Raw genomic sequence first — 144,179 nt, forward strand, 5'->3', positions numbered from 1 at the left:
GAGAAAGAGAAAGGAAAGGGGAAGAGAAGAAGGTGGTGGAGGTGATGATGACAATGGTGGTGGGGAGAGACACGGAGAGAGGAAGAAAGGGTGATTTGTGATAGAGATAGTGCGGGAAGAGAGAAAGCTAAGGAGGAAAAAAAAAATAAAAATAAAAATTTAAAATTATGGAGAAGGGGCAAATTTGATCCTAATTTGCCTTTGAACAATGCGAAAGGATCAAATTTGTTCCTAACTAAGCGAACGGTTTAAATTTTCTCTCCATTTAAAATTATTAATTCTTAATTACGTGACACATGACATCATCGGGTACTAAGGTTTCACCATAAGGACAAATTTGACCTCAATTAGTAACAGCGGGCGCATATTTGGCTCCAATTATTAACGGAGGGAAAATGTATTCTATTTCACATAGTTAAGGGCTAAATTTTGAGGCGTTTGACATAAATATGATGCATTTTTTCACTTGCGTCGCTCTCTAATATTACCACTAATGGAAAAGCAGCATGTGTGCTGATCACTCCAACTAATCCACTTTTCTTCTGAACCTTCTTCTCTTTTTTACCTCTCTTTATATATATCTTTAATGTCACACGAAATTTAGTCATTCTACTCTTTCTTAACTAGGAACTTACTTTGTTCATAATAGTAAGAAGAGCTTTGCAAGATTTCAGTAATAAGTAATAACTTTGATTATAAGTTTCTCTTCTCAAACTCTGCTTGTAACATATTTGATTGTAACCCAAGTAAAGTATCTTCAGTACTTTTTGTGATTCTACGTCTTCTTTTATATTCTTCTTTGCTGCTTCAAGTCTACACAACCTGAATCCAAATTTTATATTGCTAAAGCAGATTGTCTACAGGATTGAAACTATGGTCAATAATGCAAACTTATCAACAGTTCGCCATTTCTTCCAGAAAAGGTGCTCTCCTTATTACTCCTTTCGTCCTAATTTTTTTGACACTGTTTAGTTTTCAAGAGTCAAATGAGTTTTTCTTTGACGCTATTTTTTCATATGTGCTTTAAATATTTTGATAACTTATTTTATGTCATTTTTAAATATATAAATTTTAATTCAAAAAGTTTAAAGATTCTAGGGCAAAGGTGTAAATATACACCCGTTAAAAAAGCGATGTATATATACTTTTACCGTTATAAAATAACCTATGCTCTTACACAAATAGTGCAAATATATCCTTTCGCTAGGATTTTAAAAAAAATCATTTAACTTATCTTTTAATTAAGAAAATGTCATGTGACTTTAAAAATAAGTCTATTCATTTTTTGTGAGTAGTCATATTTTTCTAACTCCACATGATAAATTTTTTCTGGTGGATCGATTCGTTTAAAAAAAAATATCTCCGTGGCTTTAAAAAAAATAAGTCTATTCATTTTTTTAAACGAATCAGACCCGATCCACTAGGAAAAAAAATTATCAGTTGCTTTAGAAAAATATGTCTATTAAAAAAAATGAGTAGACTTTTTTTAAAGCATCGTAGTTTTTTAATTAAAAATAAACTAAATGATTTAAAAAAAATCGTCAGTGAAAAGGATATATTAGTATCATTTTAAAACGGCAGGGATTATATTTATATCACTTTTATAATGAAGATATATCTGCTCTAAATTGCAAAATTGAGGGTTATATTTGCACCTTTTCCCTAGATTTTATATTCTTATTCACGTCCAAAATGAAAAAACTTGACTCTCAAAATATAAAGGATACAACATAAATTGGGAAAGAGGAAGTAGTTTACTTTCTGAATTCCCAACAGTGCATGTGCACGTTTGACTCCTCTATACCAATTTATATGGCACGGATTTTGAGAGTATTTTTTTATCGCGATTTTTTCATAAGGCTTTAAATATTTTGATTTGTCAATTATTGTGACTTGCAGTAAATATTTTTTACGTCATTTTTAATATGTAAATTTTATTTCAAAAAATTTGAAGATTTCATATTTGAATTAATAGTCACAATTTAAAAGTCTGACTCTCGAAACTTAAAAGTGCATAAATTGGGGCAGAGGGAGTATGAGTTTTCCGTACGTCTTGGCATTTTTTGTTTTCTGAGTGTTCAGTTTGATCAATTTTCAGAGTGAAAGCGTAGTAGATAACTAATTTATCTTTCTAAATATTAAAAGTTAATATTCAAAAGCAAATGATAAATACTAAAGTAAAGGTTTAAAGTTGTCCATATTAAAATAGTTAAAAAGGAAGATATACTTCTAAGATATTAGTCAGAGTTGAGTTAATATTAGTTAACTCTGTCAACAAAAAGCGTTTGGGAGGAGGGAATTAACTAAACTCTGCTTTTGCTAGTGTTTGCTTTGCCCTTCAATTTGTAAATTTGGAAGATGTTGCTCCAAGGGGCAAGGAGGGAATATACTTGATATTGTTATCAATTTTTTTTTTCTTCTTATAATGGTGGTGTCTGAGTCAGCTTGAATGCACAATGGAAGAAATCACATAATATTCTTTTTGTCTCAGCTACAAATGTAACATTTTACTCTATTCTTGCATATCTGGTGTGAGGACTCGTCTACTACCTATGCATCGACACCGGGTTCATCTGAATCAGTACTTTCGACGCGGAGCATAAATTTATGTGTAAAAGTTCACGAAAAGTACAACGAACAGTAGATATGGACATATAACATTAAAAATACAATGCGTTCAGTACTAAAAACCTTTTAAAGGTTGAAGCCATAAAGCTTAAATCCTAGATCCGCTTCTGTACCTATTTGGAGTTTCTTCCGCACTATCTTTGTTGGCGTTTATGTAGTTTGTACAAATTAAGTTGTTATTCTTTCATGCGCATCATGGCAATCTACATGTGGATATGTAAACCATATGGCCCTTCTTTGCAGACATGAAGCACCTATTACAGATTCTGAAGCTGATAACTTCTTGAAGGATTACTACATTCCTGATTACATACTTCTACCAGAAACAGAAATACAGAACGGCCACGACGTAGCTTCTTGTCCTGTACTAGTATTTATCAACTCGAAAAGTGGTGGTCAACTAGGAGGACAACTTCTTTTAACATACCGTACTCTTCTTAATAAAAATCAGGTAAGCTTCTGTTAGACTCGTACATGACGGTATTTAATTGAATACTGATTTAAGATGTTAATTCGACTTATATATATTATACTAACAGTTATTGAAAAGTTGTGTAGAAACGGAACTGTGCCAAATATTTTGAAGCGTTTCAATATAAAAAGAGCGTTCTGACGAAGTATATTCTTTCACTTTCTTTTCTTGTTATGTATATACAGTCAGACCTGTCCATAACAAGAGTCCTTTATAACAACATATCACTATAAAAACCATGTTTTCTGTGGAACTGATGCTTCATGTTTTGTTATATCATATTATTCTCCGAAACATTTCGCTATAGCAGCCAAAAAATATCAGAACAAATAAATGTGGAATGACTGTTTTTTCAGGTATTTGATTTGGGGGGAAAGGCTCCCGACAAGGTTCTTCACCAATTCTACTCAAATTTAGAAAAGCATAAGCAAAATGGAGATAGCTTGTCTTATGAGATCGAAAGGAGATTGAGAGTCATTGTGAGTTTAATAATTAGTTGAAGTATTGCTTATCTTTTATTAATTGTTGATATATATTTATTCACTTGACTCACCTCTAGGTGGCAGGTGGGGATGGAACAGCAGGGTGGATTCTTGGTGTTGTTTCGGATCTTAAATTAGCTCATCCACCTCCAATTGCGACTGTGCCATTAGGAACAGGAAATAATCTGCCTTTTGCATTTGGTTGGGTAAGATACTAAGATCACATTTATCCTTTTGTTTGAGGAACAACTTATTCTATATATAACACTGAACACATTGCCATAGTTCACCCTTGATTTAAAGTTTTTTTAAACCTTTCTATAACAGAGTCGTTTGTTTAGATTTTTTGCTATAGAAATATTTTGTTATATAGAACATACAATATAACATAACATGAAAATTGGTTCCGAAGAAAACTTGGTCATTATATAGTGAAATGTTGTTATGGAAGATGACAATTATAGAGAGGTCCGACTGTACTGTCTTTGGGGTGATTCTAGACTCTTTGAGAGTACAAAGTCACAAAGCTTTTGGTCTAAATACAGAATTATGGCACATGTGTTTAGAGGATGATCTAGCATATAACTAAATAAGTGCACGTGTACCCGCTGCCTCAAACTATATACATGTGCATAAAAATTTGGAAGTATGTATACATATATTAGCTGGTGCAACACTTCCTTTGAATACTTAATTTGTTATTGTCTATGTTAGTCAAATTCTTTTTCTATATAGAGCACTCTTGTAGGTAGTGTATCAATTATTTTTATGTCTGCTTGAGAATCTGTATAATAAATGCAGGGGAAAAAGAATCCTGGTATTAACTGCCAGTCCGTGAAGTCGTTCCTGAATCAAGTGAAACATGGAAAAGAAATGAAAGTTGACAGGTAATGTTGGTTTTTCTTGAATGGTGAATTTGAAAGTTCTCTGCATATCTGCTTGTCAATAAATGAAGTGTTGCAAATAAAGTCATGACTCCACTATAGTCATATGTGATCAGAGATTTTTTTATCTCTTAGTATTTTATAGTTGGTATACAGTTTCAAGAATTTACCTTTTCTACATTGAGTGACACCGATGTGGAAGCTGTTTGAAGGAAATATGTGATTAATGTAAATGCAAATAGATATCAAAAGCTTGTTTCCGAACTCTGTGTGCTATATAGAGTATGTTCTAGATGTTCAATAAAGCAGCGTGTGTATCTTTCATTGTGTGTTTATTCTTCGAAGCTCTATCATTTCCTGTTGTCTTACACTTGAAAGTTGTTCTTTGAAGTGTAATGAGAAGGAAATATTGAGCCATTTCTATGCTAGACTCGAGAGGAATCCATAAAAAGAGTAGTCTCTTCGCAAAGTTCTGACATAAAAATGCATTCAACTTTCAACTATTGTGAACTACCCGGACAGTGATTAATCATTCACATAAGAATTTTCAAGTACTGTTGACTAGATTATGCATTTATCTTGTATGAAAAAGAGACCTAGTTTTAAGCATTTAGTGGAAAATTTTCTATGCTTCTTATATCACAGACTCTTATTTTTCCAGCAGTAAGCAAGTTTTGAAAATATTTGACAAAATCTTGAAAAATAATGAGTCATAACCTTTTAAGTTTGTGACACGTTATATGTAACATGAATCTGACTCTTTTGTTACCTCTTGGAAGGCTGAGATTTCATGTTTCTCTACAATGCACGCACAAGTTTTTCAGCATAATGATGATTCGTTAGACCACCTTGATAAATCAGAAATGACATGATGATTCTTGTGTTGCAGCTGGCATATTCTTATGAGAATGAGGGCTCCTAAAGAAGGTTCTCGTGATCCTATTGCACCTCTTGAGCTACCACACTCATTGCATGCTTTTCACCATCTGTCTCAAGCTGATACTTTTAACAAGGTATCGAACTGTTCAGTCCATTTTTTTCTTCATCATGGATTTTCATGTCATTTTTTATGAAGTGTACTAGGCAGCTAGATATATATTCCAGCAGAGAGTATCTGGATATGCTGCGTATTTAATTGTCGCTTAAGTAAATGCATGCATACTACTAGACTATTGTTCCAGGTTCAACAGTATTTTAGAATACATCTGATATTTGATTGATTGGGTTCAAAAATAACTTCTGATCGCATACCTTGCTAAATTTTGCTTGGATGTCTGATGCTCTCGTGAAGAAATGAATAAGTTAAAAATTATATGGGCTCGCTTTTCATCTGCTTATATTTATTTCCCTGTTATTGTGCATTGTTTTACCTAAAGGTGCATTCTACTTAATTTTTAGGACCACGATCATATATTTCGAGGAGGATTTTGGAACTACTTCAGCATAGGTAAGTTTTGTAATCCGTCGTTTGAAATATATCTTTTACTGGTTTTAAGATATTCTAGTACTCCACTTTGGCACTTAAAGCCCAGAAGAGCTTTTTTGGGTGATATACATTTAGCCTGTTTTAGCGAACAATCCAAAACTAGATTGGTATATGAGTTATGAGTTATGACAAGCTATACACTGTCAGATCTCACTATAACAGTCGTCCTAAATAACAACGTTTCACTATAATGACCGAGTTTTCTTTGGAACTGACTTTAATATTATGTTAATATATTCTATATAACTGCATCCTGCTATAACATCCAAAATATTCGGACAAACAATACTGTTATAGAGAGGTTTGACTGTATAAGAGGTCTACATTCCATAGAAGCACTTTATAGTTGAATCTGTTCAGTAGTGAAATGTTTTCTAGCGTTTCATGATTTTATCAAGGGCTTAATTATTGTGTAATGTGGTCTAATGTTATTTTCATTCATGAGTTGAAGTTTTTCACTTTTTCTGTTAACTTGCAGGAATGGACGCTCAAGTTTCATATGCATTTCACAGCGAGAGGAAGCTCCATCCAGAAAAGTTCAAACACCAGTTAGTTAATCAGGTCCTTACTGTCAAATGGAACATGGTTTAATAATGTTAATTTCCCTACTTCTGGTTTATATTTATGTACTTCAAGTGGTTTACAAAGTCTGTTGACATGTCAAATATGGCTACATAATGGCTCCTATTGTCGATGTTTGTTCAATTAATTGTTATCTATGCTTCTACGTACTGTTTGGTCCTTTTGTCTTTCCATTGTTCATTTACTTTTATATGAAATATCTGATGGTCCTTTCTACGATTTGCTTAGGGGACTTATGTGAAGCATGTATGTAAACAAGGATGGTTTTGTACTTCTTTCAAGCATCCATATTCAAGGTTAGTCTTATAGTCAATGGTTAACCTCTATATAATATCGCTGGTCGTATCATATCTTTCCTGCCTCTATGATACTATGGCTTAGGAAATATTTTTGGTGATAGTTTACTTCCACGAGAATATCCTTCAGATGGAGGCGGATCTAATATTTAAGCTTTTTGGGTTCAAGCTTTAAGGTTTTTAGCATTAAACCTGTAGCCCTTTTAAAATTTTGGGTTCATTCTAATATTTGTTGTAATTTTAGTGAATTTTTACACATAAAATATATGCTCCGTGTCGAATGTACTGGGTTTCTATGGAGCTACAACTCTACATCCGCCTCTGCTTTTCGATGAAATGTCTTATGACCTCAGCGAAACATCTCAGATATGTAATGAACTATATCGCTATAATGCCAGGAAATAGACTTTTTGAAACCTCATAGTGTATGTTTGGGCATATTTACACAAATTGTTTGTCGATATCTGTTCTGTGTTTCATTAGTATGTGAGGATGGTGATGATGATGTAACAGTGCCGCTATTATAACTACAGTTCGTTTCAAACTAAACATAGACTAAATTTATTTTTTCTGCAGAAACATTGCACAGCTAGCAAATGTCAAAATAATGAAAAGGACAGGTGAATGGATAGACCTCCACATACCTAGCAGGTAGCAATATGATGCTCTATTACCTGCTGCATTTCCTGTTTTTTCTTTCTTCTTTTTTTACTTCCGGATCTCCATAGGTGATTAAATGGCACTAATTGGAAACAACTTAACAAATAGATGTACGTAAGTTGGTCAAGATGTGATATGCCCGGTATTAAAACTTTGAATTGTGATGACATTAGTGATTTAACCACGGGTTATTATAACAGGGGATTTTTTTCATTTTTAGCCCGTCGGCTGAAATTAATTACTGGAACTAGCCAAACTAACTGATTATGTATATAATATGTATATTTTTTATACGGCATGTATACTACTATATGTATATTAAATACAAAACATATACATTTGCCGGCTATAATTTTTTTAGAGCGGCCCAAAAAGGTAATCAATAAGAAAGAAGGGGGGAAGTTTCAGGTCTACTGCAGTTCTAGTCACTTAGATGTGTTCATGTAAACTATATATCGACTACTATTAATGGTTGTGGTTGGATGTGCAGCATCAGGTCTATTGTCTGCCTTAATTTGCCTAGTTTTTCTGGTGGACTTAATCCTTGGGGACGACCTAACAAGAAGAAGCTGCATGAGGTCAGTTTCTATATTCCTTAATAATCTTCTGCCCAAATTTTATTTAAGAATGTCATGTGTAACAAGATTAGTTGGTCGGGTCCTTCTATAGAAATTTTTTCTGTATTGCTTTACCAGAGGGACCTTACTCCTCCATATGTTGATGATGGTCTGCTTGAGGTTGTTGGTTTCCGAGATGCTTGGCATGGACTTATTTTGTTTACTCCTGGAGGGCACGGAACACGCCTTGCACAGGTTGTTTGACTAAAAAAATTTCTTATGATGGAAGTATGTTTGATCTGTTAATATACTGCTTTGGTGCAAATCTGTTATGTTCCTTTGGTTAAAAATAATTTGCGAAACATTGAAGCTTAACCTATAATGTTGGATGTATAATGGTCTTCTCCAATTTTATATACATAGGCCAACAGAATACGATTTGAGTTTCACAAGGGCGCTGGTGAGCATACGTTTATGAGGATGGATGGGGAACCATGGAAGCAACCACTTCCCATGGATGACGACGCAGTTGTTATAGAAATATCCCACTTTGGTCAAGTGAACATGCTTGCTAGTCCACATAGCCGATCCAGAAACATTAACGCTCCTTCATCGCATCACCTTCAGGATGAAGAGAAAGTCAACAATCATGAAAAATATTTTGAAGATGACTCATAAGAGAGGAGGAAGTTAGGTGCAGCTGACACTTTCCGGATTCCAGATGGTTTTGACGTGACACAGCTTTAGTTAGGGAAGGTAACAGATAGTCATGAAGTTTTCCAGGTACGCGTGCTCTGTCAGGTCGTTATAGAAAGAAAAGGTTAGGCATTCAGAAGCAGCTGCATCATTTGATGATACCAATTGTAAAGAGTGTATGGTAGAAAATACTACAATAGTTTGCATTACGGGCACATAGGTAGTTTGTTAGAGCACACCTATAAGGAATGGCAGAGCCAGGATGTTTACTAAAATTCATGTGATTATTAATTTACAGTCGGCAATTGTATGTTCCTGGATTAAACATGAGAATCCAAAAAAGTGTCTTTCTTTGAATTGATTCATTCGTTAGTATCCACTTATTATTTGACCTACCGCCTGTTTGAGGGTATTCACGATTCAATATGTAAAAGTACATAAAGAAGTTAAGTAAATTTTGACCTTGTATATATAGTGTTGACACCCAATTTTGTCCCTCATTTATTTCAATTTATTTACTGGAGCTTCTAAATTATTTGACAAGCTAAACACTTTATTTTCACTATTATTTTTATTTCTATTGCTATTAATATCTTTACTTTCGTTATTACTATCAACATTACAAGCATTACTTTATCACAATGGCTCGTCATCATTTTATCTTCGGATTGTTGTGTTCGTTAAATTGATTATATTTTTTTATTTTTTATATTTATCATAGTAAATAAGTGTACTAGTTATTAAATTAGAAGCCCAAGAATAATTAAATAGAAGGATCAATAATTTTCAGCCAAATTATTAGCCCATACTCTAATTAATTCACCCCAATATTTCAGACCAGCCGATATGTTTAATTCCACCAGCCCACTACCATTTTAATACCCAGCCCAACATTTTAAACAGACCGGCCCACATCCTAAACACCACGACCCGACCCGGTCCAACCCATCCTTTATTTTCTTCTACCCTAATCCCTTTCTCTTTCTCTTTCTCTTTCTTTTTCCCTTTCTCAGCCGCCCCTCCTTTCTCCCTCCTCCTCTCTCTCACCTCTCTCTCTCTCTCTCTCTCCTCACGCTTCTCTCCACTTCCCCTTGTCCCCCACGCCTATCTCTTCCACTTCCCTCTGTTCCCCGCTCCTCTCGCTCCCACGCTCCACTTTCTCTTCTCTTAAACTCTAATCACAATCCTATAAATAATCCGAATTGGGAGGAGATCAGGGGAATTATTGAGTATTGGGAGGGACACATACCATCTTCCGCACTTGATTTTTTTTCTTTTCCGGTGAACTTTAGCCACGACCAACAATTACTCAATTTTTCATTTTTTGTTTTGAAACTTTAGTTACTTTAATCGGGTTTGGGTTCGTTCGGGTTCGAGCATAAATCCGAGACCTCGACGCCCTTGTTCACTGCGCCAACAAGAGGTAAACTTCCTATCTCTTTTATTTTTTTATTGGATTTTTAGTTATGCTTTGCTAAGTTTAGTATCAGTTTAAGCTTAATGTAGTTAATTATGTTTACCAAGTTAATTTTATCTAGTTTGAACAGAGTAATTAGTTAAGTGGTAATTTTGTTTAGTCGATGATGTTTGTTAAGTTATTTGCTGGCTATGTTAGTCAAATAATGTTTATGTGTTGATGTTCTGATTTATGGTAATCAAGGATTGTGTTCATTGGGTCTGAATTATTGCTGTTATACTGCCAGCTTTAAACCGCTTGTGTATGACTTGATCTCGGTTAGTGCTTATCTTATACGGCTTTGTGCTTTGACATCATGAGTAGTATAGTACATAAATTGATGTGTATCCTTGAAGCATTGCCCGTATTTGTCTAATGTATAAGTTTGGCAACCTGTCTAGGTATCTTGATCCCTTTGGGTCTAATTCTGTGTTTCTCAAAATAGGTGTGTGGTCTGATACATACTCATACCTAGAGCAGTTGGTGATTACTTTCTCTATGTTTGTCCATGTCTATTTAGTTGTTAGTTAAATCTGTTGTTTGGCTGCCCATGGATGTGTTGAGAATGTTCTGTCAACATATTAATCACAATTACTATACAAGCATGTTTTGGATCAGTGTCAAGCCTGCTTAACCAGTGTGATTCTAGGTAAGGGTTCTTTATTATCCTAAAGGGAAGGGGTTAGACATCCTCTAGGATCCGTTAACTTACGGTTGTCCGGCCAAACTTAGGTTAATTAATTTATGTTAAATATAATGTTTTAATTTTAAGAAAATAGCTTGTACATATTACTAAGGTTTCAAAGGAAAATATAATAATGTCGTTTGAATTAACTTGTAGAAAAAATATAGTAATTTCATAAAGGAAACGCTGAGATTTATGAATGCTGTTAAAACTTTGAATGAGAAGAGTAATGCTATTTAAAAATAAGACTTGTAGAAAAATATAATAATCTGTGTAAAAGGAGATTTTAAATACTATTTATAATAAGACTTATAAAAGACTTCAAATAATAATGCTATCTAAAATGAGACTAATAATTCGCATAAAAGGAGATTTTAAAACGCTATTTGAAACAAAGCTTATGAATATTGCTAAGGCTTTAAATAAAAAATGCTAATAAAACTTATAGAAAAATATAATAATTTGTATATAATTTTTTTTAAATACTATTTAAAATAAGATTTATAAATGTTGCCGAAGCTTTAAACAAAAATATAATAATGCTATCCGAAATAGGATTTGAAAATATATATAATAACTTGCCTATAATAATAGCTTTCTAGAAAGTGTGAACTTTAGATAGAATTTACATCATATCAATGGGGTGATGTAGAAATGCCTAGGCTTATTTTCTTTAAAATGTGGTGGAAATGGCATGAATTTTCTTTATCTCTTTCTTTAACTTTATTTAACTATATTCAGCTCAAAATATGTATAATCGAATTAATCTAAAATGTTTATAAAATATACTTAGATTAATATTTGTATGTTAGTGACGTTTTAATTTTCTAAGATAGTAATAAATAAAACATAATTTCTTTGATTCACAATATACTATTTTAAAAATCAATTGTTCTGAAAGTAAATATTAAGATACTATAAATAACTTTAATGTAAAAAGAAGAAAATGAAACCTATGATATTAATTGAGTTTCTCTCTTAAATTTCCTACTCATTATACTAAAGTTAACCCACTAAATTCGCTAAGGTTCACCTAAATTAAGAAAATAAAAACAAAATAAAAAAGGTAATCACATAATACAAGTTAAATGCAACAACATAAAATAGAGGTGTAGAAAAAATGTAATGAGATGGGCCTAGCCCATTTTGGGCTGCCACTGTTATGGGCCTCGGCCCAGAATTCCCTTTTTAATTTTTTGCTGCGGGTGGGCTGACTCGAGAGGAGGATTTTGTTGGGCTTTTAGCCCAACATCGAATGCGGAGGATGACGAGTCCCTCGGACTCGTATGCGATGGTCATGCATAAAACAAAAGAAAGGAATTAGTAGATAGTCAATAAATAAGACTAAACGTATATAATGTAACTTCAAAACAGACCATATAGCTTATGCACTGCCACAATCAGTAAATCAATAGCACCGACCATATAGTTTAGGCAGAAAAGCACATTTGCACACTGAAGCATAAAGACTCTTGCACATAAACTTACGATATTTAGGCATGCTCAAGATCCCATAAGAGAGGCTAGAGATATACAATCTTTTATACTAAGTATACTATGGCGTCATTTTCTTAAACCAAAACGTGAGCAGCCCGCGTTTGTAACAGATTTTAATATTTAGAAATATATCCAATCACGCTCTTCAAACACCAACTAAGGTTAAGTAATACCGATTGCAACCCGCGAATTAAAACAGAGCGTGCTTGCTAAAATAAAGAACTTGAACAGAGAATGATACTTTTATGTTTGAAATACAAATGATTTAACACTTTACAAATATAGAAAGATACCTTCAAGTAGCCACATATTCAAAGCAGAGAACGTACATTTCTATTCGAACAACTCGGCGATCAAGTTTTCAACAAATTACCAAGAGAGATTAACCTTAAAATACTATTAAACATCACTTCTTGAACAGTAGATTAGTAAGGAATCAATAACTTCAATTGTTCTAAGCCAAACATCTACAAATTCCTTCTAGCCAAGCTAAAAAAAATCTGTCAAACTTAATCCTACTGCAGCTAATAAAATTCTTGCCCCAGATTCATTCTAAGACTGCGAAAATCTACTAAAACAAACGCCAAAATTAATGTCTTCAACAACCTTAAACCTTAGTTACAATAAAATACTTTTCAAGGATTGAGCTTAATATTCGCATGGAAATTATCCTAGGATAGGGACTGATCTCTAATGTCTGCCTGGTAAACATTTTAACCCAATGGTGCTTGATAAAGCCAAAAGAGCATGCTAAACATACCATACATAGTATACTTGATTAAGACTGGAAAGGAAATTAGACTGTATATTAGCATCATTTCAAACAGAAGCCAACACCACTGTTAATCAAGCCAAACAATGACCTTAACATAGCATAGCTAAACTGACCAGAGTAACAAAAACTAATGATCGATATCAAGTATACAGCCTTGACCATAACATTTCAAATACATCACAACTGAACTAGGATCAAGCCATGTTAATACACTCTTCAATCAACAATTTAGGACAATGCTTAACAAGGACAAATTACACAATGTTTTCGTGCATATTTAAACTAACAGGTTGGTTATAAGTATAAAGTAAACTAAGCATTAATCAAGGGCATTCACACATGTCTTAAACTGAACTAACATATAATGCAAGCAAACTAACAACAAACAACTACGTGAGACAGTGAAACTACATTTTATGCACATTTAAATACACCCTAGCGACATGCTGAGCTAAACAACAAATTAAGCATAGAAACATACCACATACCAGAACTGGAAGATGAAAAAATATGAAGTTTACTGACCTTGAACTAAAGCAAACATCATTCTAAAAACCAGCAAGCTAACCATATATAACTTGTATTAACATAAAATCATTTAACTATGCCAACAGATGAATGTACTTGTATTAATATTCAGCTAAACTGGCTCATGATTAACTGAACTAAAGGGAAATCATACTAATATGGAGGATAGCTAACAACAAAAGAGCTGCATGTAGATGCAAATGACTCAAACTACTACTAATCAACTATTTTGCAGGTATAAGTGACCATTAAACATGATTTAAATTTATTGAATGAGGATACATAATCTAGACAGGACTAAACACTCCATTTATGCACACCTAATAGGAGTAACACCACCATCAATCAACTCACATAATCAAATTTATATCAATAAAAGCATTACAGACCTAATATAACCTCATCATACCCAAAACAGGACATATACCGACCATATAGAAACTAAACAGCGCGATTCCGAGATAAACACATAGACACTGTCAACTACTAAGCACGATTAAGACATAGGCATTTATTTAATCTATCAGCATATAACATACTTCACCAACCACTAACTGAATCAACATAATAATTGCTAAATCATGAAGACAATATCTAATGCTAACACACAACAACTATGAAGCTAAAAAATGCAAAAGATAAAAAAAAATAAACACAGGAATTGACGCACCTTCTCCGGGTGCGAAGCCTTCGATCTATACTCGAAACACCACAAACTATTGATTTGGTATTACTCGGAATCGCATCAGTAATAAAAAAAAATGTTTTTTATACTTTAATCGACATTAATCGATACTGTGACTGCTAAAAAAAAACTAATTCAGCGACTGAAGAACTCAATATTTTGGGGATTTTTGCGACTAAAAAAAAAAAAGAAGACCTAGTTCTTAGGGAATTTCATGACTCAAAACAGACCCCTTTATTTTTTAGGGATTTCGGGTTCAAGATCTCTCTTCTAAGGGATTTCTTGCGATTCTCAGCCTTGATTCTTAGGGGATTTCATCAATCCAAAAAAAACCTCCCTCTAAATGGATGCAAGGACTGGTATTTATAGTTGCGAGCTAGGGTTTCTTGTGACGAAGAGAGAGAGGAGCGGGGGGGGGGGGGGGGGGGGACAAGACGAAGTGGGGAACAGAGGGAAGTGGGAGCGGGGTGCAGGCGACGGTGGTGGGGACGAGAGATGATGAAGGAAAGGAGCGGATGGGGAAAAGGGGAGAAGAGAGAGGAAGGAGAGAAAGAGGAAGGGAGAGAAGACGATGGGGGGGGGGGGGGGCGGCCTAAAGGAAAAAAAATGAAAGGGTTTCCTTTATTTTGAACGGATCCGGATCGGGGCCAAATGATTTAATGGACTGGGTTGGCTAAAATATGGGCCGGTTGGGTAATTATTTGGGCTGAATTTTATGAATTGATCCGAAAAATAGTACGGGTTCTAAAGAGACCCGTTTAAAATTAATCATATACTGAGTGTGCTAAAATATCCCCTAATATAGAGTATGTGTTTATTAATATTTAGATGAAAATAATATATTTGAGATTCAACAGTGAGTAAACGCTATTATTAAATTACGCGAAGATAAATGTGATGCGTGTGCATAAGCTGGTAAAATGCCAAAAATAGATAAAAATTGTGAATTAAATAATAATAATAATAATAATAATAATAATAATAATAATAATAATAATAGCTAGTAACTGTAATAGAATAACGAAACGCTGGTATTGATAAGAGGCTAATAATTATAGTAAAATATAAATATATTTTAATTTTCCAAAAAATATTAGAAGCGTAAATAGGTATTTCGGAGGAGAGGCAGAACAAAATTGGGTGTCAACAACTTGTCCCTCTTTGCCCGGTAATGATGAAAAGAATTGTCGGGCAAAGACGTTGACTCAATAGCCTATTTTGTCCCGGCTAAAGGAAATTTGAGAGCATTATGGCCAAACTCCGGTCTTCGAGTTGCCTACATATCTTGGGCTGCATGAGAATCAGGCCGAGTGTAGTTCTGGGATAACTACGACACCTAACGAATCCCGATTGGTGCGAATCTTTGCAAAATTGTCCCGGTGTCGAATTATGATGACACTGGGTATTATGATAGAACTTAGGAATTCTGAAAATTGAATTGGCTGGAATGCAAGCGGAATATTTGAGGTTGGAGACGAGTGTTCGAGGTAGATCCTTGACCCTTGTCGAGAAGTCTGATTAACCTTCCCAACAAATTGCCCCAGTTCGCTGCCGAAGAAATAGTTCCACGAGTTGATGTGTGATGCCAACTTTAATATTGTCAAAAGCCACAAGCTAAAAACAATTGTTAGCAATAAAGAAATATATATGTAAATAAGACAGGGTTGAGGAAATTTATACTTATAACCCATGTTTCGGAAATTGCATCCACATCGTACTTTGGAGATGTATTGAATTTATGGCTTCCACTTGAAAAAGAAATTAAGTCGACATCCACATTTATATTAACGAAAGCTAAATCCACATCCACGTCTGTTTTTAAGGAAAGCTAAAACATGATGACGTCCACTTTTGAGAAAGTCTAATTTATTACCATATTCAAACCCATATGTACAAAATTCACTGTGCGTGTATATTAATCCACGTCCTTATCCACGAAATCCATGCCACATCATAAAACTCATGATATAGAAAATGAATTCGCGTCCACATCCACAAAAATCCACTATCCACAAATATAAATTCACGTCCACGTCCACGTCCACGGTGCAAAAATATAAATCCACATCCACTTCCACAGACTTTAAGAGAGAAAAAAAATAAATCCACTTCCACGTCCGTATTTCACGGTACAAAATATAAATCCACATCCACTTCCACAGGCTTTAAAATAAATTCACTTCCACGTCCTCATTCCGCGGTACAGAGAAAAAAAAATATATATAAATCCACATCCACTTCCACAGACTTTAAGAGCGAGAAAAAAATAAATCCACTTCCACGTCCGCATTCCGCGGTACAGAAAAAATATAAATCCACATCCACTTCCACGGTACAAAAAATATAAATCCACATCCACTTCCACAGACTTTAAGAGCGAGAAAAAAAAAATCCACTTCCACGTCCGCATTCCTGGGTACAGAAAAAATATAAATCCACATCCACTTCCACGGTACAAAAAATATAAATTCACATCCACTTCCACGATACAAAATGTAAATCCACATCCACTTCCACTGTACAAAAATATAAATCCACATCCACTTCCACTGTACAAAAATATAAATCCACATCCACTTCCACTGTACAAAAATATAAATCCACATCCACTTCCACGGTACAAAAAATATAAATCCACGTCCACTTCCACGGTACAAAAATATAAATCCACATCCACTTCCACTGTACAAATATATATCCACATCCACTTCCACGGTGTAAAAAAATATAAATCCACATCCACTTCCACGGTACAAAAATATAAATCCACGTCCACTTCCACGGTACAAAAATGTAAATCCACATCCGCTTCCACGGTGCAAAAATATAAATCAACATCCACTTCCACGGTACAGAAATATAAATCCACATCCACTTCCACGGTGTAAAAAAAAATATAAATCCACGTCCACTTCCATGGTGTAAAAAAACAATATAAATCCACATCCACTTCCACGGTGTAAAAAATAAAAATAAATTCACATCCACTTCCACGGTGTAAAAAAAAAAAATCCACGTCCACTTCCACGTCCACAATGTTCATAATGTAAAAAGATAAATCCACTTCCACGTCCACAATATCCACATTGCAGAAAAATAAATCCACGTCCACTTTCACAAATTATATAATGTAAAAATATAAATCCACATCCACGTTCACATCCACGAAGTCATTCGTGTGAAAAATGATATATCCACGTCTACTTTTATAATGCAAGAAAGATAAATCCACGTCCACGTCCACGTCCACAATGTTCATAATGTAAAAGATAAATCCACTTCCACGTCCACAATATCCACAATGCAGAAAATAAATCCACGTCCACTTCCACAAAATTTTATAATGTAAGAAATATAAATCCACATCCACTTCTACAAATTTTATAATGTAGAACTTCATGTCCATGTCCACAAGATTCATAGCACGGAAATTTAAATCCACGTCCACTTTCACAAATTGTATAATGCGAGAAAGATAAATCCATGTCACGTCCACAATCTCATAATGCAGAAAGATATATGATTTGTAATGTAGAAATGTATATCCACGTTTATACCCACGTCCACAAAACCATTCGTGAAAAGATATAATTCCACATCCATGTCCCGTTGTGACGGAAGTTAAATCTACAATTGTCCCCACGATTTGACATATGATGCAAGATTTCGATCCTGTCATCTCATTAAATACCACATTCTAAAAAGAACTTGTTAGCGGCTTGAAATAAATAAATATGTATGAAGTGATGATAAAGTCGGGGAATTTAAACCGATAACAGGTGACCATGTCCGTATCCACTTTGAAAAAAGGTTAACTCCACGATCATGTGCCCTTGATCCATCGAGAAATGCCACGAGCTAAAACAACTGTTAGTGGTAAGAATATGTAAATAGCTGGGTTTGAAAGAATTAGCTTACATCCCTTGGTTGAGAAGATAAATTCATGTCCACTGTTGAGATCAAAATTTCGTGAAGACTGGAACAACGTCCACCGTTTAGCTCAAGCTAACTTTATATCCACATTGAAGAATATTTGCCTTTTGAAAAATGCTAACTCTTTGATTACTTCCATAATTAAAATTTGAAGAAGAGGCAAATATGCGCCACATTCATGTTGATTGAACCTGTCTCATCAAAGAAAAATTGTGAGTTTTAAAAGAAAATTTGTTTACTTGTGCATATCGGGGAACTTGGTCGTTGAATTGATTCTTGTCCAGGTCGTGTCCACGTTTTTCGAGGCCCCACCGGATATTTTTTCTTTGCCACGGAGTTTCAGTTATAAGTAATAAAAAGTGTATTTTGAAAATAAGAGTAACGAGACATGGATGACTTCGAAGAGAAATACTTAGTGGCTCTAATAGATAAAATGATTGTGAAGACTCGAATGCGAACTTATCAACATTTTAGAGAGATATGAACGGACTTTATTTAAAATCGTTGAACATTTAAGACAACTTTTGTGCTACTTCTAAAAAAAATTGTCCCAGTTTCCAGTCCTGGAGGTGCTCGGTTCTAAACAATTGAAAAATGAGAACTTATAATGAAAGTTTTTGGAAGCGATTCAACCGATTTCAAAAATTTGTCCCAGTTTCAAGATACTAGGACACATGAATTTAAACAGTGGGAAGACCAAAATCTTATATAAAAAATCCTTATGTATCTCATAGGGACCAAAATGGTTAGACAAACCGAAGATATTGAAAATTTTAAAATAGAAGGGCCGAACCCGCCTTGGGTTGCCTACGTATCCCAAAGGAATCAGGCCAGACGTAGTTCGTGAGTAAAAATAAGAACTTTTGAGGTTTCTTTTTTATTATTTAAAAGGAGGGCCGAACCCGATGTGGGTTGCCTACGTATCCAAAAGGAAATCAGGCCACACGTAGTTCCAACCCACAAAACAAAGACATAGAAATATTTTGAAAAGAGCGGCCGAACCCAATATGAGCTGCCTACGTATCCAAAAGGAATTCAGGCCAAACGTAGTTCATTACCCACAAAACAAAGACACCGAAATATTTTGAAAAGAGTGACCGAACCCGATGTGGGCTGCCTACGTATCCAAAAGGAAGTCAGGCCAAACGTAGTTCATTACAACAACTGACAAAGTCTTAATTTAGAAAGGTCGTAACAAAACATAAAGGTGACATGACAAAAAAAACAAAGGTTCTAGCTTATGCCTCCGGCCTATTACAAAAGGAAATTTAAACTTAAATTACTGAAACTCCCGGCGAACCGGGGCTGAGATGCAAATCCAATTCTTCAACTCAGGTCCCGGATCGGCAGCCCATAAGGTCGGTGTTTCAATAATGTCTTCGATTACCACAGCATGATCATATTCATCTTCCACGAACAAGTTCTTGATCCCTTCCACAATATCATCATAGGCAACTTCAACAGTCGATCTGAAGTTTTGGAGATGGCAGGTTTTGAGAAAGTTTGATCAATGGTAGGAATAGGTTTTGGCAAGAAAATATCCTTTCCTTTATTCTTTCGTGCTTTCTTTGCTTCTTCCTCAGTTGGTTCATATCCCAAACCAAATGTGAACTGTTGTGCAGGGAGAACTACAAGCTCAACCCGCCCATTTAATGTCTTCCCTAACCCAAGTCCAAGTTGGTACCCAGTTTTTAGCATTTCCTTTGCAACCATGATTGCGGCGCATGACCTTTTTGATTATTGAGTTTGACACACTTCGCCCACTCTAGTAACATTCACAACCTCCCAAGCATGGTAAGTTGTTCCATCAAACCCTCTTGTTGCCTCAATGAATGGGATAGAATTATCTCGATAGATAGACGTGTCACATTCCCCGTGTATGCATATTTGTTGTTGATCCCACTCAAATTTGACAATCTGGTGCAAAGTAGATGGCACAGCTCCAGCCATATGGATCCACGGTCTTCCTAACAACATGTTGTATGTCGTGGAGATATCAAGTACTTGAAAATCCATAATGAACTCAACAGGTCCAATCAGCACATTCAACTCTATTTCTCCAATAGGACGCCTTTGAGCCCCATCAAATGCTCGAATATTCATATCACTTGTCTTGAGCTCGCTAATATTATATCCGATTTTCTTCAGACTTGTTAGTGGACAAATGTTAAGTCCAGAGCCCCCATCAATCAACACTTTAGACACAAACATGTTACGACACTTGACAGTTATATGGAGTGCTTTGTTGTGACTACATCCCTTTGGTGGCGGTTCTTCATTATCGAAGCTGATTCGATGACTGTCAAGCACGCGCCCAACTATTCCAGCTAACGTCTCACTAGTTGTTTCGCTTGGAACATACGCTTCACTCAAAATTTTCAAGAGTGCATTTCTGTGTACATCCGAACTCAAAAGCAAAGAGAGGATAGGAATCTGGGCATTGGTCTTTTTCAACTGATCCACAACTGAGTACTCACTGGCCTTAATCTTCCTAAAAAATTCTTCTGCCTCGGCTTCTGTCACGACCCTTTTGGGAGGCACATTGCTTTCTTTAGTTTGCCTCAATCTAGCTAGCTCTTCAGGGGTATAGCACCTTCCGGACCTTGTCATTCCTGACGTCTTAGTCTTGTCAGTGATCGTGTCCTTTCCTTGACATTCCATCACAGCTTGTTGATAATTCCATGGTACGGCCTTGTTATCGAGCACTGGTAACTGATTTGGTGCTTGAACTACTTCCACAGGTGTTGATGAAGCTCCTAATATCTCGACAGGCACAAAACCTCTTATCACTATAGCCGGAGAAGCAACGGCTATAAGACCATGATCTTCCACGCTATTCACAGGCACTATGAATTTGGCTGGATCGTCATCATTTTCATCTATTCCAATCATATTTATCGTGGCCCCATCATGGGTCGGGAGTGGATTGTTAACCACGTTTGGTGCCGGTTGTTTAACCATGATCTGTTTTGCTTCAATAAGATCTTCAACCTTGTGTTTCAATGCGTAACAACGATCAGTGGAATGACCTTTTACCCCCGAATGATATGCACATGTTTTAGTGGGATCAAAACTTCTAGGTAATGGATATGGAATTCTTCCTTCCACAGGATATATTAAGCCTGAAGCTTGCAGTCTTTCAAAAACAACGCTCAATGGCTCTCCCAATGGTGTAAAATTGCGGAAAGGTCTATTTGGGCGAGGTGCGGATGCATTGTTTGGATGATGAGATTGTTATGGTGGAGCTGGGTATGTTGGTGGTCGTGGAGCTCGGTATGTTGGCTGTGTGTTGTAGACGGGGTAGGAAATTTGTGGTGATTGAGGCGGGTAAGATGACAAAGCTTGGTTGTATGGATGTGACGAATATTGGAAATATTGTGAGTGGAGAGCATTAGACTTATATCGCGGAGGTTGTTGATGGTGGTATGAGGTGCTTCCTAGAGCCATTACCGCTGCCGCGTCCTTTTCTTTTTTCTTTCCATTTCCAAGAGCACCAGTTTGTATGGCCTTAGTAGTAGACTGCAATGCTGCTAGACTTGTTATTCTCCCTGTCTTAATGCCATCTTCGATCATGTCCCCGGCTTTGATCACTTCTGCAAAAGTTTTTCCACCCATTGTCACCAAACGTTCATAGTACTCTGGTTCTAGTGCCTGAATGAAGAAAGTAACCATTTCTGTTTCGTCCATGGGCGGGTGTACCCTAGATGCTTCCTCCCTCCACCGTATAGCATATTCTCGGAATGATTCGGTTAACTTCTTCTTTAACTTTGTAATTGAGATTCTGTCAGGAGCGATCTCAATATAAAACTTGTAATGATCCACAAAAGCATTTGCCAAGTCATCCCAAGTACGCCATTTGGTTGTATCTTGCTTGGAATACCATTCCAAAGCTTTTCCACTCAAACTCTGATTAAATAGTTTGACTCTTATCCCTTCATTCTTCCCCACACCAATCAACTTTTCACAATAGACCTTCAAATGGAAGAAAGTATTTCCCGACCCATCAAACTTCTCAAATTTTCGAATCTTGTAACCTGGTGGCAATTCTACCTCACGAAATGCACATAATTCTTCATATCACACGCTTTTGTTACTTCCGAGTCCGCGCAAACTTCTCATGGCATCTTCCAAACTTTTGAGCTTTCTATTCATCATTTCATCATTAACTGCCCTTGCCTCCTTCTCGACTTCGACATAATGATCAACATCTGTGCGACATTATCCTTGGGTTTGTGTCATGGGTGGAGCTGTGGTATAAGTATATACCGGCGGAACTTGATGCGCATTGGTAACATCATGTGTCGGCGGTATGAACTGAGCCTTTGAAGAGGCGGCTGTAAATAAAAGAGGAGCATTTTGAGTAACTAGGTGGGCGAGGGGTTCGGAATGAACTGGTTGAGAAGTGGTAAAATAGTTTGCTTGGTTAAGTTCATCCAAGTTTGGGAATGGAGGTGGCATAGGAAAAGTCTGACGAACTCCCTGAGATGGAGTCATATGTGGCAGAGTTTGAGAAAATGACCGATTTTGAAGTAACATGTGACTTAATTCAGCAACTCGTCGCTCCAGACGAGCAATGATCTCCAAATGTGTTTCTGGTTCATTAGAGGATGTGGGATCACTCGCGATCGGTAAACTAAGAGATGGCTCAGATGAAGTGGTTGCATTGATCAAACTTTGCTCCATTTTAGAACGAGTCTTTTTAGTTAACCAGGTGATTAGTGATGAGTCAGAGTCTGATTTCTTGGCTCTAGACCGTGTGAAATATGGATGCTCCGCCAATTCCCCTTTAGCATAAGTCAACCTTTTTTTTGAAAATGAGTTTAAAAGAAAAAAAGATAAAACAAGAAAAGAAAAAGAAAAACGAGTCAGTATATGGTAAGGACATGTTATTGCACATAAACACATTATAATACATCGCGTTCTATAATGCAAGGGACCTCTTTATGCCAGAGGTAGGCCTAACGAACATTTGAAGGACAAACATGTCTTTTATGTATCATTCCATAACTCTTCCTAAAACTAATTTACAAGAATAATAAAAATTTATTACATGCCAGTTTAATAATACAATTCAAAGTTAATCTAAGATATCTAACACTTCATCTATACTAATTTCTTTTAGTTATCTTCAACCCTCCGGCATTAATTGGATGCTCCACGACAACCTGCAAAAACAAATGTCAGTTTTTCCTGAAATATTTATCTATAGAGTACTAGGTCCACATATTCCACACATTTGTCCTTCAAATAATGCACATAGTTAGTGAATAGCGTCACTTAGAGTGATAGACTCATTTGGACATTTGGTAAGGTTGACTAATGAACTTAATACACTAAGGGTATTAAGCCTCCTAGGTTTAAAATGATGCATGTCCTTACAAGGTTTTGGTTTTCGCTCTACCTAGGTAGACTAAGAGTGGGTTTACTAGACACAAGGTTCCCGAGCGGACTGCTCGAGTGAGAAGGCTACGCGGTCCCCGTTATTCGGGCACCCCGCGCATACGCCGACTCTCCTAAAATTTTGGATTTTTGAAGAAATTTGCGGGTGCGCAAAACACACCTCGCGTGTACGTGTGATAGTGTGAGTTTTCCAGAAATGGAGGAAATATGAACGGAATGTCAGTTTAAGGAAAGCAGTAATATACATATTACATAAAAAAAATGCACATAAGGAATGAAACAATAATAAAAATACTTAAAAGCATATAAAGCAACAATACAGGCAAAATAAAGCAAAACAAACAAAACATCCAACAAATTATTTATTAACCTAAGTTGTTATGGTTAAGAGCCTAAGTCCCCAGCAGAGTCGCCAAGCTGTCATACCCCATTTTAACCGGGTTAAATCAGAGTACAACATATTGGTGATTCCTATTTTTTTTCTGTTTCAAGGAGTCGCCACCTAATTAATTTTAAGGTGAATTAGGACACCTAAAGGCTAACTAAGGTAAAGTTAAAACTAAACCTCCGTTAATTGCCTGCTTAACCAGTGTGATTCTAGGTAAGGGTTCTTTATTATCCTAAAGGGAAGGGGTTAGGCATCCTCTAGGATCCGTTAACTTACGGTTGTCCGGCCAAACTTAGGTTAATTAATTTATGTTAAATATAATGTTTAAATTTTAAGAAAATAGCTTGTACATATTACTAAGGTTTCAAAGGAAAATATAATAATGTCGTTTGAATTAACTTGTAGAAAAAAATATAGTAATTTCATAAAGGAAACGCTGAGATTTATGAATGCTGTTAAAACTTTGAATGAGAAGAGTAATGCTATTTAAAAATAAGACTTGTAGAAAAATATAATAATCTGTGTAAAAGGAGATTTTAAATACTATTTATAATAAGACTTATAAAATACTTCAAATAATAATGCTATCTAAAATGAGACTAATAATTCGCATAAAAGGAGATTTTAAAACGCTATTTGAAACAAAGCTTATGAATATTGCTAAGGCTTTAAATAAAAAATGCTAATAAAACTTATAGAAAAATATAATAATTTGTATATAATTTTTTTTTAAATACTATTTAAAATAAGATTTATAAATGTTGTTGAAGCTTTAAACGAAAATATAATAATGCTATCCGAAATATGATTTGAAAAAATATATAATAACTTGCCTATAATAATAGCTTTCTAGCAAGTGTGAACTTTAGATAGAATTTACATCATATCAATGGGGTGATGTAGAAATGCCTAGGCTTATTTTCTTTAAAATGTGGTGGAAATGGCATGAATTTTCTTTATCTCTTTCTTTAACTTTATTTAACTATATTCAGCTCAAAATATGTATAATCGAATTAATCTAAAATGTTTATAAAATATACTTAGATTAATATTTGTATGTTAGTGACGTTTTAATTTTCTAAGATAGTAATAAATAAAACATAATTTCTTTGATTCGCAATATACTATTATAAAAATCAATTGTTCTGAAAGTAAATATTAAGATACTATAAATAACTTTAATGTAAAAAGAAGAAAATGAAACCTATGATATTAATTGAGTTTCTCTCTTAAATTTCCTACTCATTATACTAAAGTTAACCCACTAAATTAGCTAAGGTTCACCTAAATTAAGAAAATAAAAACAAAATAAAAAAGGTAATCACATAATACAAGTTAAATGCAACAACATAAAATAGAGGTGTAGAAAAAATGTAATGAGATGGGCCTAGTCCATTTTGGGCTGCCACTGTTTGCTGCCACTATTATGGGCCTCGGCCCAGAATTCCCTTTTTAATTTTTTGCTGCGGGTGGGCTGACTCGAGAGGAGGATTTTGTTGGGCTTTTAGCCCAACATCGAATGCGGAGGATGATGAGTCTCTCGGACTCGTATGCGATGGTCATGCATAAAACAAAAGAAAGGAATTAGTAGATAGTCAATAAATAAGACTAAACGTATATAATGTAACTTCAAAACAGACCATATAGCTTATGCACTGCCACAATCAGTAAATCAATAGCACCGACCATATAGTTTAGGCAGAAAAGCACATTTGCACACTGAAGCATAAAGACTCTTGCACATAAACTTACGATATTTAGGCATGCTCAAGATCCCATAAGAGAGGCTAGAGATATACAATCTTTTATACTAAGTATACTATGGCGTCATTTTCTTAAACCAAAACGTGAGCAGCCCGCGTTTGTAACATATTTTAATATTTAGAAATATATCCAATCACGCTCTTCAAACACCAACTAAGGTTAAGTAATACCGATTGCAACCCGCGAATTAAAACAGAGCGTGCTTGCTAAAATAAAGAACTTGAACAGAGAATGATACTTTTATGTTTGAAATACAAATGATTTAACACTTTGCAAATATAGAAAGATACCTTCAAGTAGCCACTTATTCAAAGCAGAGAACGTACATTTCTATTCGAACAACTCGGCGATCAAGTTTTCAACAAATTACCAAGAGAGATTAACCTTAAAATACTATTAAACATCACTTCTTGAACAGTAGATTAGTAAGGAATCAATAACTTCACTTGTTCTAAGCCAAACATCTACAAATTCCTTCTAGCCAAGCTAAAAAAAATCTGTCAAACTTAATCCTACTGCAGCTAATAAAATTCTTGCCCCAGATTTATTCTAAGACTGCGAAAATCTACTAAAACAAACGCCAAAATTAATGTCTTCAACAACCTTAAACCTTAGTTACAATAAAATACTTTTCAAGGATTGAGCTTAATATTCGCATGGAAATTATCCTAGGATAGGGACTGATCTCTAATGTCTGCCTGGTAAACATTTTAACCCAATGGTGCTTGATAAAGCCAAAAGAGCATGCTAAACATACCATACATAGTATACTTGATTAAGACTGGAAAGGAAATTAGACTGTATATTAGCATCATTTCAAACAGAAGCCAACACCACTGTTAATCAAGCCAAACAATGACCTTAACATAGCATAGCTAAACTGACCAGAGTGACAAAAACTAATGATCGATATCAAGTATACAGCCTTGACCATAACATTTCAAATACATCACAACTGAACTAGGATCAAGCCATGTTAATACACTCTTCAATTAACAATTTAGGACAATGCTTAACAAGGACAAATTACACAATAATTTCGTGCATATTTAAACTAACAGATTGGCTATAAGTATAAAGTAAACTAAGCATTAATCAAGGGCATTCACACATGTCTTAAACTGAACTAACATATAATGCAAGCAAACTAACAACAAATAACTACGTGAGACAGTGAAACTACATTTTATGCACATTTAAATACACCCTAGCGACATGTTGAGCTAAACAACAAATTAAGCATAGAAACATACTACATACCAGAACTGGAAGATGAAAAAATATGAAGTTTACTGACCTTGAACTAAAGCAAACATCATTCTAAAAACCAGCAAGCTAACCATATATAACTTGTATTAACATAAAATCATTTAACTATGCCAACAGATGAATGTACTTGTATTAATATTCAGCTAAACTGGCTCATGATTAACTGAACTAAAGGGAAATCATACTAATATGGAGGATAGCTAACAGCAAAAGAGCTGCATGTAGATGCAAATGACTCAAACTACTACTAATCAACTATTTTGCAGGTATAAGTGACCATTAAACATGATTTAAATTTATTGAATGAGGATACATAATCTAGACAGGACTAAACACTCCATTTATGCACACCTAATAGGAGTAACACCACCATCAATCAACTCACATAATCAAATTTATATCAATAAAAGCATTACAGACCTAATATAACCTCATCATACCCAAAACAGGACATATACCGACCATATAGAAACTAAACAGCGCGATTCCGAGATAAACACATAGACACTGTCAACTACTAAGCACGATTAAGACATAGGCATTTATTTAATCTATCAGCAAAGGTCACGGATCTACTCTCGAACTCAATTTCGTCTATGTCCACAAACACGTGATACGTAGGTTGATTTTTCTTTCATATACACCGCTCAGACTCTACTCAATCAACTCCTCTCATAATCTTGTAAGCCTGTCTATATCCCAGTGTCTCCATAACTCAACACTGGGGCATTTTTGGAGAATTTACACCGTGTCTAGTAGAGTCCTACTTATAGGTGGGTTGCGCGCCACATTTGTAATTAAGAGGCTATAAGCATATGTTCCATTCTCGTCACCTGTCCACAACCCTTGCAAAGTTATAAATCCATAAATAACATTCTCTCAACAGGTTCGACCATAATTCCTTCTGCCTTCATAATATTTTCCACCAATTCTCCTAACTCATATTTTCTCTAGTTCGTATTTGTTGGTCGGAACAAAATTGGCTACTACGTCAACTTCTTCGCCCGAAGACTCTTACATCATCTCCGGTCGAAGAGGGGCATCTGTTGACACCCAATTTTGTCCCTCCTTTATTTCAATTTATTTACTGGAGCTTCTAAATTATTTGATAAGCTAAACACTTTATTTTCACTATTATTTTTATTTCTATTGCTATTAATATCTTTACTTTCGTTATTACTATCAACATTACAAGCATTACTTTATCATAATGGCTCGTCATCATTTTATCTTCGGATTGTTGTGTTCGTTAAATTGATTATATTTTTTTATTTTATTATTTTTATATTTATCATAGTAAATAAGTGTACTAGTTATTAAATTAGAAGCCCAAGAATAATTAAATAGAAGGATCAATAATTTTCAGCCAAATTATTAGCCCATACTCTAATTAATTCACCCCAATATTTCAGACCAGCCCATATGTTTAATTCCACCAGGCCACTATCGTTTTCATACCCAGCCCAACATTTTAAACAGACTGGCCCACATCCTAAACACCACGACCCGACCCGGTCCAACCCATCCTTTATTTTCTTCTACCCTAATCCCTTTCTCTTTCTCTTTCTTTTTCCCTTTCTCAGCCGCCCCTCCTTTCTCCCTCCTCCTCTCTCTCACCTCTCTCTCTCTCTCTCTCCTCACGCTTCTCTCCACTTCCCTTTGTCCCCCACGCCTATCTCTTCCACTTCCCTCTGTCCCCCGCTCCTCTCGCTCCCACGCTCCACTTTCTCTTCTCTTAAACTCTAATCACAATCCTATAAATAATCCGAATTGGGAGGAGATCAGGGGAATTATTGAGTATTGGGAGGGACACATACCATCTTCCGCACTTGATTTTTTTCTTTTCCGGTGAACTTTAGCCGCGACCAACAATTACTCAATTTTTCATTTTTTGTTTTGAAACTTTAGTTACTTTAATCGGGTTTGGGTTCGTTCGGGTTCGAGCATAAATCCGAGACCTCGACGCCCTTGTTCACTGCGCCAACAAGAGGTAAACTTCCTATCTCTTTTATTTTTTTATTGGATTTTTAGTTATGCTTTGCTAAGTTTAGTATCAGTTTAAGCTTAATGTAGTTAATTATGTTTACCAAGTTAATTTTATCTAGTTTGAACAGAGTAATTAGTTAAGTGGTAATTTTGTTTAGTCGATGATGTTTGTTAAGTTATTTGCTGGCTATGTTAGTCAAATAATGTTTATGTGTTGATGTTCTGATTTATGGTAATCAAGGATTGTGTTAATTGGGTCTGAATTATTGCTGTTATACTGCCAGCTTTAAACCTCTTGTGTATGACTTGATCTCGGTTAGTGCTTATCTTATACGACTTTGTGCTTTGACATCATGAGTAGTATAGTACATAAATTGATGTGTATCCTTGAAGCATTGCCCGTATTTGTCTAATGTATAAGTTTGGCAACCTGTCTAGGTATCTTGATCCCTTTGGGTCTAATTCTGTGTTTCTCAAAATAGGTGTGTGGTCTGATACATACTCATACCTAGAGCAGTTGGTGATTACTTTCTCTATGTTTGTCCATGTCTATTTAGTTGTTAGTTAAATCTGCTGTTTGGCTGCCCATGGATGTGCTGAGAATGTTCTGTCAACATATTAATCACAATTTACTATACAAGCATGTTTTAGATCAGTGTCAAGATCACATATGTCCTAAAGGGTTGTGAGATGAAAGTAGCTTAGACCAATATGATATCCTATAAGATACCTATTGTATGGCTATTAGATTAATGAAGTTCAACTGATTACATGAATGTGTTAAGCTAAATTTCAGAACTGTGTACATGAAACTTGGTGTGTCTGCCTCAAACTATGCCAAATTCACAATGATTAGTAACTTATTTATGTTTAGGTGTGATTAATCCTCCTTTGCTGCATATGGTGCTATGTGATTTTGAGTGCTTTCGTTTCTTGTTTTATATCCCATGCCTACTTTGACTACACTTAACCTTGTCGCTAATCTCACTAATGAAATTATTGCATAGCAAAAAACATGGACCTCATATTATTACTTTTCTTCAAAATATTTAATTGCTGTATTTGCTATTCTGCCATGTCATTTATTAGTGTAGTCAAAGTATTGCACAACAAAAAACACTAATCCTCCTTTGCTGCATATGCCTATTTCATTAGTGCAATAATTTCATTAGTGAGAGCAAATGAAATTATTGCACAGCAAAAAACATGGACCTCATATTATTACTTTTCTTCAAAATATTTAATTGCTGTATTTGCTATTCTGCCCTGTCATTTATTTGTTATGTTTACTAAAATAAATATACTTAAAATATATATATTTAAAAAATAAGATACAATTTAATTACTTTTTTATTTTTATTCTTATTCTAATAAATGTGAAAAGAGATTAATATCAAATGAAGATCAAATAATGAATAAGGTAAATTAGTCAAATTATAATTCTAATTCACGTTTCCTTAAAAAATCATGCAAAAGACAACATGACAAGTAAAATGAGGTAAACCGAGAATATTTACCAAAAATTAAAAAATAGCATTTCTTCGTTTAAATAGAAAATTAATTTCTACTTTGTTTCGTTTCAAACATGTAAAATTAATTTAATAATTTGAATTAGAATTATCCAAATCAAAATTTGATAAAAAATAATAAGTATTTTACACTTTTAAACTAATCGAATTAAAATTGAAAGTGTCAACTGATGCTTAAATATTGTTATTATTTTATCTCAAAGAGAGGAAAATAGTTTTCTTTTAAACAAGTCTTCTCTTTTAAAAATATTAATAAATTTTCGTAGCAAACACGAATAAAATAAAGTTTTAGATACGGAGCACAAACTACAATGTTATATTAATCGTATTTTGAACATAGTATATATATTATCACTATCTAAACACAACTACATATACATAGATACACTGTAATTCGAAATGTTGGGCCCGTGCGCAGCACGGGCATAAGCCATCTAGTAACTAATTACAGTACTACTTCCGTCAACAAAATTCTTCTGTGAAATTTGATGTGATCTTGAGATCACTAGTGACTAACGCCCACTTCACAAGTTCCTTTGTGTTTGCACCGGGCCCTCATTTCTGTATTCCAAATAGAATGGGTGAATTAGGGAATATGAGTGTTTTTTTTTTTGTCGTTGGGGGGGGGGGGGGGGGGGGGTGTTAGGCTGAAATTGGCAAGTTAAAATGGGCTGAATTGATAAATGGGTTGGGCTAAGATTGACCCACATGCATTTTTTTTGCGCGGATTGTCCTTCTTTTGGGGTGGTCTTTAAATTTTGCCCCTGATATTTGTGGTCTTTAAATTATGTCCCTCATATTGCTGGTCATTAATTTTTGCCCCTCGCATTACAACCTTGAGAGTTCATGCAGAAATCATGAGGTTCTGGGTTCGAACCCCCGCTCAAGCATAAATTAAAAAAAATTGCAAGGCAAGGTTTGGGTAGCGTGTATGCCGGACCCGGCATACACTTGTTAAGGAATTACCAAAGTTATGCAGGATCCGACATACTCATGCCTTATGGCAGACTTGACATAAGTATGCCGGGTTCGACATAACTTTGATAATTCCTTAACAAGTTTATGCCGGTGGGGGCATACTTATGGGCAAACGTTTAGTTAAGCCTTAACTAAAAGTCTTTTCCTAGTTATGCTTTATGGGGCAAACTTTTAGTTAAGGCACAACTAAAAGTATGCCCCATAAGGCATAACTAAAATTATGCCCCATAAGGCATAACTAAAATTATGCCCCATAAGGCGGAACTTTTCCTTAAGGCATAATTAAAAATTTGTCTTATAAGACAAAGTCTATGTCTTAAGGAAAAGTTATGCGTTATGGGACATACTTTTAGTTGTGCCTTAACTAAAAGTCTGCCCCATAAGGCATAACTAGGAAAAGACTTTTAGTTAAGGCTTAACTAAAAGTTTGCCCATAAGTATGCCGGACCCGGCATAAACTTGTGAAGGAATTACCAAAGTTATGTCGGACCCGGCATGCTTATGCCAAGTCTGCCCATAAGGCATAAGTATGCCGGGTCCGGCATAACTTTGGTAATTCCTTAACAAGTGTATGCCGGTGGGGGCATAGCGAAATTTAAACTCTGCCTTGCGATTTTTTTTTAAAATTTTGACTGAGTGGGGGTTCGAACCTGGAACCCATGGGTTTTAGCCGAAGGGCAAAATTTAAAGATTTCAAATATGAGAGGCAAAATTTAAAGATCACCCCAAGAGAAGGGGCAAAAAATGGGCTGGGTCATGACCCGATCCACTTGACCTAGTTTTTTTTAAAGGTCTATTTTATAGGAAAACGTGGGAAATATTTTCGAGGAAACATTTTCTGTGGTAAATATTTTTGACAAAAATATTTTTCGTAGAAAATATTTGCTTCATATCAAACACACCCAAACTTATAAGATTCATGATACAAGAAAAGTGAATACATAAAAAAAAATAAAGTAAATCTCAAGCAATAAATTCCAATTAGAGTAAATCTTAAAAATGGGCTAGAATTGAGCAGTATTAGAGATCACTTTAAATGGGTTATGTAAGGTTGAACTAAAACTAGGCCAATACAAAATTATCTTGAGCCAACTCATAAAAATATGAGCGAGTTGGGCAGGCCATCAACTTTTGGGCTAGATTTGACACCCCTAACTCTACTTATGAATTTTTACAAACTTAACGCATTACTGGTCTTAATTACCCATGGCCATGGGCAATTTGCAGGATCACCCTTCGCTGGGGGTGGTCTTTAATTTTTGCCCCTCAAATTGGTGATCTTTAATTTTTGCCCTTCGTATAAAATTTCTTGTCTTCCGGTTCGAACTCTCGCTCAGTAAAAAATTTTTAAAAAAATTCGCAAGGTAGAGTTTTGCCTTTAATTATGGCAGAATTTTGCATGGATAGAATTTTATCGGTTAAATGAAAAAAGGGCCAGTAGATCATCATATTATTGAAAATCCATGAAACTAAGTCCTTTTTTTTGAGACGGACAATGATAAGAGTGGAGCACCTGTGATTCTGTGGATAAGGTCATACAACATCAGCAAGTATCAGACAAAGGAATATCGCCCATGAGACCCTCCCAAAACCAAACACGTTCATAACGACAATTCAAAGGATTGAGGTGAAGTAATTATTCCCTTATCCCAGACACTCTAATGGAGAGGGACATCCTTGATTTTGATCACAACAGAACAACCTTTTTGCTAACAAAAAAAGACTAATAGACACCAAGATCCCAAATAGCAAACCAAATCCCAACTTACCTACCAATATTAAAAAAAAGAACCATATCCCAACTTAGAAATGGTCCCTCCATATGTTATGAATCCCTTTACAACGAAGTTAATGCATCAGACACTCAATTTTCCAAAATTCTGTTTTGTGAATCCAAACACCTGCTTTGCGAAAATTCTTTCTTTTTTACTGAGCTGGGGTTCGAAACCAAAACTTTGGGGGTATTAGGCGAAAGACAAAAATTAAAGACGAACAATTTGAAGGGTAAAAATTAAAGACCACCCCAAATGAAGGGCAATCCGTGCAAAAAAAAAGATTACCCATGTGTTATATAAATTTGTGTTGTTACTCCATTTATGAGAGTGATGTAATTCTTGCTATGAGTGTGTTAGTATAAGGTGGTGTATTTTTGGCCTTCAAAGTGAGCTGTTTTCCTTGCTATCTAGGTCTAGGTTAGGGTCTATTCCAGAGGAACATAAGTTTCTTTTGTTTTTTTTGTTGTTGTTGTTGTTGTGGTTTGAGGAGCCTTAAAACAACATATGTGAAAGTTTGCTCCGGCAGTCAAACACATATACTAAACTCTTATATTATCTTGGTTCCAGTTTGCTTTTTTATTTTGGAAACCAATCAAATGGTAAAGGGAAAAAAAAAAACTATGACTCATTTTGTTGGAAAATGTAGACACTAGCTACTTAAAATGTCCTACTCTTTTCAAGCTGTTAACTTCATTTGCATAGCTGACTAACAATGTTTAGTTGAAATTGTGGGTTGAAAATTCAAATGAACTATGAATAATTAGTAGATGAGAATGCTCATACACCTAAGTATCAGATGAACATTTACTTATATATTGCTTTACACCTATATAACAAACTTGTGTGTTCTCTGTATAGAACATCAAAAGCATTTTCTTGGAATGGCTAGTGAAGATTTAAAACTTCCAAAAAAAAAAAAAAAAGATGCTGAAATTTCCTTCCTTTTTTTTTTTTTTTGGGAATGGTTTGAGTTGCATATGATTTCCTGGAAACTGCAAGGAGATTCACCAATGAGAGTATGATGGAAGGCTGAGTCAATCTTGACAGTGTGAAAGAGACTGATCAAAGCCAAAACCAAAACCAATACTGCAGTAATAATTGATCTTTGGAATACACATGTTGACACTTGAAATGTCAATTTAGAAGACTCAGTCAACTTAGCTCAAATTGTTACAAGAAATATTTCACACTATGTTGCACAATTCTCACATATCACACTCAAATTTACTACACATGGCTCTTATGTTGTTCCTAAGTAGGCGTTTGGCCATGAAAACCAAATATTTTTCACTTTATTTGGTATTTTGGAGTTGGAGTTGTGTTTGGTTATAGTTTTTGCAAAGAATATTTGGTTGTTTGAATGTCTTGAAAGTGAAAAAAAGTGAAAACTAGTTTTTTGATGTTTTTCAAATTCCAAATACAACTTCAAGTTGTATTTGGAATTTTCATGGCCAAACGTTGACTTCCAAATGAGGTGAAAACGTTTTTTTTTTGGAAAAAAGTGAAAAAATTTCATGGCCAAACGGGCCCACAAGGAACCTTGAGATGACAAGTGCTACAGAATTGTCCACAATATCACTCCCCACATGCTTACTTTATTGATGATTTTATGCACTTGCTTTCCTAAATTGTCTATATATTCAATGCATGTGGCCTGTGGGCCATGTGGCTGTGCTGAATTTTCATTTGTGTTCCTTTCTGATTTTGAGATGTCTTTCATGTATTAACAGATTTTGAGATTCATAGCTTCTCAAGTTACAATTTTCTAATAGCAAGAACAATGCCTTTGTTCTTCAAGATTTCCCTTATCATTTTTTTTTTCTTTGTTAGTACATCATCTTCATCATCATCATCATCTTACAACCACCCATTGGATTGTCTCACTCTATCTGAACTCACTCAAGTAAAAACCATAGTAAACAAGTCCTATTTTTCCCTCAATGTAACCTTTCATTATGTTGGCCTAAATGAACCAGACAAACCATCAGTCCTTTCATGGCTATCAGCCAATCATCCCACAAAGAATCCACCTCGCCAAGCTATTGTTATCGCTCGAATTGATCAAAAAACACATGAAATTATCGTAGACTTATCGAGTGATTTGATTAAATCAGATAGAATCTATGATGGACATGGCTACCCCATTCTTACCTTTCAAGAACAGAATGCTGCCAATGAGCTACCATTTGCATATCCACCATTTATATCGTCCATTAAAAAGAGGGGGCTAAAGCTACAAGAAGTGGTGTGCCAAAGCTCCGCTGTTGGATGGTTTGGAGAGAAAATGAAGAATAACAGAATGGTTAAAGTCATGTGCTATTACTTAGATGGCACAGTTAATCTTTATATGAGACCTATTGAGGGAATTACAATGACTGTTGTTCTTGATCAAATGACAATCGTGAGGTACCTTGATCGCTTGATAGTTCCCATCCCCAAAGCTAATGGGACAGATTACCTGGAACCAAAGCACGGGTCTCACTCCAATTTCCAACAAGATGGAATAAAAATAGTGCAGCCTAATGGACCAAGTTTTACTCTAGATGGAAACACAGTGAGGTAACGATTAGATTTATTTTAAGAGATACCTTAATATCCTCTTTTTTCAAAGTAAATGATGCTGAATAACTGTTGTTTATAAAACCAAAACATAGCTCTTTGCTGAAGAATGACATTTTTTAAATAATTTTAGGTGGGAAGACTGGAAGTTTCATGTAGATTATGATATGAGAGCAGGAATTATCATATCACTAGCATCAATCTTTGATGTTGACAAGGGAGAATTTAGGAGTGTTTTGTATAGAGGATTTGTGTCAGAAGTTTTTGTGCCATACATGGATTTGACTGAAGATTGGTACTTCAGGACCTATTTTGATGCAGGTGAATATGGATTTGGTCTTTGTGCTGTAGAGCTTCAACCATCCAAGGATTGCCCGGAAAATGCAAAGTATATTGATGGCTACTTCATCTATCAAGATGGTACTCCAGGAAAAATGCCTAATGTAATTTGTATATTCGAACGTTATGCTGGAGATGTCATGTGGCGCCATACAGAGCTTGCGATTCCTGGAAAAGTGGTAAGTTAGTAAATTATATGTAATGTTCTTGCTTATATTTCTTTTGGGATTACATTTTTTTTTTTCATTTCAAAATTTTGAGCTGCAGATAAGAAAGGTTAGACCAGAGGTGAGCTTGGTAGTGAGAATGGTTTCAACTGCAGGGAACTATGATTACATTACTGATTATGAATTCAAGCAAAGTGGAAGCATCAAAGTCACTGTAAGTGAACCAAGATCATTAAAACAAATTTTTAGTAGCTTACAGTAAGTATCAACTTTGTATAGAAATAATGTTAAAGTAAATCGAATTCATTGTCACAGGTTGGCTTAACTGGTCTACTTGAAGTAAGGGGATCGATATATACTCACAACGACCAGATAAAGGAAGAAGCTTATGGTACACTAATAGCAGAAAACACGTTAGGAGCATATCATGATCATTTCCTTACCTTTCACCTTGATTTAGACGTGGACGGTCATGAAAATTCCTTTGTCAAAAATAACTTAAAAACTAGCCGTGTGGGCAACAAAAGTTCACCAAGAAAGAGTTACTGGACAGTTGTTAGTGAAACAGCTAAAATGGAGTCGGATGCAAATATTCAGCTAGGTTCAGAAGCCCTTGAAATGGTAGTAGTGAACCCCAACAAGAAGACTCAGGTTGGGAATAATATAGGCTACTGTCTGATCCCGGGATCTGCAACAGGTCCCTTGTTAAGTGACGATGATTACCCACAAATCCGGGGAGGTTTTACAAAGTACAATGTGTGGGTGACACCTTATAACAAGTCTGAGAAATGGGCAGGAGGATTATATACTGATCAAAGCCAAGGTGATGATACATTGGCCATGTGGAGCCTCAGGTAATGCAATAGATTACTTTTCTGAAGAGCAGAATTTTTAATTTTTTAAGGTAAATGGATCAGATTGATTAAAGAAGTTGCAAATTTCTTTTATGATGCAGGGATAGGGAAATTGAGAACAAAGATATTGTATTATGGTACACATTGGGTGTTCATCATGTACCTAAGCAGGAAGATTTTCCAGTTATGCCAACACTAAGCACTGGTTTTGAGCTCAGGCCTGCTAATTTCTTTCAGCATAATCCTGTTCTTTAATAAGTCTCCTAAAGTCAACTGGACAAATTTGTACCATGTGGTTAATATTGTTTACCCTGAATTCGGATAATCAATTAAATTTGTAAGTAGGTATAGGATATGTGCTTTGGGTCTTGATGTATGGTAGATAGAGAAAATATGTATATGAGAGTTCTTTAATAAAACGGCTACTGATGACAATTTGCTATGAGTGTAAACATTTATGAACAATGTGAAACACTTGATGGAAGAAACACAATAATAATGGAAACAAACGGCCTTGGCCGAATCAAATATTGAGAGAGAGATTGTATATATGAATTCTTCTATTATAAGTGTTCTTGGAAAACAAAAGGAACCAACCCCTACAAAGGAGGGGGATGTGCTCTATTTATAGTGTGACCCCCATGGGTCTCATACAATGTGAACTAATAAAATAATAATAACAAGGACAGCTCTGTACGGATTTGGTGGGATTAGACTGACGGCGCCGTCTGACACACGCATGGTGGGTAGTTGACCATGACTGGACGTCACTGGCGCGTGGCCCTCCTATAACGGCCACACGGACCAACGGCTACTTGGACAAATGGTTACACGGACCAACGGCCATGAATGCTCGAGTCACCGGGCTTGGCCGTTTCAACGATGCAGAAGGCAGATCAGTCGGTGCCCTCACTCAGCTCCGGCCCAGGCACTACTCCGGTCAAGGGCGAATAGTATCCGGCACATTCTCATTCCTTCCTCCGGTTCCTCGTTCCACCGGTTTGACTTATATCCGGTTTTTACCGTATACAGATAACCCCCACACTTCCCGGATCTCCGGTCTACCGGAGTAACGGGAAGTGGATAATTTCTGAAACCGGTGATTTTGTCAGCTCGTCGTTATCTTCTTATTTTGGCGGGAACGGCTGCGTAATGCCTCCCCTTTTATCGGCCACGTGTCCCGCCCCGGATGGCCCGCCTCTGCCAACCGCCTTTTGCTCGTCGTTTCGAGTCACTTCGAATTAATGACGGGACACGTGGTGCCCCTTGATTGGCCATCCTCGGTAACCGTTCCTCTTCTTCGCCTATATAAGGCTCTTTTACCTCCTCATTTTTTCACTTTCACGCTTTTGTTCTTCTTCAATTTCACTCCCTTTTCTGCGCTCTTCCATCTACACTACATACAATCAACTTCCCATTTGATCTGCAGTTGGTTCATTGCTTCACACAATCGTGCAAAAGAACCAATTCTGTCTCTCTTTCTCTCAGTCATCACCAGTTCCTTCATTTTTCTTAAGTCCCTCTCTTGAACCTCCCTTCTTTCCTATTCCCAAGATGTCTGAATCCACTTCCCATGATGCTCCACTGGTATCGTCCCCGGGGGCCGAGCCTACGTCTCCGGCTAAATTCGAGCCCACGGCTTCGGATATCATACCGGCTAAATTCAATTTCAACAAAGACCTTGAGGTCGAAAAGCCTTCCTCCGTTTCAGACAAGGGATTCAACGTGAGGCGGTATCCCTCATCTATCACCGAGGAGAAGCTCGACACAGTCCGGGCCGATTGCAGGTGGGACACCCGTCCGGTTCGGGTGTTCGCCCCCGGACCAGACGAATTCGTTACCGACCATCGTGAAGGGTTTCTGTATGTTTACACATACCCCTTCACTCTCAAACTCGACCCTCCGGTGGATCCGGTCATTCTCGACATGTGTCGGATTTACGGCGTTACGCTGGCTCAGATCGGCCCAAATGTTTGGAGGGTCGTAGCTTGTCTCCGGTTGTTGGCCAACAACGAGAAGGAGTTCACACTGGCTCACCTGATACGCCTATACTCCCCAAGGCTGTTCCGAGGTGGCGTAATGAAACTGGCCAAGCGCAGCCAGAATCCATTCTTCTCGAAAATGGATGAAGACAGAGACCGGGGATGGTTGGAGCGATACGTCCGGGTGAAGACCGAGGACATTATTCCAGCCAACCACATGCCTTTCCCGGAGAAGTGGAACAACAAGCGTAAGTCCGAAGTCTCGAATAATTGCTTTAGCATTGCTTCGTCAAATTTTGATTCTGCTTTCTCACTGTTTCTTCCTTACTTTTGTCAGCCAATGGGTACGTTCCTCCGGTCATCCGGAATCTGAGTGACTGGGTCACCGTACTCCTCGCCCAGCATCCCCATGACGACCGGACATGGGCCCACCTGTCTCGTGGCCGATGGATAGCCCAAAATCACGGTAGCCTTCTACTTCTATTCTGCTGCATTCTCCTTTATTCGTTCTGTCCTTTGACCTTTGCTAACATCTTGTCTTTTCAGGTTTGCCTAAGGGCTTGGTAGCCCCCAGATCGGAGTCGGGGACCGCTCCCCCATCACTGGCATCCGAGTTTGACACAGCGGGTTCTTCTCGCGTTCTTACCGATGCCGCAAAAAGAAAACGGCCCTCCGAAAAGGGGCAGACGCCAAAAAGGAAGAAAGCAAGAAGCGTTGCTCGGTCTTCAAGAGAAGAGACGGAGCCCGACATCATTGTCCGGAGAGTCGGCTCCGTTCCCTCCGTGGCTCCAATACCGGAGGAGGCGGTCTCCGTTCCACCCCTTCCTTCTATCGGCGAAGGTCTGTTGGTTCCCGCTCCACATTCAGGTGTGGAAGGAATACTTTCACCGTCTCCTCTTCGGTCGATTGACTTTGTCGACATTTCAGGTGAAACTTCTTCGGAAGACACTCCCCTGCAAAGGAAAAGGTCCGGGGAAGCGGTTGCTGCTGAAACCGACAAAAGGACCGCCCCAGTACCGGAGAGCGAGGCCCTCACAGGCTCTCGTCCGTCTCCCGAGCATGAGCCTGTTGCGACTGTGGAGCCGCCGGCCTTTGCCGAAAATATTGAGGCTGCTCCAAGTTCATCTACCCCGGCTCTGCGGGTGGATGATTTTGACGATATGTTCTCGAGCCCCCCGCTACCGACGAAGCAGCGGGCTTTGGTCACCTCCCTATTCCTCGAGCCATGAGGCCGGCCAACCGGATCTTCGAATCAGGCGCCAGGGACAGCTTGGTAAATATCTTCCCGGCCCCGAGCATGGAGCCAAGGAGAACCAGATCGGTCATAGTCACCGTCCCCGAGGACTACAGCTTTCTATCGCGTTCGGTGGGCGTAGCGAGCAATTTGCGACCTCTTATTTCTGACTCGGACAGGCGCAAAATGACCGGGCTCACTTGGCAGTGCCTCATTAACGAGGGTATGCATGCAAGTAACCGGGTAAGCTCTTCTGTCATCCTTGTATAGTTTATCTGTGGATTTTATCCTTACTTCGCCTAAGCCTTCTGACTTGTTTCACCTGCAGAGTGTGGTGCTGGTTAATGAAGCTTTCATCCGTGCCCAACATGAGATAGATGATCTTCGAGGCCAACTGGATGCCCAGGGCCGAGAAACGGAGAAATACCGCATCTTCTTCAGGAGAAGGAGGAAGAGTTGGATCGGGCGGCCGTGCTGGCCAACCTTCGTCCTGAGCTCGATGCGGCTAAGGACGAAAACCGTCGTCTGAAGAGTGAACTGGCTGCTATGACCGACTATAACCGGAGCCTTGAGGCTGAAAAAATCGGCCTTAGCCGGGATAAAGCCCAGTTTTTCTCTAGGCTAGATGAGCTCGAGACCACGATTTCCCGACTCCGGGGGGAGCTGGACTCAGTGAAGGCTGATGCAACGGGCCTGACCGAGAGGAACCGGCAGCTCGAGTACGAGGCAGCTTTGTCCAACGAGCGTAGGAGGGTGTTCGAGGAGAAAGCCGAGGAGCGGTCTCGGATATGTGAAGGCCTAAGGGTCGAGCTCGAAGAGGCGGTTATCGCCAACGACGGCCTTAAGGCCGAGCTGGAGGCAGCCACTGGTAGGATAAGTGTCCTTGAGGAGGATCGGGCTGATCTGGAAGCAAAACTGGCCAAGGCTGAGGCCGACTTGGAAGAAACCGGAGAAGTGTTAAGGCGGCCGAGGCTCATACTGCTATTGTTGCCGAGTATGAGAAGTGGAAGTCTCGGCGGATCTCCCTCGAGCAAGCTGAGCATGGTCTCTCGGATCTTCCGGCCCTGATACTCGAGGCCAAGAGGATGGAGGAGGAAGCCAATCGTGCCCTCGGGTCCGCCTCGGGTCCGAGTCAGACGACTCCAAGCGGACCGAGTCCGAGCACTTATCCACCTCTAGTCATGCCGGATAGCATAGGGCTTGTGCCTTGCTTTCTGTTTTTATTTTTTGCCTTTGTAGGATTTTGTTTTTCTTTTGATGTAAGAAACATCCGTTGTATAAATGAAAAGTGCATCTTTATTGCTTCTTCGTTTGAATGTTTGTTTACTGCTTTTGCCATAGTTGTTGGTCCGTTCTAGGACAAGTCCACTCGTAGTCGTTAATTCATCGTGCCCGTAGGTCTTATCCGATATTTTGGGGCCGGTAGCTTATCAAATTTTGGCTTGGATCATTGTGATCTCGTTGCCTTTGTCGAATTTTGACCATGGTACCCGGTGTAGGGTATGTGAATGAGGCAGTATCGAAATACGGTGGTTATCAACTGGGCCAAGTATATTTAACAGGAAGCTGTTATCCCAACTTTTGATAACTTTGTGTTTGCAAAATGTTTATACATATGAGAATTTTAACTCTTTCTTCCTTAGCCGTAGCAAATGTAAAATGGGGCACGATTCGTTATGATCGTTTGGTCCTTACACCGGAGGCTATGGCCGGTGGCCGGGCCTTAGTTTTGCCGTAGCAAAATGCTAAATGGGACACGATTCATTATGATCGTTTGGTCCTTACATCGGAGGCTATGGCCGGTGGCCGAGCCTTAGTTTTGCCGTAGCAAATGTTGAGCTTCTCCGTTTGCTTTAATCGGGGTCATCTTCGGTATGGCATAGTACTCCCCTAGCACTTATTCGATCTCCGAAGTCGGGTGAGTGCTATTATGTCCCCAATCGGAGGATGCGACACCGGGTATCCGGGTACTTGCCCTTCATATTTGTTAAGTAACACGTTGTACTCGTTGCCTCATTAAAAACATTGTCGGAAAACCCATTTTGGGACAAAACCGTACTAAGGAAAAGAGTGCAACACGTGTTTTCAGATCTAGATTCTAATTTTGTCCCGCTCGACTTCCTGCAAAAGAGAAAAGTTAATAAGAGAATACGGGGAGACCATACCTTAGCAGTAGTATCTCTTTAGATGGGCCACGTTCCAGTTATTACGCAGATGCTGCCCGCCCATGGACTCCAATTGATACGATCCTTTGCCCGTTATACCGGTTACCTTGTACGGGCCTTCCCAGTTCGGACCCAGCTTTCCCTCGTTGGGGTTCTTGGTGTGCAAGGTAACTTTTCGAAGCACTAAATCCCCAACTTGGAAATGCCGAAAATTGTCTCTTCGGTTGTAGTATCTTTCCATCCTCTGTTTTTGGGCCGCTATGTGGACCGACGCGCTTTCGCGTAGTTCATCTGCGAGGTCGAGCTTCACGGCCATGGCTTCCCCGTTTGACTCTTCGGTGGTATACCTGAAACGGAGGGTCGGTTCACCGACTTCCACGGGGATAAGGGCTTCGGCTCCGTAAACCAAAGAGAACGGGGTTTCCCCGTGCTCGATCTGGATGTGGTTCTGTAAGCCCACAACACCTCCGGTAATATCTCCCTCCAATGGTGCTTCGATGCTTCAAGCCTTTTCCTCAGATTTTGGATTATCGTTTTGTTCGTGGATTTTGCCTGTCCGTTCGCGCATGGGTGATACGGGGTTGACACGATTTTCTTGATCTTCAATCCCTCGAGGAAATTGTTGACCTTGCCACCCACGAACTGAGGACCATTATCACAAGTTATCTCGGAGGGGATGCCGAAACGGCAGATGATGTGATCCCATATGAAGTCGATGACTTCCTTCTCTCTTATCTTTTCGAAGGCCTGTGCTTCAACCCATTTAGAAAAATAGTCAGTCATAAACAAAATGAAACGGGTCTTACCTGGTGCCTGAGGTAACGGACCCACAATGTCCATTCCCCACTTCATGAAAGGCCAATGTGAGATCACCGAATGCAGCAACTCCCCGGGCTGGTGAATTATCGGAGCATGCTTCTGACATCCGTCGCATTTTCGGACAAAACTTTTAGCGTCTTCGTCCATTCGATTCCAGTAATAACCGGCCCTGATGATTTTTCGAACCAGAGCTTCTCCACCAGAGTGGTTTCCACAGGTTCCTTCGTGTACCTCTCTCATCACGTATTCTGTTTCTCCGGGGCCCAAACACTTAGCCAGGGAACCGAGGAAAGAGCGTCGATACAATTGGCCATCCACTAAGCAAAAATGGGCGGCCTTGGTCCGTAGTGACCGTGATTCCTTCGGGTCATTCAGGAGCTTTCCGTCACGCAGGTATTCGATGTACTTATTGCGCCAATCCCAAGTTAAGCCCATTGTGTATATTTCGGCTTGCCCGGTTTCTATGGCCGTGTTTGATAAGTGCACCGTTGCCCCGTGGTTGATTTCCTCCCCCTCGACCGACGATCCCAAATTTACTAATGCATCGGCTTCGCTGTTCTGCTCCCTCGGTATGTGTTGCATGGTCCATTCTTTAAATTGATGAAGTACCACTTGGATTTTCTCGAGGTACCTCTGCATCCGTTCGTCCTTTACCTCGAACACGTCGTTCACCTGGTTTGCGACCAAAAGCGAGTCACATTTTTCCTCGATTATTTCGGCTCCCATGCTTCGAGCCAATTCCAAACCTGCAATCATAGCCTCATATTCGGCTTCATTGTTAGTCAATTTAGCAGTTCTAATGGATTGCCGAATGACATCCTCGGCCGGGGTCCTAAGGACAATCCCTAGTCCGGAACCTCTAAGGTTCGAGGCCCCGTCCGTGTGTTGAGACCAAATGCCCGTGGTCTTTCCCGAGGTCAGCAAAAGTTCCTTTTCGACCTCGGGGACCATAGCCGGGGTAAAGTCTGCCACAAAATCGGCCAAGATTTGGGACTTGATGGCCGTTCGAGGTTTATACTCGATATCGTAACCGCTAATTTCTACAACCCATTTTGTTAATCTACCTGACAACTCCGGTTTATGCATGATGTTTTTTAAAGGGTAAGCATGGGCGGAGCCACCTTAGGCGAAGGGTGGTCAGGTGCACACCCTTCGTCAGAAAATTATACGGTATACATAGGTTAAATGTTCGCTATTATGAATATATATTTAATTTTGCACACCCTTAACTCAAGCGAGAAGAAAATTTGCACACCCTTCGACTAATTCCTGGCTCCGCCACTGAGGGTAAGTGGTTACTACACATATGGGGTGGCATTGGAAATAAGGTTTGAGCTTTCTGGAAGCGCTTACCAGTGCTAATGCCAACTTTTCCAAATGGGGGTAATGGGTCTCTGCATCCCCCAAAGTTCTACTTACATAATAGATAGGGAATTGCGTACTTGATTCTTCTCGGACCAAAACGCCACTTACCGCCATTTCGGAGACAGCTAGGTAGAGGAAAAGTGGTTCATCGGCCTTTGGTGTGTGCAGCAACGGGGGGGCTAGACAAGTACCTCTTCAACTCTCGTAGGGCTTCTTGGCACTCCGGTGTCCAAACGAAGTCGTTCTTCTTCCTGAGCAAAGAGAAGAAACGATGACTCTTGTCCGAGGACCTCGATATGAAGCGACTCAGCACCGCTATCCTCCCGGTGAGCTTCTGTACCCCCTTTATGTTGTTCACGACCTCGATATCCTCGATGGCCTTGATCTTGTCCGGGTTGATTTCAATTCCCCGGTTTGACACCATGAACCCCAGAAATTTACCAGACCTTACGCCGAAGGCACATTTCTCTGGGTTGAGTTTCATGTTGTATCTGCGGAGTACATTGAAGGTTTCCTGCAAATGCTTTAAATGGTCCTCTGTTTCCAGGGACTTAACAACCATAACGTCAACATAAACTTCCATTGTTTTCCCTATTTGTTCTTCGAACATTCCATTAACTAGGCGTTGGTAAGTTGCAATGGCATTTTTTAATCCGAAAGGCATGACGTTATAACAGTAAGTCCCATAACGGGTGATGAATGATGTTTTCTCTTGATCCTCCGGGTGCATCCGGATTTGGTTGTACCCGGAGTAAGCATCGAGAAAACTTAACATTTCATGTCCGGCCGTCGCATCGATCATTCTATCGATGTGAGGCAATGGAAATGAATCCTTCAGGCATGCCTTGTTTAAATCCTTATAATCTACACACATTCGAAATTTGTTACCTTTTTTGGGCACCACCACCATGTTAGCAAGCCAATCCGGGCATTTCACCTTCCGGATGGAACCTATTTTTAAAAGCTTTGTTACTTCGTCTTTCACGAAGGCGTGTTTTGGTTCCGCCATGGGCCTTCTTTTTTGCTTCACTGGGGGAAACTTCCCGTCTAAGCTGAGTTTGTGTGATGCTATTTCTGGTGATATACCTGTCATATCTATATGCGACCATGCAAAGCAATCGGCGTTAGCCCGAAGAAACTCAATTAGTTTGCGCCTGAGCTCCGGGGTAAGACCCGTGCCCAGGTATACCTTTTTGTCCGGTAAGAACTCGAACAGGATGATCTGCTCCAGCTCCTCTACGGTTGATTTGGTCGCGTCCGAGTCATCCGGCATGACAAAGGATCTGGGTATCCCGAAGTCATCTTCTTCATGCACTGGATCTGGCCTGGTATATTTTGGTTGCTATTGGGGGACCTCCCCTCCGGTTACACCCTTCTTTTCCTGAGCCGGCTCCTTGGGCCGGGGCGCTGCCTCCTCTACTGCGAACATTTCCTTTGCTGCGGGCTGCTCACCTCGGATGGTCTTCACCCCCTCCGGGGTGGGGAATTTCAGCAACTGATGCAGTGTTGAGGGAACTGCCCTCATGCTATGTATCCAAGGTCTGCCCAATAACGCATTATACTTCATGTCGCCTTCGATCACATAGAACACCGCTTGCTGAATGGTTCCATCCGCGTTCACGGGCAACGAGATATCTCCCTTCGTAGTTTCGCTAGCCATATTGAACCCACTGAGTACCCGAGCCACCGATACGATCCGATATAGCAGCCCTAGCTATTTGACCACTCTCCATCGGATGATGTTGGCCGAGCTACATGGGTCAACCAAAATACGTTTAATCTTAGTTTTAAAGATGAGTATAGAAATTACCAATGCATCATTGTGCGGTTGGATGATGCCTTCCGCGTCTTCGTCATCGAAGGAAATAGAGCCCCCGGTTGAATGGTCTCGGATGCGTTTTTCACGAACAATAGAGACCTTGGTCCGTTTCATTATCGGCCCCCGAGGGACGTCAATACCCCAACTATCATGTTGATTGTATGCTGGTGTTCAAACGGTTCGACCCTCCGATGAGCTTCCCTTTCCTTGTAGTGATTTTTGGCTCGCTCGCTCAATAAATCTCGGAGGTGGCCGTTTTTCAATAACCGGGCTACCTCCTCTCTCAACTGGCGGCAATCCTCAGTTTTGTGACCATGGGTTCCGTGATATTCACACACCATGTTCGGATCCCATTGTCCCGGATCTGACCTTAATGGTTTCGGCCATCGCACATCCGGGACGCGGCCGATGGCCGAGACAAGATCCGAAGTACTGACGTTGAAGTTGTACTCCGAAATCTTCGGTGGACCCTTATTGCTGGTAGAACTTCCGACATCACTCCTGAACGAGAGCCCCCGGCTGTTTGACGGGCGCTCGACCCGCTTGCTACCTCGACCTGAGAAGTGGCTCGGGCTTTCCCTTGACTTTTCCGACCTGAATTTTGGTCTATCCGAGTGGGAGTATGGCCGAAACCTTTCTTTTGATGATTCGGACTTCGTTTCATAACCCTTCCTCGATTTCTCGAAACTTCTATTCACTTTTAACTTTACCGAAGAAAGCTCGAACTGATCATCCTCCACCCGAATCTTTGACTCATACCGATTGTGGACATCGGCCCATGTCACGGCCTCGTATTCCAGCAAATTTTCTTTCAATTTGGTCGAAGCAGCCGAACTTAGCATGTTGAGCCCCTTTGTGAAAGCTTGTGCGGCCTATTCTTCTGGCACCGGGGGGAGTTCCATCCGTTCCCTCTGGAACCGGTTGACGAACTCCCGCAGTAGCTCATCGTCCCTTTAAGTTATTCGGAAGATATCGGCCTTACGGGCCTGCACCTTTATGGCACCGGCATGTGCCTTCACGAAGGCATCGGCGAGCATTTCGAAAGAAGTGATCAAATGCTCGGGTAGGTGGTCATACCACGTCAACGCTCCCTTCGACAGAGTTTCCCCAAATTTTTTCAGCAACACCGACTCGATCTCATCTTCCTGCATATCATTACCCTTTATGGCACAGGTATATAAGGTCATGTGCTCGTGCGGGTCCGTTGTACCGTCATACTTCTGTATATCGGGCATTTTGAACCTCTTCGGGATCAGTTTCGGGGCCGCACTCGGTGGAAAAGGCCTTTGAATGTACCTTTTCGAATTCGGCCCCTTCAGCAAAGGTTGAGCCCCCGGTATCTGGTCCACCCGAGAATTGTATGTCTCGACCCTCTTTTCGGTTGAATCTACCCGTTTTGCCAAAGTTTCGAGCATCTTTAGAACCTCGGTAGAGGAGCTGGCCCCGGAGCCGTCGCTCTCGACCATTCGTGCCTCGTTTCTTCCGGTTTCAGCAGTACCCTTTGCCTTTTCCGGCCCTGCTTCATCCTTTCCGTTCTGCAGCTGGGCAATTGCCATTCCTTGCTCGGTGATTGCCGCTCTTTGTTCCTGCAACATTTCGAAAATTAAACGTAAGTTAACACCATCGTTTGGTGCGTCCGGTTCTCTCCGGCCCCGATCCCGGGACAATGTAATAGAATTGTGAGTATTTAGAGGATCAGTGGCCGGTAGGGCGGCATTCTCTTGATCCACGGTATTTTACCGGTTGAGTCCCTCCCTTGAATCGACGGGGTTCGGGTCAGCGGGGTTCGGCAATGCCCGTAGTCCGCTTCCTTCATTTTCCGCCACAATCTCGATGTTATTGACATGACCGGATTGTTCGATGTCAGCCATTTAGTCCGTTTTCGTAGAGACGGGCAGGGTCGTTTTTGATTTTGATGAATATAATAGAAATCAAGGCCAAAGACCACTATTATCCTAGCCCCATGGTGGGCGCCAAACTGTTTACCCCGAATTCGGATAATCAATTAACTTTGTAAGTAGGTATAGGATATGTGCTTTGGGTCTTGATGTATGGTAGATAGAGAAAATATGTATATGAGAGTTCTTTAATAAAACGGCTACTGATGACAATTTGCTATGAGTGTAAACGTTTATGAACAATGTGAAACACTTGATGGGAGAAACACAATAATAATGGAAACAAACGGCCTTGGCCGAATCAAATATTGAGAGAGAGATTGTATATATGAATTCTTCTATTATAAGTGTTCTTGGAAAGCAAAAGGAACCAACCCCTACAAAGGAGGGGGATGTGCTCTATTTATAGTGTGACCCCCATGGGTCTCATACAATGTGAACTAATAAAATAATAATAACAAGGACAACTCTGCACGGATTTGGTGGGATTAGACTGACGGCGCCGTCTGACACACGCATGGTGGGTAGTTGACCATGACTGGACGTTACTGGCGCGTGGCCAGCCTACAACGGCCACACGGACCAACGGCTACTCGGACAAATGGCTACACGGACCAACGACCATGAATGCTCTAGTCACCGGGCTTGGCCGTTTCAACGATGCAGAAGGCAGATCAGTCGGTGCCCTCACTCAGCTCCGGCCCAGGCACTACTCCGGTCAAGGGCGAATAGTATCCGACACATTCTCATTCCTTCCTCTGGTTCCTCGTTCCACCAGTTTGACTTATATCCGGTTTTTACCGTATACAAATATCACTATTTATGAAAAAAAAATAATCTACTATTATTTTTATTAAAGAAAGTCAGCTCTTGGTTAATGCTTGTAGCAATAGTATTTGCGTATATTCTAATTTTAGAAGGCTTAGTAAGGTTTATTAAAAAGCTTTAAGCCATATGTTATGGTGGATCATACAGATTAATGAATTGCTATTTCTCAGGGAAATCGAGAACAAGGAATTTGTACTACGGAGTATAATTTAACTTCAATACACCGACACAATAAAAAAAGAATTACACTTTCAGGTCATTTAAAAGACAAGTTCCAGGTAATTATTTACACTCAAAATCGGATAAGTTAAACCTTCTATAGTAGATTAAAGACTTAAATTGCACTGATAGTGTAAAAATTTTATTTCGTTGTCAGTGGATATAAGTTAAATCCAGTGAATCATGATACACATTGGGTGATCATCGTGTACCTAAGCGGAAATATTTTCCAGTCATGCCAACATATGGATGTGGATAATGTCTTGCATTTAAGAAATTTCTAATGATATTATTGGTGGTTGCGGAGAATCCTTTTCTCAAGCCTGTTAAGTTAAAGAAAGTCAGCCCTTGTCATTGTTGAATTTTGCAGCAATAGTATCTTTTAATATGTGGAAATTAAAGCAAGTGACTTCAAAGAATTTACAACTCAATCAAGGGTCTTTATGAATGGTAGACGAAACATATGATCTTGATATACAAGGGTGTTCTTCTTATGTGACCAATCAATCAAGCAATTACTAGTTGGGGTTAATTATATTAATCTTAGTTTTAGTATGCCAAGTGAGTTTTAAATAGCCAATGTCAAGTCAGGATTAAGGAAAACGGTTTGTCGTAGATCGACAGAAGCTATCTTTACGTGACCATATGAAAGAAGCAGAGCAATAAATCATTTTCAGCTCTGATCCACCACTTGTATTAAATGTGTAATAGGTTATTTTTGTTGGCTTCTGATAAGATAATATTGCCACGAGGGAGCAAATATTATTTGTTAAAAGCATTTCTTCTGATCGTGCAAACCTTATATAACCACAACAATTTGAAAAAAGAGAAGAAAGAGAAAAAGATAAATAGATACCAAATACTATATATGTGGAGACAGTAATTGGATTGAGAGCACCATGGAACTGATAAAAGTATTACAGATGTCCGTTTCTCTCCCTATTCTACTTGCATTCTTGTTCTTTTCTATTAACTGCCAACATCATCCTTTAGACCCTCTTAATCCTGATGAAATCAACCAAATTAGAGTCATTATCCAAAAGTCCCACCTTGGTCCCCTCTCTAATGTAACATTTCATTTTGTAGACCTTGAAGAACCAGAAAAGAATGATGTCCTTCCTTGGTTGTCCTTGCATAAATCAAACAATGCCTCTTTTCCTTATCCCCGAGCCAGGATTGGAGTTTGCGCTAGTGGCGAGTCACATGAATTCACACTAGACTTGGACACTAGGTCTATCATATCACAAAAATAATACACTGGCCATGGCTTTCCTCTTTTTACTCTCAATGAACTTATACAGTTCATCAGGGTGACATTGAGTAGTCCTAAATTTCAAGATTCAATATCAAAAGGGGCTTGAATATATCTGAAGTCATCTGCATACCACTATCAGTTGGATGGTTTGGTCAGAAAAACACCAGAAGAGTTCTTAGCGTTCCATGTTTTTATCGCGAAGGGACTACTAACTTTTGGGCAAGGCCTATAGAAGGAATAACTACACTAGTAGATGTTGAATCAATGAAGATCGTTAAGTTTGTGGATAGATTCAGAGCTCCCTTGCCTGAAGCAAAAGAAGCTAATTTTAATTCATCGAGCCAGGGATCAGTCACTTGCAATGACACAGAAGACCCTCCAGGATAAACATCCAAGGCCATGAAGTCAAATGGGCTAATTGGAAATTTCATGTTGGATTCAACACTAGAGCATGGATGATCATATCTACAGCTTCTGTATATGATGCTGCCAGAAATGAATATCGATGTGTGCTCCATAAGAGGTCATCTCTGAGATATCCGTGCCTTACATGGATCCTACATTTCAATGGTACTATAGGACATTCATGGATGTGGGTGAATTTGGTTTTGGGAGATCGGCTAGCAACATTGTTCCATCACTGGACCGTCCAAACAATGCAGTGTATATGGACGGTTACATGGCTGATTCATAAGGCCAAGTAGTGCAAGTCCCTCGAGATATTTGCATTTTTGAATGCTGGCGATGTTGCGTGGAGGCATACAGAAAAATCGAAGTACCTGGCTTTTCAGTAAGCCTCTAAATAAAGATTTCTCTGCTAAATTGTGATCACTCTATTGACATAATTAACTCTAAATGGCTTTTGTAGAACAGCAAGGGACAACAAGAAGTTAATTTGGTGATCAGAATGGTAACAACAGTTGGAAATTTTGACTATATACTTGATTGGAAGTTCAAACAAAGTGGATCCATTAAAGTTGTAGTAAGAATTAAGATACTAGTCAATCATTTTTACCTTAATCTTTTAATCTGTCTTACCTTTTTCCTTTTCATTGGCGAAGGCAAGTCTAACAGGGATTATGGAGATGAAGTCTGTGAAATACACGAAAGATGAACAAATTACACAAGATGTTTATGGGACCCTAGTGGCAGAAAACACAATTGCAGTCAACCATGATCATTTCCTTACCTACTGCATTGATCTTGATGTTGATGGTAGTAAAAATTCATTCTTGAAAGCCAAACTGAAAACTGCAAGAGTGAAGGACCAGAAAATATAACCAAGGAAGAGTTACTGGACTGTTGTTAAAGAAACTATGAAAACAGACTCCGAAGCTAGGACTCAAGTTGGGATTGAACCAGCTGAACTGTGGTTTTTTTAATGCTAATAAAAAGACTATGGCTGGAAATGATGTAGCTTATAAGCTAATTCCTGGTAGACCATCAAGGTCTTTGCTATCAGATGATGATTATTAGGGGCGTCAAATGGGCGGGTTGGGCTGAAATTGGGCAAGTCAAAATGGGTTGAGCTAAATAATAGGTTGGGCTACGATTGACCCAAGGATTATTCATTTTTTTTGTGTTGAGTGCCCTTCAAATGCATTGGTCTTTAAGGCCCAAATAGGCAGAATTTGCATGGGCAGAAATTCTGCCTGTGCCCATGGAAATTCTGCCTGAAGGCAAAATTTAAAGACCGCCATTTTGAGGGGTAAAAATTAAAGACCACCCCTAACGAGGGACAAACCTGCAAATTGCCCACTTTAAAATAGGTTATGTTGGGTTGGGCTAAAATCAGCCCAATGTGAAATTATCTTGAGTCTAACCCATAAAATTTTGAGCGGATTGGGCGTGCCATCAACTTTTGGGTCATCTTGGACACCCCTACTAGGGATATCCCGTCGAATTATATCCAACATCTTGTTCTATCCATCCTCTTGAATTTATTATCAGGTCTATGTAACTCTGCATAACCACAGTACTCGAGAGGTTACCCATGCCAACTTAAATACATAATTACATTACCACCATTAGGGATTGCTAATTTTAACATGCATTTTTGCAACAAATCATGTTGGTTCATTCTCAATATTTCTCTGTTGCGTTGTGATGGTAATGTATTGGTCATGCAGTGGTATACGTGCTTCAATTAAGCAATTTTGGAACACCCCAGCTGCATCACCACAAATAAAGTCAATGGTACCCAAAATTTTACACTCCGTGTAGAACTGCTTGCCAAAGTCTGTGTATAAGGAGTCTTGAAACCGTCGAATTGACACCTATAAAAGGTACATAAATCAGCAGTTGTCCTTTATGCTATTTCCTGTTGGTTCTTAGCTCCAGTCGTGTTTCTAAAAGTGATGTCTTGCGCCATGAAGCCTCGCCTATTCACCCTTAAAAGAGAAAAACAGACAGTCATGAGATCAATGATGCAAGTACTATTGCATGCTACATAATTCGGAATAAAAAACATTAGTAACATATTTTCATGAAGTAAATTAACAATAACTGACTTACCCATGGTAGTAGTGTGGTAAGTCCCAATGCCACCTCCAAAGCTCTTATTTCTTGAGATTATGGTTTTGTCCATTCCTTCTCCAATGAGTACGATGTTTGTTTGCCATTCTTCGATTTGGACATATTCGTTGTAGGTTCCTTGTTTTGTTTGAATGTAGTATTGTACAATGTTGTTATTCGGGGCCGTCAAGCCTGCATCAATCATTGTGTTATAGTTACTAGAGCCATCTTGTGCTACTGCATAAGGAGGTTGTGCAGTTTGTTGGCATCCTTCACAACATAAACTGAGAGGTATAATTTTACTAATTGACACGGGTTGCACGTGTGACATACGGGATGCACGTGTGGCACACATAAGATGTATGTGCGATGCACGAGATGCATGTGTGACGCATGCACCTATCGATTTCTGACTAGTCTTCCTGCCAAGCCCAAATTCACCCCATTCAATGGAGTTTAGATATAACACTAGGGTTTGTACTATTCAATAAAATCTACAAGAAGTCATGACAATACAATGGAGTTTAGATATAACACTACGTTTTGTATAGTCAATAAGATCTACAACAAGTCATGACAATACAATGGAGTTCAGATATAACACTAGGTTTTGTATAGTCGATAAGATCTACAAGAAGTCATGACAATGAAAACACGAGAATTAAAGTTTAATTAATTTACACATAAAAAAGTATGTCAATATTTTTGAAACTGGATAAGAAGTGAAGAATATTAAACAAATTGGTATGGATATTGGAATAAAATAATGACCATTATTCATTGGATATTTTCTTTTTATATTCTTTGCATTAGGATCCAAGTCCAGCCCCACAGACTAGGAAAAACCAGGTGCGCTTTTGCTTCACATTTCGTCGACACTTATCGCTTTCCTTAACGACTAGATAATTATTAAACTTTAATTGAACTATTTTACTCTTTTTTTAAAAAAAAAAAAGAAGAAGGAATTTAAATAAAAATACTTAAAGCATGGCGATTGTCACGACCTGACTAAGGGCCATGACGGGTACCCGGAGCTAACTACCGAGCACCGCTCATATCACTAGTCATCATACTCAACCTGAACACATACATATATAAATACCCCAAGGCTACACATAGATAAACATAAGCCTGTACGGTTACCAAAGATGATATACAAAAATGTACACTGACATCGTCATGGGACACCAACAACCCACACTTATGTATCTACGAGCCTCTACTAGAGTATTAGACATAAGGACGGGACAGGACCCCGTCGTGCCCAAAATATATACGCAAAAGAATATGATCATAAGTGGCACCTCCGGAACAATGGAGTGCTCTCAAAGTCTGCTGATAGCTCCTACGACTCTGGATCACCTCCCTGTTTACTTGTGGGTAGGGGTGTACAAAGTAAACCGATAAATCGCACCAAACCGATAAACCGAGTCAAACAGAGAAAAAAACCCGACTAGTGGTTTGGTTTGACTTGGTTTGGTGTTGAAAAAAAAAAACCCGACCATAATTGGTTTGGTTTGGGTTTAACTAAAAAAAGTCAAACCGAACCAAACCAACCCGACATTACATGTATTCAATTTTTAAAAAATTTTATACATAAAAATATTTATTTGTAATGTAATTTATAAATATTTCTTAAATTTTTTCGTAGTTTTTTTTTTATCTATTATCATATTATTTAAGCTTGAACTTAGAATTTTGAACGTCAATAAGTTTTATATCCTATGGATGTTAATAACTCAAATAAAGTCCAAACCAAAACCAACTCAACACTAATGCTAACAAAAGAAATTCAATTTACCATTAGGAATGACAATAATGTTGGATATCTATTCTTTAGTTTTGCATAATTGATTCAGAGAGTGAAAATACATAACTTAAGTTTTTTTTCTTTGTCATGTAATTAATACTTATTAGCCGTACTTATTTTAGCATGACTTAATATTTTTAGATTATGGTCATTTTCTTTATGGCTTGTTAATTAGAAATATTTATTTTAACCGATTTTATTAGCTTTTGTTAAATATTTTAATACAATGTCATCACTCTTCTCACATTTTATGTTATTTTCTTAAGAAACACCTTAATTATATAGTTGTACCTTACTAGGACTAAAGAGATATTTGAAGTAAAATTTATATGTTTTGTATCAAGACTATTCCGAAAAAAACCCGAAAAACGCGAGAAAAACCGAGGTTGAAAAACCCGAATTTTATTGGTTTGGTTTGGTGTATAAATTTAAAAACTCGACGCAATTGGTTTGGTTTGGTGTTTAAAAAATCCGAACCAACCCGGTCCATGTACACCCCTACCTGTGGGCATGAACACAACGTCCAAAGAAAGGGGACGTCAGTACGAACAGTGTACTGAGTATGTAAGGCATGAATAAAATGAGCATCATAGAACAATCATAAGACATGAGATGAATATATAACCTGCTTAACTTTTAAGAGTGTGTGAGCGTTTTAGTCATATCACATTTATCATCATACCACATATACCCTTGTCGTTAACCTGCATCCGGGTAACCATCATACGCCGCCCACTAGTGGTGGTCATGTCCGGCCTTCCAGGCGCGGTGGTGTCGTAAGCAGCCCGCATTAGCGGTGACATGTCCGACCATCTAGGCACGGTGGGATCGTAAGCAGCCCGCGTTAGCGGTGACATGTCCGACCATCTAGGCACGGTGTAACCTGATCATCGTATACATCTCATAAAACATACATTCGAACAAGAAGATAATCTAAAACTATATCGGGGTGACGTAAGGTCGAGAACCCCCGATTTCCGTACGGAGTATCCATGATCATCATACCTCACCTTGAAGGAATTAATATCATAAGGTGGGTTGAGCAACAATGAACATCAAGGAATCGTATGATGGTCATTAGCCTCGTAAAATGGCATATCGTATTCATAGCATGAACATCGTGAGAGTATTGTATCACAAGCTTTAGAATCACAAGACTTTGGTTCATCCTTACCTTTATCATATTCATAATATATCTTATTCTTTTATCTCATAAAAGGCTCTATCTAACATAGACTCATAGTTCATGGGATGTAAGAAGGTCATGGAGATATAGGGGGATTTATGCCATCAGGATCATGCCTTAGAAAAGAAAGGGCGAGCCTTACATACCTTGTATCTCTTCAACTTTCTATCGTTCACTCGCGTGCCTCTCTAACTTGCGATTCTACCTTCAAGGGAATTCGTAAAAAATTTAGATAATTGATAACATAAGTATATTTGAACTAAGGCTAATGAAAATTGGGCAATATCTCCTTAGTTTCTACAACTTTCCCCATACCATATAACAACTCCCAAAATTTGTAAGAACATTCATAATCCTATAATCCACAATCTTCATCAACCATATATCATTCAATTCTCCTACTCCCATTTCAAGGGCATCCATAGCCATGGTCATAATACAATATTGCATTCGTCCTCCTATTATGTTTCTCCCATGTTCTTAATAACATTTATAGCAAGATTCTATTCATAATACATCAAGAGCCATGATTCATGTCAACTACTATTTGAGATTACTATTACTTTCACCTTTGAGCTCTATATTCTATTTCTTCCATAATCCAAGTCCTTCAACCCCTCAATGCTCTCAATAATAGGAAATAAACATAGAACTCACCTTAAGCACTTGGGGACAAGCCTTGAGTCACCCTACTCCATTAGAATGGAATCCTCCACTTGCATGCCAAAGGAATCCTCACTCTCCACAAACCCTAGTAGGCTTCCTAGTATATGAATCTCTTAATTCTTGGCTTTTTGGTATAGATTGTTGTGAAAATAGAGGGAGGGTTTTTGGAGGGTTCTAGAGAGATATAGAATCTGATTTTTATAGAAAATAATGAAATAAAACGTGGGTTCTTATATTTATAGACAGGGCTGGAAACTTCCAGGTCCGCGGGTTGACGAGCCGGGTTGACGGTCGTCGACGTGTCGACGGTCCGTCAACGTGGCCATCGAACCGCCACCTGAAATGTCTGAGTTCTGAACCCTGTCGACGGTGCCAGTCGACGGCTCGTAGACGTGGCCGTCGATGCTGACTGGTTTCAGCAGTTTCCTGAACTGCTTCGCTTTGCTCCGATTCGATTCGTTTCACTTCTAACTCCCCTGTAATGTCAAGGATGCCTACTTATATTCCTGTGCACATACAATGCAAAATATCTCGTGAGTAACGCTCTGGTGCGGATTACCGAACCGAGGGTATACACCGCCAATAAGCCAAAATCTACTTGAAATAAAATGGGGGGTGTAACAACGATACATATTATGCAAAACTTCTACTGTGAGGCCTAGGATGAACACAAATTATTAACGATGAGAGGCCGTAAAATCAGTAATAAAGGCATCAAAACGAACGATTGGTTGAACGACAAAAAATTCTAGATCGATGACTCAGTAAGTTACACATCTGCTTCTTAATTTCCATTTTGCTTGACATTTTATTTCTTATTAATTTATTTCAAAAATACACATTTATGTTTTAATAGAAATTATTTATAATCACATAAATACTAATAACACATTTAAGATTATAAATTTCAACAATTTAATCACACACATTATGACAATACTTAAATCATACTCCCTCCGTCCAATTTAGGTGTCTTGTTTTTCTTTTTTGGTCTGTTAAAAAAAGAGTCTTTTTCTATATTTAGTAGGTTGACAATTCAAACATCTTATGAATCAGAAGATTCAAAAGTCTCTTTTTATTTCTTAAACTTCGTGCCTAGTCAACTAAGACACTTAAATTGAAACGGAGGGAGAAATAAAATTCTTCCTCTTTATTAAAAAAATTGTACCAAATTAAATTATCTGTAACCAACAAAATAAACCGCCTTTCTTTTCTGCCATTTAGTGTACACACCCCACTTGTCATTGAAAACTAGGGGACAGCATAATCCTTCTCACCGCGTTATTTTCCCACATCCTAAAACAGCAATTTCCTATATCCTTCCTTCTCATCCTCCTATATAAGGAAAGTGTCACTCCACTTCATTATTCATCCAAAAATATCTCAAATCAAATAATACCAACTTCATCAAAATTGAAGAAAATGAGTTCGTCAAGAAGAGCATGGATAGTGGCAACTAGCATTGGAGCAGTGGAGGCGTTAAAAGATCAAGGTTTTGCTAGATGGAATTATCCTATAAGGCTATTGTACCAACATGCTAAGGCTAATCTCACTAAGCATAATTATTCTCATCAAGCTAAGAGGTTTTCTGGAAAATCATCAAGAATTATGTCTAATAAGATGATGAGGGAGCAAAAATTGAAGCAATCTGAAGAGTCTTTGAGAAATGTTATGTACTTGAGCTGCTGGGGACCTTATTGATAGTAGTGTCAAACTAAGCTTTCTAAGCTCGGTGCACCAAGCATTTAGGATTCGAGAAAGAGTCGTACCCCACGGTAGCTTAGTGTTAATTTTAGCTCCCCGTTTGTCTTGTATATATAGATGATGATGACGAGAAATCAATATATATATAGTTTTTTAAGTATGATGTGGTGAAATGTTACATGATTTTACCAATTGAGCTGCTTAAACTTTTAAGTCAAAGTCTAAATCTTTTACTTTGATGTCACATAAACATAGTCAAAGCCAGTACTAGACGTGTTTATTACCTAAGATCTAATAAGTAGATTCTCTAAATGAAAACAAATTTGTTTAGTCTAAGTACTCAATCAGTCGAGTTCATAATAATGAGGTCCTTTCAATGTGAATGTAATGAAAGTGAGTTGAAAAGATAAAAGATAAGTAAAGAGTCTTATAGATCTTATTAATAAATTTAACTCATGCTTAACTTTTTTACAATGTGAACGAAATGAAAGTGACTTGAAAAGATAAAAAGATAAAAAGGAGTGTTGTAGATCTTATTAATTAATTTAAATCATGCTTAACTTTTTTACAATGCGGATGAAATGGAAGTGACTTGGAGGATGTTTGGATTGGCTCGGTAACTAAAAGCTAAAAGTCATATTTTGGAATCCAACTTTTAGTTTTTTGACTTGTTTTTGTACTATTTTGGGCATTGACTTGTTTTTGTACTATTTTTTGCCCAAAATTAAGTGTTTAAGAGTATTTTTTATTTTATTTTTCTCAAATACCAATAATAAAAAAAAAAGGCTTAAAGCCAATGAACACTTAAAATAAGACAACCCAAACAATCTTCTTAAAAAGATAAAAAGGAGTTGTATAGATCTTATCGAGAAATTATAAGATAAAAAGATTATTATTGATTCAGATGGAGAATATCTCTAAAGGTTCTGACATAATTAAAAAAGTAAAAATAAAAATATTTTAATTATTCTTCGAGTAATTGAAATGCAAAAGATATCCCTTATTAATGTTTTCGACTCGGATGATAATTTTTTATGGACAATAATATAAATTGATATGCAATCAAGTTAAATCAGATGAGTAATGAGAAAATGAGAAATTTATAAGATAGCCAATAATAACTATTTTCGTAATTCTTTAATTGTTACATAGCTGAGAGCATAAACATTAAATGAAATTTCAAGTACTTCTAGATCGGATCGTCATCTTAGTTGTCTCTTGCCCGGCAATATTGAATCTAAGTGGATCAATTTTTCGAGTTCCTATTATCCAATTTGAGTAAGACGGGCTCAAAAAGATTAGCTTTGGACAATTTGATTATTTTTTAGGTTCAATTAACTTTTACCAAGATCAGCAATTAGTTGTAGTCCTTTCTACACTAATTGAAAAAAGCAAGGCTAAAAGACTTCTGATTAATTTCGACTCACATAATAATAAAATAGACTGAAATTAAATATAAAATCATATGCAATAAGGTGAAATCAGATGAATAGTGGAAAGTGAGAAACTTATAAAACAACTAATGATAATTGCTTTCGTGATCTTCAGCAGTTTTACTCATTACTGGAGATCGTAGGGGTTAAATGTAATTATATAAAATTTCAAATACGTTGAGACCAGGTCATCATATGAATCATCTTTTATTCGAACAATTTGAATCTTTTTGGATGAATGTTTTCGAGCTCCTATTATCCGGTTTGAGTAAGACGAGTTTAAAAGCTTATTTTTGATGATTTGACTAATCTTTGGTTCAGCTAACTTTTATTGAGATCAACAATTGACTGTAATCCTTTCTACATTAACTACATGTCCAGTCAAATAATTTTCGCTTTCAATATGATTTGCCAATACAAAATCTAAGTAGAGGCCGAGCCAATTTGACAAATACTAAGTTCTAAATTCAAATTTGACAAGTCGACAATTTTATTATCGCCAATTAATGGTGCAATGTTACTATGATGCCTATTTGGCCTAGCTACTTTGAGGTCAAAAGAGCTTTTTTTTTTTTAAAAAAAAAAAAAACTTTTTTTGAATATTTGAGGTGTTTGGCTAATTAGTAAAACTTCTTTTAAGTAGAAGTAGAAACAATTTTTCTGCGGTTGGAGAGAAACAGAAAATTTCTTCAAGACAAAAATATCCATACAATAAGTACATATTTACCAAGTATATCCCTCATTAATCTATTATGGATGAAATCATTGAGAATCTTCTTAATGTATGGAGGATTCTACTTATTTTTGTGTTGAATATTAATTTGTGGAATGATTTTGAATTTTATTTTGGTCGTAGTTTATTAGTATATTTAAATCATCATAATCACATTCTATCAATATGATTTCTTATTTATTTATGTATTATATTAATTAACAAATTTTATATGCACTTTTAAATTTTGATTAGTTAAAAGTAAAAACTTGATTAAAGTCTTTCATAATAACTTTTAAACTAATTTTTCTCTGTAAAATAATATTGATAATAAACGTTTATTGATACTTGTCCTTTTTCGTGATTTGACACTGAAAAACATTTTTTAAGAAGATTAGCCAAACACAATCTACTTATTAAAAGTAATCAAAAATACTTTTCAAATGAATTAGCCAAACACAAACTGTTTCTCATAAAAGTTTTTTTTTTTTTTTTTGAAAACACTTTAAAATAAAAATAATTCTCAAAGTAAGCAGCTTTTTAGCCGCTAGGCCAAACAAGCTCTAAGCTTTAAAATAGAAAGAGCATACATAGATGCTTTTATTATAGGTACGCTTAGGCTTGGAGATAATTGGAATTGGGTATTGAAAGGTAATTGAGAGAATTCGTTAATAGAAGGGGTAAATTTTCATACGAATAATTTTGATCCTATAGTATAACGAAGACAATTATAAACAACATAGTAAAGCAAAACGTAATTTTGACTTTTTTTTCCCTTTAAATTATTTTCCTATTTATAAGCTAAAACAAATTTATAACTTTTCACTGAATTTAATTTATCTGCAATTTTATAATTAATAAAATTCATAAATAAATAAAATTATTTGTGAAACGAATTTGGCCAGTTAATAAGCTTACCAAAGTTCTAATCTTACCAAACTTCTTGACACAGTCTTAGAAATTTTTTTTAGTCAACCTACAGCCTCCACCTAAACACCAACATTCATTTCCCTAGGGGCTTGTTTGGAAAGCCACCTAGGTAATTGGAATTGAGTGTAATAAATTTATTTATGGAATGAAATTAGAAATTATTATCGGAACTCCACTTTTAGTCTTCCAATGGCCACCGTCGACCATCACAAGCGACAACACTCCGATGGAAAACTCGGGTGGCTTTGCCCCTTCACTAAATTAATATGCGAAAGGTTCAACTTATCCTTCTGTTTTTAAAAATAATAATTCTTAATTTCACCAGGTGTTAAGCTTTTACCATTTAAAAATAAGTGTAAATTTGTTCCATTTCTCATAATTCAGGATAGATTTGACCCCAACTAGTAACAAATAGGGCATATTTAACTCCAACTATCTAAAGAGGACAAGTTTATTCCATTTTATATAATTCAGGAGTAAATTTTATCCTTTACCCTTTAATAAAATTCATAAATAAGTAACAAATTATGGGAATTTTACGCTTGATGCCTATTTTAAAAAATATTTATGCCACATAGTCCATATTTTGTGTATGAACATCCAATTTAGCTCATATTTATGTATAAAGACCTTACCTTTTATACACTATCAAACACCTTACAAGGTTGATAAATTACATATAATATTTTTTAGTATAATACTGTATAATGTTGTATAATATTGTGTATTAATAAAGTTTATAAATAAGTAAAAGATTATTTATAAACTGACTTGAGCAGTTGATAAACTTACCAAACTTTTTGACCTTAAAGTCTCCCCAAATATTATAAGTCAACATAAACCTCCACCTAAACGTCAAACATTCATTTCCCTAAATTTATTTATATTTATTACGTGAAATTGGAACTACTTATCATCGAAACTCCACTTTTATTCTTCCAATGGCTGCTACCGTCGACCACCACAAACGACAGCTATCCGACGCAAAATTCCAGATTTGCCCTTTCAATAAATCTATATTTCCACCAAGGCGCAGGCTCCGTCTTGATCCTTCTAGCAATCTCTACTTTCCTTGTGAGTTTAATTAATTTACGCCTTTACTGCTTTATATTTCATTTTCCACTTTTAGGTTAGATATTAAATTTAATGATAATCATAGTGCTAGGATGGGTGACTCCTGTGAAGTCCTCCTGTTGCATCCTTCCTTCATATTTTTGAAGGAGCCCAGGAGTAACTTGTAAAGTTGCGATTCAAGCAGGGTAAGACTGCTTACAATAGATCTTGTGGTCCGGCCTTTTCTCGGACCCCGTGCATATCGGAAACTTAGTGCACTGGCTGCTCTTTTTTTCCTCTTGATCAAAAAGAGTGTACACTTAGTTATTTGCACACCCTCTTAAGAAAATACTAACTCTCAGGTAAAAAAAACCGATAATTTGACTAAACTACCTCTAATTAGACAGGTATTGGAATTTGATCACTTAATAAGGGCAAATCTGAAAAAAATGAGGTTCATTTTTTCTTGATTTGGTATGTAGACGCTCTTTTTGAACCAAACAACAAAGGCTAAGTTGACACTCTTTTTGAACCGGAGGGAGTACTACATTGTGTCCCAATTTTATGTGACACTCTTTCCTTTTTAAAGTCAATCCCAAAAAGAATGATACCTTTCTAGTAACAATTTAATTTTAAAATACCCCATTTTACCCTTAATGAGATGATATATAGCTGCACAAACTAATTAATTTAACTTACTCCTTTACTACTTTTTCCAGTTTTAGGTTAGATGTAAAATTAAATGATACTACTACATGTGTCCCAATTTTAGGGGACACTCTTTCCTTTTTTTTTTTATAATCAATCCCAAAAAGAATGGTACTTTTCTACCTTTCTAGTAACAATTTAACTTTAATGTACCCGTTTTACCCTTAATGAGATGATTTATAGCTACACGAAATAGCCAATTTAACTCCGGTGGCTTTGCCCCTTCTTTAAATTGATATTTCCGGCTAGGCATAGGCTCAGGCTTGATCCTTTTAGCTATCTCTATTTTCCTTGTGAATCATCGCTCCTAAACCCTATGCTCACACGAGTTTATTAATTTACGCGTTTAATACTTTATTGCATCTTAAAGCCGTTTGGTATGAAGAAAATGTTGTTGATTAGTTTTTCAGAGAAAGTGTTGTGCCTTGGAAAATCATTTTCTAGATCATTTGTCTAGTTTTAGGTTAGATATAAAGTTACATGATACTATAGAGACTTATATGATACTGCATGATGGGCAGAGCCTTAGTGCAAGTAATTTGGGCTCAAATTTTGTACTTGTGTTTAAAAAATTCATTTCATATGTACAAATAATCTATTCAGAATCCAGTAAGTAAATGGAATTATGGTTCAGAACCCATAAACTAAAAATCCTGGCTTCACATTTATTACTAGTATCGGGTGGAGTATTAAATACTGACAATCAAGTGATATGTAGTCCGAGTTTTGTGATATTTGTAAAGCAAAATAGTTTTTTCCCATAAGTGAAATGATGATACTTTTTGGTGGAAAGTACTTTCTCGGAGAACATTTCCACCATTTAAGGTAATCAAACACTGGAAATTTATTTAAAATGATTTATCAAGGACATAATATTCCCTTGTACAACAACAACATATCCAGTATAATCCCACTAATTCCACTAGGTGGGGTCTGGGGACGGTAGAGTGTACACAGACCTTACCCCTACCTTGTGACGGGTAGAGAGGTTGTTTCCGGGTTCAAGGAGAGATAAAAAGCAACAGTAATAAGACGATGAAGCTTATCCCTCATCGTCTCACATTGACCCCTATTATTTTGAGGTCATATCTAGTATTTAGAGTTTGCCTCGATTTGGTACCTCTCTCGCGGCCCGCACCGAAACAGTGCTTTACCCCTAGATGTCCAGTCAACTGCTGTAAGTTAATGGCAGTAAAGCAACAAGATAATAAGATAACGAATTGAAAGAAACAATCAATGGATCCAAGAGTAACAACAACAACCCAGTGAAATCCCACAACGTGGGGTCTGGAGAGGGTAGAGTGTACGCTGACTTTACTCCTACCAAGGCAGGACGACTGTTTTCGAAAGACCCTCGGCTCAATAGAAAGCATAAGAAGAGGTCAGATAAGGCCAAGAAATTCAAAGCGATATGGAAATGAAAATAACGAAGGCGACTAAGCCATGATGAAGCAGTTTACAAAGGGACAGTAGTTACCACAGATAAAATAAGATAATCAAAGTACAAGAAATAATAGATAGTAGCAAAAATCAAAGCACAAGAAACTATAGCGCGATAATGCCACTACTAATATAAAAGGATAAACGAGACTATCTGCTAGCCGTCTACCCTAATTTGAGTCCTCCATACCCTTCTATCTAAGGCCATGTCCTCGGTACGCTGTAACTGCACCATGTCATGTCTAATCACCTCTCTCTAATGCTTCTTTGGCCTACCCCTACCTCTTCTGAAACCATCCATCGCCAACCTCTTACACTTCCGCATTGGGCCATCTGTGTCTCTCCTCTTCACATGCCCAAACCATCTAAGAGTAAGCAAACGTAAAAAAGATACTATTACTCCTGGGATGGAAAAAAAATCCGTGCAGCAATCTACCAACCCTCTACCTTGATAGTCGATCTCCACACCCTCCTATCAAGGGTCATGTATCATATAATATTATTTTCATGTTTGAAGCGATGAAATTCTGTTTTAGCTATGTATCGTTAGCAATGATAGAATGATGGTTGCTGTTGTACTTTTATGTTCTGAAGATGAACCGGGTAAGCAGGCAAAGAGTGCTGTAAAGATCAAGAACACAAGCAAATCTTATGTCGCATTCAAGGTAGACTACTTTTCCCTATTTCTTGTTCAACCCTTTTGTTTGCAACCTTAAAGCTTTTGACATTCATAACAACTGCATCTTCTGAATTTTCGTTACTTTGTACTGGCTTTACCATTTCTGCATCACTTTTTGCGCGACTGATTTATACTAAAATTTGTGGTGTCTTTTGATTTAAAGATATTGTGTTGTTATCTTAACCATTAATCCATATGGATGATAAAATATAAGCAATGCTTTAAGCTTCTAGTTACTTTTTGAATTTTTAAGTAAGTTTCTGGTTCCTTTTGAATGTTTTAAGTTTCAAACTACTGCACCAAAGAGCTGCTACATGCGACCTCCTGGAGGTATTCTTACACCTGGTGAAAGCCTGATTACCACTGGTATTCATCTTCCCTCACTTTTTATTTCATATCCTATTTGTTTTGACTGAAAAAACATAAATTTGCTTTTACATCTTCCCTTTATTTTTCATTGTGTATCTGGTTGACAGTGTTCAAGTTTATTGAGCAACCTGAGAACAATGAGAAGCCTATAGATCTAAAGACCAAGGTGAAGTTCAAGATCATAAGTTTGAAGGTGAAAGAAGGAACTGATTATGTACCTGAGTTGGTAAGTTAATCAAACTACTAGGTCTTCAAAAATAACAAGTTTCTCTATATTGCATTTTGAGAGCAGAAAATCTTTAGGTGCCATCACTATTTATTGGCTAGTATGCATGTGTACTTTGTTGTGTCACACATTGAACTTGTTACTGACGGAATCCTGTTTATTAGTATCTATTCAATGCAAATTTTCAAACTTGATGGAAATGAAAATTTCCAGATGGATTTTTTAGATCATGGACTTAAATCTACTTTGTATTGGAAGTCCTTAAGTTTCTTGTTTGCCTTTCTATTGCGTGTATCTTCTTTGGATGGACCAATCCAAATTGCTCAAAGATATTTCAGAAACAATGATTAAGAAAAATCAGCTTTTGTACCAATTAAAAAAAAAAATCAGCTTCTGTAATCTTCAGCGTTCAATAAACAAAGTTTTTCTTCCATCAGATGTTTTGAATGTAAATAACTGAATATTCTACGAATTGCTGGCAGCCTGGAACGTTGCCATCTTGTTAGATGATTGTTGCTTTCTAACTGGCATTAAACATATTAGTAATTTGTTAGACGAGGTTACGAGCTCTGTACTTGACACCCTTTTGTTAAGAGACAAATCTGTTTAACCAAGGATCTAAAAACTAATTGGTGTTGGACTGTTGGCTATATTCATATGGTGTGTTCGCTCTTCGTCTTCCGTCTACATATTCATGTTTCTTGTTTGCCAGGAATAACCAATGTTGACGAACTTTACAATGAAAAGCCTTTGACAAATATGCTTGATGTGAAGCTTTTTTTAATGATAAGTTTCTTTGCTAATCTGAAAAGTAAAACATCTTAATATTGGCTTTGATGATGAACAGAATGCCCATTACTGAGATTAGAAACTTCTCAGAACTTAATAATAGTTATTTGCTTTTGCATGCAACTCTGAAGTGTAAATTTTCCACCTCTTCTATTACAAAAAATCAGAAGGATAATAATTTCATACATAATCCATTTCTTTCCCTTTTTTTCAGTCATAAATTTCATCATTCTGGATATCTTTGGTTCTTTTTTCCTTTCGTCATCATGGGTTACTCCTAGGAAAGTAGTCTTGGTGCAACAGTAGGACTCTATTTGACCTGGGTGCTATTCATGGGAGAAAACTTTGTAGTGTAAAAGGTAAATCACAGGTCACAACCAAAACTAAAATGTGTGGTTTCCGTTGCCCTTATATCGAATATCTGGTCTGTATCCAAAGTAGGGCTGGCAACATTGTTAAAAGAAACAAATAACCATTCAATCCGACCCATTAGGTATGGGTTGGATAACCGACTTTTTTAAAACGGATCAAATATGGATATTATCCATATTATTTACTAAAAATCTGGATATCTAGATGGATAATATGGATATCCCTATTATCAATTCATTTGCCAGCTTGTTATTTTTCATGAGTTCTTGCTTTATGGGAGTTAAGCTTATTTTGGTTTTTGCTGTTACCAATTTTAAAAAAAGAAGCTTATTTTGGTTTTTAGATTGTGTTCTCACCTTACTATTCCTAAAGCCATAGATAATATGGATCAGATTCAAATCCCAGCAGAGAAAACACTAGGTGAATTCTTCCCATCTGTTCTAGCTTTGGTGGACAGAGTTACCGGTACCTGTTGTTGGTGGGAGGTGGCAGATATCTCGTGGAATTAATCGAGGTGCGCGCAAGCTAGCCCCGACACCACGGTTATCAAAAAAAAGAAATGCATATCCATATTATCCGTCGGTTAACCCATTTTTTATCCATGTTAAATCTGGGCGGGTTGGATATTTTATCCGTTTTTGTTTAACCCATTTCAACCTGCCCATATCTGACCCGCCCGTTTGCCACTCCTAATCCGAAGTAATAGTTCTTAGTGGTGTAACCCTCATTGGTTTGTTTTATGCAGTTTGAAGAACAAAAGGATCAAGTCACTATTGAGCGTACTCTAAAGGTGGTGTTTTTGGACCCTGAACGCCCTTCTCCGGTAAGATTTAGGCATGTTATATTTGTTTGTTTGTACATTGTGTGCTAATGGACAATCTCCAACCAAAGTATTTGAATGATTAAAGGCACTGGATAAACTAAAACTTCAGCTGGCCCAAGCTGAGGCTGCTGCAACAGAAGCTGATAAGAAACCTCTAGTGGAGACCGGTCCGAAAGTTGTGGGAGAAGGTTTAATAGTAGATGAATGGGTAAGTGTATCTACTGCTTGTGTAAGGACTTGATTGCATGAATCATTCTAAGTCCTGGCCAACTTCATTCCTCTAACACTGTTTCTGCTCACTATATGCTTTATAGAAGGAGCGGAGGGAGAGGTATCTTGCTAAGCAACAGGTTGAGGCAGTGGATTCAGTTGTAAAGCAATAGAGGGTGTTTATGTAAGTGCATCTTTTTCCAGAATAGCAATGTAAAGTAAGATCCAACACCTTTTATACTTGCCTTTCTTTGTATTGATGGTGGACAAGGGCAATACAATGCTTCATGTAAAAGAAGAACAATGATGGGGGATTTAAGATTCAAAATAATTATATTTGGGAAAAGATATTAGTGGGCACGCATAGGGTATAAAATGAGAGGCACATGAGATGAGTCTATTATGTTATACATAGACCTCCAAATGTACCGACCAGTGGGTGCGGCACTATTATAATTGGAGGTGTTAAAAGGAGACGTGATAGACCTAATTAAAGTTATATGTAAGAAAGTTGTTGTCATGTCTGCCCAAAGGACTTCAATCTCTTGGAATTCATGTGCGAACACTTAACAAAGAGAAGAACACTACAGAAGCAAAATTTGTATGTAGGAGATACCAATAAGCAGGACTAACGCTTAGTAGAATACACTTGCCTTAAGTTTGTTGTTCATGAGGAATTCTTATAGTTGTTAGGGATTTGTATTTTAAGATAGGACAAGTGTGAGATTTTAAAAACTTGTTAATGCAAATGTACTAAAGCTGCAGATCCATTCAATCACTAGATCTGAGTTTCTGGCAATGTGAAAAAAAGGAAGCTTAAAAAAAAGGGCAGCCCGGTGCAAAAAAAAAAAAAAAGAAAAAAAAAAAAGAAGAAGCTTAATTTCATAAAATTTATTAGGAAGATACTTCGTCTTGCTCTCAGCATTTTAAGAGGATATTAGATAGAATTTGCTAATACTAATGCATAAGGGCAGGTTATCTTCTGAAGCAGCAGCTTCATGCTTGTTGCTGGAGTGTAATGAATTGCAGGACTTTAAGCACAGTTTTGAGCAGGGAAAATTTAAGTACTTCCTGTGTTCCAGTTTATGTGACCTTATTTCCTTTTTACTCCATTCGAAAAAGAATTAACCTTTCTAAATTTAAAAATAATTTAACTTAAAACTTTTATTTTACCCTTAATCACAAGTTTTTACAACCACACAAATGTTATGACATGTTTTAATATCACAAGTTTAAGAAATCTTCTTTTTCTTAAACCTCATGGTCAAACAGGTCCACATAACTCGAAACTGAGGGATTACTCTATACTCCCTCTATACCAATTTATATGGCACTGTTTGAATTTCGAGTGTCAAATGAGTGTTCCTTTGACCGTTATTCTTTCACATGCCTTTTAAGTATTTCGAATTGCCAATTATCATGACTTGTGGTACTTATTACGTAAATTTTTAAATATGTAAAATTTATTTAAAAAAATTTAAAGATTTCTGGCCGAAATCTCGGTCAAATGAAAATATTTGATTTTTGAAATCCAAATGGTGTTGCAAAAATTGCTACAGGAGTACCACATTAGAAGACAACTTTAACATTTGTGCAAGGAAATAACATAGGAGGGATGTGACGAGAACATGTCTTGTTATGTGCTCCTTTCTCATAACATGAAAAGAAAGCTAGGAAGTCTCCTCAAAATAAACTCCAAACTATATTACAACATATGTGTTCTACAAGAGAATTCATTTTTATTGCTCTTTCAAAAATCAAAATCATCCTGATTTGGCTTTGGTGAAGTGAGCAAAGCCGTGTAAAGCCGAAGCCTATCCTCTGATAACGAAGTACTTCGTGATAATGGTCTTCTTGGTCGAATAAATGACAACGATGTGAGTGTCAACCGATGCCTGTATCTCCTCCAGGCCAGCTGAATAGCAACAGCCGCCCAAGTTCGCCATCCTGGAGAATAATACCTTGCGCTTCTCTTCACTTTCTCGTTTACAAATGTGTAGCGAAAATGTTGAGTGACATACTTGACATCGTCCGCTTCAAGGCCAAAGGCTTCGGTGGTCTCAAGAGTCACTAGTGATGACGAGGACGGTGGTAGCCGCTCCACGAAGGGTCTCCGGAGGCACCTGTCAGAAAAAAGAGAGAATGATTTAGGCTTGAAACACGTTAAAAATACGGTTTCTCCTTTACGTGTCATATCGTTGTGGGATTGGATGCAAATAGCTTTAGTGGATATGATGATGAACCTTTTGAATTTGTTGACTAGGCAAATAATGGGGAGATTATGCTTAGGAAAGCAAAATTATTTCTGGCTCTTTAGCGTGCATAATATTGGAGAAGAAAGAAAGTATTTTTAGCGGAGGAGAGGAGATTATTTCATTATAGGTGCAAGACTATAAAGAAGCCTCTCCAGCTAAGTGATCCATTGGCAAAAAAAGGGCATTCCTCCTTTTTGCTTTGTCAAAGAAGCATTCTAATCCGAAAAGGCGTAGGGCTAGGTTGAACCTTCCTCAGAGGCATTAAGGTATTATTATAGCCTTCTAAATTGTCAGAGTGAGAATTCAAAAGCAAGAACTCTTAACCATCATTCCTTAACTCTAAAGGGCATGAATGTGTAGATCAAGGAAGGGCCAGATAGCACCTGCTTGTTTGATGTCTTACTGCCCGTCACTAATTATGCAAAGCTAGCATTTTCCCAAAGTAAATTAGTAATTTATAGGGAAGAAAAAACCAACTTAAGATTAACACACTTCTCATTCAAAATATATTTTATTCATTATTCATGTTTAAATAAATTGTAACAATACCATGAGAGAAGTTCGTCCCCACTGAAGTTTCCAGGGCCTAACATGCAACAACTTTCGACACCATCTCGAAGTTCTTGACTGCTTTGGAGATGGCCTCTCACTATGAACAGCATTCTCTGAACTGGATCACCTTCTCTTGTTATCTATAAGAAAAAAAAAAAAAAAAAAGCAAAATATATGAAATGGGCTGGTGATTTCAACTCCTAGCTTCTTTTTAATTTTTAATTTTTTACGTAAGTGTTAAACACGACATTTAAACTTACTGTTTCTCCTTTTGTGAAAATCAGTGACTTCACGCGATCACATATGTTCTCCAAGACCAAATTATCCATATGTTGAAACAAAGGAACCTGAAATATGAGGAAAAAAACTTAGTTTGGGCAATAAATATGAATGATTCTGGCTCAGATCGGTACATTGTGTTATTCAGTGGGCAATTTGCAGGATTGTCCTTCGCTTGGGTCGTCTTTAATTTTTGGCCCTCAAATTGGTGGTCTTTAATTTTTATCCTTAGCTAAAAGTCCCTTGGTTTCGGGTTCGAACTCTCGCTCAGTAAAAAAATTTAAAAAAATTCGCAAAAGGCAAAACTCTGCCTTGCGATTTTTTTTTTTTTTTTACTGAGTTGAGGTTCGAACTCAGAACCTCGGAGTATTAGGCGAAGGACAAAAATTGAAGACCACCAATTTGAAGGTCAAATATTAAAGACCACCCCAAATGAAGGACAATCCGGGCAAAAAAAAAGTTATTCAGTCCTTTTGAACTAAAAATACACTGGTCAATCAAATTTCTGAAAGGGGTACTTGTACTGTAAGGGGTTGTTTGGTTCAAGGACTCATTAGTCCCGGGATTATAATCCCGGGACTAATTTATCCCATCTATTGGGATTATTTTATACCATCTAAAAGATGGTATAAAATAATCCCAGTATAAGTGGGTTAAGAAGGTATAAGCTGGGTTATTCCAGCACTAATTTTTATACCATGTTTGGTACAAGGTATAAATTTATACCAGCACTAATTTATACCTTATACCAAACATGGTATAAAAATTAGTGCTGGGATAATCCAGCTTATACCTTAAACCAAACGACCCCTAAGTCTCTGAAAAATGCAAGCTTTGCATATTTATGAAATAGTACTTTTTTTTTTTTTACATGTAGTCTAATTATTACTCAAACATTTTAGGTTAGTAACTCGAAGTTAATGTCACATACTCCCTCCGTCTCATTTTACCTGGCTCTTGTAGACTTGGCACTCTCCTTAAGAAATTAATATTTATTAGGGGCTTGTTTTACTATATTATCTTTATTAATTGTGTTTTAAGTATCTAAATTTAACTACTACTCCCTCCGTTTCAATTTATATGAATTCATTTGACTGGACAGGACATTTAAGAAAGAGGAAATACTTTTGAAACTTGTGGCTCAAAATAAGCGCTGAAAATTTGTGTGGCTGTAAATCATTCATAAAGTGAATTTGTTTCTAAATTAGGAAAGAGGTCATTCATTTTGGCACGGACTAAAAAGGAAATAGGTTCAAATAAATTGAAACAGAGGGAGTATTACTTTATAGTTACTTAATGATAAAGAGAATATCAGAATAAGAAAATAAATTTCTCTTGATTTGCTAAAATGGACAAATAAAAGGAGAATTTATTTTAATACAATGGCCAATTAAAACGGAACGGACAGAGTACTTAATTACAATTGATTTTTAGTAACTTAAATCATATCATCGATGCATTATAAACCTTAGAAATAAGAATGAATGGTCGGATGAGAGTGACATCATCAGTTTCAAAGTTGAACACCCTCATTAGTAACTTTCCAATTTGCTGTTCAAAAAAAAAAAAAAAAAAAAAAAACTTCTCCAATTTGATAGAATTTTCTCGTATAGAAGATTAATGAATGTTTACCTGTCTGACCAAGTCCAAGCAAAGATGATATTTGATGTCTCTTCTAAGACCCTCTGGAAGGTTACTTATCATCTCACATTCATCAACTCCCCTCGTTGCTGCAAATCTTTGCCTTTCATAATTTCTGACCCTCTGCTTTAATCCCTGAGGCAACCTTCTTCTCCTCATCCACCATTCTACATTTCTCATCTTTAGTTGCATTGCCTGTTTCTTTGATGTTGTTGCATGCAAGAATACCTGTAGCATTTCATGCACCAAGACTTAATTATACACCATCATAACATAGACAACGTAACACCCATATATTAGGCATTTCTTGTTCTCTATTCTCAATGACAGAGCCAAATTTTTTATTGAGGGGATTCAAAATATAAAAATGTAAATACATCAAGAAGCCAAAAAAATTCAACAACTATACTCTACGTATAAAATAATATAAATATAATGTAATTTTCCGGCAAACTTCTTGGCCCCCTAGCTCTGCCCTGAGTAGCAGACCGCATAGGCGGAGGCAGAGGGGTGCATGGAGTTCAATTAACACCCTTTGTTAAAAAATAAAAGTATGTAAATAGGGAAAAAATGACTTTTTTGTATATATATAAGTTGTTGAATCATCTTGGTTCTTGGCATAAGATTTTTTTTTTTTTTTTTTTGGTAATCCTCTTATTTGAAATTCTGGCTCCGTAATCAGATCCAATGTTTAGATGTTGTGGGTTACAGAGTTGAGAGAGTGAGTTTTGAAAGATGTTGCATCCAACTTTATATACACTTATTCAACTGGGAAACTCAGGGTTCTTCTGAACTAGCAAACTCTAGGTTCTACTTCTATTGTTTTCACTACTAGAAACAGAGGTTTTTCCCACCGACATTCAGTGAGAAGTTTGTGTTATTAAACATGATTTTTCCACCTCATTCCTACCGAATCAATTCACTGGGAACACATGGTGGGAAACAGGTTCCCATTGAAACACTGGGAACTTTCTGATTTTTCCGTATGAAAACACTACAATTTAAGTTTTTCCCATCGACATTCAGTGGGAATAGCAACTAAATATTTTTCAGTGGAAAAATAGATATGTTTTAGTAGTGTGCATGCATATGTATGTTTAGGAAGATTACCTTGATGTTACCAATCAACATGGTAACCAATAGTAGACCAGAAGTGAGAACGACGATTATGAAAACATCTTCCAGCCAATCTGTTGTGCTCTCCAAGTTGCCAAAAGTACTGCAAAATTAGTATAAAATTAAACACGATACTCTGATTTGTTACTGTATGCGAAAGTGACAAGAAAGAAAAACCGGAACAAGAAGGTAGTACCTTTGGTTCATATCATCGTATCATTTTAGCAATTTGAATTTTTTTTGAAATATATGAATTTTTGAAGAAACAAGAAGCATTTATTACATGCATCCTTTTTTTTTTAAAATTCACTCTTTCTGTTTTTGGAGACGAATCCAGAATTTGAGCTTTATATGTTCAACCATGCATTAAGGTTCTTTACCTTGAAACCATTATAAATTTAGACATACTACTTATTGCAATTTTAGTGAATTTCACATATTAATTTATGTTCGGCATTGAAAATATGGGGTTTAGATGAACATGGCGCCGCAACAGTACATCCGGCTCTGATTGCTTCAGGCAATGGTTGTAATTAAGTGATACGTTTAAAAGAGAGATAAAAGGTAAATACTCCTATGACTAAGGCTACTAAATATCCTCTTAAAGGGTGTACAAAAATCTCAAAAAGCCAAATATTATGAAAGGGAGTAAGTTATTAATGGTAAGAAAGGGTGGTTAACAGCTGACAGGTTGATCAAATGGGGGCTGAAAGCTACCGAGAAATGTGTTCCATGTCAACAAGTTCCTGAGAACCATGAGCATTTATTTGTCCAATGTCCTATTGCTAAGGGTGTATGGACCAGTGTCCTCAGATGGATCAATAGAGGCGCTTTTGCTGGTTAATACTTGGGCTGATTTTGTACAATGGACCATCAGTAATAGCAAAGGGTAACTCAGCAGGCTCAACTCTTGAAGATGATCTTTGCTGAGGTTATCTATACCCTATGGGATGGAAAAGACTCAGAGACTGTTTGAGCAAAAGAGCTATACAGTGGAAAAGTTGGCCAAGGATCTTGCATATGTTTGTCTAGTTAGAGCTCCCCATGGCATGCAAGTGTTAGTTCATAGCTTCCAGTTTTACATAGCTACTGCCTGATCCGATATAAGTGTTTTTTGAGTTGATTTTAGACCCTAGCAAGCTGTGTTGGCTTTGCTAAATTTGTCATGGTTGCACTGGTAATTAATAAAATGAGTTAGTTACCAAAAAAAGAGGGGGTTACCGTACATACATGAGTCTTCCAGTTATCATGAAAGCTCTTTCTTACTAGTCAATCAAGTAGTTTGAGAATTGTATCTTATCTTATAGCCTGACATGACCGGCCGCCTTTTAAATTAAGTCAATAGAAGAAAATACGTACCTGAGAGTCATGAGACCCCAGAAGATGGGAAAGAGTATTTTCTCGAAACGATTTGCATTAGTAATAAGTTGAACAGTCCATTTATAAACTCCATAATCAAAAAGGTCTTGATCATGAGAGTCTAGGCAAGTCGATCTTGCAATTTTGGTCTCCCCCCAAATGAATCTACTTTTATGCTTCACCAGACTGCTTGTTCCATAGAATATTTGCTCTTCGCAAGCAAGCATTTTCAGGCCACAACCTTTTGTGACACTGCACTGTTCTTTCAAACATTTTGCTGCCCTTTGTATTCCTAGCAAATACCAACATGCTCCCACTGCCTGTATGGGTGGTGGAGCAAGGAATTTAAAAAGTAAGTTGTAAAATGATACATATTTCGTGAAATCAATTAAGGTGCACGCAAGATGATCCAGACATTTAGATTATCAAAAACTATGAGGTAAACTTAGTGTATATTGTAGAAAATGTTAATCTAATTCGATTTAGTTTCAAAATTCATCTAATAGACTTACAATCAACACGAGAAGTATCAAATAAATTGGGATTGTAGGAGTAACATCCTATTCATTTATCTAGAACCTATTCCTCCCAATTAGGAGTGGCCAAATTATCCCATAAAATAGGACTTGCTCACCAACCCGCTTAGTTTTTAGCTCATCTCATAGTAACCCGTTCAATTTAGCCTATTTAAAATTTGGGTTATATAGTCCAAAGTGACTCACAAGGAATCTTATCAAAATATTTTCAACAAATTTCTTTTTGTTTGATATGTTATATATAGACATAATACAAAAATTGAAAATATATCAGGCACTTAAGAAATTATAATAGAATAAACAACAAAATTAAAACTTAGTACTGAATTAAGCTAGTTGCATTATGACCCGCTTCTTAGTCCAGTTTTGCCCAACTCATTTCAGCCGAAGTAACTACTGGGCGTGTCAATTACCCGGGTCTATTTGTTAATTTTGATCCATCCAAATTCAACCCAATCTAGCTAATTAACACCCGCATTCCCTTATAATCATAAATAAATGAACTCTTGTGAAATATAACAACATACCCAGTATAATCTCATAAATGTACTCTTTTGAAAAGCAAATAAAAAAATTGGGTATGCACTTACGTGAGAGGCAACAAAATAAGCGATCAAGTTGAGAGCAATTCCCCACCAAACAGTACCAAAAATGTATCCAGAGAGATTCTGCATGCGTCTCAATAGGCAAACGGAGTGATAAATTTTGGGCAAATACTGAAACAGAAACATAATTAACAACACTGTCATCACTGTTGTTGTAGATCCTTTCTCCAATAAAGCTGGAATCCCTACCCACATCACTATCTGCAACATATTATTAAACATCCAGAATTAATTATTAATCCGTCAAAAGTTAAAAATTATATTACATCCGTCCTAATTTATGTGAAGGGTTTTGAAATACGAAGGTCAAAACACTTAATTAGTTTCACTTTAGATTATAAATTTGGATATAATTTTTTTTATCAAAAACTACATGAAATGTCCTATAAGTGAACATAGTAATGATGCAAAATATTCTTAAAAAGTTATAATATTAAAAATAAAATAAAAATATTTGATCCTCAAATAGTAACGCCTTTACATAAATAAGACCGAAAGAATATTATTAAGCCACTCTATGTTGTTAAATGTATGGATACTCCTAGTAATCATGAGGCACTGTTCTACGTGGAAAGTAAAAAAAAAAAGGTACTCTTCCATGGCGTCATGTTTGAAACGATCATTTGATTTTTGTCTTTTGTTTAATTTTTTAATTACTGGTGCTTCGATCAACTAAAATTTTGGGGCTCCGGTGAGAAATCTTCTTCGAGAAACTTCTAATGCAGATCATGATCAGATAATTTGAATATTTGAATTTTTTTAAAATAAAAAATATTTGGTGATTATTTAGAATAAATGTTTGTTTATCTAATTGGAGTATTAGTAACTTGAAATATAAATTTGAAGTTATAAAAATAATTTTAAATAAGCGTTTGTATATGATTGAGTGATAATTGAAAAAAAAAAATATTAGAAAGTTAAAGTTAAAAAAATAGTATTTGAAGTTGAAGTTGGGTTTAAGCATATAAATTTCACTTGAAAAAAGGTTGAAGTTTTGCGAGTGAAAACAAATTCATCTGAAAGTTGGTCAAAACTAGTTACTCAAATTTGAAAAATTATTTACAAAAATTAACCATTTTAAAATTTGAAAGACTCCTCTTCAAAAACTAATCAAAAAATCACTCTAATGTATAACCAAATAACGTTTTGAAAATATTGTTTGTTTAAAAAAAAAAATCTCATGAACAAACGAGCCCTAAGTTTTTTCAAAATTTCTTATTCAAACACGAGTTTAACTTTCAAATATCCTTCAACTTAAATTCAAATATTCCTTTTTTCTTTTTCAAATATCAACCAATTCATATCCAAATGTCTACTAACCATTTCGGTCTCTCTTGACCAGCAAAGCAATTGGAAATTATTTTTCAAGACAACAAAGGTTTAAAATTGCTTTTTTGAGTCTCAATATAGGTCCCTCTCATCATAGAAATGTTTCAAACAATAAGTTGACCGGATCTGACTCCTCTCCATTACATTTTCTCTCAATTTCCTCAAGTATATGTTTAGATGAGTGATACTTGTCTAATATAACTTTTAAAGGTTAAGATTAGATTAATTTTACAAATATCTTAACTATGATTAAAATGTTAAGTTTTGGAAAGTACTCTTTAATTTTAGTATGCAATATCAATCTCCTTCAAAATCTTAATTAAATTTAAAGGCAGCATATTAAATATTATTATCACAAACTCTTCCCAGGTCTTTTCATATGCTCCGTATTTACCATCTTAACTTAATTAAAGAGTATCAGATTACATATTATTTCACTAAATGGTTCAATATACTCCATTCAATCGTTCATATATTCATCATAAAATTAAATGAAAGAGAATTAAACTAAATATTGTCACAGATAATTTCAGTACTCTAGTTTTTTTTTTTCCATTTGTCACTTGAAAATTAAATTATTATTTCACCTCCAGTTTTACTTCCCAATCCCATCATATGTTCTTTAATTCAATTTTTCGGACTTGTTTTAAAATCAATTTCCTAAAATTTATGATCACAGATCATTTTTCTTATTTATACGGATTTGGGGAGGGGAGGCGGGTTGGGAAGTTTACCGATAAAATTTACAAATGGAAATTAATGATACTAATGTGTACCAAAATTTGTGGAAACTGATATTGCATAACAAAAATAGAAATTGCTTTTCAGAACTTATTATTTTAATCATGGTTAAGATGCTTGTTAAATTGATCTAATCTTGACCTTTTAAAGTTATGTCATACAAGCGTCACTCATCTAAATGTTTACTTGAAGAAATGAAAAGTGTAATGGAGAGGAGTCAAATCCAAATTGACATTGGCATGTTGAAAACATTCCTAAATTTCCTCAGATCAAGAAAATGTTCAATTAGCTTTTCCTTTCTCTTTGATAAGTATTGACCTCTGCTACATTTTATATGATAATTCTTTATTTATTTAATGAATTTCTATATTTAGCAAGTCCTTCAATCACTAAGAAAAGATTGCTAAATTTGGATGGAATAAGATTGCTAAATTTGGGTGGAATCTATTGGAATTGAATTTGGCTCGTTGGTAACATTTTTGATTGATTGCAAAATCTCTTACCAACGAGTCAAATTCCGACGGAACGTCCGTAGAAAATTAGCGATTTTCTGATAGTGAAATGATATGCTTTTGTAAAAATTGACATGGCATGTTGTACACCATAGAACATATAAATTAAGGGTATTTTGAGTATGTTATATAGCTTTAGTTTGAGTCAAATCTTTTAATTTGATTTTTTTCCCTCTTAAATTCGTGTCCCATCAAAAAACGATAATAAGACCGGGGACTACAAATTCAATCTCACCTCTCACAATATTTGCTTTGAAAGGGAAGGAAAACGAGAAGGAAAAGTAAACTCCTAACATAGAAAAGCCAAGGAACGATAAAAAAGAACTCTTAAAAATAAGGGAAATTTGATATAAATAGGTTTTCATCAAAATAATAGCGGCAAATATATATATTATACATAACTAATGCATACTTTTATATATTTGGCTAGCGGCTGTAATAATTTTTGGCCAAGGGGCCAAATGTGTTAAAACTCCCTTTTTTCACCCTCCCTACTAGGAGCTTCGCCTTTTCGCTCCCTTGATGACTTGAACCCACAACTAAACCTGTTAACTGGCTGGGTCGGGCCGGCCCATTTAAACATGGCCACTCGGGTGCCGGGTCGTAGTTAAGGGGCCGGGCTTGGGGAAGGAAAGGGGTGTTTGGCCCAGCCCCTACCCAGATAAGGGTACCCTGCCGGCTAATCGGGGCCGGGCTGGCCCGGGTTTAGTTAGTGGGCCGGGTCATTTTTTTTTTTTTAAATTTTAATACTAAAATAGACATTTAAATTTACTAACAATAATAAAATTAACATTTACATCTAATGATAAATTTGCTAAACTAAAAAAAAAAATTTAGTCGTTGTCCAATTAAAGAAGCTAGTTGTTGTAAATGCGATCCAGCTTCCAACAGATCAAACTTCAAACGGTAGTATTACAAATCTATATGCTCTGTATAATAGTTGATAATTGTTATATGACATAAGATTTATTTGGCTATTAGTTGATAATTTTAGCTTTTTTATTTATTTTTATTTTTTTAATTGAAGTGGGCCGGGCCAGTGACCCAGTGGGCCATCACCTGGGCTCACTGTGGGCCGAGCTACCGGGCTATCCACCTTGTCCGACTCAACCCCCTAATAAATCCAACCTAGCCCAGCCCCTTACCCCTCTCAGCCGGGTGCGTGCTGAGCCGATGATGGGCCGGGTTTATCGGGCAGGGTCCGTACAGGGCCGGGCCGGCCCACTTGACCCACTTATCACAACTTTTAGGTCAGAGCTGGAGGTTGCTTACCATCTGAGCAGTCCCTCTTGTCGTGTTAAAACTCCCTTTATTTCAATGTGTGTGTATTATTTTTTTTTTGTCTACTTAAAAAAATGAATTTCACCTTCTATATTTAGTACAACAACTTTTTAACTCCAATATTCTCACTTGACATTTTTGAAGATCCACAGATCATTTCGGAGTATCATACACAATTTTTGTTTAAGACCACAAAATTTTGTGTCTTGTAAAACCAAGACACATAAAATGAAACGGAGCTGGAGTAGTAGTAAGTACTGTTTTTGACTCAGAAGCTATATATGGAAGAAAAATGGACTTCGTATATATTCGTGATCAAGTAGATTACTCGTCATCAATATTGTTCCTCTATGATGATATAAAGTAGGCGCAGATTGAAGTCTTGATTAATTTCCTTTTATTAGTCGTACAAATTTGTTTGAGTTCCTCTTTCTGTTTCACCTTGGTGAGTACAAACAAAAAAGACACTTTGTAATTACCTCACATGCATGATTTTACTGCCACAGCATGCAAAAGCAACCACGGCCATGACATGCATGCCTTGTCTTCTTTTACTAACAATTTTCATACTAAAATACAAAAACATGCATCACCATTTATTATTACGATGTGCATATATACCACAAAAGAAAAAAAGAAAAAAACATGTCATCATGAATCATGTTGATTTGTTTCTTTGATACTTTTTGCACTGATCATAAATTAAGAACTCACCTGAGGTAAAGGAAGGATGACGAAGAGATCGAAAAAGAAACCCTTCTTGGATTTCAAGTATCGTAAGGCCACAGAACGTCGAAGACTCTGGTCCTGATGTAGTCGAGGAGGATTATTAAACTCATTTTCATGAGGACGCAATTTTTTCATCTTAAATTGTAGCCACATATTCCATAAATGTAAAGCATCGGTCATGCACCGGAGAACCGTGACCGTGACCGCGAACCAACCATCGATGAAAAGGCACATGCAACTCTCACTTATAGAAAGAGCGTAGAAAAAGAGTGGATCCACAAAAAGCCCCGTGGCACATACTAATAAGAACACGCGGTTCCATTCTTGAACCCAAGGCGCTCTAGGGTCTATGACTTTCCAAGAGAAAAAGTCTGTCAGTCCTCCTCCTCGACCACGACCACTACAAACGTTGTTGCAGTCATTAGATTTATTATCTTCTTTTTCTTCCTCTTCTATATCTTCAATGTTGTCTTCCTCGTCATCATCACTATCACTATGATTATATGATAGTTCAAGTTCATGATGACTAGCCATTAATTACTATTTTTTTCTAGATTTTTTATGCTAGCTTTTCTGTTTATGGGCTTGGGATATGGAAGGTGTATGGAGAAGGGTGATTTTTTTTTTTTTTTGGGAAGAGAGAAAAGAATGAAGAGAATATATGCACGGATTTTCTTGGAGTTAGGAGGGATAATTTGACACAATGACAAGACATGTAGTATAAATTATTGTAGATATGGGGAGAGAATAAGCTGACAAAAATGATATAGGAACTTACTAGATAGCCCCTCTGTAATTAGAAGGATATATACCAAGAATTTAGTTAAAATATAATCAACGAATTTGGTTTTTATGTTTTTGAATTTAATACTACTAAATGTTTTAAAATTTATTTATTGCAAATTACTGCATAAGTAGTTTTAAATTTTGCGAAAGATGAAAAGCACTTTGTGAGTGATCGTTTGGTGCATGGCCAAAATTATCCCCGAATTATAATTTATCTCATATCTTGGGACTATTTTATATCATCTCCTGGATGATATAAAATAGCTCAGGATAAGTAGGATATGCTGAGATATCCCACCTTATACCATGAGATGCATTTTATACTTTATTTGGTACAACGTATAAATTTATCTCAGGATAAATTTATATCTTATATTAAACATGATACAAAAAATTAGTGCCGAATATCTCAACTTATTCCATGCACCAAACGAAAAGAGTTTATTTGATCCCACGTTAATGTTCCCCCGTTCAGATATCGAATAGTGTTAGGTGGTAAAAAGTACTAAAAAATATTTCCAACCAAACATTATCTTTTGTAGGCTAATGTATGGAATGTACGCAAGAGCCATTTAACTTCTAATATATGTTAAGTGCATAAGAGCCATACAGCTTTTTGGAGAAAAGGCAAACTTTGTGTAACTTTTGTTTGTCATTAAACCCTTCGTAACTTTCATTTTCATCCAAATATGATCTTTCAATTACTTCAATTTTTCCATCTAAAAATCGACAACAAATTGTACCTCGAGAGACGCAAGATGTGATCATTGTTCAGGCTACAACATACACTACAGAAATCACACTTCTTTTGGTTTGTCTTTTATCAATCATCCCGATCTATATCCTATAAATCAAATTAAAAAATGCATCACACTTCTTTACTTTACTATCAGCCTCCGACACAAGGTGCTTTTAGAAATTAAAGGTCGGCGGGGCGATAACAAAAGACTGGCTTTTGACGCCCCGATCGATGTGTCGACCAATGGGATGCTACTTACGAGTTAATCAGGGAGAGGTTTCAATTCTCGATGTAGATGCTACATAGTTGATTCTCCTCCTTCAGAAGAGACGAGTGCAATAAGATAATCCGTTAACAAAAGGATCATCTTAAGATTATATCGTGTGACTATTAAGAATGAGTTAATAAGATGGTTCTATTTCTCAAATTTTCTAACTTGCTTCTATAAAAATTAAAGTTGAAAAGACTGAAAAAAAAAAACAGTCATTCACAAACAACGATGAAGGATGCCTCTAAAAGTCAACAATCACTAATCCTTTTTAGAAATGAATGGCCAAGCAGTTATCACGTGTACCTCTTTTATATACTGATCGTACACAATTGGTTGCACCATCAATTTACTTAAAAAGTCAATCATGAACATTTTATACCAAGTAGATAAAAGATGAGGTAAAAGTTACTATTCCCTCTATCTTAATTTATGTGATATTTTAGCTTTTCGAGAGTCAAATAAAAAAAATCTTTGATCATAATTTATTCGTATGTTCTTTAAATATTTTAAATTGTTAATTATTATGACTCATAATACTTTTTATGTAGTTTCTAAATATGTAAATTATTTTTCAACAAACTTAAAGATCGTATGTCCTAATTGACGGTCAAAATAGAGAAGTTGGACTATTGAAATTCGAACTGTATCACATAAATTGGGACGGATCCTGCTAAATTACACTAATAGTACCAAAAATATTGACACTGTCAATAGTTCAGAATTCAACATGTAACAAAAAAGGGGGAAAAAAAAGGTAAAAAGTTGAAAAGGGGGTAATATAGGAATGAAGAGAAGAGGGACAAAGAGAAGTAGAGTAGGGTAGGAAGACTGGGGAGATTTGCCAAAGGGCAAAGTCATATTCACGAATAAGTTTGAACAACACAGGTTCTTCGCAGTTTCCCTCCTTTTGTTTGTTTCTTAATCAATTATTATAGTACAAAAGAAACTATACATATATGATATATGCTACAAATATTTACTACGACTTGACCAGTGTTATATTATCAGAATTGAATCACATACTATGGAAACACAATTTACAGAGCCGTCATCAACTTGAACGCATCATCTAAATTCCCATGCATCAATATTCCTTCAATCGTCATCTTCCACATTTCTCATCCATTATCCGTAAAAAATATATAAAATACAACTTTCTCCGTCCCACAGCAATAATCGCTTTAGCTCAAAAAAATTGTAGTATTATTTTAGGACTTCCGGACTAAAGATGGAAATGGTTTCCAGCTATATATATCCTTAATATCGAAGAAGTCATACTAATTTTTTAATACTGTTCAATTCTTAAAAACACTTAATAATTAAGTAGGAATTAACTTAGTAAACTATTGTTCTATTTATTATTTTCTTAATTGGCGTTAAAAGAAGTAATACGTACTCCCCCTGGTTCAAAAAGAGTGTCCACTTAGCTATTTGCACACCCCTTAAGAAAATATTAACTCCTAGATAAAATAGGTAATTTGACTAAAATGCTCTAATTAAATAAATATTGAGATTTGATCACTTAACACTTAATAAGGTCAAATATGAAAATTAAGTAAAATTAACTCTTTCTTGATAATATTAATTCTTTCTTGATTTTGAACTGGTGGGAGTAGTTAAAGGGGGACTCCGTAGTATATAGTATGTTCTTTAACTTCTTTTGCCACTGCATATGCCTTGTCGTCCTGGTACATGGAAGTTAAAAAGCATATTTTGCCACGAGTTCATAGTATTCTATATTTGTCTACTTTCATTAATTGATTTTGGCTCTTATTCATAACTCATCATTTACATATCCTTCTTCCATATATCAATCATGTTATTACTTTAAGTCATTTAACCCTGATAACTTTTGTCTGTTCAACCTCACAACGACCAAGAATTAAGCCAGCTAGCTATCTAGCTTTTTATTATTTCTCATGTGACCTAAAGTTTGAGATGAGTTGCAGTAGGTCCAAGCGGAGTCATCAGGAATTTAGAAGATTAAAGAGAATCTTATAATTAATTTCATGCATGAGACTTGAACTTATTATCCTAAATAATTTTCGAACTTCTTTTGTCACTTTATTAAAACTTTTCTTTAAGGAAATTCAAAAGTTTATTTAAATACAACAAAAAAAATGTTTTACCTTATTCACAATTTTACACCGTGTAATATTTCAACATAGGAGATTCAATTGAACCCTTTTCTTCAACTTAGTTCGGCCCTTGGTCCAGACCTCTCCTGTTTGCGATCTTAGTCCATCTCGCAAGAAACAAAAAAGTCAAGTTTCATTCAAATTAGTTAATAATTAATCCTTTTGACTGACAAGCGCAAGTCATCTATTCATGCTTTATATTTGATGAGAACTTAACTAATCCATTTGCTCTTTAATTCCTGAAAGTTACCTTGTTTAGTATTAATAAATACAAATAGTAATATACTACCGCAGTCTTGGTATGTTCTCCGTGATGTTGTACCTAACGCAGTCTAAATGATAGTAACTACTTAGAGATTATTAAACTAATTTGGTATTCCTGGAGTTCAAATTTCATTAAGAGCACATCAGCTTGATCCTATTTATACAAATAAAGTCGAGCTAACATATTTCACGAATTGGGCAGGTAACTTGTGCCTCTATACGTAGTCTTATTCAGTATGACTATTTCCATGATCCTTTATAAAAGCAGTAATAATAGATGGGAAAAAAATTCCATACAAGTTAGCATACACATATGATGCTATATCATTTACGTATATTAGTATAAAGGGAGACTTTTAATTGGATTATGGAACTTTTTCTCTGAGCGAGTCTATTAGAAAGTCGAATTAGTAACTTTTGCACAACCTAATTTTCAAGCGGATGAGATCAATTGAGTGGTCTCAGCTGAAGACCGAATTGCGTATATATTAGGTGAACAGAGTATACGTAAATGGAGCCTAGATTCAATGGATTGAACTGAACCTAACATTCTTGACATAAAACACAGATTTATAATTGGAAACCCACTCAAATTTCAACTAATATTAGATTTTGAACTCATAATTTTGAGAGTACAACGAGTTCAATGCATAGAAACTTATTGGCTGAACTCGTTAAATTAAATCCTAAATCTGCCTATTAATTAGAGAGACTGTATGCTTTGTCAAAAACCAAAAAAAAAAAAAAAAAAGTAGTATCTTGCATATGCAAAGGTAGAGTGGGGTCTGAGTGTGGGTGGGATGAAACTCAGCAGAGGAACATATGAAGTTATTTTGTATCAGTCAGCTGCTTCATTAGTAGCTTTGCTGATTCTATTATCTTATATGGTAATCTTTGGCCTAGTGTTGTCAAATTTTGTAGGCAACAGCCAGGATGAAGGACACGGGCATTTCTGACATATATTAACAGATTTTGACCCTTTCTTGAACTTTTGCTGTATATTGACTAGAGGATATGGTCCCTCCTACTATTTACAGCTCTACATGGAATATGCTTTAATTTTGCAGCAAAGGTTATCAGGAGTCGTCTTTCTCGTGGCGGGAACAGAACAGGCAAAGATCCGATTTAGGGCAAGCTTTATTTCTTAAGAGAGAATGCCACAGAACAGGGAAAGACCCGATTCAGGGCAAGCTTTACTTCTTTAAGAGAGAATAGGGAGTGAATCGAATTGCGGTTCCATTCTTTTGGGCTTTCAGAAAGTCTAAATTAATGAACATTAATGAACCACCATTAATTAACGTTGCACATGACATGATCAACTTGATTGAAGGTCCGACTCTGGTTTCAGTTGCTTAATTTCCTAGCAGCGAAGGATTTCCCAGACTCAATAAAGGTCCTGCTCTACTAGAAGTTGCTTACTTTCCTAGTAGCGAAGGATCTCCTAGGCTCTAAGGGCAGAGGCAGATCTTGGACGGATTTTGTCGATTCAGCTGAACATATTGCTTGCAGCCCAAATAATGCATACATTTACAAAAATGTTTTAAAACATATATACATATAATAAGATTACACACATAGGAACCACTGACGCTAAATTATGGATTCGCTTCTGGCTTTACCTGTCTTATTGACAAATTGCCAATGCAATGCCTTCCCATATCGGTAAGCAGCAGAGGAAAAAAGGGCTTTTGAGCATAATGAGGATACTGCATTGTCTTCCTTTCAATTTCTGATGAAGACAAAACAGTTTTCTACTAGGAGTACTTCCTGGATTCTTTCGAAAAAATTTGTTTCTCAAAACTTAACCAACTCTTTATACCATAGTAGAAATTGTCTTCTTCACCATTCTAAGAAAAAACATCGTTTGTTTCAATTTGCCAGATAACGAAACACTAACACAAGACTGCTCTTACTCTCTTTACACCAACATATGAGATCAAAAGTCACCCCACGCGATCATTACGTGAACAAGGCTTGGAGCTCAAATGCGGGCAAAATTTCCTGCCAATAATCAAGATATTAAGTAGGCGAGTCTCTGCATAATTGATTAATTTCTTCCTTCGAGCAGATTTACCAGTGTTCCGAGAATTCAAAGTTTCCTGGAGCATCTCCGAAATCACCGCCAAAAAAATAAAATTGGTTCTAGTATCGACAGGTTAATTGCTGATTCTCCAGACATGAACACTATGAACTTCTAAAAAGAAAAAAGTGACCCTCCAATTCCACCGACTACCAAGCTTGATGTATCAGTCTGTGAAAAGCTACAATCTCAGATTCACAATTGCTAAGATATACCAAGAGAGTGACTCAGTTCTGCACTTTATCTGGAATAGAACGCCTCCAAATTCCAGCCAAGGCACTGCCAAATATCGAGTGACATACACTAGAAACTGCACACGGCACTGCAGTAAGTGGATTACCAAAGTGCTGAGTAGCTAGAACTACTCCAAGAACCGAGTTCTGCAATAAACATACACTTTAATCAGGGGCGGACCTACAGTCTGAGCTTTAGCTAGGATCTTGTATATGTGTTAAAAATCATCAAATAAATACAAATAACTGATTCCGAACCTAGTAAATCAAATCAAATGAGTGGAGGTAGAATACTGAACTCGAACCCTTAGATTTCAAATCTTAGATCTGTCTCTGAATTTAAGGCCTATGCAGAACCTTACTAGTGGGCAGGTTATACATACCAGGGGCTTATCAAATTATTTGTAGTTCACTTTTCCCCTGATAATAGGTAGCATTCAGGCCATTTTGATCATACATTTACATATATTTTTTTCACAGATCCAACCTCATATACTGAGGATCGGAGGTGAACAAATAAGAGATAATTGCAGTTCAATGCCTTTAGGTGATCTAATTTACAAAATAGCCAGCAAATGCAAAGGTTTTGTATATTAAGTACAAATATACATATAATATACAAAATTAGTGTATAGATTTTGTATATTTCGGCTAGCGCCTGTATTTAATATTGGCCGACGGGCCCAAAATGAAAAAATCCCAACAAATAATTCCATTGCTCAAGGGAGAGAGTGAGAGAGCTCTTCCCAGAGTTTATTTCAAAACCATTTTTTTAAAAAAACTGGTAAAGTTTATTTCAAAACCATTTTCTTACCTGCATGCCGACTTCAATAGATATTGTCCTTGAGGATGATACATCAACTCCAAGAATCCTTGCGAGTACATAGCCAAAGAAGAAGCCAGATGCATGAAGAAGAGCAGTAGCTAAGACAACTTTTTGACCTGACATAAGAATTGCAGAAGAACTCTGTGCAATTGCTTTTCCACAAAGCACTGCAACAGTTGTTACGGCAATAGGTGGCATCAATGGAGACACGATTTTGACAAAGCTTTTGAAATATTGATTCAGAAATGCACCACCTAATACAGGAAGAAGCACCACCTGTATTTTTTGGCAGAGTTTATAATCTATTATGACAAACTATAATACTGGTATAAGCCAATAGCCAGATTAGGAAATGGACCTGTAAAGTGGACATGAAAAGCCCAGCTGCATCAACTGCAACAAATTGCCCTGCAAGTTTCTCTGTTAGAAAAGGGGTCATCACCTGCACGCGTAACCAGAAAGGTCAATTGACTTGAGGGAAATGTGAGATGCATTCAACAATAAAAGGAAGTGTGGGAACTTTTTTCCCACATTGCTTATGAATATGAGTGCACTAATAACGAACGGCCCACCGGTCTTAGACAAAAGTGCTCCGGTTGCCTATTAATTGGCGAGATGATATAATGCTTTGTTTATTACATTTCTATACAAAGATAGCCATTTGTGCCTTGTCACAGCAGTCCTAAAAGAGACTTGCCAACCAATAATATCGCTGTTATAGTTAAACGCGGATCAACAATCTATGAAAACAACGTATCAAGAAAACAATTGAAGATCCTAAATCTTTTCTTATATTCTTGACCATCCAGAAACACATTCATGTTCTGGACTTAACACTTTTGTATGACCATTGAATACTCAGTGATAAGCTTTCTAACCCTGCACTTTGATTGTAGTCTAGAGGTAAATTAATTGAACTGGTGGTAAGGGTTAATCGAATCATTTAGAAAAGAAATGATTGTAACTAGCGCTGAAGCCTTCACTCAACATATTTTTCCTACATGAATTTCATACACATCCTGTCTATTAGGCTGTTTGGCCAAGCTTCCAAAATCTGCTTATTTTGGAAAGTGCTTTTTGTCAGAAGTGCTTTTACGAAAACTACTTTCGGAGAGTAGCAGTTTGTGTTTGGTTCAGCAATTTGACAAATAGTTCTGCCAATATTAGAGCAGTACCTTGCACTTGGCTAATGTTCCAAAAGTGCTTCTCGGGAAAAGCCTTCTGAAAAACTGTTTCTTCTATTATTCAAGAGCACTTATTTTTTCTCAACTTTCTAAAATAAGCACTTTTGAAGCTCTGATGACTTCCTAGATGCTTGCCCAAACAGGCTATATATCTGATGTCGATCCTGACGGTTCATCTTTGTCTTTGACAATGGCAACAGTTGACTGCTTTGACAATCTTATTAAGCTTGTATTGCTCTTAGGACAAAATGGGCCAACTCCTCCAAATTCCTTCATCATTTTGGGAATCGAGAGAATTCAAGTGTCAAAATTTCTTGAAAAAGAAGCTCCCGGGTTTATTTTAGTTGCTTGTTGACCAGCAGCTTTCTTCTCAAGACTTGAGAAGTTACACATTTCCCAATAAGAACTATCTCTGTGAAAGTTTCTTTTAGGGACAAGGTGCTTTAGGTCAATTATCTTTAGGATGCATAAAACACACGACAAACACATGCACAGATATGAATGTCTTATATACATAAAACATTCATAAACCAAATAAAAGTTACCAACCACAGCTGATAGGGTACTTGCAGCAGTCATCAAAACTGAAAGCGCCACATTTCCACTGCAATAAAAGCAAGTATCAACACCTAGTAGGTAGTATAACAAAAATAACAGCACAAAATCATAATAATTAAATAATGATGATAGTATAGAAAATTCAAAATGTCTACCTACCGTGCAATGTAAGTGACAATGTTACTTGCCGTCCCTGCAGAATAATGCATGAGATGCTCAGTGAATAATGCCTATAAGTAGAAGGCCTAGAAAAGGAGTCTAGCTGAACATACCTCCAGGACAGCAGCCAACCAATATCAAGCCTGCTGCATAATGAGACGGCAAGTTTAACAGCTTACTAACAAAATATCCTGTTAAAGGCATCACCTACACCAGAAAACAGCCTGTTAGCTTGTTTACAACCACAACAACAAAAAGAACAAAAAAAAAAAAAAAAAAGCGCGCAGGACATATAACTTCTTAGATGTTTAGGGGATAAACTGAAAATCTAACGCAGGTAAATATAATTGACAACAAAACGACAAACTAATGACAAGGTAACCAGAAACATGGACAAGTTCAATTAATACAGAAAGCATTTTCTGAGAGACGTCAAAAGAAGTGCATTATTGTGAACAGAAAAGAAGATGGACTAATAGAACAAACAATTAGTTACCAAGAAAAAAGTGGTATGCTGAAGCATACATTTGTGTTGCGATCAAAGAGCTAAAATTCAAGAGGAAAATGCATAATCCAAGTTATAAAATCTAGATTTAAAAAAAGTAATCGGCAGAGTTAGTAACCTAAAATAAACACAGTATCAGTTTGTATCCTAAAGGGGCGGAATCCGCGGAACCTCTATCATACATCTCACCCTAAATAAGTCTTCACATAGTGAAATGCTCTTGGTGACAAAGTGCTATAAATCATATCAGATTTGCATATGGTTTTTGGTAATGTACTAGTTTACAAGTTGTTGGTGTAGCTCAGCATCATCTTGCACATGAAGCAGGAAGGACTTGGCTACTATCAAACTTGAGTTCTACTCAGAAGACGAATAAACACTGCTAAATTAGAAAAGAAAAAAAAATCCCTCTTCATCCCCTCCCCTCCCAGGGCTTTGGTTCAACAGCAAAGGCAGTAATTGCGAGATGCGTGGTAGGTGCGTCTCACGGGTTCTGATAGCAATGGGGAATAAAGTATAGTATTTAAGTAGATAAGAGTAAAGGCAGCCCCATCAATCATCCAGTTCTGGAACTAACAAAGTGTATTTCTCGGTTATAAAAAAATTAGAGCAAACATATTGCTCCTGTTCTGCGGCAATTAGAATCTAAAATGCATAAGTCTTCATACATCAAAACAATACACTGGAAATGAATCATCGACTGCTCAATTTAAACAGTATTCATAAAAAGGAAATCTTTTATGAGATTATCTGAGATCTATATTTACTTACCTTACCCATTGTCACTTCTTGATCATTCTCATTGATAGCAGAGGTGAAGTTAGGATTTCAAGCTCACGGTTTCGGATTCTAGTTCGTTTAAGCTATTGGGTTCTATATTACTAATAATTTGTACATATTTTCAATTGCTTTTTTAAGATAAATACAGGCTTTACCAAAGCTATTGGGTTTAGTCGAAACGGTAAACTTGACTTTAGCTTCGCCCCTGATTCAGAGTCATCACAATTTGCATTTAGTAGTTAGGTACAGACGTCACCTCTATTTTTCTTCTTTAAAACAAAGAAAAATGATCAAAAATTTTCATTTCAAATCGCCTTAGGTCTAATTCGTAAGTATTACTTTGGCTGGATTCTTTGTAGATGAACTTGGACCTTTGACTGATTACTTACTCTACTATTCATTATCATTTCAGAAGTAAACTAAAGAGACAAAAAAAGTTAATTTCCCTAATAACTTTACCCCGTATCCTATTTTTCTTTATAATATTTTAAGTTTATTCTTCAAATTGCTAATGTATGTCATTATGTAACGACGGAAAATGATACAATCTATCCAAACGTTATATTCATCAAAACAATACAGTACAATACAATATGATATGTTATCAAACGATATGTTACAACCATCCAAAAAACATTGTAATTAATATTTTTAAAAAGTAAGGCATAATACATCGATAGACACCTTTACTGGCCTCAACTGGTAACTAAGCACTCCAACTTTGAGAATGCATATCTAGACACCAGAACTTGTTCCTAGTTTTCAGTTATATAGATATTGCACTGGGTATGTTGTTGTTCTGCCAAAGTAGAGTCTAAAATGAAGAAGGCTTCATATGGAAACGAATCATCCACTGTTCAATTTAAACAGTATTCATAAAAAAAAAAAGATATCTTCTGTGTGATTATGTGAGATCTATATTTACTTTCCTTACCTATTGTCAATTCTTGATCATTCACAATGAAAGCAGAGGTGGAGTCAGGATTTGAAGCTTATGGTTTCGGATTCTAGTTGTTTTATGCTACTGCGTTCTATATTTAATTAGTTTGTACATATTCAATTGCTTTTTTAAGATAACTACAGGGTTTGTACCAAAGCTATTGGGTTTAACCGAAACGGTAAACTATCCTTTAGCTCCACCCCTGATTCAGAATCCTCCCAATTCACATTTAATAGTTAGGTACATATGTGACCTCTATTTTTCTCCTTTAAATCAAAGAAAAATGATCGAAAATTCTCATTTCAAATCGCCTTAGGTCTAATTTTTAAGTATTACTATGGCTGGATTCTTTGTCGATAAACTTGGACCTTTGATTGATTTTACTCACTCTATTCATTATCGTTACAGAAGTACCCTAAGGGGACAAAAAAGTTAATGGCCCTAATAACTTTACCCCGTGTCCTATTTTTCTTTATAATGTTATAATTGCCCGTTTGGCCATCGATGGTTTTCATTTTACTCCGGAAAACTGTTTGGACACAGAATTGTTACAATTTTCCGGAATTCGAAAAACTCCAAAAAGCTGTTATCACAATTCTCACTCCAAATCACTCACAAAAATTCAAATATAACTCCAATTTGTATTCATGTCCATACACAGGTTCAATTTCCAAATACCATTTTCAACTTGAAAACGAATACTAGTACTTTTTTCCAAATTTCACAATATTTATGCCCAAACGCCAACTAAGTTTATTATGTAACGACGGGAAAGCATACAATCAATCTAAACGTTCTATTCATCAAAATAATACATTACAATACAATATGTAACAACCATCCGAAACAAACATTGTAATTAAAGTTTGATAAAAAGCAATCTATCAATTCTAAGGACAAAGAGTTGTACTCCCTCCATTTCAATTTGTTTGTCTTACTTTCCCTTTTAGTACGTTTCAAAATGAATGTCTCTTTCCCTTTTTGGCAACTCTTTAATTTCAACTTTCCACATGGCATGTTTAAGACCACAAGATTAAAGGGCATGTTGGTACATTCTACACGTGTTTAGTTTATGACCAGAAGACTCAAAAGCCTTCTTTAATTTCTTAAACTCAGTGTCAAGTCAAAACCAGATAAACAAATTGAAACAGAGGGAGAATTATATAGCGACAACAAATCATACCATCTATCCAAACGTTGTACTAACAAACAATACAGTACAATACAATAAGGCACGATACATTATGAAACAATATGTAACAAACATTGCACACTATCAATGCTAAGGAGATTGAGATATACCGAATACTGAAGGAGAAAACCACAGAACAACTGTTTAGGCATTGCTAAAGCAGCACGAAGATCATCAAAAGTAAGTGTCATTCCCATACCAAGCATAGTAACTGTAATACCCATAACTGTCCATTGTGGTTTAACCCAATTATATGAACCAGGTTTGACCAGCCCAATTAAACAACCCAAAGCTACCCATAAAGGAAACAACACAGATATCCCTTCACCAATACTTTGGATCCAATCCCCAATGCTTTTCTTGATTTCATTATTATCATCATCATCATTTGAAGTAATTGCATTTGATGAATTTGCACACAGAAGTGGTGGAATGGGGTTGGGTTTTTTATTTAAAACAAGATTTGGTGATGGAAATGAAGGTAAATGGGAGTTTAAGTGAAGAGATTTAGTGGGTTGTGAAGAAAAAAGGGGGAAATTTTTGGAGGTGTGATATTGATTGTTGTTGTGTATAAATCTTGTATGATTGATGTAACAGGTTGTTCTAGTACTTGGTGTTGACACAAAAGCCTGCATTTTTTTTCCCAGCTTAGTGAATGTTGTGTTGACACAAAGTGACTGTTCTGCTAATCACTCATCCATTATACTCTCTTCCTTTTTAGTACTTGGTCAAATGGTCCAGATTTAAAATAGTCGTTTAAGTATCTACTTGACAATTTTAGTCCTATGAATTTGCTAAAAGTTACTACTAACACTTTTAGTCTTTGTCAAATATTTATCAAACTTTGTATGTTAATTTGATAGGAACTATGAAATAAATTGCGGTAGGGTACATTTTTTTGTAGTTAGTTTCTGCTATTTTAAATTTATTTCTTGAATCTGGTGCAGTTTTTTAAGGTGTAATTTTTACTATGTTTTGTATTTATATTTTAGGATCTGATGGGACTTTCTTGATGTTTATAGTTAAAATCTTTTTTTCCACAAATCTAACAGACAGTCCAGTAAATATTTTATGGAGATGAAGGTATTAACTTTTAGCAAACTTAAAAGACTAAAACTGTAAAATGCATACTTAAGGGACTATTCTGAACCAACGCTAAAACATGAGGGACCATTTTTGTCATTGCCATACCAAGCATAGTAAGTGTAATACCCATCACTGTCCATTGAGGTTTGACCCAATTATAGGAATTAGTTTGACCAGCCTAATTAACCAATCCCCAATGCTTTTCTTGATTTTATTATTATCACCATTAGAAGTAATTGCACTTGATGAATTTGTATACAAAAGAGGTCCACATGAAATGGGGTTGGGTTTTTGTTTAGAACAAGATTTGGTAAATGGGAATTTGAGAAATGAAGTGATTTAAGGCGTTGTGAAGAAAAAAGGGGGAATTTTTTTGAGGTGTAATATTGATAGTTGCTGTGTACGAATCTTGGGCGATTGATGTAACAGTTTGTTCTAGTAATTCGTGTTGATGATACAAAAGCCTGCATTTTTTTCCCAGCTTAGTGGATGTTGACACTATCAACAATAAAGGGACTGTTTTGGTAGTCCACTCATGAGTCCATTATAAACCAGGGAAAATGGTCAAAAATATCCCATATTTGAAATAGGTTAATTATATCCTATGTTATGTTTTTGACTTAAAAATGTTCTTCAATTATCCAAATAGTTCAAAAATACTCTTCATAATAACGGTTATAAAAAAAAAGGATTAATTTTTATCCTTGAACTATTCGAAATGTGACCGTTTTGCCTCCATTTAAAGTTAGGAATACGTGCCCTTAATTGTAAAAGCTTGAGCAAAAATTATATTGGAGATTATGATATTACTTTCGCTATTATAATTTGTATACAATTGCAATTTTATGTTTTATATGAAGTTTAATAACCAAATTGGTATATGAAAGAGTAGCTAGTCTCGCTTCAAAAAGTTTTACGTTTGGCAAGTGTAATACCCATGACGGTCCATTGGGGTTTGACCCAATTATAGGAACCAGGTTTGACCAGCCCAATTAAACAACCCAAAGCTACCCACAATTTTTTTTTTTTTTTTTTTTGCGTGGATTGTCCTTCATTTGGGTTGGTCTTTAAGTTTTGCCCATCAAATTGGTGGTCTTTAATTTTTGCCCTCTGCCTAAGGTAAAATTTGCAAAATTCTGCCTTAAGGCCCAAATTCTACCGGCAAAGGACAAAAATTGCAAATTCTGCCTGAAGACCCAAATTCTGCCGGCAGAGGACAAAAATTAAAGACCACCCCCAGCGAAGTACAATCCTGGAAATTGCCCACCCACAAAGGAAGTGACTCTTGGTTAAAAGACCCATTCAAGTCTTCTATCTAATTAAAAATGTCATAACTTTTTTTCCCGAGGAGGAATAACTCATATACAGCCCACACATCTAGTTTTCAGCCGCTATAGCCCACTGTATCATTGGCGTATAGATAATGCATATGTTTTGTATTGCTATATATGAACATTACATATACTCTATTTATATAATGTATATGTTTTGTATAATCATGTATAAACACACGACAACTTTGTGGAAAAACAAAGAAATAAAGAGTTGTTAAGTTGCTTTGGCATACTATCAAACACCATAGGTGCATCACTAATCGTAATACAGTATCTTATAGAATTAAATAGCAACATCTAAACAGTCGGAATAAACCACTTCACTTCTTTCTTCGTTCTCTTCAGCTCCTCTTCGCCTTTCTCTTGTTCTTAAAGTTTCTAAAATCACCATTTATTTCTTCACAAATCTCCATTTCATTCTTCATTTGCTTAAGAATTTGCGATTTTTTAACTGAGCTTATAAATCTTTTTGTAATAAATTGAAAAAATTATTGAGGTGCATGTAGAAAAATGACAAGTAAAAATGAAAATATATTTTAGGAATAGTGGACAAGTAAAAGTGAACGGCGGGAGTAGCATTGGATTTGATGAGAACCCACGTGCATATCTATTTATGGCTCCGTAAGAGATGTGCTAAGTCAATGCATGACAAGTAAAAATGAACGGAGGAAGTACCATATATGTACAACATAGCTTTATTAATTAAACAAAAAACTGTACTAAAAAATCTGCATTCTCATTAGCTATCTGCCCCTAAGTAATTTAGACATGAATTGGTTGATATTTGAAATTTGAAGTTTATGTTTGGACATATAAATACAATTGAAGTTTTGTGAGTAAAAATTTGAATTTTTTTAAAACATACTCCTACACCTCATAATAAGTGTCCATTTGACCTTTTTATTTTAATCAAAAATCAAATTCACTTACATAATCAAGAAGGAATTAATTTTATTTTTCCAATTTTGCCCTCATTAAGTGTCATAAGTGGCTAGATCCCAATGTGTCAAGTTAATATGCAAATTTTAATTAAGAGTAGTTTAGTCAAAATACCAATTTTTTTAAGGAGTTAATATTTTCTTAAAGGTGTGATAGCTAAAAGCTAAGAGAACACTTATTTTGAACCGGAGGGAGTAATTTTCAAAAATTTCAAACTTCAAGCTCCATATTTCACATTAAAGTTGAAATAATGAGCTAGTTTAATAAACAAACATTTTTATATCTATAGGTGGACAAGTTTTTGAAACAAAATCTATAAACAAAGAGCTCCAAATTTTTTATGGAGGGTATTTTTGTGAGCTTGTTTTCAAGGATAAAGAACTTGACAAATTAAAAGAGGACAGAGTCTTAAAAGACTCATTTATTTTGAAGTTTCAAAAGCACAATTGTTGGCCCGTAATTTAGAGAGGGAGTAAAGAAAGAAAGTAGCATTGGATTTGATAAGAACCCACGTGCATAAACATGGAAGAAATAGACAAAAACATGGGACCAATTGCAACTTTTTACATGTTTTCTTTACTACTAGTTGCACGTAGATCTTGTATGCAATTGCAATCCAAGTGGCTCCATATTTTATTACAGAATTATTTCCATTTGTCTTTTGGCTGTGCGCCTCGAACAATTTTTTTCCTTGTGTGTACAATATGGACCCCGAAGACGGCAATGGTGGACGGTTCAAAAGCTATAATAATGTGAATAACATTTAAAAGGGGAATTTGTTGACATAAGTATATGTGTTTTTGATAATTGACAAAGTAAATGAACAAAGACACTAAACCAGCTCTAGAAACAGATGAAGTGATTGAACCAGACAAAACCAAATCATGAACAAAGCCACTGAACAAGGCGGATGAATCAGGTCTAATGATATGATCTACTCAAAAGATTGCAAACAAGCAAAACACAGTACACATGAACCGGTTCTGCAAACATGTTGCAACACAGTGCCAAGTGCAGCAAATAGATCAGAGACATAACCAAATAGATCAGAGCAAGACAAGGACAGATGGACCAGGTCTATAAAGATGTTTCATACTATATGAGAGGTATTCTTCAGAGTTTAGATATGCAGTGGTGAGCAATTACGGGGAAGAAGCTCGTAAGAAATAGAAAGGTCCAGTTGCAAGCAGAATGGGCGATTAAGGTGATCGTTCTAAAGTGCAGTTAATTGAATCAAGTTCAAGAACATGGCTCTATCTCAGAGATAAGTGGATGGGCTAGAAAAAGATAGATCAGAGACTGTAGCAGAACAAAGATGACTGAAACATATGTATAATGGACATGTTCCATCTTAGACAGAGTGAAGATTCAGAGAAGAAAGAATCAGGTGCTTGGACCAGGTCCAAGAACATGTTCCAACTTACAGTCCTACTGCGAGTAGGATTTGTGTTTTATGGTAAAGACTTGGCCATCAAGATTTGCAGGATTCCTTGTCATAATTATCAAGATACTTCAGACTCTTACAGGGACAATGAAGCCCCATGGAAAGGCGAGCATCCTAAGTCAACTAAAACTCTATTACAACTAATGAGCCGATTCATGAGGTATTTAGGTTTCGACGACTTGCTGCGCACTCAATGCTATATATATCCAAGTCTTACCAAGAAGAAAGTTTGCACACTTACAAAGAGAGATTTCTGAATACTGAGCAATCAAAGAAATATCAAGAATATTCAAAATCCAGAGTTGCATCCCTGGTGCAAGAAGAAGATTGAAGAAGCTGTTCTACTGTATAATGTTTTCTAGTTCTTAAGTCTAACTTCTTGTATTAGGTTGGTTATCGAGTTGTACCTTTATCAGCTTTTATAGAAGCATAAAACGTTGTTAAATTTAAATTCAAGTTGGAGTTCAACTTGAAGGTCGTTTACTAGTCTAGGGAGATTAGTGAGATAGGAATTAGAGGTTAGTTCCTAAGTTACAGAGTTTGTAACTTGAATTTGCAAAGGCTCACAGTTGCAGTGGAGTTTTGAAAAAAAAAACTACAGAGGTGTAGGTCATGGGTTTTTCACCCTTGTGAGCCGATTGGTTTCCACGTAAAATTGTTGTCTTTTACTTTACTATTCTTTATTATTCTGCAAACGCTAGCGTGGAACATGTGGAGTAACGTGTTCTATTCCGTAGACAAAAATCTAATATTGATTAGGATAGAACGTAGGATGTGCAACACAACAGACTGTCACTCTCATTCTGAATCAACTGACTCTAAATCCTAGATCATCTCTGCTAAAACATCTTATAAGAGTCATAAGGGAATATGTAAGATGTAATCGATATTTTGTTCTTCCTCTTTGACCTAAACAAAAACTTTATACCAGTAGGGGATTCACAAAATAATGTTAATCTCTAATGACTTCATTTCCACGTTTGCACAAGCGTACTCAGCCAAAGAAAATAGTTGAACTTAAGTTTAAGATAGAGTTATGTTACTCTCTCATATCATATGCAGTACTATTACTAGATTTTTTTTTATTTCCAATCTAATCTCGGTATCTATTGAAAGAAACAAAGAGTTGTCTTTCTTAAAATTGAATTTGGGGAATCCATGTGCATCGTATTTGTTTTATATGAGTAATACATAGTACGACATTAATTTATGATAAAATTTACCAACATGTGTTAAGGGGTACATACTCTCTCCTTATATGAACGTGAACAATCCTCCCCTCATGAGCTAGTTTTGGGGTTAGAATATGCCCAATTTCCATTCTTTACATGGTATCAGAGTCAGGGCTGCCCAATTCATTGTTACCAATGTTGGGCCCCCATATTAAATTGCCCACGCACCATATGTCCTGGCCTGAGCGTGAGGTAGGGTGTTAAGAGTCCCACATCGGTGAGTTAAAGTGTACATGGTCTTCTTATATAGACTTAGGTGATCCTCCCCTCATGAGCTAGCTTTTGGGGTTAAGTGAGGTCCAATTTCCATTCTTTACATGGTATCAAAGTCAAGTCCGCCCAATTCATTTCTATCGATATTAGGCCCCTATATTAAAATTGTCCATGCACCAAATGTCCCACCCTGGGAGTGAGGTGGGGGCGTTAAGGGTCCCACATCGGTGGGTTAAAGGGTACATGGTCTTCTTATATGGACTTGGACAATCCTCCCCTCATGAGTTAGCTTTTGGGGTTGAGTTAGACCCAAGATACATACTTTACATGTACAACATAGCTCTATTAAATATGACTTAATCTCACTTTACCCCCCTAACATTTAAGGTGTCACACTCCAAACCTGGAGAGGCGTAACCGGCATCCGGTGCCGTACTCGGCCCAAGCGAACCACTCTATAACAGTGACTCTGGAGGGGTAAACCTCAACTTAGACCGACGAGGCCTACCTGCAAACAGACAATACCAACCAAAGCCAACAAGGTCATATCATGAATCATCTGTAAGTAACAACTATATTATTTGAAAGGCACACATACCCCAAACATATATACACAACTGTGCAGGACGATGAGGCCACCATAAGCGTCTACAACCAACAATACCAAAATGAACATATACAAGGGCCGGAAAGGCCATTACACTGATATACATATCGTATAGGAATACGTCTACAATCCTCTAAAGAGTAATGACCGCACTATGGCCGGGATAGGGCCCCGACCTACCCATCATTTGTATAAACACAAAACACTAGACTGGGTAACTCCGAATGACATGGAGCTTACCACTCTAGCTGGTACTCGGTAATCTACTGAGGCAGTCTCTCTAGCTGCGTATCTGAACCTGCGGGAATGAACACAGAGTGCCTAGGCAAAGGGACGTCAGTACGAAATAATGTAACGAGTATGTAAGGCAACTGAAACTAATACTAAACTAAAATATAAGATAACTGAACATAAACTGAAGAGTTAATAAAGAATCTGGCATCTATCAATTAATAATACAACATCAAACTACTTAGCCTCGTATAAGGCTTCTACACATGCATGATTAGCCCCGTAGGTACTCAATGTAGCCTGAAGGTAATCTGTATGTATAATCATAGCCCCAAAGGCAAGCACACATATGTATAGCCCTGAAGGCAAGCACATGTCTATATAGCCCCAAAGGTATCTGTATGGCCAATAGCCCCATAGGCAAGCATCATAGCCTAGAAGGCAAACATCATAGCCCCGAAGGCAAACATCATAGCCCCGAAGGAAAGTATATACTTCTATAGACTCTACAATCACACTTCTATCTACTAGCTACATGAGTAATAATGCTTACTGAAAGTGAACTCCCAACGAGAGAAACTACTATACGAATATCATGAAACGATATACACATGGAATCTCTGTGAGTGGAACCTTTTTGTGCACTTGGTCGGAACTCGCTTGATAAGGAATCATGCCAAACAAAGAAAGAAGGATAGCCTTTACATACCTCCATCTCATTGTCTCCTTAATACTTTCAAAGCAGCCCACAATAAATTCAATCTACATCAATACAATAAGGTTCATGATTAATGCCAAGAAGGAACTAAGCTCGAAGCTCTAAGCTATAAGCTAGAGCTTGTCTAAATAAATTTGGGCAGTATCTTCCCTATGACTTTGACTTCCTCCAACTCCACACATCATAAAAAAACAGCCAGAGCAACACAACAAGAACAATATCAACAGCAAGATACAATATATCATTAACAAGTCATCAACATATCATGACAAGCGGCAAGCTCGGATTGGAACCCATACAAACCTTGTCACCCCTTATGAGTTTTCAGCCACAAAATACCATAAGGGGATCTTTAAAACAGTTCAACAAACAGCGACAACAAAACTACAATTTCTGACCTTTATCTTACAGGTTTTTAACCGTACAAGCTAGTCACAACTTCTATAACCTCAAATACATATAGGAGGAGCAAAATTTTACCTTATGATCCTTAAAACAACTCCCCACACGAACTGGAACCCCTCCAAAATCAGCAACCACAAGAAGACAAGAAACTCACTAGCACCACGGGATTCCCAGCTTTTGATTTGCGTTGTTTTCTTTGGATTTCAGTCTTGGATGATTGGGATCTCTTAGATTCTTTGGATTTCAGTCTTGGATGATTGGGATCTCTTAGAGATCATTTGCTGTGTTTGGGAACTGATATGGATGAATAATGATGAAGTATAAGACGTGGAAGGCTTAAATACCCTTAAAAGGGTCGGCTACCGCCTCAAGTGGGTCCCAAAAGGTCTGCCTATGCAGTCTAGCAAAAATGTGGTATCTCTTTACTCCGACATCGTATCGATGAACGGTTTGATGCGTTGGAAACTAGACTCATAGTCCTTCAATTTGGTAGGTGGATCACCCCGTAACTCCAAGTATATTTAGGGAAAATCTCAGTGACATCTGACCCAAATTTCAGGTAACTTACAAACGTAACTTGTGACGATTTTTTTTTGTAACAACTCGCTTGACTTCAAAACTTAACACATGACTATCATACGACTAAAATACCTCATAAAATTCTCTTCTTAGCATGTTAAGCACTCATGGTCTTACCCCAAAAGTACAGGTTATAACATTCCTAACTTGCCGATCATGATCTTAGACCTTTGTAACCTCCAAAGTAACATGATTAACTTACTTTGTATAATATCAAGGATGATATCATTTCTGAGCTTACTTCAATTGACTTACAGTATACTTGACGTATCAAAATGCGGGAAGTAACATCATTACCCCTTTTGGAAAATTCGTCCTCGAATGTTGAACTGATGCGCTTACTGTGTTATATCTTATTGGCTCATACGAATACTTTAGTACAATCCGTGCCATCTAGGCAACCGTTCTGTAAACCAATTTAGAACTCAAGGCATTCCCCCTTTAGGCTTATTCCATTCATTAGAACTGATCGTTGGGACTCTCCCGAACTTATAACTAACACTGCCTTCTGTCAAATATTTCTTTTTAATTATTACAATCAAATTCTAGGCCTCACTTTGCGAATGTAAACATGACTATAACAAGTTGTTTCTCAGGCATCTATGTGTATATTACATCTCTTTGCTTTGTAATTTTTCGAACTTACGACTACTGCTATATTGTGTTTCATACCACAGTTTATCTATCCTTCTCCTTAGCACTTTACTACATCTTGGTAGTTCAAACTATATCAGAACTCTTTCTACTAATGCTTTTACCTGCTGTTGTATTAACCCTTTGGCTATATGTAGTCTTTCTCATTGCAATCATCTTTGTGTCAATAACAAACGTAAGTCTTGACTCGACTCTTATAACTCAGCTCCATGGCACAGTTTGGATTTGAAAGAAGGGTAATAGACTCCTAAATGCCCTGTAGCTTCCTATTTATATAATGTGGTGCACAACACATTTATAAAAAAACTCTACTAAACACGACTTGTAGACTCCCTAGGACAGACCTGCTCTGATACGAAGTTTGTCACGATTAAAACCTGGAGAGGCGTGAACGGCACCCGGTACATTACTCGGCCCAGTGAACCACTTGGTAACGATGACTCCGGAGGGGTATTGCTTAACTTAGATTGACGAGGCTTACCTGCAAACAAAAAATACCAACCAAAGCCGACAAGGTCGTATCATGAATCATCTGTAAGTAACAACTATATTACTTGAAGGGCACACACACCCAAAACATATATACATAACTGTGCAGGCCGATGAGGCCGCCATAAGCCTCGACAACCAACAATACCAAAATGAACATATACAAGGGCTGGAAAGGCCGTTACACTGACATACATATCGTACACGAATACGTCTACAAACCTTTAAAGAGTAATGACTATACTATGGTCGGGACAGGGCCCCGACCTATCCATCATCTATATAAACACAAAACACTGGACTGGGTAACTTCGAATGACATGGAGCCTACTACTCTTGCTGGTACTCAAAAATCTACTCAGGCGGTCTCTCCAGCTGCCTATCTGAACCTGCGGGAATGAACACAACGTCTCCAGGCAAATGGAAGTCAGTACAAATAATGTACCAAGTATGTAAGGTGATTGAAACTAATACTGAACTAAAATATAAGATAACTGAACATAAACTGAAGAGTTAATAAAGAATCCGGCTGTACTTACCTGCCTCTGACATATTAAATAATAATACGACATCAAACTACTTAGCCTCGTACAAGTTTTCTAGACATGCATGATTAGCCTCGTAGGCACTCAATGTAGCCCCGAAGGCAGTCTGTATGTATAATCATAGCCCCGAAGGCAATTGCACATATGTATAGCCTCGAAGGCAAGCACGCGTCTATATAGCCCCATAGGCATCTGTATGGCCAATAGCCCCGTTGGCAAGCATCATAGCCTAGAGGCAAACATCATAGCCCCGAAGGAAAACATCATAGCCCCGAAGGCAAGTATATACTTCTATAGACTCTACAATCTCACTTCTATCTACTAGCTACATAAGTAACAATGCTAACTGAAAGTGAACTCTTGACGAGAGAAACTACTATATGAATATCATGAAACGACATACACATAGAATCTCCGTGAGTGGCACCTCTTTGTGCACTTAATCGGGAATCGCTTGATAAGGAATCATGCCAAACAAAGAAAGAAGGATAGCCTTTACATACCTCAATCTCTTTGTCTCCTTAATACTTTCAAAGCTGCCCACGATACAACTCAATCTACATCAATACAATAAGATTCATGATTAATGCCAAGAAGGAACTAAGTTTGTAGCTCTAAGCTAGTAGCTTGTCTAAATAAATTTGGGCAGCATCTCCCCTATGACTTTGACTTCCTCCAACTCCACACATCATCAACAACAACCAGAGCGACACAACAAGAATAATTTAACAACAAGCTAAGATACAATATATCATTAACAAGTCATCAACATATCACGATGAGGGGCAAGCTCGGATTGGAACCATACATCCCTTGTCACCCCTTATGAATTTCCAGCCACAAAATACCATAAGGCGATCTTCAAAATAGTTTAATAAAACTACAATTTTTGACCTTTATCTTACGGGTTTTCAATCGTACAAGCTAGTCACAGCTTCTATAACCTCAAATACAAGGAGGAGGAGAAAAATCTTACATTATGATCCTTAAAACAACTCCCCACACAAACTGGAACCTCTCCAAAATCAGCAACCACAAGAAGAACAAGAAACTCACTAGCACCACAAGATTCCCGGCTTTTGATTTGCGTTGTTTTCTTTCGATTTCAGTCTTGGATGATTAGGGATCTCTTAGAGAGAATTTGGGGTGTTTGCAAACTGATATGGATAAGAAATGATGAAGTATAAGATGTGGAAGGCTTAAATACCCTTAGAAGGATCGGCCACTGCCTCAAGTGGGTCCCAAAGGGTCTGCCTATGCAGTCTCGCAAAAACGCTATATTTGTTTACTCCGACATCATATCGATGAACGGTTTGATGCATTGAAACTAGAATCTTAGACTTTCAATTTGGTAGGTGGATCACCCTGTAACTGCAAGTAGATTGAGAGAAAAGCTCAGTGACATCTGACCCAAATTTCAGGTAACTTATAAACGTAACTTGTAACGACTTTTTTTTTAACAACTCACTTGACTTCAAAACATAACACAAGACTGTCATACTCATAAAATTCCCTTCTTATCATTTTAAGCACTTCTTGTCTTACCCCAAAAGTACGGGTTATAACATTCCTAACTTGCCGACTTGCGACGAAACTTATTTTCTTCGACTCGTTTAACTTCTAACCCTCTTGGTACTTGCTGATCATGATCTTAAACCTTTGTAACCTCCAAGGTAACATGATTAACTTACTTTGTATAATCTCAAGAATGATCTCATTTTTGAGCTTACGTCAATTGACTTACGACGTACTTGACGTATGAAAATGCAAGATGTAACATAAGGGTTGGGAAACACTGCCCCCTCCATATATTGGATGGGAACGATAACCTCCTTATGTAATTTTTTTCGATGATTGTTTTTTAATAAAGATTTTTTTCTTTCTAGAATTAAAACATGAATATATATATATATATATATATTATTATTATTATTATTTCTCATTAACCTATTCCATATTTTTGGCCAAAAGGAAAGGGAGAAATACTAATTGTGTATATTAATTAATGATGTTCTATATTGAAATTACTACAAATATAAAAAATGAAATAAATGAGCAGATAAAAATTAATTTTATTATTAATAAAAACTCTAATATCTATTTATACAAGTAAAAGTAACTTTATGAATATATATTTCAATGCAGAAAATACAAAAATAATTAATAAAAATAGAGGCATATTTTATAAAAAAATTCTAAAAATTATCTATTTATATTGTAATGAATTTTAATAATAATTTAGAAAATATTCCATTTGTTGACAACCAAAACTCGTTTATTTATATAGACAATAAAGAATATTAAGAGAAAATTGAGTTATGCATCTATATACATATATACATACTTAACACATGTAATATTAAAATAATTCATGATCATAAAAAAGTAGCATTAGAATTTGTAGCAAATTCATAAAAGGATTATTTTACTTATAATGTTAATGAACTTAAATAAAAATTTATAAATACCTTAGGTTAAGAAAAATAAATTGTATATATCGTATAAAAAAATATTACATTGATGGAAGATTGAAAATGTCAAGGGTAAATTAGACATTGCATAGGATGAGGCGGGAAGAATGTCTATTGTTCATATTGAGGGGCGGTTTGATTTTTAAAGTAAAGTTTGAGGTGTAAATGATTTTCACATCCTAAAAGAAGTACATTATTTTTGACGGAATAGGTGAATGGGAAAAAATAAGAGTTAAATATCTTTATTCGAAAAAAGAAAATCACCAATTTTTTTTTTTGCATAAGGAGGTTATCGTTCCCATTAAATAGGTGGAGGGGGTATCGTTTATCAATCCGTACACATTAGGTATCTAATAATGACAAATTCTGAGTTCACATTAGGTGCTTGTTTGTAAGTTTTGTTTTGATGGAGAGTAATTAGTCGAGAAAATACAATACGGCAAGGGTGGGGTAATTATCTCAATAGAAATTTGGGCTAATACATATTTTCTCCCTTAAACATGACCAAAAAAAATCCTTTCACTCAACCCCCCCCCCCCCCCAACTCGATTTTGTAGACTCATTTTTGAAGTGTCAAAAGCACAATTTTTGGCCCATAGATTATAGAGGGAGTAAAAAGAAAAAAAAGAAGAAAGAAAGTAGTACTTTTGGTTGTGTACTTCAGGATTTAGAATGTGTTCAGCAGAATAAGGCTTTCGTCTCAATCCTGGATTGTCTTTGTTTAAGCATCTTGTAATAAGTATTTACATTTTATCACCTATAGCATGAACTAACATCAGTAGTTTATAGCTATTGGAAAATTGGGGGAGGAGAAGCACTCTCAATCACTTAAATTCTCGGTTGAAAATAAGTGAGGCAACAATTTTTCTTTGTTCCATTCAACTTGGCTTACAAAATGGCTATATTTTTTCTTCTCATACTATATGACTATAGTACCTAGGTATTTATATTATAGGACTATCCTAGCATGTACCTAATCTAGTACATGTATCATCATTTAATTATATTCATCCTCCTTTTTTCTTAAATACATGTATCCTTACACTAATATCCAAATACATGAACTAGCTAAATTCATATTTCACATAGATCAAAAAGTTTTTTTTTCTTCCTCCAAGGAAAGGTTCACATTTCAACACTCCCCCTTGAACCTTGTGGTTGGAATTCACAAAGTACCATTCGACTTCTCAAATTTGGATATCTGCCTCTTCCTCTTGAAGCGCCAGTAGCAAAGTTGTCTCTTCTTCTTCTTCTTCTTCTTCTTCTTCTTCTTCTTCTTCTTCTTCTTCTTTGAGTCAATCACAGCCTTGGCTTGTAAAGCTAGCTCATCACCATAATCGTCATGTGATCTCATCATTCTCTAAAAGATACTCATCTTCTCAAATTCTTTCATCTTCTCAGAAGATGTTTTCTAATTTTTCTTTAGAAGACACATCATCAGTTTCATCAGAATTTTCGTCTTCACCACTACTCTCCCCTTTTGGAGATTTCTCAATAATTAAGAGTAATTCTTCTTCGTCATTTTCTCACTTATCATAATTATTGTAAAACCTTTGAGGTTCTACAACAATAGATATTATTTTTGAAGCGTTCATCTCTTATTTTATCAAAGCCGGGGAATTTCTTCGATTCAAAAAGATTCAGGATTCACTTCATTAAATTTCTTCAAAGCTTGATTTGTCAAATTTGACAACATGCTCTCTCATGTTTATAATCATAAACATCTTCATCTCAGGTTTCATAAAAGGAAACCTTCTCTGACATCTCTTCATCAATCAGAGTGTGGATTTTCATATCCATCTTTCTCATGCCAGCAATATCATTCGCTACCTCTCTATTCGAGATTCGTCATTGTGCCGATACTTCAAATGCAACTGCTTCATCAAGGTTGACACCTTGTTGGGCTCCTTTCCCTAAAAAAAAAATCCTTCAAAAGTTGTTCACTTTTGAAATTTTTGTTGTTCCACACCTATCAAAATAATTTCTTCATGCTGATGCTTTTCTAGCACAACATTCTCGTAGCTATAGTAACTAATCTCATTCATATTTATTCTCTCGAATTTGTTCAAAAACTTGATTCTCCGCAGGTCCCTTGAGACAACATGGCTCTGATACCAAATGTTGAAAAATTGGGGGAGGAGAAGGACTTACAATCACTCAAATTCTCGATTGAGTGAGGCAACGATTTTTCTTTGTTCCACTCAACTTGCCTTTTTTTTAAACCAAAGGAATCACACAGCAAGGGCTGGTGATGTTTTATTGATAAGAGGAAAAAATATTACACAAAGGAATCAAAGAGCAGCAAAGAAAACTAGTCTATTCTAAGAAAAAGAAGAAAATAGCTAAATACTGGATTCTAAAAATTTGATGCAAATGAAACACAACAACCATCTGCCTGTATTGTTTGCCATTATTGTCACGACCTAAACCGATGAGTCGTGACGAGCGTCTGACCTCTAGCGACCAAGCACCCCTATACATGTATATGGAACATACTGAACATCAAAGGCCCATGACTGGCATAAACTTATCTAAAAAAAAGGGGAACATTAGCACTCTGTACAATCTGCATATATATACACAACATGCGGACGAACAGTGCAAGCCAGCTAGGCTGCTACATATACTGTACAAAAAAAAAATAGAAGCCGACAAGGCTACAACATCGGACTACTACATACCACTGTCTACAGACCTCTACTGGAATAAAAGCTATAGAAAGGACGGGACAGGGCCCCGTTATACCCATATGCATACACATCTCAAAAGGGGCATACCAAAACTGACTGTAGCTCCAGATCGAATAGAGCGAACTGACCACTGCTAGATCTAGAGGTCCTACTGAGCTGGACCACCTGTCTGTCTCCCTGTACCTGTAGGCATGAACGTAGCCCCCCGAGCAACCGGGAGTCACTACGGATAGTGTACCGAGTATGTAAGGCATAAGAACAACATATATACATTGGAATCATGGATAAGATCTGAACTCATAAATTGAAATGACTGACTGCATGTACTTCTATGAACTAGTATCTGCCTAAGTCTGCATAAATCTATATACTGACAATGCCTCTGTGGGCGCATAATATGCATATTCATGCTTACCAATGATGATCATGCATCTATATATGCGTGCGTATATAACACCTGATATATGTGCGTATATAATGCCTGATGTATGTGCGTATATAACGCCTGTAAGCCTCTATGGCATCTCCTCATATCATATTGGCTCCTTTGCGGCCATAATCAATATCATCATCATAGTGGTAATGTGTATATAACACCTATATCTCTTCTCATGCTTTACATATATCTAATATTCGCGTATATAACGCCTTCTGGTCACAGCTCAATGTACATAAATATTTAATGAATGTAATGCATGAATAAACTGTATGCATGGAACTGGCTACATAAGACTGGACCCATGAACCGAAGGATCACTCATAAATGGGGTACATGAACATCAAAGACTGAAGTACTTCTAATGCTTCTAAGAGTAGAGTAATATGGAAGCTCGCTTACTCGCTTGTTGGATCATATTATAGGATCATGCCAAAAGAAGGAAATAATAACCTTAACATACCTTGAAGTATACTCAATAGTCCAACTTCTACCTCTCAAACTTGCAAGTCTACAATCAAGATAATATAGGGCTTAATCAGACTATTTACCTCACTTACTAACCTCCTTTAGATGCATATAGAGCTTAAAGATTTGTAGACAATATTTTCCTTATAAGCTTACAACTCTTCAACTTCCCATTTAATCCAACATTAACCACAACAACAATAACAACATTTATATATATAATTATGTACTCAATTTTATCCCCAATCATCTCTTAAAATAACCCCAAGTCACCATCTTATCCTTCATTAACTTACCATTCCCACAAATACCTTCTCTTTACTTAGATCACTAAAACTCTTGATAATAAACTCAAATACAAAGGTAGAAATTATTTACATACCTTGAGGGTTCAAAAATCCCAAGAATTACTTCAACTTCAACTCCCTAAGCTTTACAACCTTGAAGAAACCCTAGAAGCAACCTTTTTCTTCACAAGCTCGGGTTTACGGGGTCCAGGTCTTGTCAAATCTTCACTAATATGATGAAAAATATTGGAAGAGAATATATTAGGGTTATTCTGATTTGGAAAGGAGGAAAATATGCAATAGGGTCGTGAACCACCTATTTATACTTGGAAGCCAAAAAGGCTAGAGCGGTCCGGTTCGACGAGCGGGTCGACGACCCATCGACATCGACGATTCGTCAACTTGCTCCGTCGACTTGCGCTTGCAGATGCAAGGCTACGGGATCCTACCGACGCCGCACATCGACAGTCGACGTCTGTCGACTTGCGCCTGCAGATGCAAGGCTGCGGGATCCTTGCGATGCCGCACATCGACGGTCCGTCGACCATGTCGACGAACCGTGGACGATGACTGGTGTTCTGCAGATTTTCTGATTCAGTTCAGATCGCGTCGGTCGCTTCGTTCAACTTCTAACTCTATAATTTTCCAGGAATATCTGTTGGTGCCCTCATACACGGGGTAAGGCCATTTCTACTCCAAACTCAGGCTCAAGGTGTCTATTCCAAGGGCATACCCGACTAGGAACCCATAGGTTCTGCCACTACGAGAATGAGGGGTGTAACAATTATTTGTTGCTTTGGATTGATACCACTACCAGACACCTCAAGCTCTCACCAGGCAATATGTTATCAAATCCAGAAGAAGTAACTTCAAGTAGTAGATAGGCTAACTTTCCATCTGATGATGCTTTAGCTCCCTTGCCTTCTAGTATGAATGGATGCCAAGCACAAGAACAGTTTGATTCCTGATTACTAGCCTGTATAAATCATCTAATGAGATCCTTCTAGCAGAATGAACAGATAATCTGTTAATACCACTAACTAGATAGGATGACTTTAGATAACAATACAGTCTTGAACTTGAAGCTCTCATCAAACTGCTATAGAATGACCTTCAATCTGGCTCCCTAACCTTATATTTTGAATGCCTGATGTATGGCATTTCACTTTTGTCACTATTTAATATCTTCCTTGCAGCTGTTGGCAACTCCTAAAAGCTATGAATTTGAATTGAACCTGCAAAATCAGCAAAATCAAAAACCATGTTAGCTAGAAAATTAGCCAGTGCATTGCCTTCTCTCAATATGTGAGCAAACTGCACATGGCCTTTATTACTCCAGTGCTTGATCATCCTTACTTCCACACTAATCTTCCATGGACAATCCCAGATCCCCTCCACAATATTAATTAATGTCAATGAATCAGATTCTATGACTACACGAACCAGGTGATTAGAACTACAACATTCAAGACTATCATATATAGCAGCAGCTTCAGCACCAATATTTGTTGTGTCTAGCAGCTTTCTTGCACCAGCAACACCAACTCACCCCTATCATTTCTTACACAAAAAGCTGCAGAACTTAATCCTGTATTACCTCTTGAAGCTCCACCAATGTTGCATTTGGCTTACAAAAAAGGCTACATTTTTTCTTCACATACTATATGACTATAGTACCTAGGTATTTATAAGACTATCCTAACACGTACCTAATATAGTACATGTATCATCATTTAAGTATATTCATCCTCCTTTTTACTTAAATACATGTATTCAACCATATATGTATCCTTACACTAATATCCAAATACATGAACTAGCTAAATTCATGTATCACATAAATCAAAAAGTTTTTTTCTTCTTCCAAGGCAAGGTTCACATTTCAAAAACAAAAATCTCAAATTGTTAATCTATATATTTTCCATTTTTTTTTTCAGTACATGTTATTGTTAACTTCCAAATATAACTTGTTCGATCTTCATCTTATGCCTTGTCCAAAAGTTCTGATCTGTCCTCAGGGGCAGCTCAATAGAGCCGGTAGTCTAAAGTCGAAATTTAAAAGGAGGCCTCATATTTGTTTAGTAAAATTTTAATATATTTTATTTGATACTTATTCTTATAACTTCCTAAAATGAAAGATATTTAATTATATTTTAATACCATTTTTGTTTCAATTGATGATATAGTCGATTCGTATAATTTTTTGTGAGATGTTCCCTGAATCTCGAGTCTTAGATGTTGTGTTATGATTATTTCATTGATTTAGTTTTAATTTTTTTTAATTCAAGCAATTGTTAGATGACCTATTTAAGCAATAGAAACATCTATATATATATATATCTATATAAAAAACAGGACATAGGCCCACTGACATAGCGCAACATAAATGCAGGGATTATATTTATCCATTTTTTTACAAATTTTTGAATTTCTCACCCTAGCTTTTCACAAAAAAAAACAACCAAAAGAAAAACCCGTTCGGAGTTCGCATAAGAAAATGACACCGCCTAAAAAGAACAACCGTTTCTTACCATTCATTATTCTTTACTATATGCTCTTTTTCTTCCTCCCTGCGCATGTATCCTTCTCATCTTATAAAATCCAATGTCCTCTTCCTTCAAACTTCAAAGTTTGATCAATTATTGATTTTTCCATCTTCATTTACCATGTTAGACTTACTTGCACTTTGAATTTTATTTTTGTTCTCTTTTATTCTCTCCATCGCTATTACCAATATTACTGCTGCACTGCATAACAAGTTTTTACAAGTTTATTCTGAGAAAAAAATAAAAGACCAAAACTACATGATTATTTTAACGCCCATGAAGTGTTCGCAAAAATGCCCGAACAGACAGGGATTCCCCATGACTTGAGGAAATGACTCCAAATCTATGTTGGAAAACCCTTAATGCTACTGGTGATGCAGAGCAACAAATGCATTCAGAAGTAAGTGTTGGGTTTTTTGATATTGGTGAATGGGAAATGATGGGATAAAAAGTGAAGGGAATATAAAAGGTCCCTTTTGCTTTGGGAAATGTAAAAGGTCCTTTGTGCTTTGGTTAAAGCATCTGTCCCACATAGGAAAAAGAGAGAAAAATAGAGGTGTACATATTACATTACACCTTCTCTAGTTGCTAAAAGGGTTGAGGGGAAAAAGGACCCCTCGCGCCGTCGTCGTCGCTCGCTCGGCTCGGCTTCGGCTTCTTGGATTTGGATTTGGTCAAATGATCTGATTGATTGATAATCTTTTTGGACCAAAATTCTTTTAAATAATTATTTATTAATTAATTAATTCCAGATCCTGACCCGTTAGTGACCCGGATCCGCGTGTCTGACCCGCGACCCGTTTCTTCCCGGATTAATTTAAATTTCCCTCCGTTTAAAAAAAAAAAAAAAAAAAACGTACATTTTTCTGAAAGGCCTTTTCCCAACCAGTGCGTTAATGGCTATAAATTCCAGTTAATATTCAGATTATGACTTACGAATTTTCTGAAATCCTCTATTCTTCTACTCTTCTTAAAGTTTTCTTTCTGTGTGATATACTGCCATTAAGTGGTTCGCTGCTACCAGAATTTGGAGTACTACTATTTTGGTAAGATAATCGTTCTATCCTGGATTTGGATTTGGATTTGGTCAAATGATCTGATTGATTGATAATCTTTTTGGACCAAAATTCTTTTAAATAATTATTTATTAATTAATTAATTCCAGATCCTGACCCGTTAGTGACCCGGATCCGCGTGTCTGACCCGCGACCCGTTTCTTCCCGGATTAATTTAAATTTCCCTCCGTTTAAAAAAAAAAAAAAAAAAAAAAACGTACATTTTTCTGAAAGGCCTTTTCCCAACCAGTGCGTTAATGGCTATAAATTCCAGTTAATATTCAGATTATGACTTACGAATTTTCTGAAATCCTCTATTCTTCTACTCTTCTTAAAGTTTTCTTTCTGTGTGATATACTGCCATTAAGTGGTTCGCTGCTACCAGAATTTGGAGTACTACTATTTTGGTAAGATAATCGTTCTATCCTGGGAGGGGATATTTCATCAACCTCGAGTACTGTGAGGGGAATAATTTCCTTAAGGACACACTTTGAACTAAGTGGGCTCGATTATATTCTGAATAAATTCTTCCAACACTGTTTCTGTTCATTTGTCCAGTTTATGGAATTTACTGCTTTTCATTTATTTTTTTTCAAATTGTGTAATCTGCTTTTACTAAGTGTTTTATAGATTCAGAAACTTTATTTAGACTTATACAGATTATTTCAACAACAGTAAGAACCTTCCTTCTCTCTCTCTCTTTGTATGTATTGTTCCTTCTCACATTTTAAAATCTATTTTTCTCTTGCTTCATGTTTGCTCGATTTCTTTATTTTTCCCTGCTGATATCTATGTTCTTCCCTCATTGTCATCTTCGTTTTTCATGCTACACTTACTTCCGCTTTGGATTTTATTTCAGTTCATCTTTGTCCACTCCATCGTTGTTACCAATATTACTGCAGTACTAGATAACAAGTACTTACCAAGTTTGTTCTGAAAATTAAAACAGACCAGCACAACACTACTGAATGTTTTTGTTCAATATATATCTTCATAAAACTGAAAAAACCTTGAATAGTTGTGATCATTCAATTGTATAATCTACATGTACAAAGTTCGACAATAATGGCTGTAAATGTTGATTTTAGTTTACCGATATGGAGTTTAGACTGTGTTACATTTTTAACTTTCAATAAAATTTTATTTTCTTATGATCATACAAAACTCATTGTTATATTATTATTATTACTATATTTCCTGCTCTACTCTTTCATGTTCTTCTGATTTGCAAGCGACATATGCATTTATGATACGAAAAACATTGTAATAATAAGAAAACAACTTTTTTCCAGCAACATTGTAATGATCAAAAAATCTAACAAATAATTTTCTCATATTATTACATTTTTATCATAGTGTTGTTTCTCTTCCTTTATTATGATATGTTTCTTACTTTCTGTGGCAATTTCAAACAGATTCTACCGGTTTTCAATATCAATGTCAGCCAAGGCACAGAAGAAATCAATTGGGGATAAGTAGTTTTCGTCTGTGACAATTATCCAAATGTACAAATTCTTGAGAGTGGCGTTTCAGTAGAGAATGAGCCCAAGCATAGAGATTCAGGTGAAACTTTTATATCCTCTTCTCCTTCTTCCTTTCCATCCAACTTCCACTGTGTTTCTCTTCAGAGTCATGTGATTTATGTATGAGATAAAGGTTGAATAAAGAAAGACTGAGATAATCATTTTGCATTGTATGATCTTTGGAAACAAAGAAGGAACAACAAGTTAAGAACTAAAATGCAGCAAAAACACAATTTTCATTCAGTTTCTCGAAACATGTCACCATCATCACATAACCAACCATTTTATTTATTTATTCATTTCTTTTGTCTTTGATCTGTAAATGTTTCTGTTCTCATCTCTGTGTACGTTTTCTCACTTTGTTCAAGGTGCTTTGGGTTTATTTTGACAGTAATGGGGACAACGTCGATATGTCTATTTAGTCTTCATTTTAATGACGTTCAAAATTTCTCAATAGTCTTAGATCTCATAGATTATATATTGGTTTCCTCCAACGTACTTCTATACCCCTCATATAAATTGCTCTCCGTCATTAGAATCCAACTCCTTTGTTCCCAATTGTTGCATTAGATCCTGCCAGTTAGAGTAAGAGCCATTATATGTCGTTCTCAATATCGTCTAAAAGCTTTATACATGTATTCTTTTTAGCATCTTCTATCTCTCTAATTAAGTTGATCCACTTTATATTATACAAGTTTGCCCATGTTGGGTGGAACGTTGTTTTTGTAGCGATATGGTATATAGTTGATAGAGTATTAACTTTTATGGACTGACAGTATAATATTGAGTAACTTTTTAACACCGTCAGGTTAATATGACTTATGCCAAAGGTTAATTCATTATAATAAGCCTAACTTGGTAATATAAAAACAAAGTTGTCACGACCCAATTTAGGCTCGCGCGGGCACCTACCTTCCCACCTTGGTAGGTGAACACTCTCGTTTATATAACGCTTCAATCACAAAACATTCCTTTAAGAAATATTTGATAATTAAGAAATACAACTGAATTCCATTCATAAGTATTCAACAAAGCAAGGTTTATACGTTTACAACAACACCTATTTACAGACTCGATACCACTTCCCATGACCTGGTCTAGACTAGTACAAGAGCGACTATTGACTCAGATTACCCTTACATTCTACGACGCATCCTCCATCCCGAATGAAGTGGGAGGAGGCCTTCCAGATAGGCCCCGTGAGTTCCTCTTCACATCAACAAATACCTGAAACAATCTACACACCAAAAAGCATGTAGCAAGTGCAATATCAGTACAAAACACGCGTTCTGAGTAAGTATCATAGGCTAATAATGGTTAGTAATACATATTGATAAAGAATTCACAGATAATGATGATAATCACTAAATCAAATCACATATCCCAAAACAGCAAATCACAACGTTTATATAACTTAAGTCACAACTACTCTTCAATGAATTATAAGTTGGCCAACACCTATAAGGTTCTCAACATCTTTGCAATTCCCATGTCGCTCGTGTGAGTTTTAGGAGCGAGCTCATTGTTACGACACCTTTTTATCCTACCTCGCTTAAACACTTTACTACCAGTTTTAGGTTAAATTAACAGAGCACAAGTCAATAATATAGTTCACAATCATAGAGTCCAAATGTTCGTCATTGCCTATGTATAGCATCTAAACCCAAATAGGATGGTCTGAGTATATCCGATCCAATCCAACCACCACAACAGAATCATCACTATCCAATTATCACAACAGAACCATCACTATCCAATCATCACAACAACTCAATCAAGTCATAATGCAATGCAATAATGGTATGAATGCGATGCCATGACATGCAAATGAGGTGTACACATGTACTCCGGACGAAAATATCGACATCTCGATAGCACAACCCAGTGTAACTCGCGAAGTCTAAGTGCCACCCGTCCTGTATCTTTGCCCAACAGACAGACGGGACCCTGGCTAATTGCTCACAGGGAGAGTCTCACCGGCACCACCCTAGGGACTCGCGGAGTCCATGCACTAACAACAATTCCGGGATAACGTCGGAATCGGCCATGCAACAACGATGCCCGAATATAACCATCCGACATTAGCTTCCTTACAATCACTCAAAAGATTCTGTCAAATATTAGTTTCACAAATCAACGATTCCGGAATGGATCTTTGGACATCGGCCTTCTCACAATCACCCCAGTAAAAGAGTTCATCAAATATCAGTTTCATAAAATCAACAATTCCGGAATGGATCTCCGGACATCGGCCTTTTCATGAACACTCAAGTAAAAGAGTTTATCAACTATCAGTTTCGCTCAATCAATGACACCGGATCATCACCGGGTATCGGCCATGCATGACAAATATGAGAAATGCGTGTAATGTATATGTCAATCATTAACAATCAAGTTCAATATCACAAGCACCTCGACGGGTACGCCAACAATGTATCACCTCACAATACTAACAGTGGGTATGCCAACCTATATCAAGTCAAATACCAACAGTGGGTATGCTAACATATATCGCGCACAAATACCAGCAATGGTACGTCAGGATGACATAACAGAACTCGATATCTACCAACTACACAGGGCATCAAGCTAACACAATTAAACAATCAGGCCCCATAACGGGTGGCTAGTCCCAACACACATAAAGTCAATCATTTGACATACGATATTACCATTTCCCTAAATCAGCATATTTGCTTAGGATAAGAATCTCACTCTACACTCGAGTCATTCGTCACCATTTAACTAGGACATCATTCACTACCATGGTACATTTTATATTCCTAGATAGCTCTTAAAGTCGCTACAAATAATTTCATCAATAGGCATAATTAAATTCCGTCCATTACTCCCAAGTCACATAAATCCACCGATAATCAACAAAGCCACATCAATACCTAAGGAGTCTAGAGGCCACAAGCCCGTACAAACAAGTCAGACACAACAATACCATCCTAAAGTTCCATCCCAGATCTCTGATTTTCTATACATGCATTGTTCATTTCTTCTACACAGCAATACGAAAAACTAACCGGAGTCTACCGAAAAGAAAGTCGTAACCTACTTCATGGCCGAGCGGGTGCCACGAACATCCATCGATTCCTTCAAATCGATCACTACATCGTAACCCGCGTTATATAGTGTGGAGAAAAACATGTAACCCAAGATTAAAGCTTTCCACTTGAATCCTTCATAAGAGATTTGGATTAATAGGGAGGTTTGGGGGTCTTAACCCACCTCTAGCTTTCTTCTATACCAAATGTTAAGACGTTTTCCCATTTTCAAGCTTATATTTAGGAAGAACCCATTTTCAAGATCCATACAAGAATCTATTTTTAATGGAAAGGAGTGTAGAGATATAGGTTATTAGCCCATTTGTGGTGGAGAACATGAGAGGTGGTTTAGAAGGGATTTAGGAGAAATGTGTCTCTTCATCCTTCTTCCAACTCTAGATTACTTGAAATACCCTCTTGATGATTCTCTAGGTGAATATGTTTAGGAGCAATTTCTGAGGTGGAAGGAGGTTTGGAAGGTGTTAGAAGGACTTGTTGGGACTAAAAATCTCATTTTTGAGCTTTCCCACCGAGCTGGGCTGCTGGAACTTAGGGTTATGAAAAATGGGACAATTCTCGAAATGATCCCTTAAATAGGGAAATTAACTGTGCGAAACCGCCCCGGCGGTAAATGTACTACTATAGTGGTACCGCTAGGGCGGCCAACTCGCCGCTATGGCAGCTGAGCAATCATAGGCGGTTACTGCTATGACGGTTCGTATACCGCCACAGGTTCACAGCTATAGCGTCAAGGAGACCGCTGTGGTGGTCTAGCTCTATCTGTTTGCCCAAGCTTCTATTGCTAAAGCGGTGCGCACGACGATCTTGGTTTGGCTTGAAAGGTTTCCAGGATGTGAATAGGTGGAGGCACTGTTAAGGGCCATAGTTATCGTCTTTCGTCGAATTTCACAGTAACGACGAAACTGGTCGTTACCTCAAATACCAATTAAACAATCGTTCGTCCCCGAACGGTAGGGGAACGAGCCAACGCTGACAGGTGACGCGTCCAGTAGCCAGGACTTGCTAGTATCATTTTACTTCCGTATTTCGAGTCCAATAGGAAGTCACAGGGCGAATAACGTAGTCGGGAAACCCCTTGTGACTTAGTGCTTCCCAAACATAATTCAGTGGAATCGCCGGGTTATCATGGCAAGGGTAATTCAAATGCCAGGGTGATTTGTAAAAGGCCACCATGAGATGTAAAGCTTGGGTATACCCCAATGTATCACGAACTTCACGGACGGAACTGGACACCGCCATAGCGACTGTGTTATCGCTAGGTTGGTACCGCCACAACGTCAGTATTGGCTGCCGCAACAGTTTCTCGAGAAACCCAGGGCACCGCTATAGCGGTCCCTCTACCGCCATAGCATTGCCGCTGCAGCGGCTTCGTTACCGCCATGGTGGCTTTGCTGCAGAATATTAAGGGACTGCAGTCCCTTTTTCTTTTCATTATTTCACCATCCCACTTCGAAAACCCTTCCATATTCCTCAAAACTTCTACTCCCATTTCACTCCTAATCACCCACTTTCTCTTACCTACAAGAAATGAAGAAGGAGAAGAAGAAAAAGAAGAAGAAGAAGAAGAAGAATCTACACAAGGAATCCATCTCCATCCACTATTTTACTACCAGATCAGGTAAAATTTTATTTCCCTTTTGCTCCATATTTAATCAATCAACACTCCACTCTAAATAACAACTCAAGGATTGGATTTTTGGTAACACAAGTTGGGTTTCTAAACTTTAGGTAACCACACAATTTGGATGAATTTTTAGAGTAATCTGAACTAGTTAATCGTTGGGATAGGCTTCCCTTCGCACTTACCGTGATTATAACACAGTTTTGCGGCGCAAAACTTGAGTTTAGTAAAAAAAGATTCTTGAAATAGATCCTGGGGTTTATCAAGAATTTCGGGCTAGTTTATTGTTAGAATGGCACCCAAATGGTTTTTAAAACTTATGCATACTGGTTTCCGCCCCGATCCGTGCTTCAAAATAAATTTTTGATCCAAAAAGTGGGGATTGAAATCTGGGCATTTTGGTTTACTGTTTGGGTAAGGTGATACCGCTGTGACGCTCACTGGCCGCTGTAGCGGTCATCACAAATTCTGCAACAGTGCAGTCTGCTGTCAGGCGCTCTTTTACTCAATTTTTCAGTTTGATTCTTGTTAGAATTGACATGTAACTGATAAGGCTTAAAATTGACATGTTTCTAATTTCTTTACAGGCACAATGGCTGAACACGGGGAACAGGTGTAACACCTCGTACCTTTAATGAAAGCTTAGACCATGATCCTAGACTTAGAAAATCAAATAAAGAATGTGAGAATAGGAATTTTCCTGTTCAGTTGTAAGATGGGGGTTTACGCCCATGAACAGTGACCGTATTTCAGTTTACAGGCCATAAATCAAATCGTAAACTAGTACCAAGGATTTCTGAGCATTCTGGAATTTGGCAGTTGAATGTCATATGGTTAAATACAGACCTTATTTCACAATATGACCCGTATTTGAAAACTTATTTGGAATTTGGAAAAACTTCCTTGATGACAGTTGTAGAGCTTTGAAATACCTTTCTAACGATATATTATGGGGGTCAAACGGACATTTGTGGAAAGGGTTATGGCCATTTTACTGAAGAGACGCAGTGCAGTCCGTATTTTAAAATACGGCCAGTATTTAACTGGGCCGAAAATTTATTTTTCCAGAACAGTATATATTCGTCCATTACAGTTCAAATCATTATTTTTCATTCCTTCAAGCCCTAGAACGACCTTATACCCTCTTCCATCATCAAGAACACCAAGGTAAGTCTACTCTAATTATTCCAACTCAATTCTAATACATATCCTTGTAATCTAAACAAGAAATTATCATTCCAAAATTAGGGTTTTCAAGAAAACCCACCTCAAGGTTCAAGAATTCAAGATTTTGGAAATCTTCTTCAAAGCTCAAGTCTTTAATTCAAGTTTTGGAGCGACTAAGGTATGTAGACTTACTATCTACGTGTGGGAACATTATTGTTCTTCCCCACGCCTAATAATCCATAAAATTATGATTCTCTACTAAATCTAGGGTTTCAATACCATGTTCATGATAACCCTAGGTCCATGTCCATGATTATATTATGTATGAATTGTTATAATTCCATCATTGAGTTCTTAATATTTCTTTATGATTATTGAGAATCCGTCCGTAATCTATGAAAACCCATATCTTGTATTCCATGGGTTCTTGCATGCATGTTTTTGACTAAGAATGATTGTTTCATGAATATCCTACATGTCTACAAGTTTTCATGCAACTGTATTATATAATTACTTTCATGCTATGATACAAGATACATACATACTAAATACAAGTTATTTCATGAAACCATATTTATAAGTTATTTCATGAAACCATGCTTACACGTTATTTCATGAAATCATGTTTACAAGTTATTTCATGAAATCATGTTTACAAGTTATTTCATGAAATCATGATTACAAGACAAGTACAAGTTTATTCACGAAAATCATGGGCTTCATAACCAATTATATTATATTCATGTTTTTGGGAGTTGCACGAATTACCGAGAAGGCTCAGATAGCCTGAAACTATGTAGCCACCATAGGACAAGGATCGCTCCGCCCAGTTAGGACGATACCTTAATTTTACACTGAATGGATCCATCAGGCACGTTACCACCTTATACCCTGGCAAGGTATAGGGGCTCTGCTGGTCCGGCGAGGTACCAGACTCCACGTATCCACGTGGTGATATCATGTGTCGGTTTATGAAATGCTCTCCCTAATTATCGTGTTTTACTTATGTTTTATATATATATATATATATATATGTACTCATGCTCATGTTCATGTCCAGGTTTTCAGTTTCAGTTCTTATCATGTTATTCCATGTCCCATGTTATTTCTTTCAGTTGCTTTACATACCAGTACATTCAATGTGCTGACGTCCCCTTTTACTGCCCGGGGGCCTGCATTTCACGATGCAGGTACGGATTTACAGGACGACGCTTCTGCTCATTAGGATTTGCATGTACCAGCTTTTTGGTGAGCCCCCTCTCATTCGGGGTTTAGGCATTATCTTTCTTTATCTAGTTTTGCATCTAAAGGTATGCTGGGGGCCTTGTCCCAGCAAGTATGTTACGTGTTTTCAGACTCATGTTAGAGGTTTCATAGACAAGACAAGTGTCATGCTAGACTTCCACATATGGTAGCCGGTTTGGCTCATTTATGATATTGTTCGCATTCATGACTTAATCAAGTATTTAGGTTTAATATTATGACTTACTATATTTTATAAAAGCTCATCATGTACGTCACGTTATATTTCCGCTCATGTATGCCTCATGATGGTTTAGCAAGCCATGTGGTTCGCTCGGTCACATGCAGTCAGGCACCGAGTGTCGTGTTACGCTCAGGCCATGGTTCGGGGCGTGACAAAACTTGGTATCAGAGCCTAGATTCAAGTGTCTTTAGGGAGTCTATGAAACTGTGTCCAGTGGGGTCACTTTTATATGTGTGAGGGCCTCATACATATAAATAGGTGACCACCAAGACATTCAGGATTGTCTCACTTCTTTCATATTCTAGATCGTGCAATTAGAGCAGTACTTTTAGGATGTCTTTCTAATTCGTGCGTGTACGTATTTTCATAAAATGCCTGCGAAAAGGAAATACACCAGAAAGGCTACAGCCACTAGCCAAGGGGCTACTGCGGAAGCTACCCGCAAAGAAACCTTTCTGACTCAGACAGCAGCCCCAACTGCTCGTACAGTTACACCTCCTAGTGATTCGAATGGGGGTGTTAGGAATGGTATTAATATGCTCACACAACTGGTAGCTTAGGCCCAAAGTCAGGAATCTGGGTCAAGTTCAGGAGGTAATGGATAGTCTGCTAAGACTAAGGACTTTCTCAGGATGAATCCCCCAGTCTTTACGGGGACAAAGAAAGATGAGGACCCTCAGGACTACATTGATGCTCTGCAAAAGATCTTCAGGATTATGACAATTACAGAAACCGAAACGGCTACTTTTGGAGCTCATCAGCTACAGGGCATTGCTAACACTTGGTATGAATCTTTGGAATTATTCCGAGGTGAGGATGCACCTGACGCTATATGGGATGAATTCACAAGTGCATTCCTGGACCACTTCATGCCAATAGAAGTCAGAGAGGCTAAGGCTAAGCAATTTCTGAAGCTTAAGCAGAATGGCAGGTCAGTTCAGGACTACTATTTGGAATTTATCAGTCTGGCTAGGCATGCTCCACATATGGTACCAGATATGAGGGCAAGAGTGAGGAGGTTTGTTGGAGGACTTGATTCTCATTTGTATGATAGGGCCAACATTGTTGCACAGAATGGGGGAATGGCCATCTCTAAGATGGTTGCTTTTGTACAGGGCAATGAGACAAGGCTAAAGGGGGAGGAAGCCTTGCAGAAAGAGAAAGACAAGGAGTTCAACAAGAGAGTCAAGTCTACTGGACAGTTCAGCGGGAATGGTAACAGGAAATTCTTTAAGAACAAGTCAGCAGGACCTGCTCCTTCCACAGCAAGTTCCCTACTCCCCAAGTTCCGTAATGATAAGAAGCAGAATTTCAGGCCATCAAGTTCTTACTCTCAGGCTAGTGTGGGTCAGTCGACTTATACTCATCCGATATGCGGCAAGTGTAATAGGAGACACTCAGGTGAGTGTCGTGTGGGTACTGATTCCTGTTTTAGATGTGGTCAGAAGGGCCATTTTCAGAAAGACTGTCCATCAGCCAGACAGGGTACTGGAGGTAATATGACGCAGTCCATAAATTTAGCAGCTCTTCGTCACAATCAGGCCCAGCAAGGGCATGGAACGGCAAGGTCCGGCAATACAGGCGGTGGTCAGAACTGTTTGTATGCATTGACAGGTCGTCAGGATACAGAGGCTAGAGCAGATGTTGTCACAGGTACACTTACAGTTTTCACTTTTGAAGTATATGCCCTTATTGACCCAAGATCCACCCTATCTTATGTAACCCTTTTTGTTGCTAAGAAATTTGGTATTGAACCTGAAAAATTGTATGAACCCTTTGAGGTGTCCACCCTAGTTGGGGAATCAGTCATAGCTAGACTATTTATTGCCCAGTTTTAGTCTATCACCGTAGAACCATAGCTGATTTAGCGGAATTAGAAATGGTAGACTTTGATGTGATCATGGGTATGGACTAGTTAGCTTCATGTTATGCCACAGTATGTTGTAGAACTAAAGTTATAAGGTTCGAGTTTCCTAATAAGCTAGTCATAGAATGGGAGGGTAATTCAGTAGTACCCAGGGGTAGATTTATTTCTTACCTAAAAGCCAGAAAAATGATTTCCAAAGGTTATATCTACCACCTAGTTCGAGTAAAGGATTCAAATTCCCAGACTCCAACTCTCCAGTCCGTTCCAGTTGTAAATGAATTTCCAGAGGTCTTTCCCGAAGATCTTCCAGGAGTCCCTCCTGACAGGGAGATTGAATTTGGAATTTATCTATTTCTCGATACTCAGCCAATATCTATTCTGCCATACAGAATGGCTCCAGCAGAGTTAAAAGCCTAGTTGAAAGATCTTCTCGATAAGGGGTTTATTAGGCCCAGTGTTTTGCCTTGGGGTGCGCCAGTCTTATTTGTCCGAAAGAAGGATGGTTCCTTACGTATGTGTATAGACTACCGTCAGCTGAACAAGGTCACCATTAAGAACAGGTACCCTCTTCCTAGAATAGATGACTTATTTGACCAACTGCAGGGCACCCAATATTACTCCAAGATTGACCTCAGATCAGGCTATCATCAGTTAAGGGTTAAGGAAGTTGATATTCCGAAGACAGCTTTCAGAACCCGTTATTTCCATTTTGAATTTCTTGTTATGTTATTTGGGTTGACAAATGCGCCAGCTGCTTTCATAGATCTTATGAACAGGGTCTTCAAGCCTTATCTCGACTTATTCGTCATTGTCTTCATTGATGATATTTTGGTGTATTCCCGTAATGAGGCTGATCGTGCAGAACACCTCAGAATAGTGTTGCAGACTCTTAAAGATCGCGAACCTTTTGCAAAATTCTCAAAGTGTGAGTTTTGGCTTAAATTAGTGGCATTCTTAGGCCATGTGATCTCAGGTGAAGGTGTTAAAGTTGATTCTCAGAAGATTGATGCCGTAAGGAGTTGGCCCAAACCCACCTCAGTTTCTGATATAAGAAGTTTCTTAGGTCTGGCAGGCTATTATCGACGCTTCGTAGAAGGATTTTCTTCTATTTCTGCTCCGTTGACTAAGTTGACTCAGAAAAAAGTTAAGTTCCAATGGTCAGATGCTTGTGAGCAAAGCTTTGAAGAATTGAAGAAGAGATTGACTTCTGCTCCAGTTTTGACGCTGCCAGAGGGAACTGAAGGGTTCGTGGTTTATTGTGATGCTTCGGGAGTTGGTCTCGGATGTGTCTTAATGCAGCATGGTAAGGTTGTAGCTTATGCATCTCGTCAGCTCAAGGTTCACGAAAAGAATTATCGGACTCATGACCTAGAGTTGGCAGCTGTAGTTTTTGCACTTAAGATATGGCTTCATTATTTGTATGGAGTACATGTTGATATTTTCACAGATCATAAAAGCCTACAATATATCTTCAAGCAAAGGGAGTTGAATCTTAGGCAAAGGAGATGGCTCGAATTGCTTAAGGATTACGATGTGGATATTCCTTATCATCCGGGGAAAGCGAACGTTGTAGCTGATGCTCTTAATCGGCGTTCCATGGGAAGTTTAGCCCTCGTGGACGTGGATAAGAGAGTTATGACAAAGGAAGTTCACCGTTTGGCCAATCTTGGAGTTCGACTTTTGGACTCCGAGGATGGTAGTGTGGTTGTTCAGAATAGGGCTCTTTCCTCTTTAGTCGTTGAAGTCAAGGAGAAATAGTTTAATGATTACTACTTGTTGCAGCTGAAAGAGGGGATTCACAAGCATAAGACGACGGCTTTCGAACAAAGGGGAGATGATGGTACCTTGAGGTACCGAGGTAGATTTTGTGTTCCAGATTTAGATGGGCTAAGAGAGCGAATCATGTCAGAAGCTCACAATTCCAGGTATTCCATTCACCCAGGTTCCACTAAGATGTATCATGATCTTAAGGAGATTTACTGGTGGAACGATATGAAGAAGAATGTGGCAGATTTTGTAGCTAAGTGTTCAAATTGTCAGCAAGTGAAACCAAACACCAGAGCCCTGGTAGCTTGGCTCAGAATATTGATATCCCTGTCTGGAAATGGGAAATGATCAATAAGGACTTTGTATCAGGTCTACCTCGCTCAGCCAGGAAACATGACTCTATTTAGGTGATCGTTGACAGGCTTACTAAGTCGGCGCACTTTTTGCCAGTCAAGACCACAGATTCAGCAGAAGATTATGCCAAGCTGTATGTTAATGAGATTGTCAGATTGCATGGGACCCCAGTGTCCATTATCTCAGATTGTGGTGCTCAGTTCACAGCGAACTTCTGGAAATCCTTCCAGAAAGGATTGGGTACCAAGGTGAACCTCAACACAGCTTTTTATCTACAGATAGATGGCCAGGAAGAGTGTACTATTCAAACCCTTGAGGATATGTTGAGAGCATGTATCTTGAATTTCAAAGGTAATTGGGATGATCATTTACCTCTTATCGAGTTTTCCTATAATAACAGTTACCATGATAGCATTGGGATGGCACCGTTTGAAGCTCTGTATATGCGAAGGTGTAGATCACCAATTGGTTGGTTCGAAGTTGGTGAAGCAGAGTTGTTCGGACCAGATTTGGTTTATCAGGCTATGGAGAAAGTCAAATTAATACAGGAGCGTTTGAAAACGGCTCAGAGTCGCGAGAAGTCTTATACAGATGTGAGACGAGGGACTTAGAATTTTCAGTTGATGATTGGGTGTTCCTTAAAGTCTCACCCATGAAGGGTGTTATGAGATTTAGCAAGAAAGGAAAGCTCAGTCCCAGATATATTGGACCTTACAGAATTTTACCAAAGGTCGGTCTAGTAGCTTATGAACTTGAGTTGCCACAAGATTTGGCTGTTGTACATCCCGTGTTTCATGTGTCCATGTTGAGGAAGTGTGTAGGAGACCCGTCGTTGGTTGTTCGTGCTGATACTATAACAGTTAAGGATGGGTTGACTTATGAGGAGATCCCCGTAGCCATTCTTGACCGTCAGGTTCGTAAGTTGAGAACTAAGGAAGTAGCCTCAGTGAAAGTCTTGTGGAGGAGCCAGAAGGTTGAGGAAGCTACATGGGAAGCCGAGGAGGATTTGAAATCCAAGTACCCATTTTTGTTTGAACAGCAAGCAGAGAACTCTCAAGGTAACTTTCCATAGCCCATGTCATGTTATGTCTCATGTTTCACGCTCATGTTATGTATCCAGCGCTCATGTTTCATGTCTCATGCTTCAGTATCCATGTTTTCATGTAATCACATCCTTTCATGTCTCATGTTTCATGTCATGTTTTCTTCACATTCATGTATTCAAGCCATGCTCAGCCATATTCTTAACCGTGACCCATGATTCGAGGATAAATGATCCAAAGGGGGAGATATTGTAACACCTCGTACCTTTAACGAAAGCTTAGACCATGATCCTAGACTTAGAAAATCAGATAAAGAATGTGAGAATAGGAATTTCCCTGTTCAGTTGTAAGATGGGGGTTTACGCCCATGAACAGTGACCATATTTCAGTTTGCAGGCCATAAATCAAATCGCAAACTGGTACCAAGGATTTCTGAGCATTCTGGAATTTGGCAGTTGAATGTCATATGGTTAAATACGGACCGTAGACCGTATTTCAAAATACGGACCGTAGACCGTATTTCAAAATACGGCCCGTATTTTAAAACGTATTTGGAATTTGGGAAAACTTCCTTGATGAAAGTTTTAGATCTTTGAAATAGCTTTCCAATGGTATATTATGGGGGTCAAACGGACATCTGTGCAAAGAGTTATGGCCATTTTACTAAAGAGATGCAGTGTAGTCCGTATTTCAAAATACGGCCCGTATTTCAAAGATTTCTGAGCATTTTGGAATTTGACAGTTGAATGTCATATGGTTAAATACGGACCGTAGACCGTATTTAAAAATATGGCCCGTATTTTAAAACGTATTTGGAATTTGGGAAACCTTCCTTGATGAAAGTTGTAGATCTTTGAAATAGCTTTCCAACGGTATATTATGGGGGTCAAACGGACATCTGTGCAAAGAGTTATGACCATTTTGCTGAAGAGACGCAGTGCAGTCCGTATTTCAAAATACGGACCGTATTTCAAAATACGGCCCGTATTTCAAAATACGGCCAGTATTTAACTGGGCCGAAAATTTAATTTTTCCAGAACAGTATATATTCATCCATTACAGTTTAAATCATTATTTTTCATTCCTTTAAGCCCTAGAACGACCTCCTACCCTCTTCTATCATCAAGAACACCAAGGTAAGCCTACTCTAATTATTCCAACTCAATTCTAATACATATCCTTCAAGTAAACTCATCTCAAGGTTCAAGAATTCAAGATTTTGGAAATCTTCTTCAAAGCTCAAGTCTTTAATTCAAGTTTTAGAGCGACTAAGGTATGTAGAGTTACTATCTACGTGTGGGAACATCATTGTTCTTCCCCACGCCTCATAATCCATAAAATTATGATTCTCTACTAAAACTAGGGTTTCAATACCATGCTCATGATAACCCTAGGTCCATGTCCATGATTATATTATGTATGAATTGTTATAATTCCATCATTGAGTTCTTAATATTTCTTTATGATTATTGAGAATCCGTTCGTAATCTATGAAAACCCATATCTTGTATTTCATGGGTTCTTGCATGCATGTTTTTGACTAAGAAGGATTGTTTCATGAATATCCTACATGTCTACAAGTTTTCATGCAACTGTATTATATAATTACTTTCATGCTATGATACAAGATACATACATACTAAATACAAGTTATTTCATGAAACCATATTTACAAGTTATTTCATGAAACCATGCTTACACGTTATTTCATGAAATCATGTTTACAAGTTATTTCATGAAATCATGTTTACAAGTTATTTCATGAAATCATGATTACAAGACAAGTACAAGTTTATTCACGAAAATCATGGGCTTCATAACCAATTATATTATATTCATGTTTTTGGGAGTTGCACGAATTACCGAGAAGGCTCAGATAGCCTGAAACTATGTAGCCACCATAGGACAAGGATCGCTCCGCCCAGTTAGGACGATACCTTAATTTTACACTGAATGGATCCATCAGGCACGTTACCACCTTATACCCTGGCAAGGTATAGGGGCTCTGCTGGTCCGGCGAGGTACCAGACTCCACGTATCCACGTGGTGATATCATGTGTCGGTTTATGAAATGCTCTCCCTAATTATCGTGTTTTACTTATGTTTTATATATATATATATATATGTACTCATGCTCATGTTCATGTCCAGGTTTTCAGTTTCAGTTCTTATCATGTTATTCCATGTCCCATGTTATTTCTTTCAGTTGCTTTACATACCAGTACATTCAATGTGCTGACGTCCCCTTTTACTGCCCGGGGGCCTGCATTTCACAATGCAGGTACGGATTTACAGGACGACGCTTCTGCTCATTAGGATTTGCATGTACCAGCTTTTTGGTGAGCCCCCTCTCATTCGGGGTTTAGGCATTATCTTTCTTTATCTAGTTTTGCATCTAAAGGTATGCTGGGGGCCTTGTCCCAGCAAGTATGTTACGTGTTTTCAGACTCATGTTAGAGGTTTCATAGACAAGACAAGTGTCATGCTAGACTTCCACATATGGTAGCCGGTTTGGCTCATTTATGATATTGTTCGCATTCATGACTTAATCAAGTATTTAGGTTTAATATTATGACTTACTATATTTTATAAAAGCTCATCATGTACGTCACGTTATATTTCCGCTCATGTATGCCTCATGATGGTTTAGCAAGCCATGTGGTTCGCTCGGTCACATGCAGTCAGGCACCGAGTGACGTGTTACGCTCAGGCCATGGTTCGGGGCGTGACAACAAGTACCTCAAATCGAAGGGGTGGTGCCCCAAAACGTAGAAGTCCCTGCTTACGAGAATCTTCCCACTTGCCAGAGTAAACAGCTACATCTAGAATAGAGGTCTATTCCTTTAGTATCGGAGCGGGTTTTGACATGACCAATGTGGAGAGGCGGGCTCCGAATTTCTGGAATAGGTTGGTGGCGACCAAGTGGACTCGCTTGGTCCGAAACCCAGGAGATTGCAATGAGTCTTGGGTCAGGGATTTCTATGCTATGCTGCCTTCGGTTGACTAGGATGCCCCTAGCCCGGTGATCATAATAAGGGGTACTCCTGTGAAAGTAAGGGCAAGGACTATCAACTGGATTTACAGGCTAGATGATCATCCCGATGAGCCTTATAAGGAGAAAGCGACAGAGAAGGATTTGATGTGGTTGGCCACCCAGTTGGTGGAGGCAAGTGATATACCAAAGGTTCCCTAGGCTCGTGGTAGGGGAGCGATATACAGTGATCGCTTTACTGCTGAGGCTAGGAGATGGCTACAGATTGTTAGCCACCGGGTCCGCCCTTCCTCAAATACCCTTGATGTTTCCTATGCCCGTGCCCTTGTTATTGCTTGCGTCCTTGCCGACATTCCAGTAAATGTGAGGATGCAAGTCATTGCGGAGTTGAAGGAGTTTGTGGATATTGGTGGAAAAAGCTTGATGTTCCCTTCCTTGATCACCTTTTTATGCCAAAAGGCTAAGGTTCCAGAGGAGGAAAATGACAATTGGGTCCAGCCTGAGGCCCCTTACCATCCGCTGAAGGCGAACGGTCACGGAACCGCGATTGTCAATCAGAAGAGGAGAAAGGAGGATGATGCCGGCGAAGGGGGAAACGGAGCTGGGGCTAACGTTGGTGAGAGGGATGATGCTGGGACTGAGGCTCCTCATGCCCAGGGTCCGTTTGAGCGCATAGAGACGCGCTTTGATGACATTGAGACCTTGCTCCGGGCGATGCCCATGCCTTCTGGCGATTCCAGTTCATCGGATGCTGCCAGCTACCCCACTCAGCAGGAGATGAAGGGGTATTTTGACACCCAGACGCAGATATCACCGGACTCCGGACTTCCTACACCACTCTAGCTAAAAATCATGGTGAGCTTCGCACTGATTTTGATAGGGAGAGGATGAAGAACAAGGCGCGTGACAAGCTTAGAATCCGGTCTTGGTCGGTTGTTAAGGGGATGTGGGGTAAGATGTACCCCAATGAGCTGCTGCCAGTGGAGGACGATGATGATTCGAGCAGTACTCCTTCGAGAGTGGTCCCCGAGAGGATGACGGTCAGGGCGGGCTAGGTGGTGGCGACGCTGGTGATGATGGTGCGACTAGCATGCGGATGGCCTAGAAATTTCCCCTCTCCCCCCTTTTTATGCTTGGTTACCCTTGTAGGACCTTTATTTCTGGACAATCTTTTGATGATTTACCTCTTTCTCTTCGGATAATTTTGTTTTGGTTTTTGGTTGGCCTGGTTTATGGCCCATGTCTGGACAATTTGTTTTGGATGTTGAACTATTTTAGCTTCCTTGTCGTTAGTAATGGTAGTGTTCGTTGTAATAGTGACTTGGGTGCTTCTTGCTCTTGTTCGCTTATTTTTATACAACTTGTGGGTTGGTCATGCTGCTGTTTTTATCTGATCTGTGAAGGTTAACAGGGAAATGGACTGGGAAACAGGTAAAAGAAGAAGGTTCAGCTCTCTGATCCAGCAGTACTGCTTCGGTGGTCTCTCAGTCTGCTGTGGCGGTACCGCCTTGGCGACAGGGGAGCCGCAGGAGCTATCCTTTTGGGAGATGGGACCACCGCTTTAGCAGTTGTACTACCTCTATGGCAGTGCCGCCACAGCGGTTGGATGACCGCTGGGGCGGTGTGCCTGGCAGTGGCATGCCCAATTCTCCTCGCATCCGAATTTTAACTCACCTCTTACAACGAACCTAGATCTAACTTTGAAGTATAAATTTATTTTTGCACGTAGATACCAATTAGAATCATCTAGATACCAATTGGAAAATGGCAAACTAAAGCATCAGGTAGCCTCTAAATCTATTTGGAAATTCCGTCTTCGTTTTAATTTTTTTAAGTTACTGATGCAAGTATGGAAAAAGGAATTTAAGTTACTGATGCAAGTATGGAAAAGGGAATTTATTGTTTTTCCAATCTTTCATTACTCAAGTTCTCTCATGGTTATGATGAACACTCTCATATTTTGATTAGTGATTGCTTCTGAGGTAAAAGAAATCAGGAGTTTCACGATTTAAGAGTTCAAATTAAGGAAAAGATCTTTCGAAAACATCCATAAACAAAAACTTCTATTGTTTGTTTCAGATTCTTAGTTTGTCGAGAGCCAAGAGTGAATTTAGGCAAAGGTGATTTTATGTTTCTCTATATTGGTTGCTACTGTCTTGGAGATGTGTTGCCAAACTTCTTTATTGATTAATTAACTTAGAACTGCAAAGTGGAACAGCAAACAAGGTCTTGAAATGCAGATGGAACTTATATCAAAATGCACGTATTGGATTTACGTATGTCCTAACAAAAAAGACTTGCACTAAGTCTTTATAAACTGGACTAAGTAGATACACGAGTGACAAAATTATTAATTAGTAGCTCCATTCATATATAAGATTTAGATATTCAATAGATTGGTTGATTGATAATCGGTCTAATTGGTCCGAATTCAGACTTATACTGATTCCATGTCTAAAATAAGAGTTGGAACCCAAAAGTTTAAAGAATTTCAAGCAAAAAAATTGTGATTCGTAGCTTACTTTTATCTTAGTTCGATATTTTTGCAGTTCTTGCTAATTAATTTTATTCATTGGGATTGAAAATTTAATTTAGCATCAGACCTCATATGTGACGTGATAATACCATATATATGAAAATGAGCACATACGAAAGGAGCAATTGCTTGAGGTTGTGGAACAGGATTATAAGAATTTTAGACTTCTAATTGCTTGAGCGAGAGATAATATCATGTTGCATATACTTTTTATTTTTCCCTAATCGAGTCAACTTGTAAAGATCAATTTGTTCCATCAAGACCTGAGCACACAAAATATGTTGCTCCAGTAGCCTACTTCCTGTTCCGGGTGCCTATAGCACAAACATCTGATCAACTAGACTGCACGTGCTTCCAGGACAATCATATCAACTTACACTTGATGTGCATATGTAAATTATGGTTTACAAACTTTTTTTATTTTTGCTATGTTTTTTTCCAAATAGGATATGATGATCAAGAATCTTTTCTCTAATCTTATCCATGTCTTATTAATCCTGGTGTCGACTGTTCTGCACTCAGTATGAAGTATACAACATCTTTTGATTTTCTGCTTGCTATTTCGAAGATGGATATAAAGCATATTTATGTTGCTGTCTTTCATGTCTAATACTACGGCAACTTAGTAATAATATGCAAGTGTGATTCTTGTGCAGGTCCACAGCTGTGCATTGAAGTAATAACCCTCCAACGCTACTACAAAATGTTGCCAATTAAAATGCCGGCGAAATGGGAAACAGTCCTGCAATAAAAAATGGAAAGGAGGAAGTCTCGCAACTGATGTTGAAAGAAAAAAAGATGTATTATCATTGAAACAAACTCAATCAGTATTAAAGTGAGGAAGGAGTTGTGGAAGAGCTTATATGCATCACATAATATAAACAAATGTGTGTTGTTATTTCTGATTTGTGGATGCAAATCATTCTTTAGTTAACACTTCCAAAAGAATATGCAATTTCCATGATTGTAAACATTGAACCTATTAGGCAAGGGGGAAATTGTTTATGTTGCTCTTAGACTTGCTGTAAATGAATTAGCTCCATTGGTCACTTGTACCGGAAAGAAGTTCATGGATCATACCTCCCACATTTGTAAAGCACTAAGATATCATCTATTATACATTAAGCTTCTGTGTCCATTTCCTCTGTTCATGGTGTTGGAATAAAATAGACCCGCAAAAATAATATTCACGGTATTAGTAATAAACGCGAAACACTAAGTTATGGTTAAATCAGCAAGAATAAAATGCAGCAATAATGACACCAATATTTTACGTGGAAACCCTTCTGAATAAGGGAAAAACCACGGCCAAGAGGAGCAGCTGATATCACTATAGTAAGGAATTTTACACTGTGTAGTCACGAGTATAAATACTCCAAAGACCACTACACACTCAAAAAGAAAAACACTCTTTTGATTTTTCCCACCTCACTACAATATCACTCACACTCTATTTTTCTTCACAGACTATTTTCTTACAGTCTATGGAATACCTCACTTTGCTCTCACTCAGATGTATTGTCTGAGATTTTGGTGTGTATAGCAAATGATCTTGGTGTATTACAAATGAACCATAAGCTGCCTATTTATAGGAATGAATTTCCTATGATGAGGTAAGCGCTTACGTCATGACTATGATGAGGTAAGCGCTTACGTCACGACTATGATGAGGTAAGCGCTTACATCACGAAAATGTGAACAAAAGAATTGGCTTGTTGGCCAATTCCACAATTGCTACAAATGTGATTTTGTCAAAGGAAGAAAAATCTTCCTTCCTTAAAATATGGGATAGGGGACTGGACCCCACAAATCTCCCCCTCCAGTCCCATTCACCTGAAGGAGGGTACACTGGCTTCTAATTTGAGTGCATGCCGACAAGTTCTTTGCACAATTCGAACTTGTCTCTCGGTACCGCCTTGGTCAGCATATCTGCAGTATTTTCATTCGTGTGAATCTTCTTGACTTGGAACAATTCGCTTTCCAATTGCTCACGAATCCAATGATATCTGACATCGATGTGTTTTGTTCTCGCATGGTACATGGAGTTCTTGCTCAAGTCTATTGCACTCTGACTGTCACAATAAACAACATACTCCATTTGCTGCAATCCAAGTTCTTGAAGGAATCTCTTGAGCCATATCATCTCTTTGCCAGCTTCAGTAGCCGCAATATACTCCGCTTCCGTTGTAGATAGTGCGACACACTTCTGCAACTTTGACTGCCATGATATAGCTCCCCCTGAAAAAGTAAACAAATATCCAGTAGTGGATTTTCTGTTATCAAGGTCACCTGCCATATCAGAATCTGTATAGCCCTTCAAAATTGGATTTGATCCTCCAAAACACAAGCATTCATCTGATCTTCCTCTTAGATACCTGAGTATCCACTTCACAGCTTCCCAATGCTCTTTCCCTGGATTTTCGAGAAATCTGCTAACAACACCGACTGCATGAGCAATATCTGGTCGAGTGCATACCATTGCATACATTAAACTTCCGACGGCAAAGGAATAAGGAATCTTGGCCATTCTCTGTTTTTCCTCTGTTGTTGTAGGACACATCTTTTTGCTCAATTTCAGATGACCAGGAAGAGGTGTGCTAACCCACTTAGCACTCTTCATATTGAAGCGCTCTAGTACACGTTCTATGTACTTTTTCTGCGACAAATAAAGCTTCTTTCATCGCTCGAACGAGTAATTCTCATGCCCAAAATCTGCTTAGCATGACCCAAGTCTTTCATTGCAAAAGACTTACTCAACTGTTTCTTCAACTCGTCAATCCTGGAAGCATTTTTGCCTACAATCAACATATCATCCACATATAGCAGAAGGATGATAAAGTCACCATCAGAAAATCTTTGTACAAACACACAGTGATCTGAAGAAGTCTTCTTGTAGCCTTGCTCCCCCATAACAGACTCAAACTTCTTGTACCACTGTCTGGGAGCTTGCTTCAATCCATAGAGACTCTTCTTGAGTTTGCATACAATATTTTCTTTACCTTTTGCCTTGAAGCCTTCAGGTTGTTCCATATAAATCTCCTCTTCTAAGTCACCGTGAAGAAAATCAGTCTTCACATCCATCTGCTCAATCTCCAAATTAAGACTAGCAGTCAAACCAAGAACTGTCCGAATGGAGGACATTTTCACGACAGGAGAAAATATTTCGTCAAAGTCAATACCTTTCCTTTGACCAAATCCCTTAACAACCAATCTAGATTTGTATCTGGGCTTCAAGCTGTGTTCTTCGGCTTTAACTTTGAACACCCACTTGTTCTTCAAAGCTCTCATGCCCTTAGGCAAGTTCACCAACTCATAAGTATGGTTCTCACGCAGAGATTTCATCTCATCTTGCATGGCTTCAATCCATTGATCCTTGTGCTCATCTTCCATGGCCTCCTCATAACATTCAGGTTGTCCCCCATCAGTGAGTAATACATACTCATTAGGTGAATAACGGGAAGAAGGAACATGCTGTCTAGTAGACCTTCTAAGTGGAATATCTGACTCATCCACGACTTCATGAGTAGGAGCATCTACTTCATCAATAGCAGCATCGTTATCATCATCAACATGCTGATCTGGAACATGATTCTGGGCATCACCATCGTCATCAAGCCCACCAACTTCATCAGCATTTGTATGAGGAACTTGATCAAGATTAACTAAACCTTCAGAACTTGAAGATTTTATCTTCTCCGCTTTGTTAATATCTTCAATGGTTTGATCCTCCATGAAGATAACATCACGGCTTCTCACAACCTTCTTCTCAATTGGATCATATAGCCTGTAACCAAACTCATCAAGGCCATAACCAATGAAGATGCACTGCCTTGTCTTGGCAGTTAATTTTGACCTTTCATCTTTAGGCACATGTACAAAAGCTTTACAACCAAACACTTTCAAGTGGTCATAGGAAACATCCTTTCCATACCAAACTCTGTTTGGAACATCACTTTGCAAAGCAACCGCAGGGGATAGATTAATAACATGTGCAGCGGTCAATAAAGCCTCACCCCAAAAGGAATTCGGCAACTTTGCTTCAGAAAGCAAACATCTGACTCTTTCCATTAAGGTCCTGTTCATCCTCTCTGCTAAACCATTAAGCTGAGAAGTCTTAGGAGGAGTCTTCTGGTGTCTGATACTCTGTTGCTTGCAGTATTCGTCAAACGGTCCACAATATTCACCACCGTTATCAGTACGAATACACTTCAGCTTCTTTCCAGTTTCTCTTTCAACTGAGGCCTGAAACTGCTTAAAGACACCCAACACTTGGTCTTTAGTCTTTAAGACGTAGACCCAAAGTTTCCTTGAGCAATCATCAATAAAGGTAGCAAAATAAAGTGCACCACCCAAAGTCCTTGTCTTCATTGGACCACATAAATCTGAATGCACCAACTCAAGCAACTCTGTCTTTCTTGAAGGAGGATGAGACTTGAAAGAAACTCTATTTTGTTTTCCAGCCAAGCAGTGCTCACACTTTTCTAATTTAGCACTTTCGAAATTTGACAATAATTTCTTTTTGGCCAGAACATTTAGTCCTTTCTCGCTAAAGTGGCTAAGCCTCTTATGCCATAACGTTGAAGAGCTATTGCTCTCAACTGCATTCACCATATCAACACAGGTAGAGGCCGTAGTCCAGTATAGACCACGACACTTTTCGCCACGAGCCACAATCATGGAACCTTTAGTAAGCTTCCACTTTCCAGCACCATTGGTACTGACATATCCCTCATCATCCAAAACACCAACAGAGATCAAGTGCAAACGAACATCAGGTGCATGCTTTACATTGTTTAAAACTAGTTTAGTTCCAATACTAGTTTTCAAACAAATCGTTCCAACACCAGCCACCCTGGATACAGTCTCATTACCCATACTCAAAGTTCCAAAGTCACCCGGAGTATAGGATGAGAAAAATTCCTTCCTTGATGTCACATGAGATGCGGCACCACTGTCCACAACCCAGCTTGACTCATCAAAAGCAATATTTATCATATCCGCATCAAGGACAGTAACAAGATCTTCTGTAGTGACAGCGGCAACACGATTGCCATCTTCTTTCTTTTCCTCCTTTTCTCTATTCTCTTTTTTCAAAATCCGGCAGAACTTCTTTGTGTGCCCTTTTTTCCCGCAATGATAGCAGTCAATATCTTTAAGTCTGCTTCTGGATTTTCTTCTATGATGTTCTCTATTTTGAGAACCACGATTCTTGCCTCTCCCCCTAGTGTCAGTCACCAAGACATCTGATGAGGAGGAGCCTTGAGATTTTCTTCTCATCTCTTCATTTAAAAGACTGCTCTTGGCAAGATCCATAGAGATCACACCATTTGGAGCAGAATTTGATAATGAAGTTCTAATAATTTCCCAAGAATCTGGTAGGAAACCAAGTAGAAACAAGCCTTGAATTTCTTCATCAAAATTAATACCCATAGCAGATAACTGGTTCATGATCCCCTGAAAAATATTCAGATGATCTGTCATTGCGGAACCATCGTGGTATTTTAAACCCAGCATTTGCTTTATCAGAAACATCTTGTTATTACCAGTTTTTCGAGCATACAAACTTTCAAGATGCTCCCATAGGGTCCGAGCATGTGTCTCTCTAGAAATATGGTTCAACACATTATCGTCAACCCACTGTCTAATAAAGCCGCAAACCTGCCGATGCAACAAATTCCACTCTTCATCTGATTTATTACCAGGCTTTTTATTTCCAAAGACAGGTTGATGAAAATTCTTGACATAGAGCAAATCTTCCATTTTGCCCTTCCAAATGGCATAATTTACGCCACTCAAAGTAACCATTCTACTAGTGTTGGCTTCCATCGTTTATCACAAATACAAATTCTATTTTATTCGAAGACCAAAGTAATTCTTTTCTGATGTGAAAGTTCAGACTGTGCTGCAACCACAGAGCATACTCAGACAGAAAGCATATTTATGTTGTTGTCTTTCGTGTCTAATACTACGGCAACTTAGTAATAATATGCAAGTATGATTCTTGTGCAGGTCCACAGCTGTGCATTGAAGTAATAACCCTCCAACGCTACTACAAAATGTTGCCAATTAAAATGCCGGCGAAATGGGAAACAGTCCTGCAATAAAAAATGGAAAGGAGGAAGTCTCGCAACTGATGTTGAAAGAAAAAAAGATGTATTATCATTGAAACAAACTCAATCAGTATTAAAGTGAGGAAGGAGTTGTGGAAGAGCTTATATGCATCACATAATATAAACAAATGTGTGATGTTATTTCTGATTTGTGGATGCAAATCATTCTTTAGTTAACACTTCCAAAAGAATATGCAATTTCCATGATTGTAAACATTGAACCTATTAGGCAAGGGGGAAATTGTTTATGTTGCTCTTAGACTTGCTGTAAATGAATTAGCTCCATTGGTCACTTGTACCGGAAAGAAGTTCATGGATCATACCTCCCACATTTGTAAAGCACTAAGATATCATCTATTATACATTAAGCTTCTGTGTCCATTTCCTCTGTTCATGGTGTTGGGAATAAAATAGACCCGCAAAAATAATATTCACGGTATTAGTAATAAACGCGAAACACTAAGTTATGGTTAAATCAGCAAGAATAAAATGCAGCAATAATGACACCAAGATTTTACGTGGAAACCCTTCTGAATAAGGGAAAAACCACGGCCAAGAGGAGCAGCTGATATCACTATAGTAAGGAATTTTACACTGTGTAGTCACGAGTATAAATACTCCAAAGACCACTACACACTCAAAAAGAAAAACACTCTTTTGATTTTTCCCACCTCACTACAATATCACTCACACTCTATTTTTCTTCACAGACTATTTTCTTACAGTCTATGGAATATCTCACTTTGCTCTCACTCAGATGTATTGTCTGAGATTTTGGTGTGTATAGCAAATGATCTTGGTGTATTACAAATGAACCATAAGCTGCCTATTTATAGGAATGAATTTCCTATGATGAGGTAAGCGCTTACGTCACGACTATGATGAGGTAAGCGCTTACATCACGAAAATGTGAACAAAAGAATTGGCTTGTTGGCCAATTCCACAATTGCTACAAATGTGATTTTGTCAAAGGAAGAAAAATCTTCCTTCCTTAAAATATGGGATAAGGGACTGGACCCCACACATGGTCCCATAATGACTTAGCTAATTTTCAAAGTCAAAATTTCTTTTTAACCTTTGTTCTAAAAGCTTTATCTATTCTATCTCTAGTCTATCGCACATCCATTCATTTCATAAACTTAAAGTTATTTTTATGATCACGCGAAGCGCGAGCAATTTAGCTAGTATCTATATAAAGCAAGGCCATGAGCCCTCTGATGTGGCATACCTCAAAAGCAAGCATTAGTATTTATGTATTTTCTCAATTTTTTTTTTGCCACTTCTCCCTGAATTCTACTTAAAAATAACCACCAACAAAATAAATAAATAAACTAGTTGTCTGTTTTATTAGGGACTCCAAGAGTCGCTTCCTTCGTAAATTTACAATAACTGAAACAGAAACATTCCCTCCCAAAAACCTACCGCTTCTTCTCCTCTTTTTCCCTTTTCTCCTTCTCCATTTGAGGGTTCCATCCAATTTTCCTTTCCAGCTCTATGTTCCAATTATGTTTCCACACATGATTCTTTGGATTTCAGGTATAACGTGGGCTTCCTTTGTAAATTGTTGCTCAATCCAAGTTCATTGTTTTACCGTTGGGTGGGTGTTGTTGGTAATTATATTATAGATACTTTAGCTTTCTGATTGCGATTTTTCTGATCAGATTTGTATCACTAATTTGCTTAATTGAATCGCTTATTGTCTAATTTACGTGGACTCCTCTTACAGGCTTTGAACGGTGCACTCTACGTCACATCTCCGTTCTCTCCTCAACAATGAGCAAACTACTCTCACACATTTGTTCTCACTAATTTCATTGGATCTTTTAAGATTTGATAAATTACTTTGGTGAAACGCTTCACTTATATGTTATTCTCAGGTTGAATAATTCGCTATTTAATTTCCTTTTGTATTCTAATAATTTATAACTTTGTAGTAGAGACGTGGAGGAGTGTAGAATGAGGGCCTACAAAGGTCACTCTTGAAACTTTCAACGATTTATTTATACTTGAGGTACTATATTCTTCTATTAGAATTTGTTTTCGTAGTCATATAGTTGGGTTTTGGGTAATGAGGGAAAAATTAAAATTGGTACTTTAAAAGTAGATATATTACCAGCATGTCCCATAAACTTGTTGTTGTTTCATAAAGCTTGATCAGAGAGGGCCTACGATGTGGCCAAGGGCTGAACAAAGGTCTGTAATGCTCACTCTTGAAACTCCATTGGTTCATTTAAACTTGAGGTATATATTCTTCTGATTTTTGTTTTAGTTATTTTGCATTTTGCTTTTCTGGTAACGAGGGAAAAAATGATATTCGTACTTTTAGAGTAGATGTATCACAAGTGTGTGCCAATAACTTGCCATGATTCCATAGAGCTTGCTTCGAGAAGGAATTATGATATTGTCAGTCATCAAGATTTTGTTTCCCTTATCCATTTTTGTTGTTAATTTTAGCTGACTTGGGATCTTAATTTATACTTTTTCCTTATTTGATTTGGCTTTAGGATTTTATTGTTCACGTTGGAGGTCGAACTTGTACAGGAAAAGCCGGAGAATCCATTTATGGTATTTAGAGGCCTAAATGACTTTGTGACTACTTTTATAGCACCAATTAAGAATAGAAGTGAAAATAGATGCCCCTGTTACTGAGTTTCTTAGCAATTCATGTCCTTTGATATGACTTAGCTAAACTGTGTTAAAATTTTATTTTGAATTTTTCTTTTGTTGTAGGTCTTCAATGAAAGACATGGGAGCTACCGGGAACAAGTAGTTGCTAAAGATATTAACTTCATAAAACTATTTTGGTACTATCTCCCTCTCTGCCTTTCGATTCTCCAACCTCTCCTTTTTAGATATAAAAAATTATATGCCACTGAACACAAATTTGCGATACAGCAACCAGCACACCTACAACTAAAGATATGCTTTTAAAAACAAACAAACAAATAAGACACTTTTATATAGGTTGCTTTGTGTAATGCTTTTGTAGAGTTTAGATTCTTAATCAGAATCCTTTTGATCGTAAATTTGTAGTTTTCGCTAAATAAATAAACTGGTTCGGTGTTTTGCAATTTCCAATTTACATGCATATGATGCATAGACTAAGTATTGGGTTTCGTTTATTTCCTATTTTCAATTACTCTGTTGGTATGTTTTCCACAACTCTGATAGACACTTCTTTCATCAACCACGTCTCTTAATTAGCCAGTTTATAACCTACCTCACGTCTCTTTACCCAACTATTGTTCCGTTTCTACCTTTCATTCTCTCTGTTCGCCTTTTCCCTTTCTTGCTCTCCCTCAGTGTATCAATCCTCACAGCCGAGTTCGTCATTCAACGTTACTCTTTTTGCAGACTTGTATTTCGGCAAAGACGCGTGGACGAATTTTAGCCCACGACAAGATGTGAACTCCGTTGAAGTTATTAGGTTCCTACTTGCTACTATTGCTACTTTATGCACACTGAGGATAGTAGGAGGCACTTTGGTAACCCTTTTATTCCTTAGAAGTGGAAGTGATATAAATTAGGAACTTCATGTGTCTACTTGTGGTGTTAGCTCTTCTGCAACTTCCAGCATATATACCTTCTGTTAAGATCCAGAAAAACTGATCCCTCCTATGCCTATTCGGTCATCTTTCTATCTAATAATTAAACAACCAGAAGGTAGGTTTGTTCATATCCTCATCCCTTCCTGGTTTTTTGGTTGTGTATGTGCATATGCTTCATTTGAAATGTTTTACTTATATTTCTCGATCATTTTTATTGAATAATTTTTAACTTTATTGTACTGTTTCGCAATTTAACAACAACAACATACCCAGTATAATCCCACCAGGTGGAGTCTGGGGAGAGTAGAATGTACGCAAGCCTTACCCCTACATTGAAAGATAGAGAGGCCAGGGGCGACTCAATGGAATCAGTGGCCTAAAGCTAACCTTAATAAGAAGGCCTTAAGTTTATCTAATAAAAAGTCTATATATTTTTTCATTTGAAGTCTATTCTTTTAAATTTTTGGGATGAAAAATTGTTAATTTTTCCTCTAATCATTTTTTTATGATATTCCTTGTTCAATTGACAATGTAACAAATTAATGTAATCAACC

At 37.2% G+C, this 144,179-nt stretch overlaps 7 protein-coding genes and 1 pseudogene across 36 annotated transcripts in view; 5 read left to right on the forward strand and 3 right to left on the reverse strand.

The window, feature by feature from the left end:
* Nucleotides 1–527: 527 nt before the first annotated feature.
* LOC132636384 (diacylglycerol kinase 5-like) lies at nucleotides 528–9,122 on the forward strand. Of its 2 annotated transcripts, none has more exons than XM_060353230.1 (14): nucleotides 528–746; nucleotides 853–923; nucleotides 2,872–3,079; nucleotides 3,457–3,579; nucleotides 3,660–3,788; nucleotides 4,384–4,469; nucleotides 5,356–5,479; nucleotides 5,865–5,913; nucleotides 6,431–6,513; nucleotides 6,763–6,830; nucleotides 7,407–7,481; nucleotides 7,981–8,068; nucleotides 8,228–8,302; nucleotides 8,471–9,122. In XM_060353230.1, the coding sequence occupies exons 2-14, from the start codon at nucleotides 874–876 to the stop codon at nucleotides 8,723–8,725; spliced, it is 1,413 nt and encodes a 470-aa protein (XP_060209213.1). In that variant the 5' UTR covers nucleotides 528–746; nucleotides 853–873; the 3' UTR covers nucleotides 8,726–9,122. The 2 variants fall into 2 exon arrangements, with proteins under 2 accessions (XP_060209213.1, XP_060209212.1); XM_060353229.1 differs by having other exon boundaries at nucleotides 537–746; nucleotides 8,186–8,302.
* Nucleotides 9,123–35,040: 25,918 nt separating this feature from the next.
* Nucleotides 35,041–37,755, forward strand: LOC132636385 (amine oxidase [copper-containing] alpha 3, peroxisomal-like). Its single transcript, XM_060353231.1, has 5 exons — nucleotides 35,041–35,950; nucleotides 36,084–36,468; nucleotides 36,557–36,670; nucleotides 36,772–37,310; nucleotides 37,412–37,755. Exons 1-5 carry the CDS (start codon nucleotides 35,172–35,174, stop codon nucleotides 37,563–37,565), a joined length of 1,971 nt encoding a protein of 656 aa, XP_060209214.1. The 5' UTR covers nucleotides 35,041–35,171; the 3' UTR covers nucleotides 37,566–37,755.
* A 1,877-nt stretch (nucleotides 37,756–39,632) lies between these two features.
* On the forward strand, nucleotides 39,633–52,370 carry LOC132637748 (primary amine oxidase 1-like; annotated as a pseudogene).
* A 590-nt stretch (nucleotides 52,371–52,960) lies between these two features.
* Nucleotides 52,961–53,739, reverse strand: LOC132637749 (probable pectinesterase/pectinesterase inhibitor 12). The gene is made up of 3 exons (XM_060354795.1): nucleotides 53,409–53,739; nucleotides 53,284–53,339; nucleotides 52,961–53,170 (listed from the first exon to the last, which is right to left on the reverse strand). The coding sequence occupies exons 1-3, from the start codon at nucleotides 53,737–53,739 to the stop codon at nucleotides 52,961–52,963; spliced, it is 597 nt and encodes a 198-aa protein (XP_060210778.1).
* An 8,957-nt stretch (nucleotides 53,740–62,696) lies between these two features.
* On the forward strand, nucleotides 62,697–68,866 carry LOC132636387 (vesicle-associated protein 4-1-like). The gene is made up of 7 exons (XM_060353233.1): nucleotides 62,697–62,923; nucleotides 65,645–65,715; nucleotides 66,014–66,095; nucleotides 66,206–66,324; nucleotides 68,231–68,308; nucleotides 68,394–68,516; nucleotides 68,623–68,866. Exons 1-7 carry the CDS (start codon nucleotides 62,791–62,793, stop codon nucleotides 68,689–68,691), a joined length of 675 nt encoding a protein of 224 aa, XP_060209216.1. The 5' UTR covers nucleotides 62,697–62,790; the 3' UTR covers nucleotides 68,692–68,866.
* Nucleotides 68,867–70,136: 1,270 nt separating this feature from the next.
* Nucleotides 70,137–82,148, reverse strand: LOC132636386 (cyclic nucleotide-gated ion channel 4-like). Its single transcript, XM_060353232.1, has 8 exons — nucleotides 81,439–82,148; nucleotides 76,847–77,062; nucleotides 75,721–76,040; nucleotides 74,356–74,464; nucleotides 73,237–73,473; nucleotides 71,586–71,672; nucleotides 71,323–71,465; nucleotides 70,137–70,641 (listed from the first exon to the last, which is right to left on the reverse strand). Exons 1-8 carry the CDS (start codon nucleotides 81,985–81,987, stop codon nucleotides 70,269–70,271), a joined length of 2,034 nt encoding a protein of 677 aa, XP_060209215.1. The 5' UTR covers nucleotides 81,988–82,148; the 3' UTR covers nucleotides 70,137–70,268.
* A 5,289-nt stretch (nucleotides 82,149–87,437) lies between these two features.
* On the reverse strand, nucleotides 87,438–94,838 carry LOC132636388 (probable sodium/metabolite cotransporter BASS1, chloroplastic). Its single transcript, XM_060353234.1, has 7 exons — nucleotides 94,219–94,838; nucleotides 90,805–90,898; nucleotides 90,692–90,725; nucleotides 90,524–90,578; nucleotides 89,149–89,232; nucleotides 88,779–89,066; nucleotides 87,438–88,111 (listed from the first exon to the last, which is right to left on the reverse strand). Exons 1-7 carry the CDS (start codon nucleotides 94,741–94,743, stop codon nucleotides 87,959–87,961), a joined length of 1,233 nt encoding a protein of 410 aa, XP_060209217.1. The 5' UTR covers nucleotides 94,744–94,838; the 3' UTR covers nucleotides 87,438–87,958.
* A 46,432-nt stretch (nucleotides 94,839–141,270) lies between these two features.
* LOC132636389 (uncharacterized) overlaps nucleotides 141,271–144,179 on the forward strand; it is a 6,563-nt gene continuing 3,654 nt past the window's right edge. For 3 of the 29 annotated variants that reach the window (XR_009581233.1, XR_009581234.1, XR_009581232.1), the window contains exons 1-3: nucleotides 141,293–141,674; nucleotides 141,804–142,318; nucleotides 142,808–142,881. Coding sequence is in view for 9 of the 29 variants with exons in the window: in XM_060353242.1 (XP_060209225.1) it covers nucleotides 142,248–142,318; nucleotides 142,582–142,642; nucleotides 142,808–142,881; nucleotides 143,899–143,932 (240 nt within the window). In the remaining 20 variants the exon portion in view is untranslated. Of the gene's footprint in view, nucleotides 141,675–141,803; nucleotides 142,643–142,807; nucleotides 142,882–143,431; nucleotides 143,834–143,898 lie in introns of those variants that run through there. The other 26 variants (XM_060353241.1, XM_060353243.1, XR_009581237.1 and 23 more) reach the window with 25 other exon arrangements.

This window comes from Lycium barbarum, chromosome 4 (assembly GCF_019175385.1).
Source record: "Lycium barbarum isolate Lr01 chromosome 4, ASM1917538v2, whole genome shotgun sequence".
NCBI classification, from domain to species: domain Eukaryota; kingdom Viridiplantae; phylum Streptophyta; class Magnoliopsida; order Solanales; family Solanaceae; genus Lycium; species Lycium barbarum.

What these genes read in the sequence shown, in the direction of transcription:
- LOC132636384 (XM_060353229.1), top strand. Translation starts at nt 874, where the DNA reads ATGGTCAATAATGCAAACTTATCAACAGTTCGCCATTTCTTCCAGAAA. An exon ending in AAGCTGATACTTTTAACAAG is followed by an intron (nt 5,480 to 5,864) that starts GTATCGAACTGT and finishes CTTAATTTTTAG; the next exon opens with GACCACGATCATATATTTCG. An exon ending in ACGGAACACGCCTTGCACAG is followed by an intron (nt 8,303 to 8,470) that starts GTTGTTTGACTA and finishes TTATATACATAG; the next exon opens with GCCAACAGAATACGATTTGA.
- LOC132636385 (XM_060353231.1), top strand. Translation starts at nt 35,172, where the DNA reads ATGCCTTTGTTCTTCAAGATTTCCCTTATCATTTTTTTTTTCTTTGTT. An exon ending in TTGCGATTCCTGGAAAAGTG is followed by an intron (nt 36,469 to 36,556) that starts GTAAGTTAGTAA and finishes TTTGAGCTGCAG; the next exon opens with ATAAGAAAGGTTAGACCAGA. An exon ending in GTGGAAGCATCAAAGTCACT is followed by an intron (nt 36,671 to 36,771) that starts GTAAGTGAACCA and finishes TCATTGTCACAG; the next exon opens with GTTGGCTTAACTGGTCTACT.
- LOC132637749 (XM_060354795.1), bottom strand. Translation starts at nt 53,739, where the DNA reads ATGTCACACGTGCAACCCGTGTCAATTAGTAAAATTATACCTCTCAGT. An exon ending in TTACCACACTACTACCATGG is followed by an intron (nt 53,340 to 53,408) that starts GTAAGTCAGTTA and finishes CGAATTATGTAG; the next exon opens with CATGCAATAGTACTTGCATC. An exon ending in TCTGTTTTTCTCTTTTAAGG is followed by an intron (nt 53,171 to 53,283) that starts GTGAATAGGCGA and finishes TACCTTTTATAG; the next exon opens with GTGTCAATTCGACGGTTTCA.
- LOC132636387 (XM_060353233.1), top strand. Translation starts at nt 62,791, where the DNA reads ATGGCTGCTACCGTCGACCACCACAAACGACAGCTATCCGACGCAAAA. An exon ending in AATCTTATGTCGCATTCAAG is followed by an intron (nt 65,716 to 66,013) that starts GTAGACTACTTT and finishes GAATGTTTTAAG; the next exon opens with TTTCAAACTACTGCACCAAA. An exon ending in GTTTAATAGTAGATGAATGG is followed by an intron (nt 68,517 to 68,622) that starts GTAAGTGTATCT and finishes TATGCTTTATAG; the next exon opens with AAGGAGCGGAGGGAGAGGTA.
- LOC132636386 (XM_060353232.1), bottom strand. Translation starts at nt 81,987, where the DNA reads ATGGCTAGTCATCATGAACTTGAACTATCATATAATCATAGTGATAGT. An exon ending in TGGGGTCTCATGACTCTCAG is followed by an intron (nt 74,465 to 75,720) that starts GTACGTATTTTC and finishes CTAATTTTGCAG; the next exon opens with TACTTTTGGCAACTTGGAGA. An exon ending in GGGGACGAACTTCTCTCATG is followed by an intron (nt 70,642 to 71,322) that starts GTATTGTTACAA and finishes TTTTTCTGACAG; the next exon opens with GTGCCTCCGGAGACCCTTCG.
- LOC132636388 (XM_060353234.1), bottom strand. Translation starts at nt 94,743, where the DNA reads ATGCAGGCTTTTGTGTCAACACCAAGTACTAGAACAACCTGTTACATC. An exon ending in GGTTGGCTGCTGTCCTGGAG is followed by an intron (nt 90,726 to 90,804) that starts GTATGTTCAGCT and finishes ATTATTCTGCAG; the next exon opens with GGACGGCAAGTAACATTGTC. An exon ending in CTATTGAAGTCGGCATGCAG is followed by an intron (nt 88,112 to 88,778) that starts GTAAGAAAATGG and finishes TGTTTATTGCAG; the next exon opens with AACTCGGTTCTTGGAGTAGT.